The sequence below is a fragment of the Triticum urartu genome, chromosome 4A (assembly GCF_056163025.1).
Source record: "Triticum urartu cultivar PI428250 chromosome 4A, HENAU_Tu73, whole genome shotgun sequence".
In the NCBI taxonomy this organism is placed as follows: Eukaryota; Viridiplantae; Streptophyta; class Magnoliopsida; order Poales; family Poaceae; genus Triticum; species Triticum urartu.
The window spans coordinates 263553068-263697246 of record NC_141876.1 but is presented as its reverse complement, the minus strand read 5'-3'; the positions used below and the strand labels follow the sequence as shown (position 1 = coordinate 263697246).

At 44.2% G+C, this 144179-nt stretch overlaps 1 pseudogene; it reads left to right on the top strand.

Annotated features, from left to right (window-relative positions):
- The first annotated feature begins 37217 nt into the window (after nucleotides 1-37217).
- LOC147975551 (uncharacterized) lies at nucleotides 37218-38538 on the top strand (annotated as a pseudogene).
- Nucleotides 38539-144179: the final 105641 nt, after the last annotated feature.

Sequence of the window (144179 nt, the reverse complement as noted above, 5' to 3'; positions counted from 1 at the left end):
TCCTGTCGTCGAATGTGCTGGTTTAACTCCTGGATAAAAGCTGCGATTGATCTATCCTTCCTGGTGCTGATCATCTCCTAGTGCTCATCTCGGCGCCCACAAATCTGGTAGATAGTATCCTCGAGATCCTTGCGGTAGACTTCTCCAATGCGTCCCATGGCGATGTGAGCTACCATGCTCTTTCCTAGACTCCAAGTTGGTGCATCAAAAGAAAACTCTATGGACTCAGTGACTGGCATGAACGTCCTTCCTGGAACTTGAACTTGAGTCATCCAGCGCTCTTCTTCAGGTAAAGTGGCGTTGTAGGTTCCAGTGAAGCTTGGTACTCCTATATTCAGGTATCTAGTGACTTCCTTCAAGTGACGTCCAAAGGGTGTATCTTCATCCGGTTGCGTGAACTTGTTCCCTGCATCCGCCATCCTAAAGAGTAGAAAAGATGAGAAGTCAGAATAGAAGAGAGTGAAAAGTGATCTAGGTCTTTTAGCTTAGTGGTCGTGTCCTACAGTCAGCGTGTGCTCTGATACCATCTCTGTAGCGACCAGACCTCAAACAGTCTGATCTCTGTGCTCCGGTGTCATCCCTGGATCAGTAATGTTGACACCACGCAGTACTCGAAGGATTTATAACAGAGTAGCAATCACACACTTATTACATCGAGTGTCTCAAAAGAGAACTTATTACAATAAATATGGCTTAAGGCCATCTAAATACGATAACAACGGAAGGCTTGGAAGATAAGTGAGTCCATCAACTCCAACGGCATCACTGAGTATAGAACCACGACCTAAAAACTCCTTAATCGTCGTCTGAAAAATTTGCAACATTAACTTTTCCCCACAAGACTCGATCGCCTCCGTTTGGTTTCTCGCACTACAAGGTGTTTGAGAAGACGGATGACCGAGACATAGCCTTTCAGAAGCGCTAGCACCTTATGATCGGGTAGACCGTACCACCTACATGCCCTACATCTGCTAGTCTACCACTTTAAGAGTTCGCATGACTTAGTCAACTATTCTAGAGCCCATAATAGCTTGTGGCTCCAGACGGAGGTTTCTAGCATGAATAATCTCATGATCCCTTTGAGCCTGGGTGGCGGTCCAAAAGAAAACAGGAAAGTCCTGGAATACCCAGGTGCCTCAATCCACGCAGATGTGTGTTTAAGTGCCACCTTAGATAAACCATTAATTAACCAAACGCACATTTGTCATGGATATCACTCACCCAATCCACGTCTACTAGCATAGCATGGCATACTAAGCAAACGTAGAAGTAACTCCCAAAGGTTTGATAATAAACAGGTATAGGTACTACCTCAACTACTCCCATCCCACAATTTAATTAGATCCTAATCATGCAATGTGTGAGGATTGATCTAATGCAATAAAACTGGGTAGTAGGAAAGGTATGATCAAAGTGTTACTTGCCTTGCTGATGATCCGGGAAACCTAGCGATTCGAAGTAACAAGCGGCGCACTCCGGGTATTCTATCACAGACAAACAAACAAGCATACAATAAGTACTCATCTAATGCACGGGTAAAATTCAAATAAGAGATCTAACCAGAAGGTTCAACTTAAGAACTCCGGTTGGCAAAAAGAATCAAATCGAGCGAAGCAACGAAAGTCAAACGGCAAAAGAAAACAACTTCGTTCTACTAATCTGGATCTAGGGCAAATTTTACAGTAGCAAATCTTGTTTAAGTTGGATAAACGGATAGAGGATTTCGAGACGAAACTCCAGGTGCTTGAATCGCCTGATTCCGATAAACGAGCGAAAAGTTCTACTAAAATGAAAATCGGATCAGGAATCGCGATCAGAAAAATCGCGGACTTAATCCGAGAAAAAGAAAAACGACGAACGTTCGCTAGAACGAGTGAACGGACGAACGCTCGCTATTTAAATAAACCGGAAAAACCGATCTATTAAAAAAAACCGAATCTAAAAAAACCGACGAAGAAACCGATGGAAAACCGATCGGTTTTCTAAAAAAAACCAGGCATGGATTTCGAGGCGGCGGCGAACCTCGGCGAGCGTGCGGGCGGGGCGGCGGCTCCGGCGGCGACGGCGGGCGGCGGCGCGTGCGGGGCAGCGGCGGCGCGCAGGCGGCGGCGGCAGGGTCGGGCAGCTCGGGCGGCTCGGGGCTGGCCCGACTTATAAAGCGGGGCCGGAGTCCTAGCCGGACACGGCCCGTAGGTCGGTTTGTTTTTTTAACGCGTAGAAGAAAAAATAAAAAGAAATACTAAACGGACTCCAAAAATTCCGAAATAAATTTTCACGGGCTTCTAAAATCAAGCCGCACAAGGTCAACATTTATTTGGGACCTAAATGCAATTTTGAAAAACACACATTTTTCCTAAATTCAAATAAAACACTGAAAAACTCAGAAATAAAATCGTATTTGATTTTATTATTTGATCCTCAATATTTCTTTATTTTGGGAAAGTCATTTTATTCCCTCTCTCATATTTTTGTAATAGAAATAATTGATGATAAAATAAATAAAATCAAATGATCCTATTCTCAAAATGTGAGAAAACTCAAATATGAAAATAACGAAACCCCCAACTCTCTCCGTGGGTCCTTGAGTTGCTTAGGATTTCTAGGATCAACCAAAATGCAAAATAAAATATGATATGCATAGATGATCTAATGTATAACATTCCAAATTGAAAATTTGGGATGTTACATCAATCTTGCGGTGTCCTTTCCCAGTGACAGCAGGGGCAGCAAGGCACGTATTGTATTGTTGCCATCAAGGATAAAAAGATGGGGTTTATATCATATTGCTTAAGTTTATCCCTCTACATCATGTCATCTTGCCTAATGCGTTACTCTGTTCTTATGAACTTAATATTCTAGATGCATGTTGGATAGTGGTCGATGTGTGGAGTAATAGTAGTAGATGCAGAATCGTTTCGGTCTACTTGTCACGGACGTGATGCCTATATACATGATCATGCCTAGATATTCTCATAACTATGCGCTTTTCTATCAATTGCTCGACGGTAATTTGTTCACCACCGTAGAATTTGCTATCTTGAGAGAAGCCACTAGTGGAACCTATGGCCCCGGGTCTATCTTCCATCATATTATTTTCATATCTACTTGCTATTTCTATCGTTGTTTATTTTGCAATCTTTATTTTCCAATCTATACCATAAAAATACCAAAAATATTTATCTTATTATCTCTATCAGATCTCACTCTCGTAAGTGACCCTGAAGGGATTGACAACCCCTTTATCGCGTTGGTTGCGAGGTTCTTGTTTGTTTGTGCAGGTACTAGGCGACTTGCGTGTTACCTCTTACTGGATTGATACCTTGGTTCTCAAAAACTGAGGGAAATACTTATGCTACTTTGCTGCATCACCCTTTCCTCTTCAAGGGAAAACCAACGCATGCTCAAGAGGTAGCAACAACCTCTGGCATGCTCAGGGGCTCCCGACTGTGTAGTACACCGAGGGTGGTTGTATACAGGGAGCCCGACAGCATGCATGCCTAGGGCCCAGAAGGCCCAACATGCGCCTCACGACGGGAAGGAGCCCCGAGGAATAGACAGGTGCCAGAAGATCATCTTGAACCCGAAGCCAAGCTGGCGGCGCCCTACATCATGTCTCCCTCTTTGTAAAACCCTAGCACCCACTGTGTATATAAGGTGGAGGTAGAGGCTCTCATTCCGAGAGCAATGATATGGCTCGTACGGGCATGTGCTCATATTATCTAGAACACAAGTAGCAGCTTGATGAACTGTGTAGCAGCAGTTAATGCGAATGGATGCGAGCTGGGGAAATTGGTGCCTCGCCCTAATACAGTGACAGTATGTATGTACATCTGACGCATGTGGCTCAGGGTGTGATGGCTGGAGGCACAGTTCATGGACGGTTCGCGCCTGTACCAATGGGATGGTAGTTGCACTGTGAACATACCTCGTCCAGAATTTGGTCCGACTGAAGGAGTCTTTATTTTAGTTGGGAAAGCTAAGATTTAGCTGTGAGTATCCTTTGGTGCTGAATTGGAGTGAAATCACAGGCATTACTTGGCTAAATGATTTTATTTAGCTGCTAAGCCATTTGCTTCGTAACATTAGTCTTACGCTGCCTTACGGCATCTCCAGGACCGATCCGTAAATCTTTCGCAACCATTCAGACCGCGCTGCCCGGACCGCGGAAGCCATCCAACGCAGTCTTGTATCGGTCCGTGGAGCGGTCCGAGCATGTTTTCATCCATCTGTCTGCGGATGAAAGGCTGTACTGAACTCTAGCCTGGTTCCCAAAGTTTGGTGTAGCTGATGCCAAAACTTTGAAGTAAACTGTGGTCCTCTATCTGATAGGATGGTCCTCGGAATTCCATGCAGACATACAATCCTGGTCACATATATCTTGGCCAACTTCGCACTTGTATAAGTGGTTTTCACTGGGATAAAGTGAGCTACTTTGGTCAAGCGGTCCACTACTACCCAGATAGAATCATATCCCGATCAGGTCCTGGGTAATCCGGTGATAAAATCCATGCCAAGCTTATCCCACTTCCATTCGGGTATCGGCATAGGCTGCAGTAATCCTGCTGGCTTCTGATGTTCTGCCTTCACTCTCTGACATACATCACATATGGCTACATACTCGGCAATATCCTTCTTCATTTCGGTCCACCAGAAATGCTCCTTCAAATCCAAATACATCTTGGTGTTTCTAGGGTGTATCGAGTATGTAGAGTCATGAGCTTCCTGAAGTATCAACTTCCTGATCTCTGCATTATTGGGCACATATACACGGTCCTCAAACCACTAGGTGTCGTGCTCATCCTCACGAAAACCTTTGGCCTTACCTTCACTCATCTTCTCCTTTATCTTAGCAATTTCCTTGTCATCCTTCTGAGCTTCACGAATCTTTCCCAATAATGTCGACTAAAGTTTCCATCGCTGCAACAAAACCTCTAGGAACAATCTCCAAATGAAGCTCCCTGGGATCTTTTGCTAACTGCTTTGGCAAACCTCCTATTACTAAGGTATTGGTATAACTCTTCCGGCTCAAAGCGTCTACTACGACATTGGCCTTGCCTGGGTGATAGTGCAACTTCATATCGTAATCCTTTATGAGCTCCAACCATCTCCTTTGCTTGAGATTTAACTCCTTCTGCGTGAAAATGTACTTCAAACTCTTATGATCAGTGTACACATCACAATGGTTCCCCATAAGAAAGTGTCTCCAGGTTTTGAGTGCATGCACTACAGCTGCTAACTCCAAATCATGCGTGGCATAATTCAACTCATGCGGTCGAAGTTGTCGTGAGGCATACGAAACAACTCTTCTGTCTTGCATAAGTACACATCCAAGTCCCAAGCGAGATGCGTCGCAATACACATGGAAATCCTTGCGTATATCTGGTAGAATCAGCACTGGGGCCATAGTCAAACATTTCTTCAACTCCTGAAAACTTGCCTCACATTCATCCGTCCATTTGAACTTGGTGTCCTTCTTCAACAACTCCGTCATGGGCTTAGCAATCTTAGAGAAATTCTCAATGAATCTCCAATAATATACCGTGAGTCCCAGAAAACTGTGGATCTCTCCCACTAAGGTGGGTGCCAACCACTTAGTGACTGACTTAACCTTGGTAGGGTCTACGGCTATACCTTCTCCTGATATGACATGTCCAAGGAATCCAACTTCCTTCAACCAAAACTCAGATTTGCTGAACTTGGCATATAACTGATGTTCCCTGAGCTTCTCGAGAACTAAACGCAAATGCTCCTTGTGGTCCTCTTCATTCTTCAAGTATACCAGAATATCATCAATAAACACCACAAACAAACTTATCCAAGAACTCCATGAATACCTTATTCATCATACTCATGAAATAGGGAGGGGCATTAGTCAATCCAAATGACATAACCGTGTACTCATATAGCCCGTACCTTGTGGTGAAGGTTGTCTTAGGTATATCCCGTTCTCGGATTTTTAGCTGGTGATATCCTGATCGTAGGTGGATCTTCAAAAACACTTTAGCTCCTTGCAACTGATCAAACAAATCATTGATCATCGGCAGTGGGTACTTGTTCTTGATCGTCACTTCGTTCAATGCCCGATAATCAACAACCATTCTCAGAGACTTATCCTTCTTCTCAACCAAGAGCACTGGGGCTCCCCATGGTGATGAACTTTGTCGAATGTAACCTTTCTCCAATAACTCCTTGATCTGCTTCTTAATCTCCTCCAGATCATTCGCGGGCATCCGGTATGGTCTCTTCGATATCGGTCTGGTGCCTGGCAACAACTCTATCAAACACTCAATATCACGATCTGGCGGCATGCCTGGTAATTCCTCTGGAAATACATCTGGGTAATCCTTCACTAAGGCACTTCTTCCTGAACAACTCCTGTGAGAGAATTTAAGTGAGTACTCTTAGGAGTATGCCTGGATACATACTTAATCCTTTTTCCCTCCGGGGTGGTGAGTATAATTGACCTACTGGCGCAATCAATGTTTCCTCCATACTTTTATAACCAATCCATCCCCAGTATCAAATCCAATCCTTGGGATTCCAAAATTATTAGGTCTGAGGGGAAAACATGGCTGCCAATGGTTAAGGGTAACTGGTCGCACCATCGGCTGGCCATATACTCTGCACCTGGTGAGCTCACTAGCAAGGGTGTCCTAAGGGCTAAGGTGCGTAACTTAAACTTTTCCACAAATCCCCTTGAAATGTATGAATGCGATGCACCGGTATCAAAAAGAACGAGAGTGGTAAATGACTTAACCAAAAACTTACCGATCACTGCATCCGGCTGCTCTTCAACCTCCTCCATGTTCACGTGGTTCACTTGTCCCCTGTTGAAAGGGTTGGGCTTCTTCCCCGAGCTTCCATTACCATTGCCATTCTTCAGCTCTGGACAATCATTGGCGTAGTGCCCAGTCTTCCCGCACTTGAAACAGGTAATGTGACTCTGGTCCTTCTTGGCGGGTGTTGCTGGGTTAGAGCGGTTCTGATTGCTGCTCGCTCCATTCCCATTCCCACTCTTTGGGCCACTGTGGTTATGAGAACTTCCTCCATTGTGTGTGTGGCCTCCATTATTATGGGTGTATCCTCCCGAGTTCGGGGTAAAGCGAGGCTTCTACGATGCTCCTGTATTGTACTTCCCTTGTCCATACTTCCTCTTGCGGCTCTCAATCTGCTGCTGCTTCCCTTCGATCATAAGAGCCTTATCTACCAACTCCTGGTAGTTGTTGAATGTTGCCACCATTAACTGCATGCTCATCTCATCATTCATCCCTTCCATAAACTTCTCCTGCTTCACGGCATCCGTGGCCACATCATCTGGGGCATAGCGAGATAACTTACTAAACTCATCCACGTACTGAGCTATAGTACGATTCCCCTAGCGTAAGTTGCGAAACTCATGCTTCTTCATGCTCATAGCTCTAGTTGAGACATGGGCTGTGCGGAAAGCTTGCTGAAACTGCTCCCAAGTGACATTGGCTATAGGAAAAGTGGCTGTGTAATTCTCCCACCATGCGGCTGCAGGTCCATCCAATTGGTGTGCGGCAAAACGCACCTTCTCAGCATCTGTGCAACCGGCAGTGGTTAACTCCCTTCCAATCATGCGTAGCCAGTCATCCGCCACTATGGGCTCAGTCCTACTGGAAAACACCGGTAGCTGTAACCTCCGAAAACGGACTAAGTTGTCAACTGGAGGTGGTGGCGGTGGGTTGCTGTTATTGTTGTTGTTGTTGTTGTTGCCTTGGTTCTGAACTAACAACTGCATCAGGGCATTCTGTTGCTGGACCAACTGAGTGAGCTCCGGTGGGAAGACAAATCTGGGGTCACGTCTCGGAGGCATCTGATGGGTTTAGAGGGAAGAGATTAGAATAGAATGAGGTCTAAGGAGAAAGCACTACCCATATGCACATGAGACAAACACAATCATATCATATTAATCAATCAATCAATCAAGCAAGGGCATACAATCGATCTAACTGTTGTTACAGTGCTCAGACTATTTTATATACATGGGGGAACACTACTGATCATATGGTGGTCTACTAGAAATTTTGATCGGTGGAAGACTCCATGATATCCGCTTCAGCTTCGTCTTCATAGTCATCATCACTACCATCAGGGTCGGAGTCGGTGTCGTCGATGATGATGTAGTCTTCAGAACGAATCTCCTTGGGTTCGTCGTCTTCTCCTCCTGGCATGAGGTCTCCCATAAAAACTCATAGCTTCCTTGTCAGGTCGTCATTCATCTCCACAAGTATCGTCATTTCCTCCTCATAACCATCGCGTGTAGACTTGAGTTCCTCTTCTAGCTCTGTGATCCTGGTCATCGCCTTCTTCAAATCTATCATGCTTGTGCACATCTGGTTCTCCCGGCGACGTATGTGATGGTTTAACTCCTGGATGAATGCTACAATGGACCCGTCCTTCCTGGTGCTGATCATCTCCCATTGCTCATCTCGGCGCCCACATATCTAGTAGATAGTGTCCTTAAGCTCCTTGTGGTAAACTTCGCCGATGCGTCCCACGTCGATGTGGGCTAACATGCTCTTTCCTAGACTCCAGGTTGGTGCATCAAAAGAAAACTCTATGGGCTTAGTGACTAGCGTGAATGTCCTTCCTGGAACTTGAACTCGAATCATCCAACATTCCTCTTCTGGTAGTGTGGCGGTGTAGGTCCCGGTGAAGCTTGGTATTCTGATGTTCAGGTACCTAGTGACTTCCTTCAAGTGTCGTCCAAAAGGGGTGTCTTCATCCGGCTGTGTAAATTTGTTCCTTGAGTCGGCCATCCTAAAGAGTAGAAAGTGGAGAGAAGTCAGAAATGAGTAGAGAAGAGTGTTCTATGGCTCATCTTAGTGGTTGTTTCCTACATTCAGCATGTGCTCTGATACCATCTTGTAGCGACCCTACCTCAGACTGTCAAGTCTCTGTGTTTCAGTGTCATCCCTGGATCGGTAATGCTGACACACACAGTACTCGAAGGATTTATAACGGAGTAGCAATCACACACTTATTACATCGAATGTCTCAAAAGAGAACTTATTACAATAAATATGGCTTAAGGCCATCTTAAATAAGATAACAGCAGAAGACTTGGAAGATAAAGTGAGTCCATCAACTCCAACGGCATAGCTAAGTGCATGACAACCAACCTATGGCACCTTACTCGTCATCTGAAAAGTCTACAACATGATACGTTGCAGCCCGAAAATGGGTCAGCACATGTAATATGCTGGCATAGTAACACAGTAGAGCAGAGAACAAATAAATGCTATCACTACATGCATATATGGCTGGTGGAGGCTCTATGGTTACAATGTTTTTGCGAAAAGCCAAAATTTCCCTACAACAAAGGAATATATTTTATTAACTATCATGGTAGTTGAAACAACATTGAGAATGGTACCCCCATCTCAATCCCGATTAGAAATAATTATCATCCCAACAAATTAATTTAAAGTGATGAGATCCATAGGATAATCCAAAAAGCAGATACTCAAGATGTCCATAACCGGGGACACGGCTAACCCTGATTAGTTTGTACACTATGCAGAGGTTTGCGCACGTTTCCCCAAAAGACTCGATCTCCTCCATTGGATTTCTCGCACTACATGGTGTTTGAGAAACGGATGACCGGGACATAGTCTTTCAGAAGCATTAACACTAACCCCGGGTAGACCGTACCAACCTACACCCCCTACATCTGCTAGTCTACCACTGGAAGAGGTCATGCAACCTACTCAACTATGCTAAAGCCCATAATAGCTTGTGGCTACACACGGAAGTTTCAAGCATGAATAATCTTATGATCCCTTTGAGCCTGGGTGGCGGACCATAGGAACACGGTATAACCCTGAGATCTCCTAGGACAACACTGGTATAACCCCAGGTGCCCACAAACAATCCACCCAGATGTGTATTAAAGTTGCCACCTTAAGTTGAACCGTTAATTAACAAACTCACATCTGTCATGGATACTCTCAAACCCAAACCACGTCTACGAGCATAACATGGCAATATAAGCATAACGTAGAAGTAACTCCCAAGGGTTTGATAATAGAGGTAATAGGTTCTACCTCATCATCTACTTCCCAGACCCACATGTTAAGAGATCCTACTCATGCAATGTGTGAGGGTTGAAACTAATGCATAAAAACTGGGTATGAAAGAGTATGATCAATGTGTTACTTGCCTTGCTGACGATCTGCAAATCCTAAAGACTCGTAGTAGCACGCTTCACACTCCGGGAATTCTATCGCAAACAAACAATAGCATACATAAGCAATCAAGCAAAGATGCAAGGGGAAAACTTCGAATAAGAAGATCTAACCAGAAAGTTCAACTTAAGAACTCCAGTTTGCAAAAAGAATCAAATCAAACGGAGCAACGAAACTCAAACTACGAAAGAAACAAGATCCGCTTACTAATCTGGACTAAAGTCAAATTTTACAGTACCAAAATCTTGTTAAAGTTGGTGAAACAGAAAGAGGGCTTCTAGACGAAGATCTAGGCGCTTGTTTCACCCGATTTGGATAAACAAGTGAAAAGATAAACTAAAACTAAGATTAGGGCAGGAATCACGATCGAAAATAATCATGGAAAAACCCTTGAACATTAAAACGAGACAAATCAGCTAACGAACGAACGTTCGTTGTCTGCGGCTAACTGACGAACAACGTTCGTTAAAACGAATGCACGGACGAATGTCCGCTATTAAACTAAACCGAAGAAAAACTGAACAAAACCGATCTAAAAAAACCGACCAGGGTTTTTTCAGAAAAAAGAAAACCGGGGTTAACCGAAGAAAACCGACTGGTCAATGGTCAACGGCGGCGGCTCGGCGAGATCCGGCGCGGCGGGCGGCGGATCCGACGACGGCGGCGCGGCGACGGCGCTAGGTGGGCTGGGGCGGCCATCTCGGGCGGGCTTTAAAGGCCTCCGTGCGCAGTGTCCTGGATGGACACGACCCGTTAGGTCGGTTCGGATTTTTTTAAATAAATCCTGACATGGAAAAACAAATAAAAGAAATACTAAACAGAGTCCAAAAATCCTGAAATAAATTTTCACGGTCCTCTAATAATATTGCGGACAAAGTGAACATTTATTTGGGCCTCTAATGCAATTTTGAAAAACGCATATTTTTTGTAATTCAAATAAAATAGCAACAAAAATCCAAATAAAATTACTTATTTGATTTTAATATTTCCCCTCTAATATTTCATTTATTTTGGAGAATTCATATTATCTCCTCTCATATATTTTAATTAGAAATATTTTCGAAGAGGAAAAATAATTAAAACCAAATGATCCTCTTTTCAAAAATTGAGAAAACTCAAATTTGAAAATAACGAAATTCCCAACTCTCTCCGTGGGTCCTTGAGTTGCTTCAAATTTCGAGGATTCGTGAAACAAAATGCAGAGAAATATGATATGCACGAATGACCTATGTATAACATTCCAAATTGAAAATCTAGGATGTTACAAGTGTGGTAAAAGGATAGTAACACTGTCCCTTGTCTCTTTTTCTCTCATTTTTTTGTCCGGAGTCTCATCCCGACTTGTGGGGGAATCGTAGTCTCCATCATCCTTTCCTCACATGGGACAATGCTCTAATAATGATGATCATCACACTTTTATTTACTTACAACTCGATACTAGAACAAAATATGACTCTATGTGAATGCCTCCGGCGGTGTACCGGGATATGCAATGAATCAAGAGTGACATGTATGAAAGAATTATAAAGGTGGATTTTCCACAAATACAATGTCAACTACATGATCATCCAAAGCAATTTGACAATGATGAAACGTGTCATAACAAATGAAACGGTGGTAAATTGCATGGCAATATATCTCGGAATGGCTATGGAAACGCCATAATAGGTAGGTATGGTGGCTGTTTTGAGGAAGGTATATGGTGGGTGTATGATACCGGCGAAAGGTGCACGGTATTAGAGAGGCTAGCAATGGTGGAAGGGTGAGAGTGCGTATAATCCATGGACTCAACATTAGTCATAAAGAACTCACATACTTATTGCAAAAATCTATTAGTTATCGAAACAAAGTACTACACGCATGCTCCTAGGGGGATAGATTGGTAGGAAAATACCATCGCTCATCCCCGACCGCCACTCATAAGGAAGACAATCAATAAATAAATCATGCTCCGACTTCATCACATAACGGTTCACCATACGTGCATGCTACGAGAATCACAAACTTTAGAACAAGTATTTCTCAAATTCACAACTACTCAACTAGCATGACTCTAATATCACCATCTTCATATCTCAAAACAATTATCAAGTATCAAACTTCTCATAGTATTCAATGCACTTTTTATGATAGTTTTTATTATACCCATCTTGGATGCCTATCATATTAGGACTAGTTTTATAGCCAAAACAAATTGCCATGCTGTTCTAAAAGACTCTCAAAATAATATAAGTGAAGCATGAGAGATCAATAATTTCTATAAAATAAAACCACCACCATGCTCTTAAAGATATAAGTGAAGCACTAGAGCAAAATTATCTAGCTCAAAAGATATAAGTGAAGAACATAGAGTATTCTAATAAATTCCGATTCATGTGTGTCTCTCCAAAAGGTGTGTACAGCAAGGATGATTGTGGTAAACTAAAAAGCAAAGACTCAAATCATGCAAGACGCTCCAAGCAAAACACATATCATGTGGTGAATAAAAATATAGCCTCAAGTAAAGTTACCGATAGATGAAGACGAAAGAGGGGATGCCTTCCGGGGCATCCCCAAGCTTAGGCTTTTGGTTGTCCTTGAATTTTACCTTGGGGTGCCTTGGGCATCCCCAAGCTTAGGCACTTGCCACTCTTTATTCCAAAATCCATCAAACTTTACCCAAAACTTGAAAACTTCACAACATAAAACTCAATAGAAAATCTCATGAGCTCCGTTAGTATAAGAAAACAAATCACCACTTCAAGGTACTGTAAGAGAACAAATCATCACTAGACTAGCTCTTTGATCAAAGATGGTTAAGGTTTCATAACCATGGACATGAGTTGTCACTTGATAACGGGATCACACCATCAGGGGAATGATGTGATGGACAAGACCGATCCGTTAGCTTAGCATATGATCGTTCAGTTTATTGCTACTGCTTTCTTAATGCCAAATACATATTCTTTCGACCATGAGATCATGCAACTCCCAGATACCAGAGGAATAACTTATGTTCTATCAAATGTCACAACATAATTGGGTGATCATAAAGATGCTCTACAGGTATCTTCGAAGGTGTCTGTTGAGTTGATGTGAATCGAGATTGGGATTTGTCACTCCGTATGACAGAGAGGTATCTCTGGGCCCTCCCGGTAATAAACATCAAAAGAAGCTTGCAAACAAAGTGACTAAGGAGTTAGTTATGAGATAATGTATTACTGAACGAGTAAAGCGAATTGCCAGTAATGAGATTGAAGTAGGTATGGAGATACCGACGATCGAATCTTGGGCAAGTAACATACCGACAGACAAAGGGAACTACGTATGTTGTCATAAAGGTTCGATCGATAAAGATCTTCGTAGAATATTTAGGAACCAATATGGGCATCCAGGTCCCGCTATTGGTTATTGATCGGAGAGGCGTCTCGGTAATGTCTACATCATTCTCGAAGCCATAGGGTCCGCATGCTTAATGTTCATTGACAATATAGTATTATATGAGTTATGTGAGTTGGTGACTGAATGTTGTTCGGAGTCCCGGATGAGATCACGGAAATGACGAGGAGCTCCGAAATGGTCCGGAGGTAAAGATTGATATATAGGATGATGCTATTTGGTCACCAGAAAGGTTTTGGATTGTATCGGGTAGTCATCGGATCACCGGAAGGGGTTCCGCGAGGCCCCGGGAGTTTAATGGGCCAAACGGGCCAATGAGGGAGTGCACACCAGCCCACATGGGGCTGGTGCGTAACGCCCCGAGTCCGATGCGCCAGGTGTCTTCCAGTTATTCACCGTCGTTGCCTTGTATTTTGCATGCGTGCTGCACTTTGCCATGTCATCATGTGCAACTCATTTGCATTCATGTTCGTCTCTTGCATCCGGTCACTTTCTCCATTGTCCGTTTCGGAATCCGACACTCCCACCTGCACCCGCTGCACCTCTTAGATTTTGTTTCGTGAGCAGCAGAAAAACGTTCTCGGAATGGGCTGAGATTTGTCGAGTCGTCTTGGTATATCACCGGTAGACCTCCTGTCAAATTTCGTTCCATTTGGAGGTTGTTTGATGCCCCAACGGTTAACCGTGTAACCGCGAATCCCTCCTTCTCTTTGCAGCCCAGCAACCCTTCACAACAGCCCACTAGCCCATCTAAACCCCCTCCATGCTCTCCGTCGTTGGATCACGATCGTGTGGGCGAAAACCGCACCTCATTTGGCCTCTTATAACTCTCTATGCCTATATAAACACCCTCCTCCATTTTTGCGGACGAAACCCTAGCTCCCGCCTCCTCCGTGCCGTTGGACATGTCGGCCGACGGCCGGGCACATCCGCTTTGCCACGCCCGAGCCTATCCGGAGCCGCCACATGTCCTCCACTGCCATCCCCGCCGCCAGTAGTCCCGCCTCCACCCGAGCGATCCGCCCAGGCCCATTGCAGGCCCGCGGGGCCTATCCGGCCGCGCCGCCGCCCGTGCGTCTCCCGCTCGGCCGCGCCTCCATCGCCGCCCAGCCGCCGCCAACCGCTGCGGCTGTGCGCCTCACCGCCACTGCGCTGCTTCGCCGCCCGGCCCGCTCACCCGACGTCGCACGCCCACACCTTGTACTCCCCGTCGACTACCGCCGACAGCCAGATCCGGCCCGGACCTGGCGGAGCCCCGCCCGGAGTCGCCACCCCCGGCCTCCTCCGGCCACCACGCCCGCCGTCGTTCGCCATCGCCATGCCCTCGCCTCGCCGGAGCTTCTCCAGATCTGCACCACGCCGACCCCGACCCCCGATCCAAACAGCCAGATCCGTCCCGGGTCCTCCCCGTCCATTTTCCCCGAGGTCCATTTTTTCTCTAAGTCCCAGGTTTTCTAACATCATGTGTGCATGTTTGACCTTCCATAACTTCGTGCATGTTTCTCCGTTTTGCATGTATGACATATGCAATTGTTCATCTCTGAGTGCTCTTCATGCTGGTATATTTTACATGCATGTTAGTGTCCATATTGATGCCTTAATCATCGTTGCAAGAGTGCTAAATGATATAACCTGCTGGAAACTGTCATAACTTGCTGATTTTTCTTTTTCATAGCATTTTGTGTGTTTATCTTTTGAGCATCATGTCAACATGTTTTGGGAGCATCTTCATGTCATCTTTACAGTGGTGCAATCCATGCATTTGTATGTGTGCCTTGTGGTGACTAGCACAAGCTTGCAAAGTGTGCTACTTGATGTTGCTGATTTCTTAGACTTAGTGATTTTTGCTAAGTCTGTAACTGTTACGTGATGTTGCCATGTTAACTTGATGCTACCATCAATTCCATGCATAACCTAGAGATGCCTAGTTGACATGTTTTGATTTCCATGTTATACTCTTTCATTCCATGCCTTTTGTTGCCTCATATATGTCCTGTAGCATATGTTTTCATTGCCATGAACATGCCTAAATGATGTTCCAGTTTTTTGTTAACTTCATGGTGCCATGTTGTGAGCTTGTTATTGATTAATCTATGCCTCTTTTGGAGATGCTCTAATTACATGAATTGAAGTATGCTATGAGTACTTTGTTCACATGCCAAGTGTGATAATTGTGGACTTCATATGACCTCTGTTCCAAGCTTGCAAAGTTGCCATGCTGATGTTGCTGTTTTACACTTGCTGAAACTGTTACAACATTCAAAATTGTCTTGATGGTTCCCACTAGTCTATGAGTCATATGTATATCATGCCTTGAGGTCATTTGCTCCTTGTTAGGTGTACTTTGATGCCATGCCTTTGGTTGCCATATAAAGTGCTGTAGTTTGACTATTTCTTGCCCTCAAGTTGCCATCATGCTAAATCTGTCATCCTGTTAACCACATGTTCCATTTTGCAAGTATCATAGTAATTACGCCATGCATCATATGAATTTGTGCCCTTATACAAAGTTGAAGTATATCATGTCTACTACATGCCCATGTATTTTTCATAATTATTAAAGTTGCTGTGCTTGTTGTTATGTGCCTCCAAAGTCAGCATCAGAATGTTATTGTTTTGCATTCCCAGATTTCCTCTAAGTATGAGAATCATCTTATATCATATTGCATCTTGTCTTGTTGATTGCCATTGATCTAGGGCTCATATGGAGATTCTTAGTAATCATGTTTTGCCATGTTTAACTTGTACTTTAATGCCATGCTTTTGTTTGCCATGATCTTGCACTATATCATCATTGATTCATGCCTCCAACATGTCAACATGTTATTTCTGCTCACATGTGTGCCCTGTTTTTCACTAAGTCATAATCTGTGTTATTAAGTTGCTTTTTTGCATTGATCATATTGGTTTAATCCTGATGCTTATGAACCTGAACCTTAATGATATTTGAAGCATGTTGTCTGTACTTTGAGTGCATATCAAGTTTGTGTCCTTATGATTCCTGTAGCATGTCGTTTCCTTGATTGCAAAGTGCTTAGTTGCTGTTTTGGGCAGATTGTGTTTGAAACTTGTATTGAGTGTATGTGTTGAACCGTGGCTCCGTTTGGAGTATGCTCTATATGAAACTTGCTTGGTTTTGTATGTAGTTTCATCATGCCTTGTTGCATCCTTGTTTCGGAGTGTTTGTGATGTTGTTTTGCTTGTATTTGCATCAGTGTCATGTTTAACTTGTTTTGCTCATATCTTCTAGGCCGTAACTCCGAATTAAACGAACTTTAAATGTAACTCGACTAGAAAACCATGTAGATCATCTTGGTGCACTTTAACTTGATGTTTAACAACTTTAACTTAATGTTTTGTTCAGATCTGGACCAATTTGGAAATTTTGCATATGAGGAGTTACCGGAATTGTTATATGTTATTTCCGGCCTCTTTTAAACTTGCTTTGATGTGTTGATCTTGTATGCATCATACTTGGTTGAGCATCATGTCATGTTGATGTGTTGTGTGTTTACCATGTTGTTTGCTTCTTTCCAGTTGTGCTCCTTCTCGATAGTTCCTGTTTCGTTGCGATTGTGTAACATCCCAAAATTCTAAATTTTGGAATGTTATAATAAATAGATAGATTGATTGTTTGTTTGATTGTTGTGTGATTGATTGAGTGAAATTCGAAACTTTTTGAAAGTTAAATGAGAGGGAATAAAAGGACTTTCCCAAAGTTTCACCTTTTTGCATTTTGATCTTCGTGAATTCAAATTCTCTTCAAATACAAAACCATCAAGAGAAGATGATATGACTTCTTCCATTTAATTAAATGAAAAGGGGTTTTGAAAAGATTTGAATTTTATTTAGAAATATTTCAAATTTAGAAACTTTAAGCAACTCTATGATTTTCATGAGAGAAGATAAAATGACTTCTTCAAAATATATGAAATACGAGTTGGGAGTTTAAAAGGATCAAATTTAAAGTCCGTTTGAAATTATTTTCAATTTGGAGTTATTTGGGTTTTATTCAAATTATTTTTCTCCAAAAACAAAATAAATGGGAAATAGGGTAAAATGATTCCCTACATCAGAAAATTGGAGATAAATAATTTTGAAATCATTTTGGTATTTCTAAAATGATTTTTATTGGGTTTTATTGTAGAAGTAGCACTGTTTGAATTATTTGAATTTTTGTGAATTTTATTTGGAACTAGAGAAATGTTCATGTTGTAGAAAATCTTTTTCTGGAAATTTTGATATATAATATGCGTATATAAATTTTATTTTATTATCGTTATCCAGTTTTATTTTTTTGTTTCTATATAAAAAAATCTACACGTCCGCCTGGAACTAACCGCCGCCCACATGCGTAGCATAGCAGCAGGCCGGCCACTTTTTCTTTTGTTTTATTTTGTCTTTTTTATTATTTTATTTTCGTTAATGTTAGTTTTTTTGAAACAAATTTCAAAAAAATAGACTTCGGAAAAAAATGCAACCCATGTACCGCGCGCGGTCGGCCGAGGCCTTTAGGCCCGTGCAAGGCGTTAGCCTTTTTCTTCTCTGTTTCGTATATTTTCGTCTACGTTTAGTCTCACATTGCCTAGCCTTTGACCCTTAAACCTCTTTTCCACCTATAAATATAGATCCATAGAGCCTCCAAAAATCATCTGATTCGGGTTAAATTAATATTTTGGTTTACTAGATTCATTTAAAAAATATTTTTCCTCTCCGGCGCGACTTCTGGAAATTGTCTCTTCTCTCCAAAGTCGTCTTTTCTCTGCCTTATAAAGGTATCTTTCTTTGTTTTTTTATACTTCCGTAGTTTATTATTTCTAGACTAATATGATAGAATAATTAGATTATCAATAAGTCTACGTAATTATACATTAGACCTTAGGCGTAGCTATTTTTCTTTCAAAAAATAGCTTGGCCCTGATTTTTCAAATAGCCATAACTTTTCACTCATTTATCCAAATTAGATGAAACCAGCGCCTATAGCTTCGTCTTGTTTTCACCTATCCAGTGAACCTGTCACATCAACTTTTTGAAATTTTCAAATTTCAAATTTTGTTCAGATTCATATTCAAACTTCTTTTGAACATAACTTGAGTTTTATAACTCTGATTTAGTTGATTCTTTTTGCAAATCGAAGCTCTTGACTTAAACTTTATGATAAGGCCAAATTCACATAATTTTGGTACTATTAGAAATTGTTTTATGTTGCAAGAGTTATTTGTTGGTTTTGATGTTTTCCGAACTGTCTTCTTCGTTCTTCCCGATCATTTGAGTGATTGCTTATGTGTGGTTACTATTGCTTGCTCACGATAGATTGACCAGAGTGTGACGAGCAGAACTATCAAGAGTTTTGAGTGTGAATCATCCTCATCAACATTGCATGCAAGTTCACACTTTGATCATACTTTTCATTACCCAGTTTTTATGCATTAGTTTCAACCCTCAAACATTGCATGGTTAGGACTTGATAACATGTGGGTATCCGGAAGTAGTTGATGAGGTAGGAACCTATTACCCTTCATTCTAACCCTGGAAGTTACTTTTACGTTATGCTCATATTGCTATGCTATGCTCGTAGATGTGGATTGGTTTGAGAGAATTCATGACAGATGTGAGAGTTATTATTTAATGGTTAACTTAAGGTGGCTACTTTAATACACATCTAGGTGAATTGGTTGGGGCACCCTGGAGCACCCAGTGGTTTGCCCGGGCACCTGGAGAACCCAATGTTTGCCAAAGGGGATCCCGGAGGACCCGTGTGATCACCCTATGGAATGCCACCCAGGCTCAAAGGGGTCATAAGATTATTCATGCTAGAAACTTCCGTGTGCAGCCACAAGCTATTATGGGCTCTAGCATAGTTGAGTAACTTGCGTGAAACTCTTGAAGAGATAGACTAGCATGTAGTGGGTTGTAGGTGGTATAGTCTATCCGGAGTAGAGAGTTAATGCTTCTGAAAGACTTTGTCTCGGTCATCCGTTTCTTAAACACCCGACAGTGCGAGAAATGCAATGGAGGAGATCGGGTCTTGTGGGGAAAAGTGCGCAAACCTCTGCAGAGTGTACAAACTAATCATGGTTAGCCGTGTCCCCGGTTATGGACATCTTGAGTATCTGGTTCTTGGATTATCAAATTGATCTCATCACGTTACTTAAATAATTTGTTGGGTTATTGATGTTAATTTGGGATTGAGTTGGAGGAACCTTCTCAATATTTTCAACCAACTTTGTAGTTAAATAAATTATATTCCTTTGCAGTAGGGAAAAATTGGCTTTTCGCAAGAACATTACAACCATAGAGCCTTTCCACCAGCCAAATATGCATGTAATGATAGCCTTTATTCATCATTATCCAATGGCGTGAATTTGCCAGTACATTCAATGTACTGACCCTTTGTGGCTGCAACGTCTCATGTTGCAGGAATCTTGCGACGAGTAAGTGATACGTTAGGGTTACGATTTCTACATTCAACTTTGCCGTTGGTGTTGATGGGAATCCACAACCTTTGTTACTTCTGCTATATGGATTGAGGTAATAGTATTTACGTTACTTTATATATGTGATTTACCTCTGTTATAAATCCTCGAGTACTGTGTGTGTCAGCATACCGATCCAGGGATGACACTTAAGCACAGAGACTTGACCGTCTGAGGTCGGGTCGCTACAGATTGTGAGGATTCATACGACTGCGTGGGATCGTCTTCTCCATGGACTCTTTCTTCTTCCTAGCGGGATTTCAGGTAAGATGACCGTCACCTTGGATCTCACTACTATATTTGTTATGCTAGTTGTCTCGATGCTATCGCTATGTCGCTCTACCTACCACTTGTTTATCAAGCCTCCCAAATTGCCATGATAGCCTTTAACCTTTTTACCCTTCCTAGCAAACCGTTGTTTGGCTATGTTACTGCTTTGCTCAGCCCCTCTCATAGTGTTGCTAGTTGCAGGTGCAGTTGCAGGTTGTTCCATGTTGGGACATGGATATCATGGGATATCACAATATCTCTTATTTAATTAATGCATCTATATACTCGGTAAAGGGTGGAAGGCTCAGCCTTTTGCCTGGTGTTTTGTTCCACTCTTGCCGCCTTAGTTCCCGTCATACTGGTGCTACATTCCTTGATTTTGCGTCCCTAACACGATGAGGGTTTATGGGCCCCTCTTGGCAGTTCGCTTTGAATAAAACTCTTCCAACAAGGCCCAACATTGGTTTTACCATTTGCTTAATAACAACTAAAAACTTGCATAGGGACCTTCCGGCCCCCGAGGTCTCTTAATCGACCCCCCGGGCCAGTGTTCCTCATGAGTGTTGGTCCAACCTGTCAACCGCCAGTGGCAACTCTGTGATTGGCCTACCGGAAGTTTGGACAATCCGGTCGTGGCCTGAGATGAGATACGCGCGGCTACTATCAGGGTGTCGGCACGCCAGGAGGTCTTGCTGGACTTGTTTTACCATTGTCGAAAAGTCTTGTGCACCGGGATTCCGAGTCTGATCGGAGGGTCCCATGATGGAGGATTGTCTTCGCGGATCGTGAGCTTGTCATGGGATAAGTTGGGACACCCCTGCAGGGTTTAAACTTTCGAGAGCCGTGGCCGTGGTTTTGTGGCAGATGGGAATTTGTTAATATCCGGTTGTAGAGGACTTGAAGTAAACTCAATAAAAATACACCAACCGTGTGCGTAACCGTGACTGTCTCTTTTCGGGGAAGTTCGAGAGGAGAACACGGTTGGGTTATGTTTGAACGTAAGTAGTTCAGGATCACTTATTGATCATTACTAGTTCGCGACCGTTGCGTAGTTTCTCATCTTAGTCTTGTACTCATGAGTTCGCCACCATACATTGCTTAGTCGCTGCTGCAACCTCACCACTTATCTTTTCCATACCCATTAAGCTTTGCTAGTCTTGATACCCATGGTAATGGGATTGCTGAGTCCGAATGGCTCATAGATTACTACAACAACAGTTGCAGGTACAGGTAATGCGATGGTCATGACGTGAGAGCGATGTTTTGCTTGTGTTGGAGTTCTTCTTCTTCGTCGATCTTGGGTTAGGTTCCTGGTCGGCAACCTGGGCTACTAGGGTGGATGTCGTTACAGCTTTTGTTTGGGTTTCACCCGTAGTCGGATGTTGTACTCTTGTACGATGTATTGATGTGTTCTTGCATCATTTGTATGCCTTGTATGTATCCCCATCTATTATGTAATGATTTTATGTAATGATATCCACCTTGCAATAGCGTGTCAATATGAGGTTATATCCTTGGTGGGACCTTGGAGTCTCTTTAGGATAGAGTCACATATTGGGCGTGACATGGTGCGCCTCCACCTCATGGCACCAGCCCTAGGGAAGGAAAGGGAGAGGGCCAGCCCCCTTGACTTTTCTCCCACATGAGAAAAAGGGAAGGGGGGCGCCACCCCTCCTGCCTTTTCCCAGGCGCCAGAAAAGGAAGGGGGTGGGCACCATAGGGTAGATGCCCAAGGGGGCCGGCGGTCACCCTTGGGGCGCACCCTGGCTTCCCCTCCTCCCCCACCTATATATATGAGAGGGAGGGGCGCCACACAAAGACTACGATTCCCTAGCTGTGTGCTGCGCCCCTCTCCCTCTAGTTCATCCTCGGTCATAACTTTCGTAGTGCTCAGCGAAGCCCTGCGGAGATAGTTCACCACCCCCGTCATCACGCCGTCATGCTGTCGGAACTCATCTACTAGTTCGCCCATCTTGCTGGATCAAGAAGGCGAGGACGTCATCGAGCTGAACGTGTGTTGAACGTGGAGGTGCCGTATGTTCGGTACTTGATCGGGCTGATTGTGAAGGTGTACGACTACATCAACAATGTTGTTAAATGCTTCCACTTTATGGTCTACGAGGGTATGTAGACATACTCTCCCCTCTCGTAGCTATGCATCTTCATGGATAGATCTTGCGTTTCCGTAGATTTTTTTCCCATGCAACGTTACCCAACATGCACCCCGCAATCCCCATCTCTCTCGCGCGGTGGCAAAACCCTTGCCTCACTTGGTCGGTGGCAGACCGACAGTGGCGGCAACCGATCATAAGAGGACAAGGCGAAGTCCACCAGAACCTTCCCACGAAGCATCAGAAGGTGGCTAAGGCAACATCACCAACTAGTAGAATGCCCGTGCGTTGCCACGGGCATTTGAAGTATTTTGCTAAAGTTATATATAATCATAATGCATGTTAAATTTCACATGCATAAAAAAGATAGCCAATAAAAATCAGGTAATAATTGAAATCCACTTCACTTGAAATGTAAGTTGATAAAGAAGTAAGTACATAAAGAGCAATGATCCAACTAATAATCTATAATGAATTAATATCTACTTGATGTGCTTAAGATATTCTCAATATCAGAAATGTTATCTTTAGGTTCATACACAAAATATTTGAGAAAGTATAATAAAACTTCTTCCTAAACTCATGACCATCTTGCATAAGCAATATATATAGTTAGCACGAATATTTCACATGGAAGGTCTAAAAATGTGTGATGGAGAATACTCGTCGTGCAAACCGGACGAATCAAATATTTACTGTTCCACGAGAGCATAAAATAAAAAACAAAAGAGTCGGACACATCCATCCAATTGAATATATTAGTATTATCTTGAATATGTGATAACAAAAATAAATGCTTGTACCTTGAATGTTATGGTAATGAAATATAAAAATTTACCCGTCTATGCTCGTTGGAATACTAGCCGAAAATATACGTTGCCATCTAGATATATTGGAATTCCAGCCGGATTACACTATTTCAAGCACGTCGTTGAATTCACTCCCATTTTCAGTAATTTCACTAAATGTCTCAAAGTTTTAAACTCTGGCGATGTGTTGTATGAAGAGTCCAAACTGTATACATGACAGACCTTCTGTAGATTGCGGTGTCCATCGAAAGTTCTTTGTGAGGGTCCTCTCCCTAGATCCAGTGGCTGTCTTCAATTGAGAGTTGCAAAATACGACGATGACTTGACGAGGGGATGGTTGTGCAGCGACAACGGCCGTGCATCACATGTACCTACTGAGATCGTGGAAAAGTGGTGGCGACAACACATAAGTGACGTCGATGGCGATGTTATTCGAGCACCTAGTCTCGAGCACTGGGTGGGAGCCTAGGTCTGACTTGTATGCCAGTTATACCTAGCAATGGCGGGTTTTTTATGATGTTACCTTGTTGAAAGCATTGTTTGGCTTGGACTGGTTCTTCAGGGTGAAAACTTAGATTCTCACCTTAGATGGTTGGATCTGGTGACTTGTTCTCTTGCAACCTCTTCTTCTATACTTCTTGGTTCTGCCCTCAACAGGAACTTCATCATCTTTTCAATTACATAACAAGACGCTTTAGCTAAAAAAACTCCACCTGGTCAAACTATAAAGGACATATGGTCAAAGTATCAAAACAATATGTAGAGGCGTAAAATCTTGGTTGCCTTGCCAGCACACACTCACAATGTAATGTTTAGCATACGTAATTGATCCTAGCAGTCCCATGAGTATACAGAAGGTTGTTTAGCTGCCAGCAACATCAGTGCATCGATGAATGATGATATTGTAGCATCTATATTCATGTAAGTTTCATTACTTGGTGATGTTCCATGAGAGAGACATGAACCCCACTAGAAGTTGAAAACTATCACCATAAGTACTGTTCCAACCTAAAAACCAGATGGCAATATAAGGGTTATTAATTAATTATAAAGATGTAGACATTGATCAGTAGCCGAACAGTCATAAATTTTGTTTAAAGAATGTTCAACAAAGTCGGCAATGCATATAACACCCACATCTTAATTGTGAATAAAAAACAAAGACGTAACGAACTCCTATAGATGTTGATAAAACTACAATATAGTTTAGTTAAAACTGTATTATATCACTTTCTACCCATTCCTTACCGAGAAAGAATTAGTACAAACTATAATAAAGTTAAAACATGAAGTTTTCATGTGTCCAAAAGAAACAACTAAGACCAACGGAATCTTCTGATTCATGACATATTGTTAGTGCATCCCTAATTGATTTCAACCTTGGTACCTCTTCATATATTCTAATAGCCTAGAAAAAGTAATCTACACCAATCTACTCTCACAGTACCGCCATCAACTCGGGAGTTAAAAGATTTTACATACAATTGCTACGATGCCTGTAATTCAGAGAATTAATACACAAAGTAGATGGTTTCTGTTTGTACAACACTTGTGTACATGTTTCCCCATGCTTGCAGGTTGCATTTGCTTACCTAGTAGAAGTGTAAGTATTTGCAGTGCAATGGACCTAACTTGATATGGCTTATTTGAGGGGACAACAACAACAGCCAAGGCGGTGGCAGCGTCCAGGAGGAAGTCCTCGACGTGTGACCTGGGAAGCGTCTTGGTCATTGCTCACGCTCACCGGGATACACCGCCATCACCGTTGTTGTAGTCTTTGTTATTGGGGCTAGGGCTGGTCCCTTTCTACTTCCTACTTGATTCTATCATAGAGCCACATTTGACATGATTGCATGTGTGTTGCAATGAGGGTCTAAATATTTTAGGGGTTAAATAATACAACAACATAGTCCCACATAGTTCTTCTATAGAGAACTTCAAAACCCAACTAATCTCTATCATGTAGGGAAAGTATCAAACATATATATCTTCAGAATCCCCATACACATCAAGCAACATTATCTCCCTTTTCCTACTATTATTAAATCATTCTTATTTCCTCCTCATCCAACCAAACTTGCCATGCCTATATCCTTCGAGCCAAGGGAACATTGTATTATTCAAAGGAGAAGATTGAGATTCCATATTGAGACAACAAATCAAGTTTAGTATAGGTGGAGATCATGTCATCGCTACTGAATCTTGTACTATGTCATCTAGCAGAACACATAACCCTTTGCCTCGTATATCTTTCCCTTGATGGATGGAGATGAACACGACCTGAACTCTGCTCTCCTTTCCTGGTAATCTTTTGACTTTAATAAACTCGATGCGTACATGGTATTCACACTACTACTACTTTACAACATATAATTAATATTTTACAGTATGAGAAGAAATTAAGTCAAGAACCTAAAGAATGCTACAAAAATATCTAAATGTCCAAAGCGATGTCTTAACTTCTGGGAAAAGCTCTTAACCCAGATGTAGATTTCAAGGTGCAATTTTATGCACAATCCGTCATATGTTTGCAAGAAAAGAATATCAATGAGCTTCTAGCTTCTGCACCAATGAATATATACCAGAATCTAGCATTTTGTAGACAACCAAAGCTAGAAAACAAAGATTAGATGGCGGGAAATGAAGTCCGTCCACTTGCTCTGTATCACGCCAGTTTTTTGCTCAACTATTTGAACTATAAACCACTTTTACTACTGAGTGACAACTCGAGAATAAATATACCATATGCCATCTTACTACGGAGCAGTAACCGTTAATTAAGAAGCAATATATCATATTGTGTAGCTAGAGGAAAGGAACATATCAATCATGAAAGTTTACTAATGGTATTCTTCTTGGGGGCATCCAGCCTAGTCGACAGAAAGAACTCTTAATGAACTCTTCTCCTTGTTGGTCCCATTTCCGCATGTCACCTACGACGTAGTCATAACCTGCACGGGCGAGTGCCAAGAACCCAAAGTTGAAGATCAAATTAAATTAATTGCCAAATAACAACTTGGAACTTGTGAAGAAGCACAAAATGCTAGAGTTGAGAAATACAAGCAAATTAATTCTACTTAAGTTTTAAGATATTGAAATCTTTATGGTTTGATAATATGTGAATACAAATTAAAAAAGTTGTGGGAAGTCATACAACAGACAAATAAATTAGTCCAACAACTGATCCTCCATGTCTAGAGGGAGGGATGTTGTGTCGACAATCACAACTACATGGAGAATTTCAACATGTTTAATTGAAAAACTTTGAGCATATTAACATCCTCGGAAGTCTGAATCTCTCCACCTTCCACTCTATGGGCATCATCTTCCATGCAATAAATCTGACTACTTCGCACGGAAGGTAGAATATAAACTCCAAACACAAGCTCAAAATTAACATGTTCAAATCCTGCACTTGTATTGATGAGCAAAAAGTTCATGAGCTAAACCCAAATAACTCTTGTGGGCAATAAAGGGACCTATTCGTTGTTTCTTCTTTGTTTCTGTGATCAGTTTTTGCTAGGACTGGACTAAAGAAGGGGTCATTTAGATTCAGATCCTAAAGAATTGCATGTTGTAGAAACCCTATCTGAATTCCAAACTCTTTGCAAGAGCAGTCATTATACATCATAATTTACCATGTGATTCATCAGAAAAATAGAAATGAAAAAATGCCATGCTGCAAACATAATATAACTGAACGTTGCATTGTCATATACAGTAGGGCTTATAAGATGTATAGCTCTAATATCATGATTTTGCAGAAGGGAATGCTTTAGACTTTCGGTCCATTAACATCAAAAGATAGCGCTAATAATAGAAAAGAAGTGGGTTACATTTAGAGAAGTAGTACATGAATAAAAGGGAAGCAATATACACAAATAGCAAGATATTCTATGACACACACACACACATCAGGTTTCCGATGGTCCACACAACATCAAAAATAGCAATATATATCTGTTGTTTTGATCAATTGAGAAAGCCACAACCTCCTTCCCACAAAAGAGGTGAATTGCCCCAGCTAGCCACCACAAGAAGAGAGGAGCACAGTAGCACGACAACTATCGGTGACCCAAGTGTAATGGAACAAACCTGATACTAACGACGCTGCCAGGTTCCTTAAGGCATGAAAAAAGCAGTCGAGGCATGGTCGCACTAGTTGGGTCTCCTTGGTCGCAAAACAGTCTAGTGACGGGAAGGAACTGGCGCCGTTGGACGCAGAGGTTGGGTCAATGTGGCCTCCGGCCGCGGCGCCGTCAAGCACGAGGGATAACGCAACCGCGCGGCCAGGTTCCGCCACCGCCGATTGATACGTCTCCAACATATCTATAATTTTTTATTGTTCCATGCTGTTATATTATCATTCTTGGATGTTTTACAATCATTTTATAGAAATTTTATATCATTTTTTGGGACTAACCTATTGACATAGTGCCCAGTGCCAGTTGTTGTTTTTTGATTCGTAGAAAATCAACACCAAAACGAGTCCAAATGCAGCGAAACTTTTTGGAGATTATTTTTGGGCCAAAAGACACAGGATGGGCCAAAGAAGTACCAGAGAGGTGCCCCGAGGGGGGCAAAACCCACCCTAGGCGCACCCTGGTGGGGTGTGCCCTCCTCGGTGGCCTCCCGCACCGCCTCTTTGCTCAACAAATACCCCAATATTCCAAAAACCCTAGGGGAGTTGACGAAACACAATTCCAGCCACCGCAAGTTCCAGAAACCATAGATCCAATCTAAACACCATCACAAAGGGGTTCATCATCCTCATTGGTGCCTCTCCGATGATGCGTGAGTAGTTCATTGTAGACTTACGGGTCCGTAGTTAGTAGCTAGATGGCTTCCTCTCTCTCTATCTCTCTCTCTCTCTTGATTCTCAATACAATGGTCTCTTGGAGATCAATTTGATGTAACTCTTTTTGCGGTGTGTTTGTTGGGATCCAATGAACTTTGAGTGTATGATCAGATCTATGTTTTTATCCTTGAAAGTTATTTGAGTATCTTGATCTCTTATATGCATGATTACTTATTTCCTCGTATTTATTCTTCAAATCTTTGGTTTAGTTAGGCCGACTAGATCGATTTTTCTTGCCATGGGAAGAGGTGCTTTGTGATGGGTTCGATCTTACGGTGCTCAATCCCAGTGACAGAAGGGGAAATGACACGTATGTATTGTTGCTATTAAGGATAAAAAGATGGGGTCTATTCCTACATGAATAGATCTTGCCTACATCATGTGATCGTTCTTATTGCATTACTCCGTTTTTCCATGAACCTAATACACTAGATACATGCTGGATAGCGGTCGATGTGTGGAGTAATAGTAGTAGATGCAGGCAGGAGTCGGTCTACTAATCTTGGACGTGATGCCTATATAATGATCACTGCGTGGATATCGTCATAATTATTTGAAGTTCTATCAATTGCCCAACAGTAATTTGTTTACCCATCATATGCTATTTTTCTCGAGAGAACCACTAGTGAAATCTATGCCCCCCCCGAGTCTCTTCTTTATCATATTTGACTTCGAGATATATTTTTATTTGCTTTTATTTTGAGATCTATTAATCCAAAAACCCAAAAATACCTTGCTGCAATTTTTTGTTATTTATTTTATCTAGCGTTTCGACAAGATCTATTTATCCAATCTACTACAATTTTATCTATCTTTTTACCTGTGAGGGATTGACAACCCCTCTTTTACGTCGGGTTGCAAGTATTTGTCCTTTGTGTGCAGGTACCGTTCACGTAGTGTTGCGTGGTTCTCCTACTGGTTTGATAACCTTTGATAGAGGCAAAGGTGTCCCTTCTTTCGATGAGACACCTTTGCCTCTATCAAGTGGTATCAGATTTTCGGGTTGCTCGGTGAGATTTTATAGCTTTTCGTAGTTTGGATCGAGTATGTTCTTCATACCTACAGTCCACGAAAAAGCCAAAAAAAATTAGGGTTAGTTCATCATATCCAAACCAGTGTGAGCCTTTGCATAGTCTTTTCAGTATTTTGCTTTGTTGAATTTGCGGTTGCATCGTCGTGTCTAGTTGCTAGTCTTAGAGTCTAGTCTTTTAGAGTTTCGAGTTCTAATCATAAGTTGTCACGCCGCCGCCGCACCATCATCATCGCCCCTGCCATCTACCACCACCGCTTATCCGCCACCGACCCGTCTCCATATACCATCACCAATCCGTATCCATATACCACCACCAATTCGTATCCATATACCACCACTGCTGCCATATCCCACCACCATATATCCACCACCAATCCGAGTTCCTTTCATATTAGGTTTGCTTTCGAGATCCATCTAATTTCCGATTCGTGTTTCCTTGCCTGAGTAGGCTTCGGAAAAAAAATTCATCTAGAGGCTTCATAAATTTCGTCCGGAGGCTTCATGCACTCATTATGGTGGCTTCAAAGTCCTGGAATCATCACTTGTAACTCCGTTCTTGTTCCCCTTGCGCACACCATCATCTCCATGCTTGAACTTGCTCCAAGGTTCATCTTTCTTGTCCAAGCTAGGCCCTTCATTTGTAAGCAAAACAAATGTATCCAATTTAGGAAGCATCATATTCTCATGAACGTTAGAATTGTTACCAAGAAACGAAAGTACTTGGTAATTAAATTGGCGTGCACGAGCTCTAGTAATTGGTACAATATGTATAGAAGCAGGGGCTGTGGGTGTAACAATGGTATTGATGTCCTCATCAACCTTAGTCTCATCACTGAGGGAAATACCTACCATAGGTGTGATGCATCATCCCTTCCTCTTTGGGGAAATACCGACGTAGTTCAAGCCGCATCAAAAGGAATTTCTGGCTCCATTGATGGGGAGACATCATCAACATCTACCAGGTTCCTAATCACAAATCTCATCTCCTTGCAATTTACATTATTTGCCATTTGCCTCTCGTTTTCATCTCCCCCACTTCATGAAAATTTGCCATTTTATTCGCCCTCTTTTTCGTTCGCCGTTTTCTCGTCAGATCTGTCTTTTTGTTTGTGACCTTGTTACTATGGCCAGCATGACTCCTCCTCTTTTGTCACCGGATTTTGAAGTTTTATACTTCAAACAGAGACAAAGAGAAAATTTAAAAGATGCTTGGTCTAGGATTTTCTATGCACATAATAGATCTATTCGTAAGAAATCTACTGTTGTTCTCCTTCGCTGTTTTTATGTGGGCATCACTACTTGGTAGAGATCTGTTCCTGATACTATCACCGGTGGAAATTTCTTGATGTGTCCCTCTCTAGATGCTTTTAATGCTATGTGAAATCTAGTAGGTTCACCACCTCTTATGATTAATGAAACAACTTTGACTCTTGAGCATGTTATGGAAAGGTTTGATGCTATTGAAAAGAAAATGCTTACAGAAGAACATATTGAAAACTTGGATAAAAATATGCATAATCTTGCTAGAAAAATTGGGTCAAAACGGGAGAAGTTTTTAAATTGCTAAAGGAGAAGGGAACCATAATTCATGAAAGAATTGAAGAAAGCCCTTCTCGGATTGATAAGTTGGAAGAAATTTTTAGTAATCTAAGCACGGCTTTTTCCTCCGCTAGAACTATTGAAAAAACTCCGATAAAAATTGTCAAGATTACTAAAGTCACTAAAAACAAGGGTGCAAGTTCTAATAGTAACAAAGAAGATCTTAAGATGATTAGTATTCAGCCGGATTTTGTTGAAGTGATAAAAGACCCTTTTTGCAAGAATGAATTCTATAAACTAGTTCCTAGGAACGTTGTTACTGAATATTTGTATGCTAAATCCTTGAAGAATTCTTAGAGTTTGATTGAGGAGTTGGAAAATAAAGATGTCAATACTTGAAACTTTGCATTATGCCTAGCTAGGGGCATACAACGATAGCGCTTATTGGGAGGCAACCCAATGAATGAAATTTATTTTTATCTTTTTCTTTCTGTTCTTGAGTGTTTGCACAATTATTCTACTATTATGATTGTGTTTTTTATGTTTTAGTTAGTGTTTGTGCCAAGCAAAGCGTTTGGGATCATGTTGGGTGATGGTTGATTTGATCTTGTTGAAAAATAGAAAATTTTGTGTCCAGTAAAACAATTTTCATTTTTTTACAGAAGCGCGATAAAATACTGATTTTTGTACATAGGATTGATATACAAATTTCCCATGCTGTACAATTTTTTTACATTTTTTGTAGTTACAAAAGTATTTGAAGTTTTCAAATTACTATAGACTGTTTTGTTTTTGACAAATTCTGTTTTCTTTGCGTTGTGTGCTTATTTCGATGAATCTATGGTTTGTATTGGAGGGTATAAGCTATAGTAAAGTTGGAATACAGTAGATATATTGCAAAAATAAAATATGAATGGGTTTGCAACAGTACTCATAGTAGTGATTTTCTTTATTATACTAACAGATTTCACGAAGGTTTTGTTGAGTTTTGGGTGATTGAAGTTTACAAGTTTTGAGTGAGATAACGATGGATGAATGAATAAGGAGTAAGAAGAGCCCAAGCTTGGGGATGCCCATGGAATCCCAAGCTATTATCTAAAAGAGAAGCAATCAACTAAGCTTGGGGATGCCCGAGTGGCATCCCCTCTTTCTTCTAACGACCATCGATATTTTACTTGGAGCTATATTTTTATTCGTCACATATCATGAGTTTTGCTTGGAGCATCTTGTATTATATGAGTCTTTTCTTGTTTTGCCTTTTATTTTAAGTCAAGTATCCTTGCTGGACACACCTATTTGAGAGAGCCAAAATTATGCTATGACTTGTTAGAATTTCTCTCTATGCTTCACCTAAATATTTTCGAGATATGGAATTGCTCTAGTGCTTCACTTATATCTTCTTGAGCATGGTGTCCTTTATTATTTTTGAAGAAATGCTCTCATGCTTCACTTAGATTTATTTGAGAGTTAGTATTTTTTTAGAAATTCTCTCATGCTTCACTTATATTATTCTGAGAGAAGAAAATTTTTATGCTCATGTTCTTCACTTAGATTTGTTTGAGCTATCAAAAGTAACATATGAAATTAGTCCCAGAGTGATAGATATTCAATAGATATATAATAAAAACTTTCATGAAAGATCATTGGACAAAATAAACTTGATTCATTGTAATAGTTTTGCGATATGATGATATAATATGTGAGTCATGTTGATGAGTAATTATGCTTTCGTAAGAATATTGATGTTAAGCTTTGTGATTCCCTATGCAATCACGAAATTCAATAGTTATGCAATCAAAATACATCCTACTTGTGGTGCATTATTCAGTGTTAGTTATGATTAATGCTCGCTTATGAGATTTTTCATTTCTTGGTTGGATGCTTCTCAATCTTTTGCTAGCCTTCAATTGCAGTAAGTATGATTACTACCTGTGCGTCCAAAATCCTTAAACCAGTTTTGCTATATGAGTCCACTATACCTGCCTATATGCGGTATTCTTTTGTCGTTCTAAGCAAATTTGTATGTGCCATATATAATCTTCAAAATAAATTTCCTTTGTGTGTGCTCGTACCGCTCATGAAACGGTAGGAGGTGGCTGATATTTTTCCATGCTAGATGTGTTATTCTGAAGATGAGTGTTTACTCACTTGTCATTGCACGGGAGTACGACAAAGGTATTAGGGATGCCCAATCCCAAAATGAAAAATGTATTTACTTTATGTTGTCAAATAATAAATTCCTTAGAAAGTGTTGGTATGGACGGCACCCCTGGATTCGGTTAGCTGTGCAATGTGAAAGTATGATAGAAAAAGGAATAAACTTTATTTTCCGTTTGGGAACCGCCTATGTTATATCTAGCACGGAAAGTATTGGGAACTACTCGTTCGTTTTCGTTGACAGGAAAAGCATGCCACCCAAAATGTTTTTATTTCTATCTTTTTCGCTTTGAGCTCTAGCACCTCTACAAATCCCTACTTCCCTCTATGAAGGGCCTTTCTTTAACTTTATGTAATTTTTATTTTTATTTAAGTCTCCATCTTCTCTTATAAAGCACCAACTAAGGGGCACTATGATCGTACTTGAGCATTGGGTATAGCTAATATGCGAGTGTGTTTCATGAATGGATCAATGATTAAACATAATGGGCTAAGGATAACTTGCTTTAGTGTTGATATTTTGAAAGACATGGTTGCTTGTTGATATGCTTGAGTATTGAAATCTTCATGTAAAAACTAGACTATTGCTTTGAATCATATAAAAGTCCAAATGCATGCTACAAAGAAATGAATATGTAATGAACATGTTAGGCAGCATTCCACACCAGAAATTCTGTTTTTATCATTTACCTACTCGAGGACGAGCAGGAATCAAGCTTGGGGATGCTGATACGTCTCCAACGTACCTACAATTTTTGATTGTTCCATGCTATTATATTATCATCCTTGGATGTTTTACAATCATTTTATAGAAATTTTATATCATTTTTTGGGACTAACCTATTGACATAGTGCCCAGTGCTAGTTGCTGTTTTTGCTTGTTTTTTACTTCGCGGAAAATCAATACCGAACAGAGTCCAAACATGGCAAAACTTTTTGGAGAATTTTTCTGGGTCAGAAGACATAGGATGGGCCAAAGAAGTACCAGAGGGGTTGATGCGGAGCACCCTATGGTCATCCCCATGGACCTATCATTATCTCACCAAGTTCCAAGAGGACCAATGACACGATCAGGAGCTAGAGCTCTCGAGACCGAGGTGACTTCCTTCCTTATTGATATTCCACATGATCCACTCGAGACATCGTTACTACCTAAGTCTAGGATATTGTGCATGATCAGGTACCAAGAAAACCCTCCTGAAGATGCACGTGAAGACGGACAAGTCCCCAAGTTCACGGATGAAGAGGAACGCCGGAAGGAACCAGAGAAGTCCCCAGGACCTGGACATCCGGCCCCAAGCCCCGGACATCCGGCCCCTAGAGCATCGACCGTGGCAGCCTCCCAGCCGCCAAGTACCAACAGGCCCCAGACATCCGGCCAAACCTGGAAATTCGGCCGAAGCCTGGAAATTCGGACACCTCCAATCCCAAAAGCACCGAGGCAGACCCCGCCCGCCCGAACATACGCCCCCCTAGCCCGGACATCCGGCCATGTTTGTCTGCGCATAGTAAAGGGCCGAGGCCCATGCACGCCTTCGTCCACCTAGACTATATATACTCCTCCTCCTCCCTCTTTCTAGGGTTAGCAAAGTAGTAGCTCAATAGAGAAGCTTTGCTCTCCACTTGATCCCCTTCTCCAACGGAGTTCACGGCCTCTACGGAGAAGATCCCCCAAGTGGATTCAAGACCCCTAACGGGAAGACCTCAAGACCTCCTCATGGAGAAGAACTAGTTACCTATGTATCATCCTTTGTTGGATTTGGATCGTGTATCTCTTTGTGTTTCGAGGATCTGGTGACCAAATCTTGTTGGTTTGGGTGTTTTCTCTCGTGTTTCCCCCTTGTGTTCTTCGTAGGATCCGCTCCATCATGAGAGATCGGCCCTAGGGTTTCCACCCTACATCATCTTGGTATCACGAGCATTGGTTGATCACGAATTTGGAGCCTCTGCCCTCCTTTTTCTAGCCTTGTTTTGTTGTGTTCTTCCCCAAATTAGAAAATTCCCACAAAAATAGCCCCCAATTTTTTTGTGATTTGTTGGTGTGATGAAGTTTTGTTGGATTTGATCCGCGGATTTCGTGTGTACCAGGTAGATCTAGCTTCTCCTAACTTTTCTCCCAATTCCATCCACAAAATCTCTTGAATTTTGCCCCGGAATCTTGATTTCCCCACGAGTTCATCGAGTTCATCCACGGATCCTGAGCCCGGACTTCCGGCCTAACCCCCGAACATCAGGCCCTCAAGCCCAGACATACGACCCCTGACATCATCACTTCCATCCACCGCTCCATTTCCTGCTTAACTCTCGCCAAATTTAACCGGGCATACCACCATCACTTCCGCATACCACCACAGCTTTCCGCAACCACCATCGCTACACGCTATCAACTTCGACAATTTTGCCACGTTTTGTTTTGAGAATTTGAGTTGTGGTTTCAGTGTCCTATTGTGTTTCGGCTATATAGGTACGGTTCGACATAAACATCACCACCGCTCATCTTCGCCACGGACTCGTCATCGACAACAACTACTCAACAATTTTGACACTCGCAACCGTAAGCAAGGACGATAATCTCGACGACATCTTGGTCTACTCCTTGCCATTACATTGATAACCACCATAGCCCAATTTTGCGTATCTTGCCTATCAAGACTAGCCTTTGAATATTGCCGGCAACGTGACTTGTGCATATTAGTGATCATAGCTCCCATAGCATACTTACCATATCATCTTGGTACATATCTTGGTATCATTTCTTGTGCCACAAGTTTGTCATATTACTATCTTGGTTCGCGAAGTTTTGCATGAGAAAGAGCTCAAAGGAGAAAGAGCCAAACAAGATTTAAGAAAAGAGAAATATAAGCAAAGCGCTTTTTAGCAAGAACCATAGCATAATACTACATTAAGATTGTCATACTCGATCATCTTGGATCATATCACCAGAACACCATACATATAGCATACTTGGGATAGAAGTCGTTGCATTTTTTGCTTTCTAAGTTGTGCACAAGTTTCGTATCCGCCTATTGTGCAATCGTGCTAGCGTCTCTCTAGAGTTGTGCAACAAGAGCATTTTCCGTGGATTCCAAATTTTCCGCTCATTTTTGGTTTGCACAACCCCTTTTATCTATTTGTGTGTGTGTTTCCGTGTACTTCCATTTTACTATTGGTCTACTTGTTGCATTTGCAAATTTGCGAATCTTTTCCAACACTATTGAGTCTCACTAACAATTGCATCAAATTTTGTGCCCCCATCCTAACCAAGCTCCACTATAAGCTTTTACTTGTGTAGGTGTGAGAACCGACAAGAATTGGTACCAATTGTGCTATTCCCTTGTTACACATTTGAGTGATCATTGATCCATTCTCAACATCGGTGAAGGTACATTTGGTATAAATTCTTCTCCTTCTCCCACTCACATATTTTCTTGGAATGATGGATAGGCCAATTTCTTCTACCAACCCACTCTTCATCTAACAAGACGACGACACGAACAACTACATCACCAAGAACCACCTCTTCGGTGCACAAAGAGCTTTGCATCAAGAACAACAAGCCTTGAGCAACCGCATCGACAACCTCGTCACCGACTTGCGTCTCTCCGAGCAACATACAAGAGACTACTTCGACAACAAGCTCGACGAACACAAACAAGAGAACAATGCAAGAATGGATGAGATTCGTGCCTTGTTGGTCAACCACTCTTCTACCACTTCGTCATACTCAAGATGGAGCCACTGAAGTCGACACCCGTCCGACAACTCAAGTACACCGACGTCGAACACTCTTCGCCAAGCCACACGCCAAGACAGTCAAGCAAATCACAATCCTCTACATGACAATCCTACACAAGAGAAACTTGACGAGCAAGCACGTCGGCATCGCCAAAATCAAGCTACATTTGCGCAAGCACAAGAACGGCAATGTCTCCGCCAACAAGAGGAAGAGCGAGCGCGTCTACACCAAGACGAACAAGATGCCGAGGCCCAATGTCAACAACAACAACGGCGAGAAGCTCAAGCACTTGAGGTGCAACGTGCACTCCATGACACAAGTTGTGCCGTTGCCGCACGCAACAACCATAGGCGCGAGCAAGAAGAATCACTTCATGACGAAGTTCAAGAGAGGATTTATCAATCACGTTTGCATCGACAAGTTCCTCAAGCTCCTCCACAAACTAGACAAGCTCCTCCACAAGCTAGACAAGCTCCTCCACAAGCTCGACAAGAACCTCAAGTTCACCAAGAGCAAGAAGACAATGGAAACCCCCCACGACAAGAGCAAGTTGAGGGAGACAATCCTCCTCGTAAAGGACGTCATCGCCCTCGACCCCAACACAATGAAGAGCAACGCTACGGCAATCTAAAGTTCACCATGCCCAAGTTTTCCAGAAGCAATGATCCCAAAGAGTACCTTTCATGGGCATTGAAGGTTGACAAAATATTCTGCTTGCACAACTATGAGGAAGAGAAGAAGATCGCTATGGCATCCCTTGATTTCCAAGATTACGTCCTCATTTGGTGGGAACAAGTCAATGAGCGCCGAGAGGCAAGAGGTGAACCACCCATCACAACTTGGGCGCAAATCAAGGGTGTCACGAGAGCATGTTTCATGCCAACCTACTACAACCGCGACCTCTTCAAGAAACTCCAACTACTCCAGCAAGGGACAAAGAGCGTTGAAGAGTACTACAAGGAAATGGAGATTGCCTTCATAAGATCCAATGTCATGGAAGATGATGAGCAAGCTATGGCACGTTTGTTGAATGGACTCAATCATCCTATCAAGAAGATCGCTAACTTCCAACCATACTCGAACCTCATTGAGCTAGTGCACCAAGCTACCAATGCGGAATGCCAAGTGCAAGATGACTTCAAGTATGCCAAGTTCTCATCCAAGGCCTATGGTTTCTCCAACACCCAAGCTTCAATGAATCCAACACCTTCTACCTCAATGAATCCTTCTACAAGCAACGGCGACAAGTCAAGCTACAAGAAAACTTCAACTACCTCAAGTCATCCTCCTACTAGAAGCAACTTCAAGCCGAGAGCTTCATCATCATCTACTCCAACCGATGAGACCATCAAGAAAAGTTCAATCAAGTGCTTCACATGCGGCGGTCGAGGCCACAAGTCCTTCGTGTGTACCAACAAGCGCACCATGGTCTTCAACGACGATGGCACATATGACTCCATGAGTGAAGGAGAAATGGAAGCCATTGAGAATGTGGCCATGCACCGGCAAGTGAACAAGGATGAAGATGATAAAGTATTTTGTGACGAGCATTCGAGCCTTGCTCTTGTTGTCTCCAAGGTCTTGACTCTTCAACATCAACAAGATGAAGACCAAAGATGCCATATTTTCCACACCAAGGCCAGCATCAATGGAAGGTCCGTGAAGGTCATCATCGATGGAGGTAGTTGTCATAACTTGGCAAGTGAAGAACTATGCTCCAAGCTCCAATTGGTCAATATGGAGCACCCGCATCCCTACAAGGTTCAATGGCTAAGCGACTCCGACACTATCCAAGTCGAGCATATGGTGCAAGTTTCCTTCAAGATCGGAGCTTACAAAGACACTTAAGAGTGTGATGTCGTTCCAATGTCTGTTTGCCACCTCCTTCTTAGACGGCCATGGCAATTTGGCCGAGGCATCATCCACAACGGGCGTACAAATCACTATAGCTTCAAGATGAAGGGAAAGGAGTACGTGCTATGACCTATGTCTCCAAGCCAAGTGATTGCCGACAAGGAAGCCACCCATCATGGAGAGAATAGTGAGAGAGCGAACCACCAAAAAGAGAGTGAGCGCCACAAACCCAAATTGAGTGCCTCCACGATGAGCGACAAGAAAAATCTAGTGTTATTTGCCACCAAAAGTGGGATGAGAGAAGTGTGTGATAACCCAACAAGTGTTATGCACTATGTACTTTTGTGCAAGGATGCGGCACCAAAAACTAACACCTCTCACAAAATATACCTTTAGTGTTATCTTCTCTATTGTAGTGTAACGCCCAAGATGCGGCTATATCTCCCACGTGTCGAGACACGACTTAGAGGCATAACCACATGTTGGTTTTGTCACAAGAAGGGTCATCTTCACACAATCCCATGTAATGAACAAGAAAGGGATAAATAGTTGGCTTACAATTTCCACGTCACACAATGATCAAATAATTCATACATCATTCAGAGTACACACATAGTCCAACTATGAACAAAACCAAATGAAAAGAAGATAACCCCAAATGCTAAATCCTGATCATCCCAACTGGGCACCACTACTAATCATCCAGAAAAGACACGTAGTAACAACCAAGGTCCTTGTCGAACTCCCACTTGAGTTCGATAGCATCACCTGCACTAGTATCATCGGCACCTGCAACTATTTTGGTAGTATCTATGAGTCACGAGGACTCAACAATCTCAAAACCCGCGAGATCAATACTATTTAAGCTTATGGGTAGGATGTGGTTATGAGGTGGAGTTGCAGCAAGCGCTAAGAAAATATGGTGGCTAACATACGAGTACAAGAGTAAGATGAGAAACTACGCAACAGTCGTAAGGCTAGAAGTGATCAAGAAGTGATCCTGATCTACTTACGTTCAAACATAACCCAACCGTGTTCACTTCCCAGACACCGCCGAAAAGAGACCATCACGGCTACACACGCGGTTGATGCACTTTAATTAAGTCAAGTGTCAAGTTCTCTACAACCGGATATTAACAAATTCCCATCTGCCACATAACCGCAGGCACGGCTCTCGAAAGTTTATAACCTGCAGGGGTGTCCCAACTTAGCCCATCACAAGCTCTCATGATCAACGAAGGATATTTATTTTCCGGAAAGACCCGATCAGTCTCGGAATCCCGGTTACAAGACATTTCGGCAATGGTAAAACAAGACCAGCAAGACCGCCCAATGTGCTGACAAATCCTGATAGGTGTCGTATGTATCTCGTTCTCAGGGCCCACCGGATGGGCAAGACATCGGGTTGGCTGAGATCCTCGTTGCCCAGGGGGCGCCAGACATCGCCCAGGTTGGACCAACACTCAGAGGAACACTGGCCCGGGGGTTGAATTAAGATAATCCTCGGGTTAATTACTCCCTAGGAAAAGTTTTAGTTGTAATTAGGCAAATGTTAAAACCAAGGTTGGGCCTTGCTGGAGGAGTTTTATTCAAAGCGAACTGTCAAGGGGGTCCCATAACCCCAACTGCGTAAGGAACGCAAAATCAAGGAACATAACACCGGTATGACAGAAACTAGGGCGGCAAGAGTGGAACAAAACACCAAGCAAAAGGCCAAGCCTTCCACCCTTTGCCAAGTATATAGATGCATTAATTAAATAAGAGATATTGCGATATCCCAACATATCCATGATCCAACATGGAACAACCTGCAAGGCACCTGCAACTAGCAACGCTATAAGAGGGGCTGAGCAAAAGCTGTAACATAGCCAAACAATGGTTTGCTAGGAAGGTGGGTTAGAGGCTTGACATGGCAATATGGGAGGCATGATAAACAAGTGGTAGGTAGCGCATCATAGCGATAGAACGAACAACTAGCAAGCAAAGATAGAAGTGATATCGAGGGTAATGGTCATCTTGCCTGCAGAGTTCTCAGGGTTGTCGAAAGCTTGCTCCTCGTAACATACTCAATAGGTTCCTCGTTCACGAACTTGTCAACCGGCTCTACCCAAAGCAAGAATACAAGCAATGGGACAACAATCAATCACGGTGCAATGCACAAGCAACATGATGCAAGACATGGCATGGAATGCAAGATATGATGTGCAATGCACATGGGTACTCCGGAAGGGAAAAGATGACCAAGGCATCAACTTGGAAAACGAAGCATGCTACTGGACAGAGTGAGTGATTTCGGTCGAAATCGATATAAGGATCACCAGAGACGGATGCACGGTTTTCAAATGACAAGCAAAACAAGAACGATGCAAAACTGCGCTTAACAACATCGTAGCACTTAAGATGCAACAACAAACTATGCTACATCACTCCAACAAAGCAACAAAGCACATGGCCCTAAAGTACAAGTGAAGCTTTACAAATCATGAACACTGAGCTCCTGCTAGAACTCACTAGCACAAGCCTAAAATAGCATAGCAAAAATGCAAATGATAACAGATTCACAGACTTGGAGAAAATACTAAACATGGTATAAATAGGATTAGGTAGCAATATTTAGAGCTAGCAAACACCATGCTACAGGAACATATCATGGCAAAAAAGGCATGGCATGCTAGTACTAAAGACAAATAACAAAACTCCCTTACTGAACTTTAACAAAAGATGCATAGAAATGATGGTAGCACCCATGCAAACATGGCAAGTGATATGATCAAATTCAGACTTGGAAGAAAAACATAGCATGGTAGAAACAGATTCATGATAGCAACTTTACAAGCTCATGCCACTCACCACAAAGCATTACATGGCATCACAAGGTAACCAACAGTAAGAAGACACACGTATGAAGCTAAAAATGGTAAGAGCAAGTTCATAGGGTGCAGGGATCACTAGCAAAACACATGGAAAAAATGCACTTCATGTTAACAATCTGCCAGCAACAATATTTAGCAAAAGTAGATCATGGTAATGACAAGATACACTACTCCATAGTTATAACCAAAGGCATGAATGGATAGAACATAACCATATCTTCAAAACACTCTTTAGTGAACCTCATCAAAATATGCATGTATCTACTTGTGGCAACAAGTCAACATAGCAACATAATGTAACAGGAAAAGACTTAGCAAAAATACCAAGTGTCTAAAATCAACAACATCATGTAGACTACTTTGCATGCTTGTGCTAGTCACCACAGAGCTCATAAAAATACAAGGCTTGCACCCCTGTAAAGATGGCATGGAGATGCTCCTAAAACATGTAGATATGATTCTCAAAGGATGCACACACAAAGTGCAAGGAAAATGACAAATCAGCAAGTTATGATGAATTCCAGCAGACAACATCATATAGCACTTTTGCAACAAAGATTAAGTCATCAATATGAAGAGTAACATGCACGAAAATGACACTAACACCAAGAGCATCACAAGACGAATATTTCGATATGTCATATGTGCAAATCGGAGCTATATGCATGGAGATATGACATGTCAAAGTGGTGCACATGAGATGAAGATCCCAAGGACTTAGAAAAATTCGTCACCTCCGGATCTAGGGTTTGACCCGGTCACGGATTACGATGTGGCGGCGGATCTCGCCGGAGATGGTGGGGATGGCGGCCGGAGCTCGTGGGGAATGGTCGTCGGCGAGGTTGGAGGTGGCGGATCCGGTGGCCGGAGTTGCGCCGACGACGAGGAGGCGACCGGGCGGCGGTGAGGTAGCCGACGCGCGAGCATCGGAGCAAGCAGCGGCGGGGCGGTGTGCGGTGGCCGGCAGGTGGCGGCGGCGGCGCGAAGGGTGCGCAGCGGGGGAGCTGGCAGCGGGCGCGTGGCGGCGGAGCGGGCTGGGCAGGCCGGCCGTGGGCCCACAGGGCCTGGCGCGGTTGAGGCGGCTTGCTGGCGGCGGGGAGACGACGTGGCAGCACGGGAGTGGAGGAGGTAGGCGGTGGTGATGACGTGGCGCCTCTCGGTTTGCCGGGGCGATGTGGCCGGCGGACACGTCCGGTGCGGACGGATGTGTCCGGCGGCGCGAGGAGGAAGATTGCTAGGGTTTGGATGCAAATTTCGGGGGAGAGGGCATATTTATAGGTATGGGATCTAGGAGAGTCCAAATGAGGTGCAATTTTCGCCCACACGATCATGATCCAACGATGAAGAGCATGGAGGGGGTTTAGATGGGCTAGTGGGCTGTTATGGAGGGGTGTTGGGCTGCAATGAGAGAGGGGATTTTGCGGTTACCCGGTTAACCGTTGGGGCATAAAACGACCTCCAAATGGAACGAAATTTGGTAGGCGGCCTACCGGTGATATACCAAGGCCACTCGAAAAATCTCGACCCATTCCGAGAACGTTTTTCTCCCGCTCACGAAACGAGATCTAAGAGGTGCAACAGGTGCATGTGGGACTGTCGGAATCCGAAACGGACAACGGGGAAAATGGCCGGATGCATGAGACGAACATGAATGCAAATGAGATGCACATGATGACATGAGATGAGATGCATGACATGAAAAAAATGCAAAATGAAAGACAAAAACCCAACCACGGAGGAAATAATGTATCACATAGCCGAAAATGGCAAGAGTTGGAGTTACAATTATGGAATGTTACATTCGGGGCGTTACATGTAGGAATTCCAAGACGTTTTCCCCGTCGAACTACCTCCAGGTCTACCTCACTACGAGGCATTGAACACCGCATCGACCTCATCCCTGGAGCACCCCTTCCTAACAAGGCTCCCTACCGCGTCAACCCCGAGGAAACCAAGGAGATCCAACGGCAAGTACAACAACTCATCGACAACGGCCATGTATGAGAAAGTTTGAGCCTTTGTGCCGTCCCGGTAATCCTTGTCCCCAAAAAATATGGTACATATCCTATGTGTTCTGATTGTCACCCTATCAATGCTATTACCATGCGTTATCGTTACCCCATTCCACACCTAGATGATATGCTAGATGAACTTAGCGGAGACACTATATTCTCTAAAATTGACCTTAAAAGTGGATATTACCAAATCCGCATACAAGAAGGTGATGAATGGAAAAGCGCATTTAAGACCAAATTTGGCTTATATGAATGGCTTGTTATGCCAATGGGTTTATCCGAGGCACCCTTTACTTTCATGCGAGTCATGCATTTTGTTCTCCGACCCTATATTGGTGTATTTGTTGTGGTCTATTTTGACGATATTCTTGTGTTTAGCAAGTCTTTCAAATATCATGTCACCCATCTTAGAACCGAGTTGCAAACCCTTAGGAAAGAGCGCCTTTATGCTAATACGGACAAATGCCTTTTTGGTGTTGATAAGCTTGTTTTCTTAGGTTTTGTAGTGTCTTCTAAGGGCGTTCATGTAGATGAATCTAAGATCAATGCTATTAAAACTTGGCCCCAACCAACCAACTTGCAACAAGTACGTAGCTTGCTTGGTTTAGACGGTTTTTACCATAAATTTGTTAAGGATTTTAGCACCATTGCATCTCCTTTACATGCTTTGAGTAAGAAAAATGCACCCTTTGTTTGGGGACCATCTCAAGATAGTGCATTTAATGAGCTTAAGAATTTGCTTACTCATGCTCCCGTGCTTACATTACCCAACTTTGACAAACCCATTGGAATTCATTGCGATGCTAGCGGTAATGCCATAGGAGGTGTGTTAACGCAAGAGAAGCGCACAGTTTCTTACGAAAAACTTTCCGGAGCGCAACTCAATTATCCCATCTATGACAAAGAGTTATATGCTTTAGTGCGAGTTTTGCATGAATGGGGACATTATCTTCGCCCTCATGAATTTGTCATTCACACCAGCCATGAAACACTTAAATACCTTAAGGGTCAAACTAAGGTGAACAAGCGTCATGCTAAGTGGAGTGAGTTCATTGAGTCCTTTCCTTATGTCATCAAATATATCAAAGGCAAGGAAAATGTTGTGGCGGATGCTCTTTCCCGCGTATCCATGGTTGTTACCAAACTTGAATTGAATATCATTGGTTTTGAGCACATAAAACACCTTTATGCGCATGATCCTACTTTTGCTACTCCTTATGCCAAATGTTTGACGCATACATCTTGGAAACGCTGATGTGTACTATGCAACTTTACTCTTGTAGACTCGTGTTGGGCCTCCAAGCGTAGAGTTTTGTAGGATAGTAGCAATTTCCCCTCAAGTGGATGACCTAAGGTTTATCAATCCGTGGGAGGTGTAGGATGAAGATGGTCTCTCTCAGACAACCCTGCAACCAAATACAAGAAATCTCTTGTGTCCCCAACACACTTAATACAATGGCAAATTGTATAGGTGCACTAGTTCGCCGAAGAGATGGTGATAAAAGTGTAATATGGATGGTAGAAATATATTTTTATAATCTGAATAAATAAAAATAGCAAGGTAGCAAATAGTAAACGGGCACAAAATGGTGTTTCAATGCTTAAAAAAGGCCTAGGGTCCGTAATTTCGCTAGTGCAATCTCTCAACAATGCTAACATAGTTGGATCATATGATTATCCCTCAAAGTGTAATAAAGAATCACTCCTGAGTTCCTATTAGCGGAGAATAAAAGATAGGAATTTTTTGTAGGGTATGAAGCCACCTCAAAGCTATTCTTTCCGTTTGATCTATTCAAGAGTTCATACTAAAATAATGCAAAGCTATTTTTTTCGTTTGATCTATCCTAGAGTTCGTACTAGAATAACACCAAAGGAAATTCATATTCATAATACTCAGTCCACACAAAGAACTATAAAGAGACCCCAAAGTTTTCGCCAGAGAAAAGATAATAAAAACGTGCATCAACCCCTATGCATAGATTACCCCAATATCACTGCGGGAATCCGCGAGTTGAATGCCATAACATATATCAAGTGAATCAATAAGATACCCCAATTGTCACCTCAAGTATTCATACCACAAGACATATATCATGTGTTATCATCTCTGAATATTCAACCCGACAAGACAAAACTGCAAAGGGTAAAGATTCAATTGATCACAACAACAGTATAGAGGGGAGAAGCATCATATGATCTGACTATATTAACAAATTCCATGATATAGATCACGAGAGAGAGAGAGAGATTAAACACATAGGTACTGATACAAACTCTCAACCCCGAGGGTGGACTACTCCCTCCTCATGGTGGTGTCCGCCGGGATGATAAAGATGGCCACCGGAGATGACCCCCCCTCCGGCAGGGTGCTGAAATGGGTCTAGATTGGTTTTCGGTGGCTACAGAGGCCTGCGGCGGCGAAATTTCTGATCTAGGTTAACCCCTAAGGGTTTCGGAATTTGGGAATTTATAGTGCAAAGAGGGGGTGCAGGAGGCCTCCGAGGTGGGCACAACCCACCTAGGCGCGCCGGGGGGCCTGGCGTGCCATGGTGGGTTCTGCCCCCGTCGGGGCACCCCCAGGTGCAGCTCTGGCCCATTGGGTTCCTTCTGGTCCAAAAAAAATCTCCATAAAGTTTCACGTTGTTTGGACTCCATTTGATATTGATTTCCTGCGATGTAAAAAACAAGCGAAAAACAACAACTGGCACTAGGCATTGGGTCAATAGGTTAGTCCCAAAAAATGATATAAAATTGCTATAAAACGATTGTAAAACATCCAAGAATGATAATATATTGGCATGAATACTTCATAAATTATAGATACATTGAGACGTATCAGCATCCCCAAGCTTAATTCCTACTTATCCTCGAGTAGGTAAATGATAAAATAAGTAACTTATGAAGTGTGAATGCTAGAAAAGTGCAAAAGTTTGATCAATGATAAATTCAATCACTTTTCCTAGCATCATAACAACAATTCTTTCTTATGAAACTTCTCATGTTATAGTAGCAACCAATTCACATGTTAAGGTTCAAAACAATGAATTCTCTTGAAACTCAACAACCTTTGTTCTTAGTCACCAAGAAATTGCAATTCAACTTATTTAACGGAGTTTAAGTAAGAGCTCCACATACTCAACCATCATATAGTCTTCTATGATTGCTAACACCCACCTTGTACACATGAGCAAAACGTTTCAACCGGACACATAGAAAGATAGGGGCTTATAATTTCTCCTCCCAACGTATTCACCTCAAGGGTGATATCAACAATAATAACTCATGCTACCCATATTCAACTGGACATATGTGCCTAGATCTTTCCTCACCACATGATGCTTGCCAAAAGAGAAAAATAAAAATGAGTAGAGGGAAGAACTTTGACTCTTTGCATAAAAGTAAATACATAAAGTAAAAGATAGGCCCTTCCTAGAGGGAAGTAGGGATTTGTAGAGGTGCCAGAGCTCAAAGCGAAAATTGAGAGATAAAAACATTTTGAGAGGCATACTTTTCCCACCAACAAAAACGACTTAGAGCTCCCAGCACTTTCCATGCTAGATATATCATAGGCGGTTCCCAAAAAAAAGTTTATTCCTTTTTCCACCATACTTTCACTTTCCATGTCTAACTGTATCCACGGGTGCCCTCCATACCAACACTTTCCAAGGAATTTATTATTTGACAACATAAAGTAGATTCATTTTTCATTTCGGGACTGGGAATCCCTAATACCTTTGCCTTACTCTGGTGCAATGACAAGTGAATAAACACTCATCATGAGAATAAGACATCTAGCATGGAAAAAATTGGCCACCCCTCACCGCCTCACGAGCGGTACGAGCACACAAAAGAGAAATTTATTTCAAAAATTAGGGATAGCACATACAAATTTGCTTAGAATGGCAAAAGAATACCGCATATAGGTAGTTATGGTGGACTCTTGATAATAAGATTTGGGTTTAAGGGTTTTTGGATGCACAAGTAGTATATCAACTTGGTGCGGAATTTTTTTGGCTAGCAAAGATGCGGGCAAGCACCACATGTTGAAGGATCTATGACAATATAACTTTTATGTGAATATGAACAAACATAAACCATTACGTTGTCTTTCTTGTCCAACGTCAACAATTTTGGCATATAATATTTTGATGGGGGGCTCACAATCACAAAAGATTTCTACGATAGTGTATTTGCATGTGAAAGTTCTCTTCCTTATACTAATTATTCGTGAATTGCTTGTATGACCAATATTGTGATTGTCAAGCCTCAAAAGATTTCACTTTCTAAACCCAATGTGAAGCTACCACTAGGCATGATATGATTTCAACTTCATGACATTCAATTTATTCAACAATTTACTCGTAGTATATAATTGAAGCACAAGAGTAAATGACAAGCTACTCCAAAAAGATATAAGTGAAGATCAAATGAGTAGTTAAGTAAACATATAGCTATGTGTGGACTCTCTCTTATTTAAAACTTTCAGATCTAAGTACTTTATTAAAAAATCAAGCAAAACAAAACAAAATGACATTTCAAGGATAGCACAACTCATGTGAAGAAGCAAAAACTTAGGCTCAACCGACACTAACCGATAGTTGTTGAAGAAAAAAGGTGGGATGCCTACCGGGGCATCCCCAAGCCTAGATGCTTGGGACTTCTTGAAATATTATCTTGGGGTGCCTTGGGCATCCCCAAGCTTGAGCTTTTGTGTCCCCTTAATTCCTTTTATATCACGGTTTCCCTAAATCTTAAAAACTTCATCCACACAAAACTCAACAAGAACTCGTGAGATAAGTTAGTATAAACCAATGCAAGAACCTTATGTTTCTCTACTATATAAAATCACTAAAATTATTATTCAACATTGCATAGTAAATGCCTCTGCATATTTAATACTCCTATCCTCAAATAGAATCATTAAACAAGCAAACATATGCAAACATAACAGCAATATGCCAAAACAGTACAGTCTGTAAAGAATGCAAGAGTATCAATACTTATTCAACTCCAAACATTATGTAAATTTTACACACTGTAGAAAATTTATCAGATCTCATTTTTCAAAAAGTTTCAACATTTTATCACATTATGACTAAGGAATTTTTGCAACAGCAGTAAACTTTCTGTTTTCAAACAACAACATGTAGAGTTGCAAAATAAGCATGGCAAATGCTATCATTGCCACTTTTATTGAAATAAAAGATGCAAAACATTATTCTAAATAACAGCAAGCAAATCCTAACAAAATAAATTGACGCTCCAAGCAAAACACATATCATGTGACGAATGAAAACATAGCTCCAAGTGAGGTTATCGATAATGTTGGAGACGAAAGAGGGGATGCCTTCCGGGGCATCCCCAAGCTTAGTTGCTTGGATTTTCCTTGAATATTACATTGGGGTGCCTTGGGAATCCACAAGCTTAGGGTATTTTCACTCCTTATTCTCCTCATATTAACATCTCACCCAAAACTTGAAAACTTCAATCACACAAAACTTAACGGAACTTCATGAGATAGGTTAGTATGATAAAGAGCAAACCATTCCACTTTTGGTACTGCCAAAGACAGGATTCATAATTTTTCTACGCAATACCTATTGTATCATATCATTTCTACAATTTATATTGAGCAATATAAGACATAGAAACTAGAAAACAAGCAAACTACGCATTGAAAACATAATCTGTCTAAAACAAAACAGACTCTAGTAATCTGCACTCAAACCATACTTGTGCTACTACAACAATTCTGAAAAATTAGGACAACCTGAGAAATTTGTATATTAATCTTCTTCAAAAAGAATCAACTCAATAGCACTCTTCTGTTAAAAACTAGAATTATGTTCGTGACCACAAACGTTTCTGTTTTTCAGCAAGATCAAAGCAACTATCACCCAACAAGGTCCTAAAGGTTTTACTTTGCACTTTATTGAAACAAAAGCAATATAACATGATTACTGCAGTAGCATAATCATGTGAACACACAAAAACAATAGGTAAAAGTGTTGGGTTTTCTCCCAACAAGCGCTTTTCTTTTATGCCTTTTAAGCTAGGCATGATGATTTCGATGATGCTCGCATAAAAGATAAGAATTGAAACATGAAGAGAGCATCATGAAGAATAAGACTAACACATTTAGGTCTAACTCACTTCCTATGCATAGGGATTTTTTGGGCAAACAACTTATGGGAACAAGAATCAACTTGCATAGGAAGGCAAAACAAGTGTAACTTCAAAACAATCAACACATAGAGAAGAAATTTAATATTATTGAGATATGTAAGGGCATAAGTTCCTTTCTCATAATAATTTTCAGCGGCATCATGAATGGATTCAACAATATAACTATCACATACATCACTCTTTTCATGATGCACAAGCATAGAAGATTTAACCCTCTTTATGGCATACATGCCATGATAATAAGCATCATATATAGCAACTTCATTGTCATAATCAATTGAAACCTCTTCCAATGTAGTGGATGTATCACTAAATAAAGTCATGACCTCTCCGAATCCAATTTCATCTATATTGTAATAAGATTCAACACCCTCCAAAATAGTGGGATCACTACTACCTAGAGTTGACACTCTTCCAAACCCACTTTCATCAACGTAATCACCATAAATAGGAGGCATGCTATCATCATAATAAATTTGCACATCAAAACTTGGGGGACAAAAAAATATCATCTTCATAAAACATAGCATCCCCAAGCTTGTAGCTTTGCATATCATTAGCATCATGGATATTCAAAGAATTCATACTAACAACATTGCAATCATGCTCATCATTCAAATATTTTGTGCCAAACATTTTATTGACTTCTTCTTCTAACAATTGAGCACAATTTTCCGAACCATCATTTTCAAGAAAGATATTATAAAGATGATCAATAATATGATGCAACCTCAATTCCATTTTTTTGTAGTTTTCTTTTATAAACCAAACTAGTGATAAAACAAGAAACTAAAAGATTCGATTGCAAGATCTAAAGATATACCTTCAAGCACTCACCTCCCCGGCAATGGCGCCAGAAAAGAGCTTGATGTGTACTACGGAACTTTATTCTTGTAGACTCGTGTTGGGCCTCCAAGCACAGAGTTTTGTAGGAAAGTAGCAATTTTCCCTCAAGTGGATGACCTAAGGTTTATCAATCCGTGGGAGGTATAGGATGAAGATGGTCTCTCTCAAACAACCCTGCAACCAAATACATGAAATCTCTTGTGTCCCCAACACACCCAATACAATGGCAAATTGTATAGGTGCACTAGTTCGGCAAAGAGATGGTGATAAAAGTGTAATATGGATGGTAGAAATATATTTTTATAATCTAAATAAATAAAAACCGCAAGGTAGAAAATAGTAAACGGGCACAAAAATGGTGTTTCAATGCTTAAACAAGGCCCAGGGTCCGTACTTTCGCTAGTGCAATCTCTCGACAATGCTAACATAGTTGGATCATATGATTATCCCTCAAAGTGTAATAAAGAATCACTCCCGAGTTCCTATTAGCAGAGAACAAAAGATAGGAATTATTTGTAGGGTACGAAGCCACCTGATTCTACTCTTTTTACTAAAAGGGTTAATGGTGAATTATTTGTGTGCCAAATTTATGTTGATGATATCATATTTGGTTCAACTAACCCTCTTTTTAGTGAAAAGTTTGGGAAGCTAATGTCGGAGAAGTTTGAGAAGTCTATGATGAGTAAACTCAAGTTCTTCCTTGGTTTGCAAATCAACCAAACTAAGGAAGGTACCTTTGTTTCTCAAACAAAGTACACCAAGGACTTATTCAAGAAGTTCAACATGCAAGAAAGCAAAGGTATGAAAACTCCCATGCCTACTAGTGGACATCTTGACTTGACCAAGGATGGCAAACCGGTTGACCAAAAGGTTTATCACTCTATGATTGGTTCTTTGTTATATCTATGTGCCTCCCGTCCTGATATCATGCTAAGTGTGTGCATCTATGCATGATTAATAGAGGCAAAGGTGTCGCGTCTTTCGATGAGATGATGGCTATCGTTTGGAGGAAGTCGACTTTGACGATCCGACTACGAACGTGCGAGGACGTTGCGCCTTAGCAATTGCTAAACCAACTCCGAGAGGTTATTGACCATGCCGGACCACGATCAACCTGACCACGAATGTCTGTTTCCTGTAGGCAAACGAATACAAGCAATAAACTAAGATTGCAATCTGGATAGTGCGAATATAATAGGAACGCTTTATTGATCAAGGTGGGGTTCTGTGACGCCTTTGTCTGGTCGTTGAACACAAACGAAGTACGCCAAGTTGGAGCTATGGAGAACTTTAATCTAACCAAAACCCAAAGTCTAAACGATGCCCTAAGGGCTGTATATATGGAGGAGAGAGGGGGAATTTCGTGGACCTTGGAGGAGGGGTCCGAAACCAACCCTAACTCTTGTTTCGCCACACACACGGACTCTAGAAACAACCTATAATCAAGTATTTCGAAATTACATGGGCCTAGCCCAAAAGTAAGGTGACGCAGCACCTAGAATATCCACTCGATGAAATTTATGAAGTGGCATATGTATATTTCGTCCAAGGCTTCATGCACTCATTATGGTGGCTTCAAAGTCCTGGAATCATCACTTGTAACTCCGTTCTTGTTCCCCTTTCGCATGCCATCATCTCCATGCTTAAACTTTCTCCAAGGTTTATCTGTGTTGTCCAAGCTAGGCCCTTCATTTGTAAGCAAAATAAATGTATCCAATTTAGGCAGCATCATATTCTCATGAACATTAGAATCGTTACCAAGAAACGAAAGTACCTAGTAATTCAATTGGCGTGTGCGAGCTCTAGTAATTGGTCCAGTATATATAGCAGCAGGAACTGTGGGTGTAACAATGGTATTGATGTCCTCATGATCCTCCCCTTCTTGAAATGAAGTCTTCCTCGATGGAAGCTCATCTTCCTCACCCAAATAAGGCTTCAAATCTACAATGTCAAAAGTGGGTCTAACCCCAAAATCTGCAGGCAGCTCAAGTTTATATGCATTATCATTTATTTTCTCTAACACTTTAAAAGGCCCATCAGCACGTGGCATTAGCTTTGATTTGCACAAATTAGGAAATCTATCCTTACGCAAATGTAACCAAACAAGATCTCTAGGTGCAAACACAACATGTTTTCTACCCTTATCTCTAGCAAGTTTATATTTAACATTCATACGCTCAATGTTTTCCTTAGTTAACTTAGGCATTTTTAAAATCAATTCAACATGTTCTTTAGCATCAAAATTAACCTTCTCCGAAGATGGAAGAGGTAACAAATCAATAGGTGCACGAGGTAGGAAACCATACACAATTTCAAAAGGGCACATCTTAGTAGTAAAATGCAATGAACGATTATAATAAAATTCAATATGAGGCAAGCATTCTTCCCACATTTTCTTATTATTCTTCAAAACAACCCTAAGCATAGTAGACAAAGTTCTATTGACTACTTCAGTTTGACCATCAGTTTGAGGGTAACTAGTAGTACTAAAAAGCAGTTTAGTCCCCAACTTAGCCCATAAGTTCTGAACATGCTTGCATAGGCACCACATCACAATCAACATAATCAGCATATGGAGAGATACTAAAATGCACATGAACAGTACGTGTTACCTTAACCTTGCCACTGTTGTTGAACCATTGGATGTAGTAAGGATGTGGATGTGGTCTTTTGGTGAGAGCAAGATTCTCCACCATCTCCATGCTAGCCAAGTTGTTGCAGCTCCCTCCATCTATGATGACGCGAACAGAACGTTCCTTCACAACTCCCTTTGTATGGAACAAATTATGCCTCTGATTTTGCTCAGCTTGTGTAATCTGCACACTCAAAACACGTTCAACAACTAAACATTCATACCTGTCAGCATCTTCAGCAGCCATGTATTGCGTCTCATGATCAGAATCATCTCCAACGTATTCTTCATGTGTAATAAGAGCCAAAGTCTCCTCATCATAGTCACTAGCGGACTCATACCCACCATCCTCAGTAGCAATCATCACATGCTGAGATTTGCATTCTCTCGCAAAATGTCCTCTTCCCTTACAACGACGACAAATAATATCACTTGTGTGCCCTGTTGGTGCCATGGAAGAAGAAGAGCTCTGTGCAAGCCCGGCAGGTGTGCTCTTGGAAGATAGTGGTGGTTGTGCCTGCTTTCTTATATCACGGCCGGAGGTGGCACCTGATGGAGGTGCTGGTGCAGTGGAAGTAGAGGATGCACGTGGTGTCCATGATGAAGATCGACCTACAGAAAAGTTAGTTCGCGCCAATGCCTGTCGATCCTGCACTTCACGTTCAGCTTTACAAGCAAGATGGAATAAACGAGTGATATTATTGTACTCCTTATACTCTAGAATGGTTTGAATATCTTTATTTAATCCACCCATAAAATGTGCAAACATAGCTTCATTCTCCTCAAGAATACCACATCTAATCATGTCAGTTTGTAATTCATGATAATATTCTTCTACATAATTTTTTCCTTGTCTTAAACGCTGCAATTTTTAAAGTAATTCAAGTTGATAATATGGTGGAACCCAACGAGTACGCATAGCAGCTTCAAAGTAGCCCAAGTAGCTAGAATAGGATATAATCTACAATGTTTAGACCACCAAACACATGCAAAACTAGTGAAAGCACAAACAGCAGTAGGAACACGTCTCTCCTCGGGATATTGTAAACATGTAAAACGTTGTTCAGTTTCTAACTCCCAAGTAAGATATATATCAGGAACATATCTACCCTCAAATGGTGGAATATTCAACTTCAGTTAGGAAAAAGGTCATGATCTCATACCTCAAGTGGTGGTGCAGCCCTACCGTTGCGATGATATACCTGAGGATGACCTGGTGGTGGTGGTGGTGGTGGTTGCACGTAGTTCTGATTTTGATCACCTCATCCTCATAATGGTCCTCCACCTCTGCAGTAGCAGCAGGAGCTACAGAAGCATCAATAGCGACACCAGAATTTTGCCTAGGGTCAATGGGAATGCGCTGTGCTTGTCCCACTTGATTTGGAAGGCGACGTTGTTGTTGTTGTTGTTGTTGTTGTTGTTGTAGAGGTGCGATAGGTGCAGCCGGCGGTGGTGGTGGAAGACCGCTAGCAATTCATTAAACTTGTTATCGAGCTTTATTTCAAACGTCTTCTCAATGCCATCTATCTTCTCCATGGCCTCTTCAAATCTGTTTAGCACATCTTCTACCTGTCCACTCATCATTTGCTGAAATTTATCATGCAACTCCTTATTCGTCATGTTCCCAGTCAGTCTTGTCGGCTTGTGATCCTGCCATGGTTAGTAGCAATAGAAATACAGAAGAATATGATCCTACAGACTACTAACAAGAGGTGGTGGTGGGTGTCACAAATCCGTCAAGCAAATCTCAAATTCTTACCAGTTCTTACCCAACAGCAGGCGGTGATTGGCAACCATCGTAGTCAAAACTCTCAAAGATTGGACAGAGCGATTGCCAGGTGGTGTCAAATGCACGATGTAGATGTATGTGGAGCTGGGAAGGCTTATAATATGGTAGCAAAAAGGGTTAGCAATAATTAATTCAGAGATGCAAAGTTGAATAAATGCTCAACGACGGTACTGTGCTGGTCCTAGGCTAGACTGTGCTTGAAACGCGAGCCTAGAACACTAACAAAATCACGACACTGCACGTAAACAAGGGAGGAGCACGCTCTGTTTTTTCTTCTTTTTTTCACTTTTTGCACTTTTTTTGTTTTTGTTTGCTCCGCAACAATTTTTTTATGAAAAAGTCTATAAATAGTCTAGAAACTGCCTAGCCAGAATTTTCCATACTTAGTTTTTTTAAACTGGAACTATTTTTGTACTGCGGGTAACACAGAAGTTCGAGATTCTTTCTCTATCACGACTCGGAGTATGGCATGATATGGAAATCGAAAACAAAGCAACAAATACTGGACTCGGACTAGGACTGGTGGCGGAGATGAATCTGGTGGAAACTCGGACTGGTGGCGGATATATGTAGGGCGGTGGGACACGGACTGGTGGCAAATCTGTGATGGAGGTGGACTCGGATTATCGTGATGGTGGTGGATATGTGGTATATGGCAGCGGCAATGAGGATAGTGGTATATGGCAGTAGTGATGACGAAGGTGGTATATGGTAGCGGTGGCGATGATGGTGGTATATGGCAGCGGTGATGATGATGATGCGGCGGTGGCGTGACTACTTATGAACAGAACTCGAAACTCTAAAGGACTAGACACTAAGACCAGCAACTAGACATGACGATGCAACCACAAATTCAACAATGCAAAACCCTAAAAAGATTATGCAAAGGCTCAGATTGATTCGGATATGATGAACTAACCCTAATTTTTTGTGGCTTTTTCATGGACTGTAGGTATGAAGAACAGACTCAATCTAAACTACGAAAAACTGTAAAATCTCACCGAGCAACCTGGAAATCTGACACCACTTGATAGAGGCAAAGGTGTCCCATCTTTTGATGAGATGGTGGCTATCTTTTGGAGGAAGTCGACTTTGACGATCCGACTACGAACGTGCGAGGACGTCGCGCCTTAGCAATCGCTAAACCAACTCCGAGAGGTTATTGACCACGTCGGAGCATGATCAACCTAACCACAAAGGTCTGTTTCCTGCAGGCAAACGAAGAACAAGCAAGAAACTAAGATTGCAATCTGGATATTGCGAATATAAGAACAACACTTTATTGATCAACGTGGGGTTCTGTGACGCCTTTGTCTGGTCGTTGAACACAAACGAGGTATGCGAAGTTGCAGCTATGGCGAACTTTAATCTAAACAAAACCCAAAGTCCAAACGATGCCCTAAGGGCTGTATATATGGAGGAGAGAGGGGGGATTTCATGGCCCTTGGAGGAGGGGTCCAAAACCAACCCTAACTCTTGTTTCCCCACACATACGGACTCTAAAAACAGCCTATAATCAAGTATTTCGAAACTACATGGGCCTGGCCAAAAGTAAGGTGACGCAGCACCTAGAATAGCCTCTAGACGAAATTTATGAAGTGGCATCTTGTATATTTCGTCCAAGGCTTCATGCACTCATTATGGTGGCTTCAAAGTCCTGGAATCATCACTTGCAACTCCGTTCTTGTTCCCCTTGTGCATGCCATCATCTCCATGCTTGAACTTTCTCCAAGGTTCATCTGTCTTGTCCAAGCTAGGCCCTTCTTTTGTAAGCAAAACAAACGTATCCAATTTAGGCAGCATCATATTCTCATGAACATTAGAATCGTTACCAAGAAACGAAAGTACATGGTAATTCAATTGGCGTGCACGAGCTCTTGTAATTGGTCCAGTATGTATAGCAGCTGGAACTGTGGGTGTAACAATGGTATTGATGTCCTCATCGATGATATCAAGCGGCCCCCAAAGAATGTCATCTTAAGACTGTGAAAAGGATAGTGAGATACTTAATACATACACCAAATTTTGGCATTTGGTATCCTAAGCGGTCTTCTTTTGATCTTGTTGTCTACTCCGATTCGGACTATGCCGGAGACAAGGTTGATAGAAAGTCCACTTGGGGTACTTGTCAATTTCTTGGTAGATCTCTTGTGTCTTGGTCTTCCAAGAAACAAAACTCGGTATCATTATCCACCGCCAAAGCGGAATACATTACCGCTGGTTCATGTTGTGCTTAGTTACTTTGGATGACCCAAACTCTTAAAGATTATGGGATATATGTCAAACATGTTCCTTTGCTTTGTGACAATGAAAGTGCTATTAAGATTTCTCACAATCCCGTGCAACATTCTCGAGCTAAGCAAATTGAAGTTCATCATCATTTCATTCGAGATCATGTTGCTAAAGGAGACATTGATCTTAAGCACGTTCGTACCGATAAGCAATTGGCGGATATATTCACCAAATAGCTTGATGAGAAAGTCTTTTGTCGTTTGAGAGGTGAATTGAACATCATTGATGCTTCAAACTTGGAGTAGAAACTCCATTCAGATACATGCAAGGCATAAACCTTTGACTAATCCTTGACTTCTTCTCTTATGATGATGATCATATGTCTTGGATATATTTGCACCCTTGCATGCTATGTAACCCTTGTAGGTACTTGGATGAATCTAAATCCATGAGATTGCAACTCACTCACATCTTGAGCAATCTTCACGTCACCAAGTCTCTACTCCATGGTGGTTGAAGAAAAGGGAGCATGAAATCCTTCAACATATCCGTTGACAAATTCTATATCAAATTTCATGATTGTCATTTTAGATACACAAGTGCTCTTCCTTGCAAGACTAACCCATGTAGGTACATGGACTCCAAATTACAAGTGGTGCTCCCAACTCGATGAGCTACATCAACCTTGAGCAATCCACACAAGTTCAACTACATGATCAAGTTCAACACCACCACCCAAGGTATGTTATTCCATCTTAGAGAAGCTTTACCCTGAGTCATGGGTCAAAGCAACTCAACAAGATGCGAATACATCAAAAGCTTAAACGATAAATGGTAACCCCATTTTGAGCTTAAACGATGAGTATGACCTACGATCAAGTGTTTTCACTTGACTCCTTAGTTAATATACTCTAACATAGGTGACTCTGTCGCCGACCAATTCTAGATGAAGTTCTCTAGTATTTCTATGTATTCTTGCATTTGTGTCTTGCATATTTATTTCCCTTCATCTAGATTTCTTTTCTTTTTTCTCCGTTTTGTTCTGCATTCCCAGCATCCAATTCATTGCAAATTCTTCAGTTAATTCCTTGCAAATGTTTGTGAGATCTTATTTGCCTAGTGAGCTGAGGTGACAAATGTTCTCTCTGTCTGGAACTTGGTCATACCGATTCGTCTCTTTCGGTCACGCCGAACCATTTCGGTGCAACCGAAAAATATAACTCGGTGTCACCGATTTCACTGCAGAGAAAACAATTTGCCACTTGTTCCTACATTTTTGTTCCAGCTCCACTTGATGATTCTTGTCCTCTACCAGCATCACAATCTATATGCTGCTTTGCTCTGTGACTCAATGACCAAACCTATTTTGTCTCACACTCCAGAAGATACCTTCTTGAAATTGATGTCAAAGGGGGAGAGAGATCACATCAAAGCTTATTCCCTTCAAAGGGAGAGAGAGAGAGAGGTAATCTCATTAAAGGCCCTAGATGTTTGGTGTTCAAGAGGAGAGAAGTCACATGTCTTTAAGAGGGGAAAGACATGTCTATGTTATTTTTATGTTTATGATTTGTTTTGCTCTGATTTTGTTTCCCTATGTTCCCCATTATCCAATACAAGATTCAGGGGGAGAAAGACTGCTAGGGAAGGAAATCCTTGAAATCATTGCATACCTTTATCCTTTGGGGACATGTCTACCTATAAAGTACCTAGTACTCACACTCTACATGTCCTCACAGTCTTGGTACTCTTGTGGTTCTTTTGTTTGCTCTATCTAGTAGATGTATCTGTGTTATCTAACCTTGTTTACTCAGGTTCATCTCTTCCTAAGCCAGCTCGAGACCACAAGGTAAGTATATGCATCACACTCATGTGCATGAAGATTTCTTGCTAATGTACATATTGTTTGCAAGAAGGAATCATGAGCATGAAGTTACAACTTCATACACTCACATAATTTTCTCTGATGCATATAGCCAAGATACATGTTACACATTGCCTTCTCTGTCATGTTTATGCATTCACATGCTCTTACTTTCCATATTGACATGATTGCATACATGTAGGGGGAGTCCATGCATGTTACATGTCTTTCCAAAGCTTTACTTGCTATTCTCTACATCTTTATCTAAAGCTTTGATGTATGTTGTCATCAATTACCAAAAAGGGGGAGATTGAAAGCACAAGCGCTCCCTTGGTGGTTTTGGTAATTAATGTCAACATATCTCTTGTTGGACTAATGGTTGTATCTAGTATATTTCAGATAAGTCAACAGATGGAGTGGCGTGGACAAGAAGATGTGGAACCCCTTCAAAATGCTAAGGACAAAAGATTGACTCAAGACTCTACATTTTGTTTTTAGTGATCCAAGATCACATTGAGTCCATAGGAAAGCCAATAGTATTAAAAGGGGAGGAGGTGTTGCTTAATGGCTTGCTTGCTCAAAGTGCTTAGTGATGTGCTCCAAAGCCCTCAACCACTTTCTCATATCCACATATGTCCCAAACCAAAAGTCAAACTCGACCCCACCGAAACTTCCCATCCGGCGCCACCGAGTTTAGTTGACATAGCCACTGCCACAAAACACTAGTCTTTTCGGTCTCACCGATAGGGATCTCGGTCTCACCAAGATGTGATTGCAAAATCTCTGTATCCCTTCGTAACGTTTCGGTCTAACCGAGATGAGCGATCAGTCCCACCGAGTTTGCAATGCAAACTCTCTGTTTCCCCTTCGTAACGTTTCGATCCAACCGAGATGAGCGAATCGGTCCCACCGAGTTTTCCTGACCAACTCTCTGGTTAGCTTATTACCAAAATCGGTCCCACCGAGTTTGTGTAATCGGTCTCACCGAGATTATGTTATGCCCTAACTCTAATGAAATCGGTCGCACCGAGTTGACGTGTCGTTCCCACCGAAAAACCTAACGTTCACATTTTGAACTAAATCGGTCCGGCCGAGTTTCACGATTCGGTCTCACCGAGTTTCGTTGTGTGTAATGGTAAGATTTTATGTGGAGGCTATATATACACCTCCACCCACTCTTCATTCATGGAGAGAGCCATCAGAACATGCCTACACTTCCAAGTTACATTTTCTAAGAGAGAACCACCTACACTTGTGTTGAGGTCAAGATATTCCATTCCAACCACATAAATCTTGATCTTTAGCCTTCCCAAGTTGCTTTCCACTCAAATCATCTTTCCACCAAATCCAAATCTGTGAGAGAGAGTTGAGTGTTGGGGAGACTATCATTTGAAGCACAAGTGATGTAGGGTGAGAACCCTAGGGGCTAATCTTTCACGAAAGAAGCAGATCCCGCGAAGAACACGAGGAACACGTGGGGGAAATCAGGGAAATCACGAGGGGAAACACGAGAGAATCAGTAAAACCAACAAGAAATAGTCACACATATGCTAGATCCGAGTACACATAGAGATCACACGGTCCACGGTCAACTAAGGATGATACAAGTAGCACGATCTTCTTCGTGAGGAGGTCTTGAGGTTCTTCCCGTGATGGGGTCTTGAATCCGCTTGGGGGATCTTCTCCAAGGAGGCGCGATCTCCGAGGAGAAGGTAACCAAGTGGATGAGCAAAGCTATCACACAAATATGAGCTAATCCTTTGCTAACCCTAAAACGTAGGTAGGATGAGAGTATACATAGTCTAGGGGGTGAAAGGGTACATGGGCCTCGTCCCTCTACTATGCACAGACAGACGGGGCCGGACGTCCGGGCGTTGGGCCGGATGTCCGGATGTCCGGGCTGGAGGGGCCAGATGTCCGGGCTGGCGGGGGTTCCCTTCTGTCCTCTGTTGCAGCTTGTTCGGATGTCCGGGCTGGGGCCGGATGTCCGGGGCCTGCAAATGTCCAGCGGCTGGAAGGCTGCTGTAACTGATGTCTCCAGCGGCCGGATGTCCGGGCTCGGGGCCGAATGTCTGGGCCCTGGAGCTGCCTTCTTCTCCTTTCAGTGTTCCTCTTCATCCGTGGACTTGGTGACTTGTCTGCCTTCACGTGTAACTTCGGGAGGGTCCTCTTGGTACCTAATCATGCACAACATCTCGGACTTAGGTAGTAGCCATGTCTCGAGAGAATCACATGTAATATCACTAAGGAGAGAAGTCACCTCGGTGTCGAGAGCTCTAGCTCTAGCTCGAGTCATAGGTCCTCTTGGCACTTCGTGAGGCGATGGTAGGTCCATGGGGATGACCGTAGGATGCTCCGCATCATCTCCTCTCCCTTGGAAAAGATCCGACCTCGGATCGAAATACTCATCACCATGGTAGGGTGAGAGATCCTTGACGTTGAAGATGTCGCTCACGGAGTACTTGTCGCGCGGGAGGTTGATCTTGTAGGCATTGTTGTTGTAGCGTTCAAGCACCTTGAAGGGTCCATCCTCTCATGGTCAAAGTTTGGACTTGCGTTTGTGGGGGAAGCGGTCCTTGTGAAGGTGTAGCCACACAAGATCTCCAATGTTGAATACCATGGGGTGCTTGTTGATGTTGCGCTTGGTTGCAAGTCGTTGTACTTGGCGCTTGATGGTTTGCCTTGTATCTTCATGCACCTTCTTGAGATGGTTCACACGTGCACTTGCGTCCATATTGATATGCTCTTGTAGTGGTAGCGGGAGAATGTCCAAAGGGGACAATGGGATGAATCCGTAGACGACCTCGAAGGGGGACTTCCCGGTAGTCGAGTGTCGTGCGTAGTTGTAGGCGAACTCGGCGATAGGTAGACACTCCTCCCACTCCTTGATGTTCTTCTTGATTAGCACTCGAAGTAGAGCAGAGAGTGTGCAGTTGGTCACCTCCGTTTTGCCGTCGGTTTGAGGATGGTAAGCCGTGGAGAAGAGTAGCTTGATTCTAAGCTTGGCGGAGAGGGTCTTCTAGAAGTAGCTTAGGAACCTGATGTCGCGGTCCAAGACAATAGACTTTGGCACTCCATGTAGATGCAATATGTCGCTACAAAAGAGATTCGTAACATGTGAAGCATCGTCTATCTTGTTGCAAGGAATGAAATGTGTCATCTTAGAGAAATGGTCCACAACAACAAATACCGAATCCTTTCCATTTCTAGTTCTAGGAAAACCAAGTACAAAATCCATGCTAATATCTTCCCATGGTTGATATGGAATTGGGAGAGGCATGTAAAGGCCATGGGATTGAGCTTTAGACTTATCTTTGCGACATGTAGAGCATCGGTTGGTGAAGCAGTTGATGTCGTGAAACATCTTGGGCCAATAATAGTTCTTGGAGAGCGTAGCAAAAGTCTTGTCGCATCCAAAATGTCCCATTAGTCCTCCTCCATGAGATTCCTGCAAAAGCAACAAACGAAGAGAAGACTTGGGGAGGCAAAGTATATTTTCTCTCATAAGATAACCATCTTTGATGTAATAGCGTTCCCAAGATGTATGCGTCAAACACTTGGCATAAGGGATAGCAAAAGTAAGATCATGTGCATACAAGTCTTTTATGAGCTCAAAGCCAATGACATCCAATTCAAGTTGAGTGACAAACATGCAAATGCGGGAAAGAGCGTCCGCCACAACATTTTCCTTACCTTTGATGTACTTGATGATATAAGGAAAAGATTCAATGAATTCGCTCCACTTAGCATGACGCTTGTTCAACTTAGTTTGACCCTTAAGGTATTTAAGCGTTTCATGATCGGTATGAATGATAAATTCATGAGGGCGAAGATAATGTTCCGATTCATGCAAAACTCGCACTAATTTGTCATAGATGGGGTAATTGAGTTGCGCTTCAGAAATTTTCTCACTAAAGTAAGCTATGGGGCGCTTCTCTTGCGTTAACACACCTCCTATGCCATTACCACTAGCATCGCAATGAATTTCAAAGGGTTTGTCAAAGTTGGGTAATGCAAGCACGGGAGCATGAGTAAGCAAATTCTTAAGCTCATTGGAAGTGGTATCTTGGGATGGTCCCCAAACAAAAGGCGCATTATTCTTGCTCAAAGCATGCAAAGGTGAAGCAATGGTGCTAAAGTCCTTCACAAATCTACGATAGAAACCGGCTAAACCAAGGAAGCTACGCACTTGATGCGAGTTGGTTGGTTGTGACCAAGTTTTGATAGCATTGATCTTAGAGTCATCAACATGAACACCCTTAGAGGAAAGAACAAAACCCAAGAAAATGAGCTTATCAATGCCAAAAAGGCACTTTTCCATGTTAGCATATAGACTCTCTTTTCGAAGAGTTTGCAAAACAGTTCGAACATGGGTGACATGATCTTTGAGAGATTTGCTATAAACAAGGATATCATTGAAGTAGGCCACAACAAACTCACCAATGTAAGGGCGAAACACATAATTCATAAGACGCATGAAAGTACCCGGTGCTTCCGATAGACCCATAGGCATGACTAACCACTCATACAAACCAAACTTTGTTTTGAAAGCGGTTTTCCATTCATCACCCTCTTGTATGTGGATTTATAGTAATCACTTTTAGGATCAATTTTTGAAAAGATAGTGGTACCACTAAGTTCATCAAGCATATCATCAAGGTGTGGAATGGGATACCTATAGCGAACAGTGATAGCATTGATAGGTCTACAATCGGAACACATGCGAAAGCTACCATCTCTTTTTGGCACAAGAATGACCGGAACGGCACAAGGACTCAAACTTTCGCGCACATGTCCATGGTCTATGAGATTATTTACTTGCCTTTGTATTTCTTTGGTTTCTTCGGGGTTGACTCGGTAGGGAGATTTGTTTGGAAGAGGTGCTCCGGGGATGAGGTCGATGCGATGCTCGATGCCTCATAGTGGAGGAAGTCCCGGAGGTAGCTCATCGGGGAAAACATCTTGGAATTGCTGCAAAAGAGAAGACAACACTGAAGGTAGAGTGTGAGAGGCGTTAGCTTGTGGTGCATCGTCCTTGCACAAAAGGATGTAGTGTATCACACTAGATGGGTTCTCACACACTTCTCTTATCTCACGTTTGGTGGCAAATAGAACAAGGTTCTTCTTTTCGCTCATCATGGAGGCACTCAATTTGGGCTTGTGGCGCTCACTCTCTTTTTGGTGGTTCTCTCTCTCACTATTCTCTCCACGATGGGTGGCTTGCTTGTCGGTGATCACTTGGCTTGGAGACATAGGGCGAAGTACGTACTCCTTTCCTTTCATCTTGAAGATGTAGTGGTTCGTTCGACCATTGTGGATGACACCTCTATCAAATTGCCATGGGCATCCACAAAGAAGGTGGCAAACGGTCATTGGAATGACATCACACTCCAAACTGTCTTCGTAGGCGCCAATTTTAAGGAGACTTGTACTCGATGCTCGACTTGGATAGTGTCGGAGTCGCTAAGACATTGAACTTTGTAGGGATGTGGGTGCTTCGTCTTGGGAAATTGGAGCTTGGAGCAAAGTTCTACACTTGCTAAGTTATGAGAACTCCCTCCATCGATGATGACCTTGACGGACCTTCCATTGATGTCGGCCTTGATATGAAAGATATGGCATATCTGGTCTTCCTCTTGGTGATGTTGAAGATTGAAGACCTTGGAGACAATGAGAGCGGGACTTGAATCTTCATCACAAAAGACTTGTTCGTCTTCATCATTCACTTGTCAGTGCATGGCGACTTGCTCAAGCGCTTCCGTTTCTCCTTCACTAATGGAGTTGTATGTACCATCGTTGTTGAGGATCATGGTTCGCTTGTTGGTACACTCAAAGTACTTGTGGCCTTGGCCTCCTCATGTGAAGCGTTTGAAGGAACTTGTCTTGATGGTCTCATCGGTTGGGGTAGATGATGATGAATCTCTCGGCTTGAAGTTGCTTCTAGTAGGAGGATGACTTGGAGTTGTCGAAGTTTTCTTGTAACTCCACTTGTCGATGTTGCTTGTAGAAGGCTTGGTTGAGGTAGATGGTGTTGGAGTCGTTGAAGCTTGGGTGTTGGAGAAGCCGTATGACTTGGATGAGAACTTGGCATACTTGAAGTCTTCTTGCACTTGACGTTCCGCTTTGGTAGCTTGATGCACTAGATCGATGAGGTTCGAGTATGGTTGGAAGTCGGCGATCTTCTTGATGGGATGATTGAGTCCATTCAAGAAACGTGCCATAGTTTGCTCATAATATTCCATGACATTGGCTCGTATCATTGCAATCTCCATCTCCTTGTAGTACTCTTCAACGCTCTTGGTTCCTTGCTTGAGTAGTTAGAGTTTCTTGAAGAGGTCGCGGTTATAGTAGGTAGGCACGAAGCATGCTCTCATGACATCCTTCATTTGCGCCCAAGTGTGATGGGTGGTTCACCTCTTGCCTCACAGCTCTCAATGACTTGTTCCCACCAAATGAGGACATAGTCTTGGAACTCAAGGGATGCCATCGCGATCTTCTTCTCTTCTTCATACTTGTGCAAATGGAAGATTTTGTCGACCTTCAATGCCCATGAAAGGTACTCTTCAGGATCATTGCTTCCATTGAACTTGGGAATGGTGAACTTTAGCTTGCCGTAGCATTGCTCTTCATTGTGTTGGGGTCGAGGATGATGACGCCCATGTTGTTGAGGATTGTCAAACCCGTGTTGCTCTTGGCGAGGAGGGTTGTCGACCTCATGTTGTTCTTGTCGTGGAGGATTTCCATTGTCTTCATGCTCTTGGTGAACTTGGGGTTCTCGTGGAGCTTGTGGAGGGGCTTGTCATGCTCGAGGATGAACTTGAGGAACTTGACGATGCGCACGTGATTGGTAAATCCTCTCTTGAACTTGTTCATGAAGTGCTTCTTCTTGTTCACGCCGATGGCGATTTCGTGTGGCGATGGCGTGAATTGAATCTCGAAGGGCATGTTGCGCCTCGAGTTCTTGAGCTTCACGTAGTTGTTTTGCTTGGCATTGTGCCTCGGCATCTTGTGCACCTTGGTGTAGGCGCGCTCGCTCTTCCTCTTCGTGTTGGCGTTGTCGTTGCCGTTCTCGTGCTTGCGCAAAGGTAGCTTGGTTTTGATGGTGTCAGTGCTCTTGAGAGTCGTTGTCGCGTAGAGGATTGAGGCTTTCTTGACGATCATTGGGCGCGGCACGTCGAAGAGTGTTCGATGTCAGTGTACTTGAGCCGGAGAGGGTGAAGTCGGAGTGTCGACTTGAGCGGCTCCGTCTTGATGAGGACGAAGTGGAAGAAGAGCGGTTGAGCAACAAAGCACGAATCTCGTCTATTCTTGCATCATTCTCTTGATTGTGATCGTCGAGCTTGTGGTCGAAGTAGTCTCTCGTACGTTGTTCGGAGAGTCGCAAGTCGGTGGCGAGGTTGTCGATGCGTTCACTCATTGCTTGTTGGTCTTGATGCAAAGCACGTTGTGCACCAAAGAGGTGGCTCTTTGTGACGTAGGAGTTCATGTCATCGTCTTCCCTGATGAAGAGTGGGTTGGTAGAAGTACTTGGCCTATCCATCATTCCAAGGAAAAATGTGAGTGGTAGAATGAGAAGAACGTATACCAAATGTACCTTGACCAAAGTTGAAGGTGGATCAATGATCACTCCAATGTGGAACAAGGAAATAGCACAATTGGTACCAATTCTTGTCGGTTTCTCACACCTACACAAGTAAAATCTTATGGTGGAGCTTGGTTAGGATGGTGAAACAAAATTTGATTCAATCGTTAGTAAGCTTCAATAATGTTGGAAAAGATTCGCAAGTTTGCAATGCAACAAGTAGACCAAGCAATATAAGGTACACGGAAACACACACGCAAATAGATAAGTGGGGTCGTGCAACCAAGGATGAGCCAAAATGTGGAGTCCACGAAAATGCTCTTGTTGCACAACACTAGAGAGACGCTAGCACGATTGCACAATAGGCGGATACGAAGACTTGCGCACAACCTACTAAGCAAAAATGCGACGACTTCTATCCCAAATATGCTCTATGTACGGTATGTCAGTGATATGATCCAAGATGATCTAGTATGACAATCTTAATGTTGTATGATGCTATGGTTCTTGCTTAAAAGCTCTTTGCTTATCTTTCCCTTCTTCCTTAAAAGCTTGTTTGGCTCTTTGTTGTTTGAGCTCTTTTCTCATGCAATTCTTCACGAACCACGATAGCAATTGTGTATGCGATGACAACCTTATGACACAAGAGATGATACCAAGATATGCACCAATGATATGTATGTATGCTATGGGAAGTATGATCACTAATATGCACAAGTCACTTTGCTGGCAATACTCAAAGGCTAGTGTCGATGGGTAAGAGACGCAAAAGAGTAAGGATATGATGGTTATCAATGTAATGGCAAGAATGATGTATCACTATACCAAGATGAGGTTACCGCTTCTTGCTTACGGTATGGTGTGAAAATGGTGTAGTCGTTGTTGTCGATACGCGTCCGTGGTGAAGATGAGCGGCGGTGATGTCGATGTAGAACCGTACCTAAATAGCCGAAACACAATAGGACATGAAACTGCAACTCAAATTCTGAAAGCAAAACAGGACAAAATTGTCAGAGTTGGTAGTGGAAAGCGATGGTGGTGTATGTGGGATATGGTGGTGCTATGCAGAAGTGGTGGTGGTATGCGGAAGTGTATGTGGGCACCGGAACAAAATTTGGTGAAATATGGACGGAAAGTGGGAGGTGGAAAGGAAGTGATGCTGCCAGGGGCCGGATGTCCGGGCTGTCGGGCCGGATGTCCCGGCTCTGGATTTGTGGACGAACTCGAAGATCTTCGCGTGGAGAGGTCAAATCCGGGCAAAATTCGGGGAAATTTGTGGATGGAAATTGGGGAAAAGTGGATGGAGAGCTATATCTACCTGCAACACACGAAATCCGTAGATCAAATCCAACAACACTTCATCACACCAACAAATCACAAAAAATTGGGGCTATTTTTGTGGGGAATTTTTGAATTAGAGACAAAATCAACAAAACAAGGCTAGAAAACACAATGGGGAGGCTCTGAAATCGTGATCAACGTGGCTCATGATACCAAGATGATGTAGGGTGAGAACCCTAGGTGATGAGGACATCAATACCATTGTTACACCCACAGCCCCTGCAGCTATACATACTGGACCAATTACTAGAGCGCGCGCATGCCAATTGAATTATCAGGTACTTTCATTTCTTGGTAACGATTCTAATGTTCATGAGAATATGATGCTGCCTAAATTGGATACATTTGTTTTGCTTACAAATGAAGGGCCTAGCTTGGACAACAAAGATGAAACTTGGAACAAGTTCAAGCATGGAGATGATGGCATGCGCAAGGGGATCAAGAACGGACTTACAAGTGATGATTTCAGGACTTTGAAGACAACATAAGGAGTGTATGAAGCCTTGGACGAAATATACAAGATGCCACTTCATAAATTTCGTCCAGAGGCTATTTTAGGTGCTGTGTCACCTTATTATTGGGCCAGGCCCATGTATTTTCGAAATACTTAAGCATAGGCTGTTTTTAGAGTCCGTATGTGTGGGGAAACAAGAGTTAGGGTTGGTTTCGGACCCCTCCTCCAAGGGCCATGAAATCCCCCCCCCCCTCTTCCTCCATATATACAGCCCTTAGGGCGTCGTTTAGACTTTGGGTTTTGTTTAGATTAAAAGTTCGCCATAGCTACAACTTCGCGTACTTCGTTTGTGTCCAACGACCAGACCAAGACGTCACAGAACCCCACCTTGATCAATAAAGTTTTCATCTTATATTTGCAATATCCAGATTGCAATCTTAGTTTCTTGCTTGTTCTTCGTTTGCTCGCAGGAAACAGACCCGCATGGTCAGGTTGATCGTGCTCACGTGGTCAATAACCCCTCGGAAGTTGGTTTAGCGATTGCTAAGGCGCGACGTCTCGCACGTTCATAGTCGGATCATCAAGGTCGACTCCCAAAGAAATGATAGCCACCATCTCACCGAAACATCGGGACACCTTCGCCTCTATCAAGTGGTATCAGATTTCCAGGTTGCTCGGTGAGATTTTACAGTTTTTGATAGTTTAGATCGAGTCTGTTCTTCGTACCTATAGTCCACAAAAAATCCCAAAAAAATTAGGGTTAGTTCATCCTATCCGAACCAATCTGAGCCTTTGCATAATCTTTTCTGTATTTGCTTTGTTGAATTTGCGGTTGCATCCTCGTGTCAAGTTGCTGGTCTTAGCGTCTAGTCCTTTAGAGTTTTGAGTTCTATTCACAGGTTGTCAAGTCGCCGCTGCCATATATCACCACCGCATCATCATCATCGCTGCTGCCATATACCACCACCACACCAATTTCATTGTCGCCGCCATATTCACCACCACATATTCACCACCAATCCGAGTCCATATAAGCCACCACATATCCGCCGCCATCACGCCAACCCGAGTCCACCTGCAACATATATCCGCCACCAGTCCGATTTCCACCAGATTCATCGCCGCCACCAGTCCGAGATTCCACCAGATTCATCTACACCACCAGTCCTAGTCCGAGTCCAGTAATTGTTGCTTTGTTTTTGATTTCCGGATCACACGATACTTCGAGTCGTGACAGAATAGGACTCCTGAGATTCCGTGCTACTCGCAGAAGAAAAATAGTTCCAAACTCAAAAAAAACTAAGTCTGGAAAATTCTGGCTAGGTAGTTTTTAGACCATTTGTAGACTTTTTTGAAAAAATTCTGTTGCGGAGCAGAAAAAAAGAGGAAAAAAATGTGAAAAAAAATTTAGAGCGTGCTCCTCCCTTGTTTACGTGCAGCGCCGTGATTTTGTTAGTGTTCTAGGCTCGCGTCTCTAGCACAGTCTAGCCTAGGACCAGCACAGTACCGTCGTTGAGCGTTTATTCAAGTTTGCATCTCTGAATTAATTATTGCTGACCCTTTTTGCTACCATATTATAAGCCTTCCTAGCTCCACATACATCTATGTCGTGCGTTTGAATCTCCCTGGTAATCGCTGTATCCAAGCTTTGAGAGTTTTGACTACGATGGTTGCCGATCACCGCCTGCTGCTAGGTAAGAACTATTAAGAATTTGAGATTTGCTTGACGGATTTGTGATTGTCCACCACTTACTAGTAGTCTATAGGATCATATTCTTGTGTGTTTCTATTGCTGCTAACCATGGCAGGATCATAAGCCGATGAGACTGACTGGGAGAACATGACAAACAAAGAGTTACATGATAAGTTTCAACAAATGATGAGTGGACAGGTGGAAGATGTGATAAATAGATTTGAAGAGGCCATGGAGAAGATAGATGGCATTGAGAAGGCATTCGAAACAAAGCTCGATCACAAGTTTAATGAATTGCTCGCGCGTCTTCCACCGCCCGCTGCACCTGTCGCACCTCTACAACAACAACAACAACATTGTCTTCCAAATCAAGTGGGACGAGCACAACGCATTCCCATTGAGCCTGGTCAAACTTCTGGTGCTGCTGTACCTACTGTTGGTGCTTCTGTCGCTCCTGCTGCTACTGCAGAGGTGGAGGAACATTACGAGGATGAGGTTGACCAAAATCAGAACTACGTGCAACCACCAGCACCACCACCACCAGGTCGTCCTCATGCATATCATTGCAATGGTAGGGTTGCACCACCACCTGAGGTACATGACCATCTTCCTAAACTAAAATTGAATATTTCACCATCTGAGGGTAGATATGTTCCTGATATATATCTTACTTGGGAGTTAGAAACTGAACAACGATTTACATGTTTACAATATCCCGAGGAGAGACGTGTTCCTGCTGCTGTTTGTGCTTTCACTAGCTTTGCATGTGTTTGGTGGTCTGAACATTGTAGATTATATCCTATTCCAGCTACTTGGGCTGCTTTGAAAACTGCTATGCGTACTCGTTGGGTTCCACCATATTATCAACGTGAATTACTTCAAAACATGCAGCGTTTAAGACAAGGAAAAAATTCTGTAGAAGAATATTATCAGGAATTACAAACCGGCATGATTAGATGTGTTATTGTTGAGGAGAATGAAGCTATGCTTGCATGTTTTATGGGTGGATTAAATAGAGAGATTCAGACCATTCTAGAGTATAAGGAGTATACTAATATCGCTCGTTTATTCCATCTTGCTTGTAAAGCTGAACGTGAAGTGCAGGATCGACAGGCATTGGCGCGAACTAATTTTTCTGCAGGTCAATCTTCATCATGGACACCACGTGCATCCTCTCCTTCCACTCCACCAGCACCTCCATCAGGTGTCACCTCCAGCCGTGATACAATAAAGCAGGCACAACCACCACTATCTGCCAAGAGCACACCTGCCAGACCCGCGTAGAGCTCTTCTTCTTCCATGGCATCAACAGGGCACACAAGTGATATTATTTGTCATCGTTGTAAGGGAAGAGGACATTTTGCGAGAGAATTCCAATCTCAGCGTGTGATGATTGTTACTGAGGATGGTGGGTATGAGTCCGCTAGAAACTATGATGAGGAGACTTCGGCTCTTATTACACATGAAGAACACGAATGAAGAGGATTTTGATCATGAGACGCAATACATGGCTGCTGATGATGCTCACATGTATGAATGTTTAGTTGCTCAACGTGTTTTGAGTGTGCAGGTTACACAAGCTAAGCAAAATCAGAGGCATAATTTGTTCGATACAAAGGGAGTTGTGAAGGAACGTTCTGTTCGCGTCATCATAGATGGAGGGAGCTGCAATAACTTGGCTAGCATGGAGATGGTGGAGAAGCTATCTCTCACCACAAGACCAGATCCACATCCTTACTACATCCAATGGTTCAACAACAGTGGCAAGGTTAAGGTAACACGTACTGTTCGTGTGCATTTTAGTATCTCTACATATGCTAATTATGTTGATTGTGATCTGGTACCTATGCAAGCATGTTCCTTATTACTTGGTAGACCATGGCAATTTGATAAAAATTCTGTACACCATGGTAGAAACACTCAGTATACTCTTGTTCATAAGGATAAAAATATTACTTTGCTTCCTATGACTCCTGATTCCATTTTGAAAGATGATATCAATAGAGCTAGTAAAGCAAAACAGGAGAAAAATAAAAGTGAAAATCAGATTGTGGCAAAAGAATTTGAGCAAGAAATGCGGCCTAATAATAAACCATCTAGTGTTGCTTCTGAAATTAAATTGAAAAGTGCATGTTTAATTGCCACCAAATCTGATATTGATGATTTAAATTTTAGCAAATCTATTTGCTATGCTTTTGTGTGCGAAGAGGCATTATTTTCATTCAAGGACGTGCCTTCCTCTTTGCCTCCTGCTGTCACTAACATTTTGCAGGAGTTTGCTGACGTCTTTCCACTAGACGTGCCACCAGGATTATCACCCATTCGAGGGATTGAGCATCAAATTGACTTAATTCCCGGTGCATGATTACCCAACCATGCACCATACCGTACCAATCCAGAGGACACGAAGGAGATTATGCGTCATGTACAAGAACTTCTCGACAAAGGTTATATATGCGAATCCCTTAGTCCTTGTGCTGTTCCTAACATTTTAGTGCCGAAAAAGGATGGTATGTCACGTATGTGCGTTGATTGTAGAGGCATTAATAATATTACTATTCGTTATCGTCATCCTATTCCTAGGCTAGATGATATGCTTGATGAATTGAGTGGCTCTACAATATTCGCCAAAGTTGATTTGCGTAGTGGATACCATCAAATTCGTATGAAATTGGGAGATGAATGGAAAACAAGATTTAAAACTAAGTTTGGATTATATGAGTGGTTAGTCATGCCTTTTGGGTTAACTTATGCACCTAGTACTTTCATGTGGTTAATAAACGAAGTTTTACGTTCTTTCATTGGACGATTTGTGGTAGTTTACTTTCATGACATATTGATTTATAGCAAATCTTTGGCGGAACATTTGGAACATTTACGTGCTGTTTTTATTGCTCTATGTGACGCACGTTTGTTTGGTAACCTTGGAAAGTGCACCTTTTGCACCGACCGAGTATCTTTTCTTGGCTATGTTGTTACTCCACAGGGAATTGAAGTTGATAAAGCCAAGATTGAAGCTATTGAGAGTTGGCCGCAGCCTAAAACGATCACACAAGTGAGGAGTTTCCTTGGCCTCGCTGGTTTCTATAGGAGTTTTGTGAGAGATTTCAGCACCATTGCTGCACCTCTCAACGAGCTTACAAAGAAGGATGTGCCTTTTGTTTGGGGTACCGCACACGAAGAAGCCTTCACGGTATTGAAAGATAAGTTGACACATGCTCCTTTACTCCAACTTCCGGATTTTAATAAGACTTTTGAGCTTGAATGTGATGCTAGTGGAATTGGATTAGGAGGTGTGTTATTACAAGATGGCAAACCTGTTGCATACTTTTCTGAAAAATTGAGTGGGCCTAGTCTGAACTATTCTACTTATGATAAAGAATTATATGCTCTTGTTCGGACCTTAGAAACAAGGCAACATTATTTATGGCCCAAGGAATTTGTTATACATTCTGATCATGAATCTTTGAAACACATTAAAAGTCAAGCAAAACTGAACCGTAGACATGCTAAATGGGTTGAATTCATTGAGACTTTCCCTTATGTCATTAAACAAAAGAAGGGTAAAGAAAATGTTATTGCTGATGCATTGTCTCGTCGTTATACTATGCTTTCACAACTTGACTTTAAAATATTTGGTTTGGAGACCATCAAAGATCAATATGTGCATGATGCTGAATTTAAAGATGTATTGCAAAATTGTAAGGAAGGGAGAACTTCGAACAAGTTCGTTCTTAACGATGGATTTGTGTTTCGTGCTAACAAGCTATGCATTCCAGCTAGCTCCGTTCGTCTTTTGTTGTTGCAGGAGGCGCATGGAGGAGGATTAATGGGACACTTTGGCATCAAGAAGACGGAGGATATACTTGCTGCACATTTCTTTTGGCCAAAGATGAGATGGGATGTTGAGCGTTTTGTTGCTCGCTGCACTACATGTCAAAAAGCTAAGTCATGACTCAATCCTCATGGTTTATATATGCCTTTGCCTGTACCTAGTGTTCCTTGGGAGGATATATCTATGGACTTTGTTTTAGGTTTACCTCGAACAAAGAAGGCGAGGGATAGCATATTTGTTATCGTGGATAGGTACTCGAAAATGGCACACTTATACCATGTCATAAAAGCAATGATGCTGCTAATGTTGCTGATTGGTTCTTTCATGAAATTATTCTCTTGCATGGTGTGCCAAATACTATTGTTTCACATCATGATACTAAATTTCTTAGCCACTTTTGGAGATGTTTATGGGCTAAGTTGGGGACTAAACTACTTTTTAGTACTACTTGTCACCCCCAAACTCATGGACAAACTGAAGTAGTCAATAGAACATTGTCTACTACGCTTAGGGTTGTTTTGAAGAATAACTAGAAAATGTGGGAAGAATGCTTGCCTCATATTGAATTTTCTTATAATCGTTCATTGCATTCTAATACTAAGATGCGCCCTTTTGAAATTGTGTATGGTTTCCTACCTCGTGCACCCATTGATTTGTTGCCTCTTCCATCTTCGGAGAAGGTTAATTTTGATGCTAAAGAACGTGCTAAATTGATTTTAAAAATGCATGAGTTAACTAAGGAAAACATTGAGCGTATGAATGCTAAATATAAACTTGCTGGAGATAAGGGTAGAAAACATGTTGTGTTTGCACCTGGAGATCTTGTTTGGTTACATTTGCGTAAGGATAGATTTCCTAATTTGCGCAAATCAAAGCTAATGCCACGTGCTGATGGTCCTTTTAAGGTGTTAGAGAAAATAAATGATAATGCATATAGAATTGAGCTGGCTGCAGATTTTGGGGTTACTCCCACTTTTAACATTGCAGATTTGAAACCTTTTTTTGGTGAGGACGATGAAGTTTCATCGAGGACGACTTAATTTCAAGAAGAGGAGGATGATGAGGACATCAATACCATTGTTACACCCACAACCCATGCTGCTATACATACTGGACCAATTACTAGAGCGCGCGCACGCCAATTGAATTATCAGGTACTTCCGTTTCTTGGTAACGATTCTAATGTTCATGAGAATATGATGCTTCCTAAATTGGATACATTTGTTTTGCTTACAAATGAAGGGCCTAGCTTGGACAAGAAAGATGAAACTTGGAACAAGTTCAAGCATGGAGATGATGGCATGCACAACGGGATCAAGAACAGAGTTACAAATGATGATTTCAGGACTTTGAAGCCACCATAAGGAGTGCATGAAGCCTTGGACGAAATATACAAGATGCCACTTCATAAATTTCGTCCAGAGGCTATTTTAGGTGGTGCGTCACCTTATTATTGGGCCAGGCCCATGTATTTTCGAAATACTTAAGCATAGACTGTTTTTAGAGTCCGTATGTGTGGGGAAACAAGAGTGAGGGTTGGTTTTGGACCCCTGCTCCAAGGGCGACGAAATCCCCCCCTCTTCCTCCATGTAGACAGCCCTTAGGGAGTCATTTAGACTTTGGGTTTTGTTTAGATTAAAAGTTCGCCATAGCTGCAACTTAGTGTACTTCGTTTATGTCCAACGACCAGACCAAGACGTCACAAAACCCCACCTTGATCAATAAAGTTTTCATCTTATATTCGCAATATCCAGATTGCAATCTCAGTTTCTTGCTTGTTCTTCGTTTGCTCGTAGGAAACAGACCCTCGTGGTCAGGTTGATCGTGCTCCGACGTGGTCAATAACCCCTCGGAAGTTGGTTTAGCGATTGCTAAGGCGCGACGTCTCGCACGTTCGTAGTCGGATCGTCAAGGTCGACTCCCACAGAAACGATAGCCACCATCTCATCGAAACATCAGGACACCTTCGCCTCTATCACCAGGGGCCGATCTTTCACGAAAGGAGCGGATCCCACAAAGAACAAGAGGAACACGAGGGGGAAAACGAGGGAAACCACGAGGGGAAACATGAGAGAATCAGTAAAACCAACAAGAAAGAGTCACATATATGCTAGATCCAAGTACACATAGAGATCACACGGTCCACAGTCAACTAAGGACGATACAAGTAGCACGATCTTCTCCGCGAGGAGGTCTTGAGGTTCTACCCATGACGGGGTCTTGAATCCGCTTGGGGGATCTTCTCCGAGGAGGCACGATCTCCGAGGAGAAGGTAACCAAGTGGATGAGCAAAGCTCTCACATAAATATGAGCTAATCCTTTGCTAACCCTAAAACGTAGGTAGGAGGAGAGTATATATAGTCTAGGGGTTGAAAGGGTACATGGGCCTCGGCCCTATACTGTGCGTAGATAGACGGGGCCGGACGTTTGGGCGTTGGGCTGGATGTCCGGGCTGGAGGGGCCGGATGTCTGGGCTGGCGGGGTTCCCTTCTGCCCTCTGCTGCAGCTTGTCCGGATATCCGGGCATTGGGGCCGGATGTCCGGGCTGGGGCCGGACATCCGGGGCCTGTAGATGTCCAGCGGCTGGAAGGCTGCTGTAGCTGATGCCTCCAGCGGCCGGATGTCCGGGCTCGGGGCCGGATGTCCGGGCTCGGGGCCGGATGTCTGGGCCCTGGAGCTTCCTTCTTCTCCTTTCGGTGTTCCTCTTCATTCGTGGACTTGGTGGCTTGTCCGTCTTCACATGCATCTTTAGGAGGGTCCTTTTGGTACCTAATCATGCACAACATCTCGGACTTAGGTAGTATCCATGTCTCGAGAGAATGACATGTAATATCACTAAGGAGAGAAGTCACCTCGGTCTCGATAGCTCTAGCTCTAGCTCAAGTCGTAGGTCCTCTTGGCACTTCGTGAGGCGATGGTAGGTCCATGGGGATGACCGTTGGATGCCGCGCATCAACAAGAGAAAGCAGTTCATCATCAACACACCATCTATTACCTTTTGGAGAGTGGTGTCTCCTAGATTGGTTAGGTGTCACTTGGGAGCCTCCGTCAAGATTGTGGAGTTAAACCAAGGAGTTTGTACGGGCAAGGAGATCGCCTACTTCGTGAGGATCTACCCTAGTGAGGCAAGTCCTTCGTGGGCGATGGCCATGGTGAGATGGACAAGGTTGCTTCTTTGTGGACCCTTCGTGGGTGGAGCCCTCTGTGGACTCGCGCAACCGTTACCCTTCATGGGTTGAAGTCTCCATCAACATGGATGTACGATATCACCACCTATCGGAACCACGCCAAAAATCTCCATGTCTCCAATTGCGTTTGCACACTCCAATCCCATCCCTTTACATTCTTGCAAATTGCATGCTTTACTTTCCGCTGCTCATATACTCTTGTCATGCTTGCTTGATATGTATTGTGAATGTGTAAACTCTACCTTAACTTGAAGAAAATAAAAACTGCAACTTTGTCTTGTTAAGAGTGTATTCACCTCCTCTACACACCTCTTCTCGATCCTTTCATAAGGACCCACTCATGGCGGCTTATCATCGAGAGGTGGATGCTATTGCTGGTCATTTCAAGGGCTATCAAGTCAAGCATGTTGATTAGAGGAAAAATGAGGCGGCTGATGCTTTAAGTTGGTTGGGATCCCAGCGTACGCTGGTGCCACCCAATATTTTCCATGATATTCTGCATAATCCTTCAGTTAAACTCCCTACAGAGGAAGACCTTGCTATTCCTAACCTGGAGGCACAGTTGGTAGCGGCTCTTCATGTCATTCCTGATTGGGCAGTTCCATATTTGGCGTGAAGATGAAACTTTGGCCAGGCAGATAACCCAACGGTCTAAGTCAATGACTATTGTCAATGGAGAGTTGCATCATCATAGTGTTACAGGGGCGTTTCAACATTGTGTCTCTCATGAAGAAGGTCATGAGATCCTACGAGAGATTCATGAAGGAGACTGTGGTCATCATGCCGACTCTAAGTATCTCGTGGCCAAGGCTTTTTGTCATGGATTTTATTGACTGATGGCTCATGCTGATGCAGAGGATTTGGTCAGTAAATGTGATGGTTGTCAGAAATTCTCAAGACGAGCTCACGTGCTGGCTCAAGAATTTAGGATGATTCCAATTACTTGGCCGTTTGCAGTCTGGGGGCTTGATATGGTTGGGCCTACCAAAAGTTCCAAGGATAAAAAGACCCACCTTTTGGTGGCGGTTGATAAATTCACAAAGTGGGTTGAAGTAGAGCCAGTTAGTAAGTATGACGAAGCCACATTGGTTCAATTCATCAAAAAGGTGATCTTCCGTTTCGGTTTTCCCCACAACATTATAACAGATAATGGCACCAATCTGTCCAAGGGTTCTATGAAAGAGTTTTGTCAATGGGAGCATATTCGACTTGATGTGTCATCAGTGGCTCACCCCAAGTCCAATGGACAAGCTAAGAGAGCCAATCAAGAAATTTTGAGAGGCATCAAGCCCCGGCTTATGGTCCCATTGCAGAGGATGCCGGGTTGTTGGGTGGAGGAGTTACCCTTAGTATTATGGAGCATCAATACCACCCCCAACAGATCTACGGGTTACACACCTTTCTTCATGGTTTACGCAGCAGAGGCGGTTCTCCCTAGTGACATCCATCACGATTCGCCTCATGTGGCGGCTTATGTTGAAGCTGATAATGAAAAAAGCATGTCAGGATGCTTTTGACCTGTTGGATGAGGAGCGGGAACTTGCGGCGGCCCGTTCGGCGATTTACCAGCAAGATCTGCACCCTTATCATAGCCGCCAAGTTAGAACCAGGACCTTCAAGAAGGCGATTTGGTGCTCCGGCTTATCCAGGATCAAACTAATATGCACAAACTATCCCTGCCTTGGGAAGGACCCTTTGTGGTCAGCAAAAATCTAAACAATGGGTCATACTACCTTATCGATGTTCAAGACCACAAGGACTCACGCACGTCGGAGGAGGAGACCCGCCGGCCATGGAATATTGCTCATCTTTGGCCTTATTACACGTGACCCACTGGCTCTTGTAATGTACATATTTTGACAATGTATACATTATCATGAATATAATAAAGCCGACATCCCTGCTAATTCAGGGCCTTTGTCGTTTCATTTTTGAGAATAATGAGTCTTTATTGTCACATCATACTATCACTTGGGGGCTTCCTGCTCATTGAGCATAGCTATGACTACCCTCTTGATCCGGCTTGTACGCCATGATTACTAAATACTTGGGGGCTTCCTGCTTATTGAGCATAGCTATGACTACCCTGTTGAGCCGGCTTGTACGCCTGGATTAAAACATTACTTGGGGGCTCTTTGTTAATGAACAAGAGCTTTGTTGACCGTTGTAATAGGCTTGGACGCTAGGTGTATTCACCAAAAAATCCGGGTTATCCTGCCTTTATAAGTTTGCCACTCCGCCCAGGTAATCCTGGAATGGATCTCCGTACTCTTGACAGTCAATCTTATGAAGACCCTGAACTTGTCAAAGTTAAAACCACGATTGGTCATGTGAGGCCCGACTTACAAGGTTTGAATGAAGGTTTAACTCAGCGGCTTTGCAGCCCTTGAAAAGCACTTGATTTTGAAGGCTTGGCAGCCTATGATAGCCTTGTTTATTCTTTTATATTTGATTTGAACATTTTTTGAGATTCATCTCTTGTGCATGTTAATACATGATTGAAATCGATGAGGGCTCTGTAGCCTTATGGTTCATATCTGAATTTATCTGTACTTTATTAACCTGGCCTGGTTTTGGACTTTAAGTCACGAGTATATGATGATTTTATGTGCTTAGAGCGCTATGCTCTAAGTTTTGGGATATTACCCCTTGCTGCATGCGGCGTTGTAAGCCGGTAGTATGAATCAATTGAACAGCGCGTTGCGCTCTCATTTTGTGGGTTGTAACCCTTACTGCACATGTATGATAAGCTGACAGTATGAGCAAATATCACAGGTATGATATTTGTTATGATTATAGGAGGTTGTGATTAAACCGGCCCTGGTTATGGACTATTATAGTCACCAGTGGTTTTTATGTGAGGTATAGTGACCCGCCCTGGGGTATACAGCCCAGGCACTTGTGATCTATTTGTGTGCAGGAAAAATGATAAATTTGATCTGCATACTTGATGGTATCATAAGGCATAAAGTGGCAGATCTTTAAAGTGATGGATCAGCAGTGTTATGCAAATAAGACACACGATGGCGTGACAGAGCAAGATTGTTTAAACTAGCCTATTACACGGCATCTAACTGCCCAAAAGGACAAATGTTTTTGATATATAGCGTCAAAACACTATCTCTGGCACCGGCTCATAACTTCAAAATTCTACTCTTGGCGGGTTGAAGCCTCTAGATCGTCCGGTGCTTCTTCTTCAGCTCCTTGATTATCCATTGGCTGGAAGTCAGGCATAGACCTGTTGATACCGGTCAAAGCTCTAAACACAGCCTCATTATCAATAAGGTTGGATGGATCAATCTTAGGAGCGAAGGTATGCTTACGCGTCGGTGGGATCAGAGCCACCTCTGGATGAACCGGAGCTTTCATCTTTTTGTTATCAACGTCATAAGCCGCCTGGTATTGAGATGGATTGGTTTCTTCAGCCAGCCGGGTCGCTAGTGGACGCATTTCTCTTGCTATATCGGCAAAAATCATCAGCGTTGAAGGGTGACCCATCCTCTTTTACACTTGGGCAACCATTGGCCAAATCTTCTGGGTCAAGATCTACTTGTCACGCCTTTGCCCGACTTAAAGCAGTCAAGGCACCAGCTCTAGCAGCGGCTCGTTTCAATTCTTCAATCCTTTGAGGTAGCAATAACAATCTCTCCAATGTTTCCTTAATGAGAGTGGGCGGCTGTTTCTGGTGAATAGCAGCAGCAATGGCCCGTTGAGTACCAGTGTATAACGGTTCTACAAGAGTGTAGACAACCTTAAGCCTGATGCGCATATCCGAGCCCAGCTTGACGCTCCGAGAACCTGTATCAGTAAATTTATTGATAAGCCGGTGGAAGTTTATGATATGTTTATTGAGGTGCAAAGGAGTCGTATCTCCTACTTACCGAAGATGGCTGACGACATGTTATTGATCTGCTGCCTTAAACCGGACAACTCTTCAGTCACCGGTTTAAGTGCGGCTTCAACATCCTCTGCCCTCTTCAATAGAGCCACCTTTTCAGTCTCCCAGCCGTTTTTATCAGTATTGAAGTTTTTCTTAAGCTCCTAAATGTTTTCTAAAGCAGTCTTCAGTTCTGACTTAGCCTTGGATGTCTCAGATTGTTGAGTTTTAATGTTAGCCTTCAAATCATTGAGTTACGAATCCTTCTCAGTCGGTTCAGCCTATGAAATAAACAAACATGGAAGGTATTATGATTATTTTTTGAAGTCCCAAGCATAATACAAGTATTTTCCTTGGCACTTTGGGGCTAATGCCTATTGCTCTTAAGTCAACTTTTCGAAGTCCCAAGCACAAAACAAGTTTTTTCCTTGGCACTTGGGGGCTAATGCATATTGTTCTTTTTAAGACAAATTTATCTGCTGACCTGGACAAAATGATCTGATCCAGTTTATAAATACTACATGTTGGGATATTGGTTTCAACCAGGGTTATAAGTCTTGGTTTACTCATACTGATTAAGCCGGCCCTTGGGGGCTACAGATGCGAAGTTGATTACTGCTATTTAAAGTCCTGGCTTAACTTGATGGTTTAAGCCAGCCCTTGGGGGCTACTAGTAATAATATTCAATCTTATGACAATTGGAAAGTCTACAACATATTCACTCCTATCATATCCTATGGACTTGGCGGCTGATAGACATATAATTATGAAGAGAATGGTGATTTGATTACCTCATAGCATTCCTTCATCAAGTTAACAAAGCCGACTTCAAAATCATGACTGGTGTATGGGCGGTACAAGTAACCAGAGCGGATTTCTTGGGCACTGAATTGGGAGTAGTCTTCTAAGTCTACTTTCCATTTGCCTTTATCAGCAGCAGAAATTTCTTCTTTGCTGCTATGCTTGGATAAGGCAGTGGGGTTACCCGGCGCGGTGTAACCAAGCCCGGTGATGGTAACTTCATCAGCCTTATCTTCATTAGGCTTGATGGGGCTTGGAGGTTCAGAGATGTCCGGCACAACATCTATTTGATCCATGGTGATGTCGTGCTCTTCTGGTGGTGGGCCATCAATGTTAGCTTCGGCAATTGGATGAGAGGATTCTGGCCGTTGTTTTTCCGTCTTAGAAGGATTGCAGTTGTCAGCCGACTTGTTCAACTTCACCTTTTTGCTGGGTTTGGCCTAGCCACTAAGAATAAGAAATACACATATGTTAATATGTCAGTCGGGCAAGAAATTTCAAGTGATGGAATACACCCTTACCCAGGCATGGTTTTGAAGGCTGGAATTTGAGTTCCAGTTGAGTCACCAGAGGAGGAATGAGATGTTCCTTGATAATTTTAATCATATGGATTAAGAGGCTGATGAGAAAGACCCGCCTTGGGATAATCTATGTCAGGAAGTTTTGAAACCTCCGGTCGACGTTTGCGAAGTGCTGGGGTGTTCAGTATGCCGGAAGATAAATTTTCACCACTGCTGTGCCGAGTTGTGCGGCGAGCTTCATGTTGCTATTTCTTCAAAAGAAATTTGGGATCCAAGTGAGCTAAAGGGTGAGAAAATCTTACTTTTTAGCTTGCTTATCTGGTTTTCTGTGTTGGCAGAGAGTCTGAGCCGGAGGACAGGTTAATTACCTCTTCTTCATCTGCACGGCTGGCCTCCGCATCATCTTTATAATAATCATTGTCAATAAGATGTATGAAAAATGAGCCAAGGGAATAAAGTTCTACCTCCAACTCGTCATCATCATCCTTATCATCCAAATTGAGTAATTCGGCAACATTGGATCTCTTCTTGGCAGGCTTTTTGATAGCCATACTCTTCGTCCGGGTTTTCACCGGCTTCTCTGGCAACTTCTTGGTCCAGAAGGGTGAGTCATCCTGTAAACATTGTATGAGTATAAACAAGCAGTACAAATAAAACTATGATTCAAGGATGAGCTCGATTCAGAAACTTACAGCCGACAGCTTATTCGGGACACAGAAAGGACGCAATCCGACTGCACTGCAATCTACCAAGCTCTCATTCAGCAGGGTCTTTGTCTTATTATTGATGTCTTCCTCGGTTATTTTGGTCTGGCAGTGGCGCTGAGGATCTTTTAGCTCGCCGGTATACTCATACATTAAACTGGGCCGGCGGCTTAAAGGCAAGATTCTCCAGGCAACCCAGCAGCGAACTAGATCAATTCTGATTAAACCATTGGCCATTAAGGTCTGGATCTTTGCAAAATTGGCACATATTTCTTTCGTGCTGCGGTGCTGATACGGTCTGGAAGATGATGTCTGCTACTAAGCCGACTGGCACGATAACCCGGCAGGGGATTTTCTCCCTCCGGTGAATTATCTTGGCAATAAAACCAAGTCCAGATCCAGTCCTTGGGGTGACTAGGAAGATTAGCAGCTGGGAATATGGCTTCTTTCCGGTGCAGTATAGATATGCCGCCTAGTTCCAGGCTAGGTCCATTTGTGAATTCATTCTGCCGGTTTAAGTAACAGAACTCTCTGAATAGTTCTATGGTGGGCTCCTGTTGAAGGTACACCTCACAAAACACTTGGAAATTGTAGATGTTTGAAATGGAATTTGCTACGATATCTTGTGGATGGAGCTTGAAGAAATGCAACACATCACGGAAGAATCTTGAGCCATGAGGACTAAAACACCGGTCGATAACTTCACCATCTTTGGGCTCAGGGCGAGTTTCATTACCCGGAACCCTCCAGTGGATGGCTTCTTTTTTGGCTAAGACGTCAGTCTGAACATTTTCCTTCAAGTCTTCTTCGGTGACCCGAGAAACAACCCAGTTGCAGGCAGTGACAGTCTTGACCATCTTGAGAAGCAAGGGCCTAGGAGAAAGAAATGTTACCGGCTTATGATCATGCTATTAAGTCGGGCCATTGATTCAAAGATAACTGCTATAAACAGTTAACAGGTTAAGCTGGGGGATGAACCTTTGAAATAGTGGTGGCTTGAATGGGGACAAATGGTACCTACCGGATTGAGGACTCTATTGTTAGGCCAGGCAAAAGTTTAAAAGTCAAGAAGTATCTTGCCATATCAAATTATGAGAAGGAAAGCATGGTTAAACCGCATAATCAATGCAGGTTATGAAGCGTATGGTGGATCACAATATAAGCCGCCATTGCAGTTTTTAGTGCTTCAGTTCTATCAAATGAAAATTCTGATAAGTGATGGGCAAACAAGTTTCACAAGTTAAAGCTATAATTTAGGATCTATGGCTGTTTAGAAAAGGCAGTAAAATTCTAAAGCTAAGGTGGAAGCGGTGGAAACTATGGATTTTTCAGTGAGATCTTCTATGGGGAGATGTTATTCTAAAGATAAAAATCAATGCTAAAACTACTTCTGTGTAAGGTTTCTAGCCTGTCTAGATTAAAAGCCACTAGAGTTGAACGAAGCAACGAAGAACAACAAGAACGCCGATGAACTACCCAAACCCTAAACGCAGATCTAAGATGGAAAGAAAGATGCACTTATAGAAGATGATGAGCAGCGGTGGCACGCCAGATTTTCTGATCCGATCAGGTTGATGCAGCGGCCTGGGTCGAAGCAGTGGTCGGAGGTTCCAACGGCGGAGCTCGAGCGGCAGAAGGGATGCGTGAGGAAGATGAAGGAAGGGGTGAAAATGATAAAGACCCCTATCCCTATTTATAAGGGGGTGGATACAAGGCATGCGCGGGAGTCAAGGAGGTCGAAATCATCAGGTGGCTATATGGATGCCTCGATTCTCAGGATGTTTATTAAGATAAGGATTAGTTAAGATGTTTGGGTCTCGTGCGAAGTTAATGAGAAGTGACGTCATGGCGGTTTAAGAAAATTCTGTGAGCTGACGTCATGGCGGGTTACAACAAGGTTTATCAAACAAGGCGATACAAGATTTTTTGACAAGTCAGGTATTGAAGATTGATATGAACAAGTTCAACTCAACCCGGGGCCTAATATTGGGGATATAACTACTGGGTATGAATAGCCCAGGAGGGGTCGGGTCATACCATTGGCGATTTATCATCGAAGATGGCGGATCAGGTATGCCCAAGATGCAAAGGTGACTTGAGGCCCAGGAGGACGAACCGCCATGTATGTATGACTTGTATTGTAAGGAAAGTGATGAGGACATTAATACCATTGTTACACCCACGGCCCCTGCTGCTATACATACTGGACCAATTACTAGAGCTCGCACACGCCAATTAAATTACTAGGTACTTTTGTTTCTTGGTGACGATTCTAATGTTCATGAGAATATGATGCTGCCTAAATTGGATACATTTGTTTTGATTACAAATGAAGGGCCTAGCTTGGACAAGAAAGATGAACCTTGGAGCAAGTTCAAGCATGGAGATGATGGCGAGCGCAAGGGGAACAAGAACCAAGTTACAAGTGATGATTCCAGGACTTTGAAGCCAACATAATGAAGTCATGAAACATAATGATGGCGAGCGCAGGTTACACAAACTGAGCAAAATCAGAGGCATAATTTGTTCCATACAAAGGAAGTTGTGAATGAACGTTCTGTTCGTGTCATCATAGATGGAGGGAGCTGCAACAACTTGGCTAGCATGGAGATGGTGGAGAAGCTATCTCTCACCACAAGACCACATCCACATCCTTATTATATCTAATGGTTCAACAACAGCGGCAAGGTTAAGGTAACACGTACTATTCGTGTGCATTTTAGTATCTCTACATATGCTAATTATATTGATTGTGATGTGGTACCTATGCAAACATGTTCCTTATTGGTAGACCATGGCAATTTGATAAAAATTATGTACACCATGGTAGAAACAATTAGTATACTCTTGTTCATAAGGACAAAAATATTACTTTGCTTCCTATGACTACTGATTCCATTTTGAAAGATGATATTAATAGAGCTAATAAAGCAAAACAGGAGCAAAATAAGAGTGAAAATAAGATTGTGGCAAAAGAATTTGAGCAACACATGAAGCCTAATAATAAACCATCTAATGTTGCTTCTGAAATTAAATTGAAAAGTGCATGTTTACTTGCCACAAAATCTGATATTGATGACCTAGATTTCAGCAAATCTGTTTGCTATGCTTTTGTGGGCAAAGAGGCATTATTTTCATTCGATGACGTGCCTTCCTCTTTGCCTCCTGTTGTTACTAACATTTTGCAGGAGTTCGCTGACGTCTTTCCACAAGACGTGCCACCGGGATTACCACCTATTCGAAGGATTGAGCATTAGATTGACTTAATTCCCGGTGCTTCGCTACCCAACCGTGCACCATACCGTACCAATCCAGAGGAGACGAAGGACGTTATGCATCAAGTCCAGCAGCTGCTCGACAAAGGTTATATTCACGAATCCCTTAGTCCTTGTGCTGTTCCTATTATTCTAGTGCCGAAAAAGGATGGTACTTCGCGTATGTGTGTTGATTGTAGAGGCATTAATAATATTACTATTCATTATCGCCATCCTATTCCTAGGCTAGATGATATGCTTGATGAATTGAGTGGCTCTACAATATTCTCCAAAGTTGATTTGCGTAGTGGATACCATCAAATTCGTATGAAATTGGGAGATGAATGGAAACTACTTTTAAAACTAAGTTTGGTTTATATGAGTGGTTAGTCATCCCTTTTGGGTTAACTAATGCACCTAGTACTTTCATGAGGTTAATGAACGAAGTTTTACGTGCTTTCATTGGAGATTTGTGGTAGTCTATTTTGATGATATACCGACTTATAGTAAATCATTGGAGGAACATTTGGAACATTTACGTGTTGTTTTTCTTGCTCTACGTGATGCACGTTTGTTTGGTAACCTTGGAAAGTGCACCTTTTCACCGACCAAGTATCTTTTCTTGGCTATGTTGTTACTCCACAGGGAAGTGAAGTTGATAAATCCAAGTTTGGAACTATTGAGACTTGGCCACTGCCCAAAACGGTCACACAAGTGAGGAGTTTCCTTGGCCTCACTGGTTTCTATAGGCGTTTTGTGAGAGATTTCAGCACCATTGCTGCACCTCTCAACGAGCTTACAAAGAAGGATGTGCCTTTTGTTTGGGGTACCGCACAGGAAGAAGCCTTCATGGTGTTTAAAGATAAGTTGACACACGCTCCCTTACTCCAACTTCCTGATTTTAATAAGACTTTTGAGCTTGAATGTGATGCTATTGGAATTGTATTAGGAGGTGTGTTATTACAAGATGGCAAACCTGTTGCATATTTTTCTAAAAAATTGAGTGGGCCTAGTCTAAATTATTCTACTTATGATAAAGAATTATATGCTCTTGTTCGGACTTTAGAGACATGGCAACATTATTTATGGCCCAAATTTTTTTAAACCATTCTGATCATGAATCTTTGAAACATATTAAAAGTCAAGCTAAACTGAATCGTAGACATGCTAAATGGGTTGAATTCATTGAGACTTTTCCTTATGTTATTAAACACAAGAAGGATAAAGAAAATGTTATTGCTGATGCATTGTCTCGTCGCTATACTATGCTTTCACAACTTGACTTCAAAATATTTGGTTTGGAGACCATCAAAGATCAATATGTGCATGATGCTGATTTTAAAGATGTAATGCAGAATTGTAAAGAAGGAAGAACTTGGAACAAGTTCATCATTAATGATGGATTTGTGTTCCGTGCTAACAAGCTATGCATTCTAGCTTGCTCCGTTCGTCTTTTGTTGTTGCAAGAGGCACATGGAGGACTTATGGGACATTTTGGTGTGAAGAAGACGGAGGACGTACTCGCTGCACATTTCTTTTGGCCAAAGATGAGATGGGATGTTGAGCGTTTTGTTGCTTGCTGCACTACATGTCAAAAAGCTAAGTCACGAATCAATCCTCATGGTTTATATATGCCTTTGCCTGTACCTAGTGTTCATTGGGAGGATATATCTATGGAATTTGTTTTAGGTTTATCCCGAACAAAGAAGGGGAGGGATAGCATATTAGTTGTCGTGGATAGGTTCTCGAAAATGGCACACTTTATGCCATGTCATACAAGCGATGATGCTGTTAATGTTGCTGATTTGTTCTGTCATGAAATTATTCGCTTGCATGGTGTGCCAAATATTATTGTTTCAGATCGTGATACTAAATTTCTTAGCCACTTTTGGAGATGTTTATGGGTTAAGTTGGGGACTAAACTGCTTTTTATTACTACTTGTCACCCTCAAACTGATGGACAAACTGAAGTAGTCAATAGAACATTGTCTACTATGCTTACGGCTATTTTGAAGAATAATAAGAAAATGCGGGAACAATGCTTGCCTCATATTGAATTTGCTTATAATCGTTCATTGTATTCTACTACTAAGATGTGCCCTTTTGAAATTGTGTATGGTTTCCTACCTCGTGCACCTATTGATTTGTTGCCTCTTCCATCTTTGGAGAAGGTTAATTTTGATGCTAAAGAATGTGCTGAATGGATTTTAAAAATGCATGAGTTAACTAAGGAAAACATTGAGCGTATGAATGCTAAATATAAACTTGCTGGAGATAAGGGTAGAAAACATGTTGTGTTTGCACCTGGAGATCTTGTTTCGTTATATTTGTGTAAGGACAGATTTCCTAATTTGCGCAAATCAAAGCTAATGCCACGTGCTGATGGTCCTTTTAAGGTGTTAGAGAAAATAAGTGATAATGCATATAAAGTTGAGCTCCCTGCAGATTTTGGGGTTAGTCCCACTATTAACATTGCAGATTTGAAGCCTTATTTAGGTGAGGAAGATGAGCTTCCGTCGAGGACAACTTCATTTCAAGAAGGGGAGGATGATGAGGACATCATTATCATTGTTAAACCGACAGTCCCTGCTGCTATACATATTGGACAAATTACTAGAGCTCGTGCATGCCAATTGAATTATCAGGTACTTACGTTTCTTGGTAACGATTCTAATATTCATGAGAATATGATGCTGCCTAAATTGGATACATTCATTTTGCTTAGAAATGAAGGGCCTAGCTTGGACAAGAAAGATGAACCTTGGAGCAAGTTCAAGCATGGAGATGATGGCATGCGCAAGGGGAACAAGAACGGAGTTACAAGTGATGATTCCAGGACTTTGAAGCCACCATAATGAGTGCATGAAGCCTTGGACGAAATATACAAGATGCCACTTCATAAATTTTCTCCAGAGGCTATTCTAGGTGTTGCGTCACATTATTTTTGGGCCAGACCCATGTAATTTCGAAATACTTAATTATAGGCAGTTTTTAGAGTCCGTATGTGTGGGGAAACAAGAGTCAGCGTTGGTTTCGGACCCCTCCTCCAAGGGCCATGAATTCCCCCCCCCCTCTCTCCTCCATATATACAGCCCTTAGGGAATCGTTTAGACTTTGGGTTTTCTTTAGATTAAAAGTTTGCCATAGCTGCAACTTCGCGTACTTCGTTTGTGTTCAACGACCAGACCAAGACGTCACAGAACCCCACCTTGATCAATAAAGCTTTCATCTTATATTAGGAATATCCAGATTGCAATCTCTGTTTCTTGCTTGTTCTTTGTTTGCTCGCAGGAAATAGACCCTCGTGGTCAGGTTGATCATTCTCCGGCGTGGTCAATAACCCGTCGAAAGTTGGTTTAGCGATTGCTAAGGCGCGACCTCTCGCGCGTTCATAGTCGGATGGTCAAGGTTGATTCCCACAGAAAACGATAGCCACCACCTCATCAAAACATCAGACACCTTCGCCTCTATTAAGATTATGAGGATATCGATACCCTTGTTACACCCACAGCCCCTGATGCTATACATACTGGACCAATTACTAGAGCTCGCGCACGCCAATTGAATGATAAGGTATTTCCGTTTCTTGGTAACGATTCTAATATTCATGAGAATATGATGCAGCCTAAATTGGATACATTTGTTTTGCTTACAAATGAAGGGCCTAGCTTGGACAAGAAAGATGAACCTTGGAGCAAGTTCAAGCATGGAGATGATGGCATGCGCAAGGGGAACAAGAACGGAGTTGCAAGTGATGATTCCAGGACTTTGAAGCCACCATAATGAGTGCATGAAGCCTTGGACGAAATAAACAAGATGGCACTTCATAAATTTCATCCAAAGGCTATTCTAGGTGCTACATCACCTTATTTTTGGGCCAGACCCATGTAATTTCAAAATACTTAATTATAGGCAGTTTTTTGATTCCGTATGTGTGGGGAAACAAGAGTTAGGGTTGGTTTCGGACCCCTCCTCCAAGGGAAACGAAATTTCCCCCCTCTCTCCTCCATATATACAGCTCTTAGGGCATTGTTTAGACTTTGGGTTTTGTTTAGATTAAAAGTTCACCATAGCTGCAACTTCACGTACTTCGTTTGTGTTCAACGACCAGACCAAGACGTCACAGAACCCCACTTTGATCAATAAAGCTTTCATCTTATATTCGCAATATCCAGATTTTAATCTCAGTTTCTTGCTTGTTCTTCATTTGCTCGTAGGAAACAGACCCTTGTGGTCAGGTTGATCGTGCTCCGACGTGGTCAATAACCCATCGGAAGTTGGTTTAGCGATTGCTAAGGCGTGACGTCTCGCACGTTCATAGTCGGGTTATCAAGGTCGATTCCCACAGAAAATGATAGCCACCATCTCATCAAAACATCGGGACACCTTCGCCTCTATTAGTCATATGTACCATCATCGTTGAGGATCATGGTTCGCTTGTTGCTACACTCAAAGGAGTTGGTAGTGGAAAGCGATGGTGGTGTATGTGGTATATGGTGGTGCTATGCGGAAGTGGTGGTGGCATGCGGAAGTGTATGTGGGCACCGGAACAAAATTTGGTGAAATATGGACGGAAAGTGGGCGGTGGAAAGGAAGTGATGCTGCCAGGGGCCAGATGTCCGGGGTGCCGGATGTCCGGGCTGTGGGGTCGGATGTCCGGGCTATGGATCCGTGGACGAACTCGAAGATCTTCGTGTGGAGAGGTCAAATCCGGGCAAAATTCGGGGAAATTTGTGGATGGAAATTGGGGAAAAGGGGATGGAAAGCTAGTTCTACCTACAAGACACGAAATCCGCGGATCAAATCCAACAAAACTTCATCACACCAATAAATCACAAAAAAATTTGGGGGCTATTTTTGTGGGGAATTTTCGAATTAGGGACCAAATCAACAAAACAAGGCTAGAAAACACAACGGGGAGGCTTCGAAATCGTGATCAACATGGCTCATGATACCAAGATGATGTAGGGTGAGAACCCTATGGGCCGATCTTTCATGAAAGGAGCGGATCCCACGAAGAACGCGAGGAACACGAGGGGAAACACGAGAGAATCACTAAAACCAACAAGAAATAGTTACACATATGCTAGATCCGAGTACACATAGAGATCACACGGTCCACGGTCAACTAAGGACGATACAAGTAGCACGATCTTCTCTGTGAGGAGGTCTTGAGGTTCTTCCCGTGACGGGGTCTTGAATCCTCTTGGGGGATCTTATCCGAGGAGGTGCGATCTCCGAGGAGAAGGTAACCAAGTGGATGAGCAAAGCTCTCACACAAATATGAGCTAATACTTTGCTAACCCTAAAACGTAGGTAGGAGGAGAGTATATATAGTCTACAGGGTGAAAGGGTACATGGGCCTCGGCCCTCTACTGTGCGCAGACAGACGGGGCCGGACGTCCAGGCGTCGGGCTGGATATCCGGGCGTTTGCGGAAGGCTGGATGTCCGGGCTAGCAGGGGTTCCCTTCTGTCCTCTGTTGCAGCTTGTCCGGATATCCGAGCGTTGCGGCCTGATTTCCGGGCCAGGCCGGATGTCCGGGGCCTGTAGATGTCCAGCGACTGGAAGGCTGCTGTAGCTAATGTCTCTAGCGGCCGGATGTCCGGGCTCGGGGCCGGATGTCCGGGCCCTGGAGTTGCCTTCTTCTCCTTTCGATGTTCCTCTTCATCTGTGGGCTTGGTGGCTTGTCTATCTTCACGTGTATCTTCAGGAGGGCACTCTTGGTACCTAATCATGCACAACATCTCGGACTTAGGTAGTAGCCATGTCTCGAGAGAATCACATGTAATATCACTAAGGAGAGAAGTCACCTCGGTCTCGAGAGCTCTAGCTCTAGCTCAAGTCGTAGGTCCCCTTGGCACTTCGTGAGGCGATGGTAGGTCCGTGGGGATGACCGTAGGATGTTGCGCATCAACAAGAGCAAGGAGTTCATCATCAACACACCATCTATTACCTTTTGGAGAGTGGCGTCTCCTAGATTGGTTAGGTGTCACTTGGGAGCCTCCGTCAAGATTGTGAAGTTGAACCAAGGAGTTTGTACGGGCAAGGAGATCGCCTATTTCATGAAGATCTACCCTAGTGAGGCAAGTCCTTCATGGGCGATGGCCATGGTGGGATAGACAAGGTTTCTTCTTTGTGGGCCCTTCGTGGCTGGAGCCCTCCGTGGACTCGTGCAACCATTACCCTTCGTGGGTTGAACTCTCCGTCAACGTGGATGTACGATAGCACCACCTATCGGAACCACGCCAAAAATCTCCGTGTCTCCAATTGCATTTGCACAATCCAATCCCATCCCTTTACATTCTTGCAAATTGCATGCTTTACTTTCTGCTGCTCATATACTCTTGTCATGCTTGCTTGACATGTATTGTGATTTTGTAAACTTATGCCAAAACTCTACCTTAACTTGAAGAAAATAAAAACTGCAACTTTCTCTTGTTAAGAGTCTATTCACCCCCATCTAGACACCTCTTCTCGATCCTTTCATAACGACCCATTCATGGTGGCTTATCGCCGAGAGGTGGATGCTATTGCTGGTCATTTGAAGGGCTATCAAGTCAAGCATGTTGATCGGAGGAAAATGAGGTGGTTGATGCTTTAAGTCGGTTGGGATCCCAGCGTAAGCCGGTGCCACCCAATATTTTCCATGATATTCTACATAATCCTTCAGTTAAACTACCTACAGTGGAAGATCTTGCTATTCCTAGCCCGGAGGCATAGCTAGTAGTGGCTCTTCATGCTATTCCCGATTGGGTAGTTCCATATTTTGCGTATATGACTCAGGGTGAGTTACCTGAAGATGAAACTTTGGCCAGGCAGATAACCCGGCGGTCTAAGTCAATGACTATTGTCAATGGAGAGTTGCATCATCGTAGCGTTATAGGGGCATTTCAACATTGTGTATCTCCCGAAGAAGGTCGTGAGATCCTACGAGAGATTCATGAAGGAGATTGTGGTCATCATGCCGACTCTAAGTCTCTCGTGGCCAAGACTTTTCATCATGGATTTTATTGGCTGGCGGCTCATGCTGATGAAGAGGATTTGGTCAGTAAATGTGATGGTTGTCAGAAATTCTCAAGTCGAGCTCACGCGCCGGCTCAAGAATTTAGGATGATTCCAATTACTTGTCTGTTTGCAGTCTGGGGGCTTGATATGGTTGGGCCTTTCAAAAGTTCCAAGGGTAAAAAGACCAACCTTTTGGTGGCGGTTGACAAATTCAGAAAGTGGGTTGAAGCAGAGCCGGTTAGTAAGTATGACGAGGCCACATTGGTTCAATTCATCAAAAAGGTGATCTCCCATTTCGGTTTTCCCCACAACATTATAACAGATAATGGCAGCAATCTGTCCAAGGGTGCTATGAAAGAGTTTTGTCAATGAGAGTATATATTCGACTTGATGTGTCATCAGTGGCTCACCTCCAGTCCAATGGTCAACCTGAGAGAGCCAATCAAGAAATTTTGAGAGGCATCAAGCCCCGGATTATGGTCCCTTTGCAGAGGACGCCGGGTTGTTGGGTGGAGGAGTTACCCTTAGTATTATGGAGCATCAATACCACCCCCAACAGATCTACGGGTTACACACCTTTCTTCATGGTTTACGGATCAGAGGCGGTTCTCCCTTATGACATTTGTCACGATTCGCCTCATGTGGCGGCTTATGTTGAAGCTAATAATGAAAAAGCACGTCAGGATGCTATTGACCTGTTGGATGAGGAGCGTGACCTTGCGGCGGCTCGTACGGCAATTTACCAGCAAGATCTGCGCCCTTATCATAGCCGCCGAGTTAGAACCAGGACCTTTCAAGAAGGCGATTTGGTGCTCCGGCTTATCCAGGATCAAACTAATATGCACAAACTATCCCTGCCTTGGGAAGGACCCTTTGTCGTCAGCAAAAATCTGAACAATGGGCCATACTACCTTATCGATGTTCGAGACCACAAGGACTCACGCACGTCGGAGGAGGAGACCCGCCGACTGTGGAATATTGCTCATCTTCGGCCTTATTACACGTGACCCACTGGCTCTTGTAATGTACATATTTTGACAATGTATATATTATGATGAATATAATAAAGCCGACATCCCTGCTAAGTTAGGGCCTTTGTCATTTCATTTCTGAGAATAATGAGTCTTTATTGTCACTTCATACGGTCACTTGGGGGCTTCCTGCTCATTGAGCATGGTTATGACTACCCTCTTGATCTGGCTTGTACGCCATGATTACAAAATACTTGGGGGCTTCCTGCTCATTGAGCATAGCTTTGACTACCGTATTGAGCCGGCTTGTACGCCTGGAATGAAACATTACTTGGGGGCTCTTTGTTAATGGACAAGAGCTTAGTTGACCCTTGTAATAGGCTTGGACGCTAGGTGTATTCACCAAAAAATCCGGGTTATCCTGCCTTTATAAGTTTGCCACTCCGCCCGTACTCTTGACAGTCAATCTTATAAAGACCCTGAACTTGTCAAAGTTAAAACGGCGATTGGTCATGTGAGGCCCGGCCTACAAGGTTTGAATGAAGGTTTAACTCAGCGGTTATGCAGCCCTTGAAAATTACTTGATTTTGAAGGCTTGGCAGGCTATGATAGCCTTGTTTTTTGTTTGATATTTGATTTGAACATTTTTTTTGAGATTCATCTCTTGTGCGTGTTAATACATGATTGAAAATCGATGAGGGCTCTCTTGCCTCATGGTTCATATCTGAATTTATCCGTAGTTTATTAACCCAGACTGGTTTTGGACTTTAAGTCGTGAGTATATGATGATTTTATGTGCTTAGAGCGCCATGCTCTAAGTTTTGGGTTACTCCTTGCTGCATGCGGCATTGTAAGACGGTAGTATGAATCAATTGAATAGGGTGTCGCGCTCTTGTTTTGTGGGTTGTAACCCTTACTGCACATGTATGATAAGCCGGCAATATGAGCAAATATCACAGGTATGATATTTTGTTATGATTATATGAGGTTGTGATTAAACCGGCCCTGGTTATGGACTATTATAGTCACCAGTGGTTTTTATGTGAGGTATTGTGACCCGCCCTGGGGTAAACAACCAAGGCACTTGTGATCTGTTTGTGTGCAGGAAAAATGATAAATTTGATCTGCATACTTGATGGTATCATAAGGTATAAAGTGGCAGATCTTTCAAGTCATGGATCAGCAGTGTTATGCAAATAAAACACACATGATGGCGTGACAGAGCAAGATTGTTTAAACTAGCCTATTACACGGCATCTAACGGCCCAAAAGGACAAATGTTTTTGATATATAGCGTCAAAATGCTATCTCTGGCACCGGCTCATAACTTCAAACTTCTACTCTTGGCGGGTTGAAGCCTCCAGATCGTCCTGTGCTTCTTCTATCTCTGGCTGGAAGTCAGGCGTAGACTAGTTGATAACGGTCAAATCTCTAAACACAGCCTCATCATCAAGATGGTTGGATGGATCAATGTCAGGAGCGAAGGTATGCTTACGCATCGGTGGGATCAGAGCCACCTCTGGATGAACCGGAGCTTTCATCTTTTTGTTATCAGCGTCATAAGCCGCCTGGTATTGAGATATATTGGTTTCTTCAGCCAGCCGGTTTGCTAGTGGATGCATTGCTCCTTCTATATCGACAAAAATCATCAGCGCTGAAAGGGTGACCCATCCTCTTTTACACTTGGGCAACCATTTGTCAAATATTCTGGGTCAAGATCTACTTGCCATGCCTTTGTCCGGCTTAAAGCAGTCAAGGTGCCGGCTCTAGCAGAGGCTCGTTTCAATTCTTCAATCCTTTGAGGTAGCACTAACAATCTCTCCAATGTTTCCTTAATGAGAGTGGGCGGCTATTTCTGGTGAATAGCAGCAATGGCCCGTTGAGTACCAGTGTATAACGGTTCTACAAGAGTGTAGACAGCCTTAAGCCTGATGCGCATATCTGAGCCCAGCTTGACGCTCCGAGTACCTGTATCAATAAATTTATTGATAAGCCAGCGGATGTTTATGATATGTTTATTGAGGTGCAAAGGAGTCATATCTCCTACTTACCGAAGATGGCTGACGACATGTTATTGATTTGCTGCCTTAAACCGGACAACTCGTCAATCACTGGTTTAAGTGCGGCTTCAACATCCTCTACTCTCTTTAGTAGAGCTGCCTTTTCAGTCTCCCAGCCGTTTTTACCAGTATTGAAGTTTTTCTTAAGCTCCTCAATGTTTTCTAAAGCAGTCTTCAGTTCTGTCTTGGCCTTGGATGTCTCAGATTGCTGAGTTTTAATGTTAGCCTTCAGATCATTGAGTTACGAATCCTTCTCAGTCAGTTCAGCCTGTGACATAAACAAACATGGAAGGTATTATGATTATGATTATTTTTTGAAGTCCCAAGCATAATACAAGTATTTTCCTTAGCACTTGGTGGCTAATGCCTATTGCTCTTAAGTCAACTTTTTGAAGTCCCAAGCACAATACAAGTTTTTTCCTTGGCACTTGGGGGCTAATGCATATTGTTCTTTTTAAGACAAATTTATCTGCTAACCTGGACAAAATGATCTGATCCGGTTTATAAATACTACATGTTGGGATATTGGTTTCAGCCAGGGTTATAAGTCCCAGTTTACTCATACTGATTAAGTCGGCCCTTGGGGGCTACAGATGCGAAGGTGATTACTGCTATTCAAAGTCCCAGCTTAACTTGATGGTTTCAGCCGGCCCTTGGGGGCTACTAGTAATAATATTCAGTTTTATGACAATTGGAAAGTCTACAACATATTCACTCCTAACATATCCTATAGACTTGGCGGCTGATAGACATATAATTATGAAGAGAATGGTGATTGGATTACCTCATAGCGTTCCTTCATCAAGTTAACTAAGCCGGCTTCAAAATTGCGACTGGTGTATAGACGTTTCAAGTAACCAGAGCAGATTTCTTGGGCACTAAATTGGGAGTAGTCTTCTAAGTCTACTTTCCATTTGACTTTATCAGCAGCAGTAATTTCTTCTTTGGCGATGTGCTTGGATAAGGCAGTGGGGTTACACGGCGCGGTGTAACCAAGCCCGGTGATGGTAACTTCATTAGTCTTATCTTCATTAGGCTTGATGGGGCTTGGCGGTTCAGAGATGACCGGCTCAACATCTATTTGATCCATGGTGATGTCGTGCTCTTCTGGTGGTGGGTCATCAAAGTTAGCTTCAACAGTTGGATGAGAGGATTCTCGCTGTTGTTTTTCCGGCTCAGAAGGGTTGGAGTTGTCGGCCGGCTTGTTCAGCTTCACCTTTTTGCTGGGTTTGGCCTAGCCACTGAGAATAAGAAATACACATATGTTAATATGTCAGTCGGGAAAGAAATTTCAAGTGATGGAATACACCCATGGAGTACACCCTTACCCAGGCATGGTTTTGAAGGCTGGAATTTGAGTTCCAGTTGAGTCAGCGGAGGAGGAATGAGTTCCAGTTGAGTCACTGGAGGAGGAATGAGATGTTCCCTGATATTTTAATCAGACGGATTAAGAGGTTGACAAAGAAGACCCGCCTTGGGATAATCTAATTCAGAAAGTTTTGAAACCTCCGGTCGACGTTTGCGAGGTGCTCGGGTCTTCGGTAAGCTGGAAGATAAAATTTCACCGCCGCTGTGCCGAGTTGTGCGGCGAGCTTCATGTTGCTATTTCTTGAAAAGAAATTTGGGATCCAAGTGAGCTAAAGTGTGAGAAAATCTTACTTTCCGGCTTGCTTGTCGGGTTTTCTGTGTTGGCAGAGAGTCTGAGCTGGAGGAAAGGTTAATTACCTCTTCGTCATCTACACGGCTGGTCTTCGCATCATCTTGATAATAATCATTGTCAATAAGATGTATGAAAAATGAGCCAAGGAAATCAAGTTCTACCTCCAACTCGTCATCATCATCCTTATCATCCAAATTGAGTAATTCGGCAGCACTGGATCTCTTCTTGGCAGGCTTTTTGATAGCCATACTCTTTATCCGGGTTTTCTTTGGCTTCTCTGGCAACCTCTTGGTCCAGAAGGGTGAGTCATCATGTAAAAATTGGATGAGTATAAACAAGCAGCACAAATAATACTATGAGTCAAGCATGAGCTCAATTCAAAAACTTACAGCCAGTGGCTTATTCAGGACGCATAAAGGACTTAATCTGACTGCACTGCAATCTTCCAAGCTCTCATTCAGCAGGGTCTTTGTCATATCATTGATGTATTCCTCAGTCAATTTGCTCTGGCAGTGGCGCTGAGGATCTTTTAGCTCGCCGGTATACTCATACATTAAACTGGTTCGGCGGCTTAAAGGCAAGATTCTCCAGGCAACCCAACAGCGAACTAGATCAATTCCGGTTAAACCATTGGCCATTAAGGCCCGGAACTTTGCAAAAATTGGCACATATTTCTTTCGTGCTGCGGTGCTGATACAATCCGGAAGATGATGTCTGCTATTAAGCCGGCTGGCGCGATAACCCGGCAGGGGATTTTCTCCCTTCGGTGAAGTATCTTGGCAATAAAACCAAGTCCGGTTCGAGTCCTTGGGGTGACTGGGAAGATTAGTAGCTGGGAAGATGGCTTCTTTCCGGTGCTGTTATAGATAGGCCGCCTAGTTCCAAGCTAGGTCCATCTGTGAATTCATTCTACCGGTTTAAGTAATAGAACTCTCTGAATAGTTCTATGGTGGGCTCCTGTTGAAGGTACACCTCGCAGAACACTTGGAAATTGCAGATGTTTGAAACTGAATTTGGTCCGATATCTTGTGGATGGAGCTTGAAGAAATGCAACACATCACGGAATAATTTTGAGCTGGGAGAACTAAAACACCGGTCCATATGATCCATAAAAACCACCACTTCACCATCTTTGGGCTCAGGGCGAGTTTCATTACCCGGAACCCACCAATGGATGGCTTCTTTCTTGGCTAAGACGCCAGTCTAAACATTTTCCTTCAAGTCTTCTTCGGTGACCCAAGGAGCAACCCAATTGTGGGCGGTGATAGTCTTGACCATCTTGAGAAGCAAGGGCCTAAGAGAAAGAAACGTTACCGGCTTAAGATCATGCTATTTAAGCTGGACCAATGATTCAAAGATAACTACTATAAATAGTTAACAAGTTAAGCCGGGGATAAACATTTGAAATACTGGCGGCTTAAATGGGGACTAATGGTACCTACCGGAAGGAGGACTCTATTGTTAGGCCGGGAAAAAGTTTAAAAGTCAAGATGTATCTTGCAGTATGAAATTATGAGAAGGAAAACATGGATAAACTAGAGAAGCAATGCAAGTTATGAAGCGTATGGTGGATCACAGTATAAGCCGCCATGGCAGTTTTTGGTGCTTCAGTTCTATCAAATGAAAATTCTGATAAGTGATGGGCAAACATGTTTCACAAGTTAAAGCTATAATTTAGGATCTATGGCTGTTTAGTAAAGGCAGTAAAATTCTAAAGCTAAGGTGGCGGCAGTGTAAAGTATGGATGTTTCAGTGAGATCTTCTACGGGGAGATGTTATTCTAAAGATAAAAATGAATGCTAAAACTACTTCCGTGTAAGGTTTCTAGCTTGCCAGATTAAAAGCCACTGGTATTGAAGGAAGCAGCGAAGAACAGCAAGAACGCCGATAAACTACCCAAACCCTAAACGCAGATCTAAGATGGAAAGAAAGATGCACTTACAGAAGATGAGGAGCAGTGGTGGGGCGCTAGATTTTCTGATCTGATCAGGTTGATGCAGCGGCCTGGATCAAAGCAGCGGTCAGAGGTTGCGACGTCGGAGCTCGAGCGGCAGAAGGGATGCGTGAGGAAGATGAAGGAAGGGGTGAAAATGATAAAGACCCCTACCCCTATTTATAAGCGGGTGGATACTAGGCATGCGCAGGAGTCGAGGAGGTCGAAATCATCATGTGGATATATGGACGCCTCGATTCTCGGGACATTTATTAAGATAAGGATTAGTTAAGATGTTTGGGCCTCGTGCGAAGTGAATGCGAAGTGACATCATGGCGGTTTAAGAAAATTCTGTGAGCGGACGTCATGGCGGGTTATAGCAAGGTTTATCAAACAAGGCGATACAAGATTTTTTGACAAGTCAGTTATTGAGGATTGATATGAACAAGTTCAAATCAACCTAGGGCCTAATGTTGGGGATATAACTACTGGGTATGAACCTCCCAGGAGGGGCCGGGTCATACCATTGGCGATTTATCATAAAAGATGGCGGATCATATAAGCATGTGGACGGCCCAAGATCCAAAGGCGACATGAGGCTCAGGAGGATGAATGGCCATGTATGTATGACTTGTATTGTAAGGCAAGTGATGAGCACATCAATACCATTGTTAACTCACAGCCCCTGTTGCTATACATACTGGACCAATTACTAGAGCTTGCGCACGCCAATTAAATTACCAGGTACTTCCATTTCTCGGTAACGATTCTAATGTTCATGAGAGTATGATGCTGCCTAAATTGGATACATTTGTTTTGCTTACAAATGAAGGGCCTAGCTTGGATAAGAAAGATGAACCTTGGAGCAAGTTCAAGCATGGAGATGATGGTGTGCGCAAGGGGAACAAGAACGGAGTTACAAGTGATGATTCCAGGACTCTGAAGCCACCATAATGAGTGCATGAAGCCTTGGATGAAATATACAAGATGCCACTACATAAATTCCGTCTAGAGAATATCCTAGGTGTTGCGTCACCTTATTTTTGGGTCAGGCCCATGTAATTTCGAAATACTTGATTATAGGCTGTTTTTAGAGTCCATATGTGTGGGGAAACAAGATTTAGGGTTGCTTTCGGACCCCTCCTCCAAGGGCCACGAAATCCCCCCCCCCTCTCCTCCATATATACAACCCTTAGGGCAGCGTTTAGACTTTGGGTTTTGTTTAGATCAAAAGTCCGCATAGCTGCAACTTCGCGTAGTTTGTTTGTGTTCAACGACCAGACCAAGACGTCACAGAACCCCACCTTGATCAATAAAGCTTTCATCTTATATTCGCAATATCCAGATTGCAATCTTAGTTTTTTTCTTGTTCTTCGTTTGCCTGCAGGAAACAGACCTTTGTGGTCAGGTTAATCGTGCTCCCGCGTGGTCAATAACCTCTCGGAGTTGGTTTAGCGATTGCTAAGGCGTGACGTCCTCGCACGTTCGTAGTCGGATCGTCAAAGTCGACTTCCTCCAAAACGATAGCCACCATCTCATCGAAAGACGGGACACCTTTGCCTTTATCAAGTCGTATCAGATTTTCAAGTTGCTCGGTGAGATTTTACAGTTTTTCATAGTTTAGATAGAGTCTGTTCTTCATACCTATAGTCCACGAAAAAGCCAAAAACAATTTAGGGTTATATCATCATATCCGAACCAGTCTGAGCCTTAGCATAGTATTTTCAGTATTTTGCTTTATTGAATTTGCGGTTGCATCGTCGTGTCTAGTTGCTGGTCTTAGAGTCTAGTCTTTTAGAGTTTCGAGTTCTGGTCATAAGTTGTCACGCCGCCGCCACACCATCATCATCGCCCCTGCCATATACCACCACCAATCTGTATCCATATACCACCACCAATCCGTATCCATATACCACCACCAATCCGTATCCATATACCACCACCAATTTGTATCCATATACTACCACCGCTACCATATCCTACCACCATATATTTACCACCAATCCGAGTTCCTTTCATATTAGGTTTGTTTTCGAGATCCGTCTAATTTCCAATTCGTGTTTCCTTGCCTGAGTAGGTTTCGAAAAAAAGAGTATGGAGACCCCGGGCAGTTTTTAGGCCAAAATTTTCGCAGGAATTTTTTTTTCTCTATCCTATTTTTAGGCTTTTCGGAGTCTTTTGAGCCACGTGCCATCATAGTGATTTTTTGTCGGACTTTTTCATCATCGCTGTCGTGATTTCCGAAAAAAGTCATAAAAAAATTTCGTGCCCATCATGTCTGTTTGTCATGGGAAGAGTTTTGAGACACTCGCCATATAGTGATTTTTCGCAAATAAAAAGAGGAGCGCAAAAAAAAGAGGAGCGCCAAAAAAACAGGGCGAAAAAATATATTCCAGAGTGTGCTTTTCCCTTGTTTACGTGTAGCGCTGTGATTCTGTTAGTGTTCTAGGCTCGCATCTCTAGCACTGTCTAGCCTAGAACCAACATGGTACCGTAGTTGACCATTTATTCAACTTTGCATCTCTGAATTGATTATTACCGACCCGTTTTGCTACCGTATTATAAGCCTTCCCAGCTCCACATACATCTACGTCGTGTGTTTGACTCTCCCTGGTAATCGCTCTATCCAAGCTTTGAGAGTTGACTATGACGGTCGTCGATCACAGCTTGCTGCTAGGTAAGAACTGGTAAGAATTTGAGATTTGCTAGCTGGATTTGTGACACCCACCACCACCTCTTGTTAGTAGTCTGTAGGATCATATTCTTGTGTGTTTCTATTGCTGCTAACCATGGCAGGATCACAAGCCGATGAGACTGACTGGGAGAATATGACGAATAAGGAGTTTCATGATAAATTTCAGCAAATGATGAGTGGACAGGTGCAAGATGTGCTAAACAGATTTGAAGAGGCCATGGAGAAGATAGATGGCATGGAGAAGACGTTCGAAACAAAGCTCGAGTTTAATAAATTGCTTGCTCGTCTTCCACCACCACAACTGGCTGCACCTAACACACCTCTACAACAACGACTACCTCCACGTCGCGAAATAGCTTCCGCCAAGTGAGCCGTGTCCCTCTTGTGCGTGGCCAAATTGTTGGTGCTTCTATTGATACTTCTGTGGCTCCTGCTGCTAATCCGGAGGAGGAGGATTATGCGGGAGATTACGAGGATGAGGTTGATCAAAATCAGAACTACGTACAACCACCGGCACCACAACCACCAGGTCGTCCACATGCAGATAATGGCAATGGTAGGGCTCCCCCTCGGGTACGAGATCATGACCATCTCCCTAAATTGAAATTGAATATTCCACCATTTGAGGGTAGATATGTTCCTGATATATATCTTACTTGGGAGTTAGAAACTGAAGAACGATTTACATGTTTACAATATCCTGAGGAGAGACGTGTTCCTACTGCTGTTTGTGCTTTCACTAGCTTTGCATGCGTTTGGTGGTGTGAACATTGTAGATTATATCCTATTCTAGCTACTTGGGCTGCTTTGAAAACATCTTTGCATACACGTTGGGTTCCACCATATTATCAATGTGAATTAATTCAAAAATTGCAGGGTTTAAGACAAGGAAAAAATTCTGTAGAAGAATATTATCAAAAGTTACAAACTAGCATGATTAGATGTGGTATTGTTGAGGAGAATGAAGCTATGCTTGCACGTTTTATGGGTGGATTAAATAGAGAGATTCAAACCATTCTAGAGTATAAGGAGTATAGTAATATCACTCGTTTATTCCATCTTGCTTGTAAAGCTGAACGTGAAGTGCAGGATCGACATGCATTGGCACGAACTGACTTTTCTACAGGTCGATCTTCATCATGGACACCACGTGCATCCTCTACTTCCACTACACTAGCACCTCCATCAGGGGCAACCTCCAGCCATGATACAAGAAAGCAGGCACAACCACCACTATCTGCCAAGAGCACACCTGTCGGGCCTGCGCAGAGCTCTTCTTCTTCCATGGCATCAACAGGGCACACAAGTGATATTATTTGTCGTCGTTTTAAGGGAAGAGGACATTTGGCGAGAGAATGCAAATCTCACTGTACGATGATTGCTATTGAGGATGGTGGGTATGAGTCCGCTAGTGACTATGATGAGGAGACTTTGGCTCTTATTACACATGAAGAACACGGTGGAGATGATTCTGATCATGAGACACAAGACATGCATGCTGAAGATGCTACCAGGTATGAATGTTTAGTTGCTCAACGTGTTTTGAGTCTGTAGGTTACACAAGCTGAGAAAAATAAAAGGCATAATTTGTTCCATACAAAGGGAGTTGTGAAGGAACGTTCTATTCGCGTCACCATAGATGGATGGAGCTGCAACAACTTGGCTAGCATGGAGAAGCTCTCTCTCACCACAAGACCGCATCCACATCCTTACTACATCCAATGGTTCAACAACAGCGGCAAGGTTAAGGTAACATGTACAGTTCGTGTGCATTTTAGTATCTCTACATATGCTGATTATGTTGATTGGGATGTGGTACCTATGAAAGCATGTTTCTTATTACTTGGTAGACCATGGCAATTTGATAAAAATTCTGTACACCATGGTAGAAACAATCAGTATACTCTTGTTCATAAGGACAAAAATATATTACTTTGCTTCCTATGACTCCTGATTCCATTTTAAAAGATGATATTAATAGAGATAATAAAGAAAAACAGGTGCAAAATAAGAGTGAAAATCAGATTGTGGCAAAAGAATTTGAGCAACAACTGAAGCCTAATAATAAACCATCTAGTGTTGCTTATGAAATTAAATTGAAAAGTGCATGTTTACTTGCCACCAAATTTGATATTGATGATCTAGATTTTAGCAAATCTGTTTGCTATGCTTTCGTGTGAAAAGAGGCATTATTTTCATTCAAGGACATGCCTTCCTCTTTGCCTCCTGTTGTCACGAGCATTTTGCAGGAGTTCGCTGACGTCTTTCCACAAGACGTGCCACCGGGATTACCACCTATTCGAGGGATTGAGCATCAAATTGACTTAATTCCCGGTGCATCATTACACAACCATGTGCCATACCGTACCAATCCAGAGGAGACGAAGGAGATTATGCGTCAACTACAGGAGCTGCTCGACAAAGGTTATATACGCAAATCCCTTAGTCCTTGTGCTGTTCCTATCATTTTAGTGCCGAAAAAGGATGGCACGTCGCGTATGTGTGTTGATTGCAGAGGCATTAATAATATTACTATTCGTTATCGTCATCTTATTCCTAGGCTAGACAACATGGTTGATGAATTGAGTGGCTCCACAATATTCTCCAAAGTTGATTTGCGTTGTGGATACCATCAAATTCGTATGAAATTGGGAGATGAATGGAAAACAATATTTAAAACTAAGTTTGGATTATATGAGTGGTTAGTCATGCCTTTTGGGTTAACTAATGCACCTAGTACTTTCATGATATTAATGAACGAAGTTTTACGTGCTGTCATTGGACGATTTGTGGTAGTCTATTTTGATGATATACTGATTTATAGCAGATCTTTGGAGGAACATTTGGAACATTTACGTGATGTTTTTATTGCTCTACGTGATGCACATTTGTTTGGTAACCTTGGGAAGTGCACCTTCTGCACCGACCGAGATTCATTTCTTGGCTATGTTGTTACTTCATAGTGAATTGAAGTTGATAAAGCCAAGATTGAAGCTATTGAGAGTTGGCCGCAGCCCAAAACGGTCACACAAGTGAGGAGTTTTCTTGGCCTCACTGGATTCTATAGGCGTTCTGTGAGAGATTTCAGCACCATTGCTGCACCTCTCAATAAGCTTACAAAGAAGGATGTACCTTTTGTTTGGGGTACCGCACAGGAAGAAGCCTTCACTGTATTGAAAGATAAGTTGACACATGCTCCTTTACTCCAAATTCCTGATTTTAATAAGACTTTTGAGCTTGAATGTGATGCTAGTGGAATTGGATTAGGAGGTGTGTTATTACAAGATGGCAAACCTGTTGCATACTTTTCTGAAAAATTGAGTGGGCCTAGTCTGAATTATTCTACTTATGATAAAGAATTATATGCTCTTGTTCGGACTTTAGAAACATGGCAACATTATTTATGGCCTGAAGAATTTGTTATACATTCTGATCATGAATCATTGAAACATATTAAAAGTCAAGCCAAACTGAATCGTAGACATGCTAAATGGGTTGAATTCATTAAGACTTTCCTTTATGTCATTAAACGCAAGAAGGGTAAAGAAAATGTTATTGCTGATGCATTGTCTCGTCGCTATACTATGCTTTCACAACTTGACTTCAAAATATTTTGTTTGGAGACCATCAAAGATTAATATGTGCATGATGCTAATTTTAAAGATGTAATGCAGAATTGTAAAGAAGGAAGAACATGGAACAAGTTTGTCATTAATGATGGATTTGTGTTTCGTGCTAACAAGCTATGCATTGCAGCTAGTTCTGTTCATCTTTTGTTGTTGTAGGAGGCGCATGGAAGAGGATTGATGGGACACTTTGGCGTGAAGAAGACAGAGGACATACTTTCTAAACATTTCTTTTGGCCAAAGATGAGACGGGATGTTGAGCGTTTTGTTGCTCGCTGCACTACATGTCAAAAAGCTAAGTCACGACTCAATCCTTATGGTTTTTATAGGCCTTTGCCTGTACCTAGTTTTCCTTGGAGGACATATATATGGACTTTGTTTTAGGTTACCTCGAACAAAGAAGGGGAGGGATAGCATATTTGTTGTCGTGGATAGATTCTCAAAAATGGCACACTTTATACCATGTCATAAAAGCGACGATGCTGTTAATGTTGTTGATTTGTTCTTTCGTGAAAATTCGCTTGCATGGTGTGCCAAATACTATTGTTTCAGATCGTGATACTAAATTTCTTAGCCACTTTTGAAGATGTTTATGGGCTAAATTGGGGACTAAACTGCTTTTTAGTACTACTTGTCACCCCAAACTGATGGACAAACTGAAGTAGTCAATAGAACATTGTCTACTATGCTTAGGGCTGTTTTGAAGAATAATAAGAAAATGTGGGAAGAATTCTTGCCTCATATTGAATTTTCTTATAATCGTTCATTGCATTGTACTACTAAGCACTCCTAGGGAAAATGCTAGCAGCAGTGCGGGTTCTAGGTATATCAGTAGCGCGGGGACCGGCGCTACTAATAAGGCGCTACAACTAACCCGTAGCAGTAGCGCGTGCACACCCGCGCTACTGCTATACAAGTGTAGCAGCAGCACGCTTCGTGGAAGCTCGCTACTGCTAATAGCTCTAGCGCGCTTTGCCTGGACGCGCTACTGCTACTGTGGCGCTGCTGCTAACTTTTCTCTACTCGTTACTGCTAATTTTAGTAGTTTTTTGCATATTTGTTTTGTATTTGAATAGGCTTTATACAATAATCTTTAGCATATGATACACATACAAATGTAATCATAGCATATACATACAAATAGTCTCATCAAATCATGTCATCATCATAATCATCATCCAACACAAAGTGGTCTCTTGTCATCATCTCGAAAATAGTGATACAAATCTCGATTACTTGCAACTACATCGTCATCCATCTAAACAATGATATACGCGAGAAGAGCTATCACTTTGCGTGAACATAAACTAACTACTGGCACCTGGGCCTGACATTCTGGCCACTCGTCGTATACTCCTGGCGTAGCACTTCTTCGCCATCGATGATCTATACACGTGCATCATCACATGAGACGATGATATGCAACATATATAGTTGAGCAACAGAAAGAGACAGACTTGGCAAAAATAGAAGCAACATATCATAAGCATAAATAACAAAGTTCATCATACCCAAAATGCCCTAACTAGAGTGATCTTCGCTAGTCGAGGACGGAAGTTTAATTACATCACAAATAAAGTTTTGTCGTGCATAATTCAAAGTTTCGTCATACAGATAGTATGGACTAAACAAACACATTGTCATATATCGGCAATCACTCTATGCCGTGCCATCCATCCAAGTCAGGGAGATAGTCCCCAAGCTTAGTGAAAGGCTTCAGGTCAAGACGCTGAGCTTGGAGGCGTGTTCGGACGTCTTCCTGCAACATTTGTCCTTCTTCGTAGAACATCCCTTTTTTCGACGACCTCCTTCATGATGATTTGGGCAACTTCATGCTGGATGTGATAGAACTCAGCTCGAAGTCGATGATCCTCGATATCTCCTAAGTTCTTTGCCCATTGCAGAATATGGGCATCGCCGGATGTAGGTGACATGCGAAGGTTCTGGTGATCCCGTCTGTACTCCAGCATCTAGTGTAGGACATAGAATCCATCATTAAGAGAATCACTCAGTTGCTGGATGCAGCAGAAGTCGGTCTTATGGCTGAAGGCGGGCCTGTCGTCCTTTTTCTTCTTGTTCTTGACCTCTCCACCTCGTGCGCCGTAGTAAAACATAGCACTATCGAGAACAAACTTGATGTGGGTGTAATCCTTTTTGTTAATGTTCTTCGACGAGTCCAAGTAAAGAGCGTGGGAGTATCGGGGGTCGAGGATGATGAGGACGGCGCGCCCGCTGCTGCGCAAAATAAGTACACCTAAAATTAATTAGCCTCCACCGTGCAAATGAATGGTTGAAATCAAAGGAAGGATATCCGCGCGGATGACTTACATGGGATGATAAGGCACGAGAATCGCCTCCTTGTCCTTATTGGCGAGCATGAAATTGACGATGTATTCCCTTGCGTATTCATAGTGCGTTGCGTAGACTCCCAAGAAGGCCTCGTGCATGAAGTACGGTTCAGCGACACGGATATAAGGTATCTGCTCAACCCCGATGAGGTAGTTCATGTGCAAAGCATAAAGGCGGACAAGCACAAAATCCATCTTCTTCAAGTGAAACATGTCGAAGATGTAATCAAATCGAAGGAAGAACTTCTCCGCGGGGAATGTGTCGACATATGACAATCCCTGCGGCACGTTAACCACGTAGAGTGGGTATCCTAGATTTTTGAGGCGATGAGGCCTTTCTCTATCTGCAACACATCATCATGAAGTCTCCTTAAATCGCCGAATCTGGCTCGGAGCGCTGCTTCAGGTAGGATTGGTTGACCGGGGATATACCATTTTGCCGCACCGAGGATATCTATACGGTCTTGAACCCGAGGCTGCTAAGGCGGTTGGATCACAGAAGCAGCTTTTTTGCCTTTCCTCGGTCTCTTCTTAGACTTCTTTACTACCGGAAGGTTGTCCATAATACGTTCAGACTCCGGAGGTGGCAATTCAGGCACCGACTCATGAGGCTCAAACCCTAAGTAGGCGCCAGTATTGACATACTGTTGACTGTCATCGTCATCCTCATCCTCATCTATGGCTATGTCACCAGCGACTAATGGAGTAGGCGAGGTGTTGATGTTCATACCTAACTGCGTGCTCGTGGGTGTGCTCCCGGCCGCCTCCAGATGAAGCAGACTCTTTGGCCACAACAGGACCCACCCATTGCAACAATGACCAAGCCGCCGCGGGGTCTCGTCGTCATCCCCCACTAGTACCGAGGAGCCAAATTCTCGTGGCCCGGTTTGACACTGGCCACGGAAACCTTGAAGACTTCCAGGGGGATCGGCCGACTGTGGAACAATGGTTCCTTCGGCTCCATTATTATTGCCTTCCCCGTGTCCACCTTCTAGTCGCCGATGGTGTACAATATGGTGCACGGGGTTTCGTCGGCCTGCAAAGAAAAGTCTGCGACATGAGACATCCGAAAGGCAACGAAAATGGGAGATTATACATTTATTGAAGGGGGCCGGTGTGACAGATACCGTGAGGGCGTCGAGCTCAGCCAAAGATGAAGCACCGCCGAGCACGTCCGGTGCCGGAGCCGGTGCCGGAGCAGGTGCGGAAGCCGGCGCGGGAGCAGGTGCGGGAGCAGGTGCAGGAGCAGGTGCAGGAGCCAGTGCCGGAGCAGGTGCGGGAACAGGTGCAGGTGCTGGTGCAACGCTAGTCGAGCTGCTCCCGAGGAAGTCAGCAAGCGGAAAGTCCGCTTCATTTTTTTTGGATTTTGCCTGCTCCAATTGAAAACCGCCGGAACCAAGGTAGTAGACATAACTACAACCACCTGTTTTGCGGTAGCTACCGCTGTTGCGACTGTCTCAGATGATTTCTTTTCAATCGCAATCTCAACCTTCTTGTCGATGTTTTCTTCAGTTAACCTCTGTCTTTCCTTTCTCTTCGTGGTCTCACGGTAGTACTTATTCCACGTGGCGCCGTCTCCGACACCGTGCACGTGTCCATACGACGGTCAAGTCTCCACCGGGAGTCCTTTCAATATGTTCAACGCCCGGTTGAATGGAATGTCCCACTTGGGCCTCGCCAACGCCTCAGACGGCGAGTCGCTTTCGGCCGCAATCCTGTGTTGTTCTCTCTGCAAAAGGCACAAGGATCGTTTACAAATATGACTAACGTGCAGTCAAATTGATCAGAAACTAAAATTACCAGCAGTCTAATGAACTCCGTCGTGACCGCGTTCTTCTCGAAAACCTTCTTCACTGGGTCCCAACGGTGCCGGGCCCTGAGGACGTCACGCTCCTGCGGGACGGTGAACTCCGCCAAGGGTCTGGGATGCCCAGACTCGCGGCTTCCAGGTCCTCCTTTCCCCATATGGACCTCTTCCCACCGTAACCATGGCTTCCAAGGTGGTGGCACCCAATGTTCTTCTGTTGAAGCCCCTTCATGTACTCTGACTTTTTTTGGCATCCTCGGCCTCGCAAGCCGCCTTGAGTATTTCAAAGTGCTCTGTCGTGATTGTCGGATTATCCTTTACAATCTCGGAGTAGGGTTCCTTTTCATTGAAGATCCGATATTTCACCCTTGCTTTCCAGCCGGCCAATGCGTCGCTAAACTTGCTCATGGCGTGTTTGTTTATCTTCCTCATTGCCGGGTCCTTATCTAGATCTTTAGAATCATTTTCATTCCGGCCCGGGAAGAAGAATATCTGGTGCAGCTTCTTCAGGAGGGCGGACCTCATATTATCTAACTTGTTTAGTTTCTCATCGTTGATGGTGGCGGTTGTCCGTATGATGTAGCCAATTTGATTGCCGTAGCACGCGCGCGCTTCCTCGGGCGCGTTTGGCTCAAAATTGCCATCATCCACCTTCGTGACCACCAGTCTAGTAGTCTTGAGCTTGTTAGGAACCCGTCGCCTCTTTGCTTTCGGTTCTATACCGGCTCCGCTCCCATAGGCAGTGTCGATCTCAGTCTCAGCGCCGGTCTCGATGCCGGTCTGAGTCTCAGCGCCAGTCTCAGTCTCAACGCCGGTCTGCGTGTCGGTCTCAGTCCCTGATGCGACCGATGGGCCCGGCAACAACATCGGTTGATCGTTGGCAAGGTTCAAAAATTTGGCTGCCGCCAGGTAGACGTCGTCGCAATCACCAGAACCCTGTCCTTCATCGTTGCTAGCCATGTTTCCTATGACAAAATCTAGTAAATTAATTCTAGACCTAATAAAATGAATAATGACATAAAAAGGCCTGTGTTTTGCAGGAACGTTGACTCCTTCCTGGTGTGGCAAATCCCGGCCACTTGATATGTCCTAGTTTGTAGCACAAGTCATGCCGAAATTCATGGAAAATTTTGGCATGACCTTTGCTAAAAAGTGGACAAATCGAGAACCTGAAATTTGCCAGAATGGAAATGAATCAACATTCTGGCAAAACATAGGCCACTCAGCTTCATTCCCTGGAAACAACAAAAGGCCACTTGGGCACAATCGAACCACTTCAATGTCGATTATGATCAATGAGCAAACACAATTGAGGATTTTTCATGTATCATGACCACTTCAAATTTGCATCTCCTAGTGTTTGACACTTCAAGAAAATCTACACAAATCTCATGCTCTCTGAAACTCAATTCAAAAACCAAATATAGATGGATGAACCCTAGAACTAAAATTATGAACCTAGAACTCAAATTATGTCTTAAATTTTTGTCCTAATAAAAATTCACTAAAAACTAAGAACCTACTAGACTTGCAACACTAATAGAAATTTATATTTTCATATTGATTTTTTTCTCTAAACTAAATCCTACCACCCTATTTAACATCAAGTTAAACCTTAATTTCCTAACATTCATAATTAAACACTACAACCCTAACCCTACTGCCCTAGTTAAGCATATACAATTTTTTCCTACGGCGAGGGAGGCAGGGGCGTCTCTGTCAAATGAACTTAACTAATTAACCTAACTAAATTAACCTAACTAAATTCTTTTCCTAATTAAATTAACCTAACTAATTTAGAGAAAGAGAGAGGAGGGGTGGGGGCTTACAGAGGATGGCTCTGGTGGTGGCGTGGGAGGCAGTGGTGGCGAGGGAGGCAGGGGCATCTCAAGTGATGGCGAGGGAGGCAGTTGTGGCGAGGGAGGATCCGGTGGCGTCTACTATGGCTCCGGTGGCGTTGATGAGGCCGCACGGCTCCGGTGTCATTGGGGGCGGCTCCGGTGGCGTCGACGGCACAACTCTGGTGGCTCCGGGGGCGTCGATGTTGGCAGGAGACGGCGGCAAAGTGGGGCGACAGCGAATCGGGCAGACGGCAGCGGGCTGGGTCGAGGGATTTGGCGGAGAAGTGGTGGCCGGGGGGAAACTGCTTTTTGGTTAAGTCAAACTTAGCGGTAGCGCTTTTCGCGAAACGTGCTATAGCTAAGTTAGCGATAGCGATTTTCACAAAACGCGCTACTGCTATAGCTATGTAATTTCCTTCATGTTTCTTATTTCCTTTCCTATTTCTACAACGGGGGCCTAGGAAACGCGCTGCAGCTACGTTGGCTATAGCGCCTCTTACGAACAAACGCTACTGCTACGCCTTTCTCCTTTTTTCGCTTTGTCATTTATTTTGCTCTACAATTTATTTTTTCCTTTCTCCTTTTTCTATTTCTTTCTTTTTCATTTACTTTTCCATTTCTTTTTCATTTTATTTTATTTCCATTAGCAGTAGCGCTCTCTGCGCGAAACGCGCTGCTACTAATGTCCTAGCGGTAGCGCGCTTCCCTCAAGACCACTACTTATATGCGTAGCCTATCGTTTTGGCAATGTGAATATTAGTGGTAGCGCTTTTACATGTGCATGCGCTACTGCTGCAATTGTATCTGTAGCGCGGTTAACGGACGCCCGCTTCTTCTATTTAGCACTAGCGCCCATTTTTGACATGCGCTACTGCTAAATTTCTGTGTATAAGGTTTTCCCTAGTAGTGAATATGTGCCCTTTTGAAATTTTGTATGGTTTCCTACCTCGTGCACCTATTGATTTGTTGACTCTTCCATCTTTAGAGAAGGTTAATTTTGATGCTAAAGAGGCTCTAACTTGCGTAACGAATCAAGGAGCTAAAGGAGTATACACGTCCTGAATTGATTTTAAAAATGCATGAGTTAACTAAGGAAAACATTGAGCTTATGAATGCTAAATATAAACTTGCTAGAGATAAGGGTAGAAAACATGTTGTGTTTGCACCTGGAGATCTTGTTTGGTTACATTTGCGTAAGGATAGATTTCCTCATTTGCGCAAATCAAAGCTAATGCCACGTGCTGATGGTCCTTTTAAGGTCTTAGAGAAAATAAATGATAATGCATATAAACTTGAGCTGCCTGCAGATTTTGGGGTTAGTCCCACTTTTAACATTGAAGATTTGAAGCCTTATTTGGGTGAGGAAGATGAGCTTCCGTCGAGGACGACTTCATTTCAAGAAGAGGAGGATGATGAGGACATCAATACCATTGTTACACCCTCAGCCCCTGCTGCTATACATACTGGGCCAATTACTAGAGCTCGTGCACACCAATTAAATTACCAGGTACTTTCATTTCTTGGTAACGATTCTAATGTTCATGAGAATATGATGCTGCCTAAATTGGATACATTTGTTTCGCTTACAAATGAAGGGCCTAGCTTGGACAAGAAAGATGAACCTTGGAGCAAGTTCAAGCATGGAGATGATGGCGTGCGCAAGGGGAACAAGAACGGAGTTACAAGTGATGATTCCAGGACTTTGAAGCCACCATAATGAGTGCATGAAGCCTTGGACGAAATATACAAGATGCCACTTCATAAATTTCGTCCAGAGGCTATCCTAGGTGCTGCGTCACCTTATTTTTGGGCCAGGCCCATGTAATTTCGAAATACTTGATTATAGGTTGTTTTTAGAGTCCGTATGTGTGGGGAAACAAGAGTTAGGGTTGGTTTCGGACCCCTCCTCCAAGCGCCACGAAATTCCCCCCTCTGTCCTCCATATACACAGTTCTTAGGGAAGCGTTTAGACTTTGGGTTTTGTTTAGATCAAAAGTTCGCCATAGCTGCAACTTCGTGTACTTCGTTTGTGTTCAACAACCAGACCAAGACGTCACAGAACCCAACCTTGATCAATAAAGCTTTCATCTTATATTCGCAATATCCAGATTGCAATCTTATTTTCTTGCTTGTTCTTCGTTTGCCTTCAGGAAACAGACCTTTGTGGTCTGGTTGATCGTGCTCCGGCGTGGTCAATAACCTCTCGGAGTTGGTGTAGCGATTGCTAAGGCGCGACGTCCTCGCATGTTCGTAGTCGGATCGTCAAAGTCGACTTCCTACAAAATGATAGCCACCATCTCATCAAAATATGGGACACCTTTGCTTCTATTAGCAAGCATAGTAGTCACCGAACCGGACACGTTCTGTATGAGCCAGCCGGGACTCCGTGAGTCGCCGGGCGTCAACCTGTGTATATAAAGGGACGGCCTGGTGGTGGCTTAGGGCAAGAAACAAGAGATCGAGAACTAGGTCGAGCATATTTGCTCCCTGGTAATCGACACCCAAGCAATACAATCCCAAACTGGAGTAGGCCTTTACCTTCACTTCAAGGGGCCGAACCATTATAAACTCTCTGTGTCCTTTGTCCCGTTTAACCCCTTTAAGCTAACCTAGTGGCGATGGATCCACGATTAAGTCCTTCCGCTAGGACATCTGCAGTGACAATTCCACGACAGAGGGGGTTATCATCCTCATTGGTGCCTCTCCGATGATGCGTGAGTAGTTCATTGTAGACCTACAGGTCCATAGTTAGTAGCTAGATGGCTTCCTCTCTCTCTTTTGATTCTCAATACAATGGTCTCTTGGAGATCTATTTGATGTAACTCTTTTTGTAGTGTGTTTGTTGGGATCCAATGAACTTTAAGTTTATGATCAGATCTATGTTTTTATCCATGAAAGTTATTTGAGTCTCTTGATCTCTTATATGTATGATTACTTATAGCCTCGTATCTCTTCTTTGAATCATTGGTTTAGTTAGGTCGACTAGATAGATTTTTCTTGCCATGGGAAGAGGTGCTTTGTGATGGATTCAATCTTACGGTGCTCAATCCCAGTGATAGAAGGGGAAATGACACGTATGTATGGTTGCTATTAAGGATAAAAAGATGGGGTCTATTCCTAGATGAATAGATCTTCTCTACATCATGACATCATTCTTATTGCATTACTCCGTTTTTTCATGAACTTAATATAGTAGATGCATGCTGGATAGCGGTCGATGTCTGGAGTAATACTAGTAGATGCATGCAGGAGTCGGTCTACTAATCTTGGACATGATGCCTATATAATGATCATTGTCTGGATATCATCATAATTATTTGAAGTTCTATCAGTTGCCCAACAATAATTTGTTTACCCGCCGTAAGCTATTTTTCTCGAGAGAAGCGACTAGTGAAATCTATGCCCCTCGGTTCTCTTCTTTATCATATTTGCCTTTGAGATCTATTTTTATTTGCTTTTATTTTCAGATCTATTAATCCAAAAACCCAAAAATACCTTTTTGCAATTTTTTGTTATTTATTTTATCTCGCGTTCCCATGAGATCTATTTATCCAATCGACTACAATTTTATCTATCTTTTTACCTGGTAAGGATTGACAACCCCTCTTTTATGTCGGGTTGCCAGTATTTGTTCTTTGTGTTCAGGTACCGTTCACGTAGTGTTGCATGGTTCTCCTACTGGTTCGATAACCTTGGTCTCATCACTGAGGGAAATACCTATCGTAGTTGTGCTGCATCATCCCTTACTTTTGGGGGAAATACTGACATAGTTCAAGCAGCATCGCCGGTGAATCGCTAGTTACCTGCAGCACAACAAAGACGCAATTATGTTCAAATCGTAAGTCTGTCAAGACTGACCTCAAGAATCGGGGGTGGAGGTAAGGGGAGCATGAACTGAGATGGAGAGAGTGTGGGAGAGCATCAGGGCGTGGCCGACAGCCAGATCGACACCGTATTAGTGAAGGAAATATGCCCTAGAGGCAATAATAAAGTTGTTATTTTATATTTCCTTATATCATTGTAACTGTTTATTATTCATGCTAGAATTATATTAACAGGAAACTTAGTACATGTGTGAATACATAGACAAAATAGAGTGTCCCTAGTGTGCCTCTACTTGACTAGCTCGTTAATCAAAGATGATTAAGTTTCCTAACCATAGACATGTGTTGTCATTTGATGAACCGGATCACTTCATTAGAGAATGATGTGATGGACAAGACCCATCCGTTAGCTTAGCATAATGATCGTTAAGTTTTATTGCTATTGCTTTCTTCATGACTTATACATATTCCTCTACCTATGAGATTATGCAACTCCCGAATACCGGAGGAACACTTTGTGTGCTAACAAACGTCACAACATAACTGGGTGATTATAAAGATGCTCTACAGGTGTCTCTGAAGGTGTTTCTTGGGTTGGCATAGATCGAGATTAGGATTTGTCACTCCGAGTATCGGAGAGGTATCTCTGGGCTCTCTCGGTAATGCACGTCACTATAGGCCTTGCAAGCAATGTGATTAATGAGTTAGTTATGGGATGACGCATTACGAAACTTGTAAAGAGACTTGCTGGTAATGATATCGAACTAGGTATGATGATACCGACGATCGAATCTCAGGCAAGTAACATACCGATGAAAGGGGACACTACCGCGGGATGCTCCTAACGTGACACTACGATCAGAGACCGTTCGAGAAACTGTGTGCGATGCAATAATCGCAAACGGTGGTGTATGAAAACTGTCAAAATGTATAAAACGCTTTCGATGATGGATGCATCAAACACGGTTCAGATTTTAGTTGCGTGTGCGATGAAGGGCATATGGTTCAGTTCAATTAACTGTTTGCGATGAGGAGGAACAAAGGAAACGGGCAGCCAGATGAAGGCGTGTGTTATACACATCATACAGTTCACTCGGATGAACTGTTTGTGATGAGGACGAACAAAAGAAATGGGCAGCCGGATGAAGGTGTGTGCGATATACAACATACGCTTCACTCGGATGAACTGTTTCTGATTAGGCAACATGATGTAGGATAGAGACCCTAATCGCCCGATCTTTCACGAAAGGAGCGGATCCCAGGGAGACACAAAGAACAAGAGGATGAATGGAAGGGAAACACAAGAGGAAATCACTAAACCAACACAATAGGTCACACATGGGCTAGATCCTTGAGTACATAGGACGATACACGAATCCACGGACAACTAGGGACGATACACGGTAACCGGTTCTTCTCCGTGAGGAGGTCTTGAATCCACAAGGGGATCTTCCCTTAGAAAGGGGCCTTGAATACAAGGTGGATCTTCTCCGAAGAGGCCGTGGTATCTCACGAGGAGTAGATTCGATGTGGATGAGCGAAGCTCTATCTCTAAGTATGAGCTAAACCAACGCTAACCCTAGCTAGGATGAATGGGGTGTCTATTTATAATCTAAGTGCAAACGGGGCGAAGTGAAGGGGTACATGGGCCTCGGGCCCGAACACTGTGCGCAGACAGGTACCGGACATCTGCTGGGGACCGGTCGTCCAGTGTCTCAGGAGCTGCCGGACGTCCGGTGTCCTCCGGTCGTCCGCTGGTTCCACTCTGTGATGGGGGTGCCGGGCGTCCGGAGGCTCCGGACTTCCGCTGACTTCGGCTCGGGTGCGGTCGCGCCGGTCGTATGGTTGGGGCCGGACGTCCGCTCAATGGCCTCGGGTGCAGGGGCACCGGTCGTCCAGTCTGGACCGGACGTCCACTGGCTGGGGCTCGGCTGATGCTTCAGGCACCGGACGTCCGGTCCCGGCCGGTCGTCCGGTGGCTGGGATTTTTCCTGCATCTCTTCTTCTTCTCCGTCTTCTCGTCCATCTTCCTCTTCTTCTTGTCCTTGCTCCTTAGCTTCTCCATTGTACCTGAGTATGCACAAGGTATCCATATGAGGTAGTAGCCATGCTTCATGTGCATCAAAGTGGAATTGTGAGAGGAGAGATGTCACCTCGGTTTCAAGGGCTCTTGCACGTGATCGAGTCATGGGTCCGGTAGGCACTTGATGAGACGATGGTAGGTCCATAGGGATGACCTTGGGATGCTCCGCATCATCTCCCCTCCCTTGGGGAAGATCCGTCCTCGGATCAAAATCTTCATCACCATGGAAGGGAGAGAGATCTTTGACGTTGAAGATGTCCCTCACGTTGTACTAGTCGCGCGGGAGGTCGATCTTGTAAGCGTTGTCGTTGTAGCGTGCAAGCACCTTGAAGGTTCCATCCACTCGTGGTCGAAGCTTGGATTTGTGTTCTTGTGGGAAGCGGTCCTTGCGAAGGTGTAGCCACACTCGATCACCAATGTTGAAGACCATAGGTTGCTTGTTGAAGTTGAGCTTGGTCGCAAGGCGTAGAACTTGGTGCTCGATGGTGTTTCTTGTATCTTCATGCATCTTCTTGAGATGTGTCACACGTGCACTTGCGTCCAAATTGATGCGCTCTTGGAGTGGTAGAGGAAGAATGTCCAATGGTGACAATGGGTTGAATCCGTAAATGACCTCGAAAGCCGACTTGCCGGTTGTTGAGTGTCTTGCTCGGTTGTAGGTGAACTCGGCGATAGGTAGGCACTCCTCCCACTCCTTGATGTTCTTCTTGATGAGTACTTGAAGTAGAGCGGAGAGTGTGTGGTTCGTCACCTCCGTTTGGCCGTCGGTTTGAGGATGGTACGCCGTGGAGAAGAGTAGCTTGATTCCGAGCTTGGCGCATAAGGTCTTCCAAAAGTAACTCAAGAACTTGACATCGCGGTCCGACACAATAGTCTTTGGCACACCATGTAGACGCAATATTTCCCTACAAAAGAGATTAGCAACATGTGAAGCATCGTCTATCCTGTTACAAGGAATAAAATGTGCCATTTTTGAGAAACGGTCCACAACGACAAATATAGAATCTTTCCCGTTGCGAGTTTTTGGCAAACCAAGTACAAAGTCCATGCTTATGTCCTCCCAAGGTTGGTATGGAATTGGTAAAGGCATATAGAGACCATGAGATTGAGCTTTGGACTTAGCTTTGCGGCATGTCGAACATCGGTTGGTGAAGCGATTGACGTCCCAAAACATCTTTGGCCAAAAGTAGCTCTTCGAGAGCGTGGCGAACGTCTTGTCGCGTCCGAAATGTCCCATTAAGCCTCCTCCATGTGATTCCTGCAAAAGCAAAAACCGAAGGGACGACTTGGGGATGCAAAGTTTGTTAGCTCGCATAAGATAGCCGTCTTTCATGTAATAGCGTTCCCATGATGTATTCGACAAACACTTGGCATAAGGAGTGGCAAAAGTTTCATCATGCGCATACAATTCTTTGATATGCTCAAAGCCAATGACATCTAACTCAAGTTGCGTGACTAGCATGCATATGCGGGAAAGAGCATCCGCGACGATGTTTTCTTTACCCTTGATGTACTTGATAACATAGGGAAAAGACTCAATGAATTCACTCCATTTAGCATGACGCTTGTTCAACTTAGTTTGACCCTTAAGATACTTGAGAGTCTCATGATCGGTATGAATGATAAACTCATGGGGACGAAGGTAATGTTCCCATTCATGTAAAACACGGACTAAAGCATATAGCTCTTTGTCATACATGGGATAGTTGAGTTGCGCTCCGCAAAGTTTCTCACTAAAGTAAGCTATGGGGCGCTTCTCTTGCGTTAACACACCTCCTATGCCATTACCGCTAGCATCGCAATGAATCTCAAAAGGCTTGTCGAAGTTGGGTAAAGCAAGCACGGGAGCATGAGTAAGCAAATTCTTAAGCTCATTGAATGCGGTATCTTGGGAGGGTACCCAAATAAACGGCGCATTCTTCTTGCTCAAAGCATGCAAAGGCAAAGCAATGGTGCTAAAATCCTTCACAAAGCGACGATAGAAACCCGCAAGACCAAGAAAACTACGCACTTGATGCAAGTTGGTTGGTTGCGGCCAAGTCTTAATAGCATTGATCTTGGACTCATCTACATGAACACCCTTAGAAGAGACCACAAAACCCAAGAAAACGAGCTTGTCTACACCAAAAAGGCATTTCTCCATATTAGCATAGAGACGCTCTTTCCTCAAAACGGTGCGGACATGGGTGACATGCTCTTGGATAGATTTGCTAAACACAAGAATGTCATCGAAGTAAACCACAACAAATATACCAATGTAAGGGCAAAAGACATGATTCATAAGGCGCATAAAAGTGCCTGGTGCTTCCGAGAGACCCATAGGCATGACTAACCACTCATACAAACCAAACTTGGTTTTGAATGCGGTTTTCCATTCATCACCCTCTTGTATGCGGATTTGATAGTAACCACTCTGAAGATCAATTTTGGAAAATATAGTGGCACCACTAAGCTCATCTAGCATATCATCTAGGCGTGGAATGGGGTACCTATAGCGAACAGTGATAGCATTGATAGGTCTACAATCGGAGCACATGCGAAAGCTACCGTCATGTTTTGGCACAAGAATGACCGGTATGGCACAAGGGCTCAAACTTTCACGCACATGACCATAGTCTATGAGATGCTTTACTTGCCTTTGAATTTCTTTGGTTTCTTCGGGGTTGACGCGGTAGGGAGCTTTGTTCGGAAGCGGTGCTCCGGGGATGAGGTCGATGCGGTGCTCAATGCCTCGTAGTGGAGGTAGTCCCGGAGGTAGCTCATCAGGGAAAACATCTTGAAATTCCTGCAAAAGAGAATACAACACTAGAGGAAGAGTGTGAGAAGTGTTAGTTTGTGGTGTATTGTCCTTGCACACGAGGACGTAGTGTAGGACACCAGATGGGTTCTCACACACTTCTCTCATCTCACGTTTGGTGGCAAATAGAACTAGGTTCTTGCTGTCGCTCATCGTGGAGGCACTCAATTTGGGCTTGTGGCGCTCACTCTCTTTTTGGTGGCTCACTCTCTCACTATTCTCTCCACGATGGGTGGTTTGCTTATCGGCTATCACTTGGCTTGGATACATCGGTCGTAATACAAACTCGTTTCCTTGCATCTTGAAGCTATAGTGGTTGGTATGCCCACTGTGGACGACTCCTCTATTGAATTGCCATGGCCGTCCAAGGAGAAGATGGAAAACGTTCATTGGGATGACGTCACACTCCAAGGTGTCTTCGTAGGCGCCGATTTTGAAGGAGACTTGTACTCGGTGCTCGACTTGGATAGTGCCGGAGTCACTAAGCCATTGCACTTTGTATGGATGTGGATGCTTCGTCTTGGGCAATTGGAGCTTGGAGCAAAGTTCTTCACTTGCGAGATTGTGACAACTCCCTCCATCGGTGATGACCTTGACGGATCGTCCATTGATGCCGGCCTTGGTGTGAAATATGGTGCATCTTTGGTCTTCTTCTTGGTGATGTTGGAGAGTCAATACTTTTGAGACAACAAGTGCGGGACATGAGTCTTCATCACAAAAGACTTGTTCTTCTTCATTGTTCACTTGGCGGTGGATGGCGACTTGCTCAAGGGCTTCCATTTCTCCTTCGCTCATGGAATCATAAGTGCCATCGTCGTTGAAGATCATGGTGCGCTTGTTGGTGCACTCATAGGACTTGTGGCCTCGGCCTCCGCAAGTGAAACACTTGAGGGAACTCGTCCTGACGGTCTCATCGGTAGGGGTTGATGATTGATGAAGCTCTCGGCTTGAAGTTGCTTGTAGTAGGCGAAGCTTTCTTGGAAGTCGACTTGTCGATGTTGGAAGTAGACGGTTTTGTAGTCGGTGTTGGAGTCGTTGAAGCTTGGTTATGTGGCATACTTGAAATCATCTTGCACTTGGCGTTCCGCTTTGGTAGCTTGGTGCACGAGCTCGATGAGATTTGAGTATGGTTGGAAGTCGGCGATCTTCTTGATAGGATGATTGAGTCCATTCAAGAAACGTGCCATAGTTTGCTCATCATCTTTCATCACATTGGCTGTTATCATTGCAATCTCCATCTCCTTGTAGTATTATTCAATGCTCTTGGTTCCTTGCTTGAGTTGTTGGAGTTTCTTGAAGAGGTCGCGGTTGTAGTAGGTAGGCACGAAGCGTGCTCTCATGACATCCTTCATTTGTTCCCAAGTAGTGATGGGTGGATCACCTCTTGCCTCGCGGCGCTCAATGACTTGTTCCCACCAAATGAGGACATAGTCTTGGAACTCAAGGGATGCCATCGCGATCTTCTTCTCTTCTTCATAATTGTGCAAACGGAATATCTTGTCAACTTTCAATGCCCATGAAAGGAATTCTTCGGGATCGTTGCTTCCGTTGAACTTGGGCATGGTGAACTTGATCTTGCCATAGCGTTGCTCTTCATTGTGTTGGGGTCGGGGATGATGACGCCCATGTTGTAGATGATTGTCGAACTCGTGGTGCTCTTGACGCGGAGGGTTGTCAACCTCGTGATGCTCTTGTCACGGAGGATTCCCATTGTCGTCATCCTCTTGATGAACTTGATGGTCTTGGAGAGCTTGTGGAGGAACGCGTCGAGCTCGAGGGGGAACGAGACGATGCATGCGAGCTTGAAATCGTCGTTTGTGAATTTCTTCGCGAATTGCTTCCTCTTCTTCACGGGCTTGTCGGCCTTGGTCGGCAACGGCTCGACTCACATTGCATAGAGCTTGTTGCGCCTCAAGTGCTTGAGCGTCATGGAGTTGTTGTTCTTGACGTTGAGCCTCGACATTTTGTTCATTTTGGTGTAGACGTGCGTGTTCTTCCTCTTCATGTTGGCGTTGTTGTTGTCGTTCTCGAGCTAGCGCAAAGGCTTCTTCGTCTTGAAGTCGTTGGCGCTCTTGAGAGTCGGTGTCCCAAAGCGGATTGAGGTTTGCTTGGCAGTCGGTGCACGCGGCTCGATGAAGAGTGTTTGATGTCGGTGTACTTGAGTCGGAATGGTGACTTGAACGGCTACTTCTTGAAGTGGAAGAAGAGCGTTTGAGCAACAAAGCGCGAATCTCGTCCATCCTTGCGTCATTCTCTTGCTTGTGATCGTCGAGCTTGTGGTTGAAGTAGTCCCTTGTACGTTGCTCGGAAAGTCGCAAGTCGGCGGCAAGGTTGTCGATGCATTCACTCATAGCTTGTTGCTCTTGATGCAAAGCACGTTGTGCACCAAAGAGATGAGTTTTGGTGACGAAGGAGTTCATGTCATCGTCTTGCTCCATGAAGAGTGGGTTGGTAGAAGTACTTGGCCTATCCATCATTCCAAGACAAGTGTGAGTGGTAGAAAGAGAAGAACGAATACCAAATGTACCTTGACCGAAGTTGAAAGTGAATCGATGATCACTCCAATGTAGGACAAGGAAATAGCCCAATTGGTACGAATTCTCGTCGGTTTCTCACACCTACACAAGTAAAAGCTTATGGTGGAGCTTGGTTAGGATGGTGGCACAATTTTTAATGTGAATGTAAGCAAGATTCAATAATGTTGGAGAAGATTCGCAAGATGCAATGTAACAAGTAGACCAAGCATATACGGTACACGGAAACACACACACAAAAAGATAAGTGGGGTTGTGCAACCAAGGGTGAGCCAAAATGTGGAATCCACAAAAAATGCTCTTGTTGCACAACACTAGAGAGACACTAGCATGATTGCACGATAGGCGGATACAAGAACTTGTGCACAACCTACTTAGCAAAAATGCAACGACTTCTATCACAAATATGTTTTATGCAAGGTGTTGCTATGATATGATCCAAGATGATCGAGTATGACAATCTTAATGTTGTAAGATGCTATGGTTCTTGCTTAAAAGCTCTTTGCTCATCTTTCCTCTTTGCTTAAAAGCTTGGTTAGCTCTTTGATGTTTGATCTCTTTTCTCATGCAATGCTTGACGAACCAAGATAGCAAGTGAGTATGCGATGACAACTTTGTGACACAAGAGATGATACCAATATAGGCAACAATGATGTATGTATGTATGCTATGGGAAGTATGGTCACTAAAGTGCACAAGTCTCGTTGCCGGCAATACTCAATGGCTAGTATCAATGGGTAAGCAACGCAAAGGAGTAAGGCGATGATGGCTATCAATGTAATGGCAAGAGTGATATGTCCAATATCAAGATGAAGTTACCGGTCTTGCTTCCGGTATGGTGTCAAAATGGAGGCACGAATACCAAGTCGTAGTCGAGGTGGTCGTTGTTGATGGCGCGTCCGTGGCGAAGATGAGTGGCGGTGATGTCGATGTCGAACCGTATCTAGATAGACGAAACACAAAAGGATACGGTACCGCAACTCAAATTCTCAAAACCAAAGGCGACCAAAATCGTCGGAGTAGGTAGCGGTTAAGAGGTGGTGTGGGTTGGGATATTGAAATGGTTTGTGGAAGTTGGAGGTGGTGTAACGGATGATGTGGTGGAAGTAGCGGTCGTCCGGAGGTGGACGGAGGTCCGGTCGCCGGTCGTCCGGGTAAGGTCGGACGTCCGGTGCTTCTTGGGTCGCCGGACGTCCGGTGAAGTGACGGTCGTCCGGTGGTCGGGGTCAACGCGAGATTTCAGATCCGAGAAGTGATTTTTGGGATTTTGGGAGGGATTTCAAGGTGGAAATGGTGGGGGAAGGCGAGATCCACTTGCAACACAACAAATTCATGGATCAAAACCAACAAAACATCATCAAAACTCACAAAACACAAGAAAAAATTTTGGGCTATTTTTGTGGGGATTTTCGGATTGGGACGAAAAAAGCAACAAAATCAAGCTAGAAAAACGAAGAGGGGGCTCCGAAATCGTGATCAACCGTGCTCATGATACCAAGATGATGTAGGGTAGACACCCTAATCGCCCGATCTTTCACGAAAGGAGCGGATCCCGGGGAAAACACGAAGAACACGAGGATGAACGGAAGGGAAACACAAGAGGAAATCACTAAACCGACACGAATAAGTCACACATGGGCTAGATCCTCGAGTACATAGGATGATACACGAATCCACGGACAACTAGGGACGATACACGGTAACGGGTTCTTCTCCATGAGGAGGTCTTGAATCCACAAGGGGATCTTCCCTTAGAAAGGGGTCTTGAATCCAAGGTGGATCTTCTCCGAAGAGGCCGCGGTCTCTCACGAGGAGTAGATCCGGTGTGGATGAGCGAAGCTCTATCTCTAAGTATGAGCTAAACCAACGCTAACCCTAGCTAGGATGAATGGGGGGGGTCTATTTATAGTCTAAGTGCAAATGGGGCGAAGTGAAGGGGTACATGGGCCTCGGGCCCGAACACTGTGCGCAGACAGGTACTGGACGTCCGCTGGGGACCGGTTGTCCAGTGTCTCAGGAGTTGCGGGATGTCCGGTGTCCTCCGGTCGTCCGCTGGTTCCGCTCTGTGATGGGGGTGCCGGACGTCCGGAGGCTCCGGACTTCCGCTGACTTCGGCTCGGGTGCGGTCGCGTCGGTCGTCTGGTTGGGGCCGGACGTCCGCTCAATGGCCTCGGGTGCAGGGGCACCGGTCGTCCAGTCTGGACCGGACGTCCGCTGGCTCGGGCTCGACTGACGCTTTAGGTGCCGGACGTCCGGCCCGGCCGGTCGCCCGGTGGCTGGGACTTTTCCTGCAGCTCTTCTTCTTCTCCGTCTTCTCGTCCATCTTCCTCTTCTTCTTGTCCTTGCTCCTTAGCTTCTCCATCGTCCATATGAGGTAGTATCCATGCTTCATGTGCATCGAAGTGGAATTGTGAGAGGAGAGATGTCACCTCGGTTTCAAGGGCTCTTGCACGTGATCGAGTCATGGGTCCGGTAGGCACTTGATGAGACGATGGTAGGTCCATGGGGATGACCTTGGGATGCTCCGCATCACAACACAAAAGAAATGGTCAGCCAGATCAAGGTATGTGTGATATACGCATGCGGTTCACTCGGCCCTTGTCGTCATTGTGTAACCTCTATGGCAACCGTTCGCTCCCCAGGCGCCTCTTCGTGTATCGTGGCAACCGTCCACCGACTCTTCGCCTTTCCCTCTCGATTTGGAACTGCTGCCGCACTCTAGCTCTTCCTCCCTCCTCCATTTGCCTTCACCCTTCCTTCTGCCATTGTTTGATCATCTTCTCCATGGAGGGAACAGGCCGGAAACGGCCCCGTTATTCTTGCCCCGATTTGAATGATGACGCGGTGGAGGAGCTCATTGATTGGTGCGACATCATCACCTCGGCTAGCATGGCAGGTTCGTTCAAGACCATTCTCAACTCAACTAATAACATCATTACAAGGAACCCAAGTGTCGAAGAGTGGTTTGATCTCCCCTATCTTCTTCGCCGTGACCCTGCTGACTGGCGCGGGGACGAGGGTAGCCTTGCCTTGTGTAAGTTGATGCCGCTTGATAATGATACGTATGATGTTAAGATGCCATCGCTTTAGGGAAAGGCTTGGGCATGCGCAACTGGAGATTGGGTTGTTTATATTGGGTACAACTGCGAGTGGGAACTTGTGAATGTGTACACTCATCACCAGATTCCACTTCGAAAAATCTCAGACGACTGCCCAAAGGTTGAGTACACCGGTATTCTATGTGAGTTCAAATACGATCATGCTGACTGTCATCTACGGTAGATAGCAAATTGTTGAGTTCCCAACCGCTCTTGGGATTACACGAACTATGAAGTTGTTGCTATCTTCAACAAGCTTGTTGCCGTCCTTACTTCCATGCCTCGATGGATATTGCTCAAAAATCAATTTCTGTACACGGATGAGTACTTTGATGCAATTTAGTACAAGGGTCTTGTGTTTGCTGCCACCACTCATGGTACTGTTTTTGCATGGAATCCTGATGCTTTCGATACGTTTGTCTTCCACCGTAATTATAATTGTTTCATCCACATGCATGCGGGTTAGCTAGTTTCCCTTTACTAATTAACCTTCTTGTGTTTCCAAGGTCCAGTGAAGATTCCACCACCTATACTTCAATTTTTTTTACAAGCATGAGGACGAGCAGGACCCATATACTCTGTGGTGCCTGGCAACTTATTCCAATGGATCACCTCTTCTTGTCTGTATACAAGGCACTTATGATGTTACTAAGGAAGTAGGTGTTGTCTCGCATGGTCGCACTCTCCGGACCTATTCCAACATCCGTTGCAGGGTATTCGGGATGGATACTAGTGTACTAGCGCCAACACCTTCTCCCTGGTTCAGTATTGAAAGTCTTGGAGGAAACTCGCTCTTCCTTGGACAAAACTATGCAATGATGGTGGAAGGCAATCCAGCTGCTGTTGACACAACGTTACTACCATTTATGAGAAGCAACTGGATCTATACCTCGATATTACTATGCTTCCCTACCGTCCCAATATGGCTCCTGACATAGGCCACTTCAGCCTCGATGATCAGTCCTGCGTTGGTCTCGATATTGACAGTAGCTAGCCCTTCCCAGAGAATCACTTCTGGTTCAAAGCAAGCGTTTCCAACGCCGACGAGTGGTTGAGCTGAAGTTCATTTCATCGCTTTGTTATTTGTTGTGTGAGAAAAACTTTACTAGAATGTTTTGTTGGAAATGATCTATAATCCAACGTGTATCCTCGTTCTCGTTGAGGGTTGATGACTTGTTGTATGTAATAAATGGTACATTTGCATATGCGTCCATCAACTCATGCGGTGTCCATATGAACAGTGCTAGTGATTTTAGTTGCAAAAATTAGATAGTGCTAGTGATTTGTAGCTGCATATTTTTACAAATCGCAGTGTTACAAGGTTGACAAATGGCAATGTTACTAGACAAACAAATGTCAATCTTTCTAGTTTAACAAATGGCAACATACCCAAAATGACAGATATGCAAATCTTACCCAATTGTTTGTACGTGCTTGCACACGGGTCATGCAAAACAACCATTTGCATTGAAGGGATGCAGAAATCCTTCTCGGCACAGTTTCCCTTGGCTTCCTGGGGAAGCTATCGGTATGCATACGGGTGTTCTAACTAAAACGTTTGCGATGAGTGTTTTATTTTTAAAAAACATTGATGTTTTTTTCAAAAGAAAATCATTTGATAAGTCTGTACATTAAGAGAGAAAACGCAAGTTCGTTGAAACCATATCTTTCATTCAGTCACACTGCGAATTTATATTCATATGATCGAGAATTCAAGATACGGTATTAGACCCCAAAAAAACTATTTTCGTTGGCAGCGGAGGCGGCGTGTCGCACCGTCGTTGTCGTTGTCGTCCTCCGGGACACCGTTGTTGAAGTCTTCAAGGCAGCACAAAGTGTTCTTCACTTGTAAATCAAACATCATGTCATCGCGCGATCGACGGGCAGGGCACGAGAGGATGGCAACTAGCTCCGCTGAGAGGTAGCGGTCCACGACAGTGTCCCATGCCGCTGAGGGGGGCGCGCGCACAGGCACGGGCACGGGCGCGGCGGGTGCAGCCAAATGCACGTGGACCGGCGCCACGGTAGGTGGAGGGGCACGCACAAGCAGGGGCACGGGCGTGGCGGGTGCAGCCAAACGCATGGGGGTCGGCGCCATGGTGGGTGGAGGGGCGTGCACGGTCACGGGCACGGGCGCTGGCACTGGCATGTAGACGAGGTCGGGCGGGTCCGCTGAGACCTCGCTGACGCCTGCAGCTTCTAGCTCTGCAATAGTGCTCGGCGACCAGCCCGTCAATGCTACGGAGATGGTCGCTGGCGCGGGCACGGGGATGGGAGCTGGGACGGGAGCGAGGACAGCAACCGCCGCGGCCAGCTCCTTTTGGGCCATGTCCATGAGGCCCCATTCCTCCTTATTTTCAATCTCCTCCGGCTCGGAGTTGACTTCACCAAACTTGAAGACTAGTGCCAGATTATCATTTTGCGCCATGGCGTTGGTGGAGGTGTGCGGGAGGGAGAGGAATGGGAGGCGAACAGTAAGGCCGGCCGTATTAAACAGCGGCTCGGGGCCATTAATGGAGAGTAAGGTCGGCCATGGAAGTCAAAGGGCCCCCTTTCCTAGTGAGCATGTGCAGCGTACAACTCGCACGCTTCCCGGTGAGCCTGCGCATTGGAGGACAGCTTGCACGCCTCTCGGTCAGCCTGCGCATCGGACTGCGCTCGCACGCCTCCCGTTCAGTGAAGGTTAAGCAGCTGTCCGCACGGCACCTCCTACAACCGTTAAAACCAAGACACCTGGCGTCACGTGAATGGTTAACAGAACGCACACGGTTTGAATTATACAAATGTTTGAGATATTAAAGTGACAGCTATTTTTTTTCAAAATGCCTTTGTTGGCTGTCATTATTCGAGTGCGCCTTCTCCCAAAATGAACACGGGAAATGCCATAGCATGTCGGGTGCAATTCCATGATAGCATAACAAGTTTCATGAATTCCACACGAGTTTTGGATTTACTAGAATTTAAAAACCAGGCATCTCAATGTTTTGCCGGCAATCAACGGTGCCGTGGTGTTTGAAATTCATTCCCATTTCTTGCGTGGGACCTAAGCATGAACCAAAGGACACATATTTGATTTTTCAACCAATTTATATGCACTAGAGCATGTGCATGTTGTTCAAATTTGAATTATGCACATAAATGCATTGAAAACTCAGTTAATGCATAAAAATGTCCAAACGAACCCCGAACAATCCCAAAATTTGACACAACACGAGAAATTTTTTGAAAGCCATAAGAGGCAATGGATATCGTTTCGTCCCCAAAGGTGGGACATTCCCTACCAAAACCATCATGCGTGTTGTGAGAAGCTCTGGATTGTGAGAAGCAAATACCCGAACCTGCCCCAAATGGGACAATTTTTTAACACGGCATGTTGATGCCGCTCCATGATAGCATGCCAAGTTTCATGAATTCCGGACGAGTTTTGGATTTACTAGAATTGAAAAACCAGGCATCTCAACGTTTTGCCGGCAATCAACAATGCCCCTGGTGTTTGAATTTCATTCCCATCTCTTGCAAGGGACCTAGAAATTCACACAAGGACACAAATTCGATTTTTCAACCAACCTTAGTGCAAGAATATGCTTGTAGTTCAAATTTGAATTATGCACATAAAATGCGTAGAAAACCTAGTTAATGCCTAAAAATGTCCAAACGAACCCCAAAAAATCAAAAAAATTGACACAACACTCCTGTTGTTCTATGTTGACACTAGAAATTTTTTGAAAGCAATAAGAGGCAATGGATATCATTTCGTCCCCAAAGGTGGGACACTCCCTATTGAAACCATCATGCTTGTTGTGAGAAGCTCAGGTTTGTGAGAAGCTTATACCCAAACCTGCCCCAAATGGGACAATTTTTTTACCATGGCATGCTGATGCAGCTCCATGATAGCATGCCAAGTTTCATGAATTTCAGACTAGTTTTGGATTTACTATAATTTAAAAACCAGGCATCTCAACGTTTTGCTAGCAATCAACAGTGCCCTGGTGTTTGAATTTCATTCCCATCTCTTGCATGGGACCTATAAATTCACCCAAGGACACACATGTCATTTTTCAACCAACTTTAGTGCATTGGAGCATGTGCTTGTAGTTCAAATTTGAATTATGCACATAAAATGCCTAGAAAACCCAGCTAATGTATAAAAAAGGCCAAACGAACCCCGAAAAATTCCAAGATTAAACACAACACTCCTGTTGTTCCACATTGACACTAGAATTTTTTGAAAGCAATAAGAGGCAACGGATATCGTCCCGTCCCCAAAGGTGGTACGTTCCCTATCGAAACCATCATGCTTGTTGTGAGAAGCTTATAACCAAACCTGCCCCAAATGGGACAAAATTTTCACAACGGCATGTTGATGCCGCTCCATGATAGCATGCCAAGTTTCATAATTTCAGACAAGTTTTGGATTTACTAGAATTTAAAAACCAGGTATCTCAACATTTTGCCAGCAATCAACAGTGCACCGGTGTTTGAAATACATTCCCATCTCTTGCATGGGACCTAGAAATTCACCCAAGGACACACATGTGATTTTTCAACCAACTTTGGTGCATTGGAGCATGTGCTTGTAGTTCAAATTTGAATTATGCACATAAAATGCCTAGAAAAACCGGTTAATGTATAAAATAGGCCAAGCGAACCCCGAAAAATTCCAAGATTAAACACAACACTCCTGTTGCTCTATGTTGACACTAGAAAATATTTAAAAGTAATAAGAGGCAACGGATATCGCCCCGTCCCCAAAGGTGGTACGTTCCCTATCGAAACCATCATGCTTGTTTGTGAGAAGCTCTGGTTCGTGAGAAGCTTATACCCAAACCTGCCCCAAATGGGACAAAATTTTCACCATGGCATGTTGACGCCGCTCCATGATAGCATGCCAAGTTTCATGAATTTTAGACGAGTTTTGGATTTACTAGAATTTACAAACCAGGTATATCAACATTTTGCCAGCAATCAACAGTGCCCAGGTGTTTGAAATACATTCCCATCTCTTGCATGGGACCTAGAAATTCACCCAAGGACACACAAGCGATTTTTCAACCAACTTTGGTGCATTGGAGCATGTGCTTGTAGTTAAAATTTGAATTATGCACGTAAAATGCCAAGAAAAACCAGTTAATGTATAAACTAGGCCAAACGAACCCCGAAAAATTCCAAGATTAAACACAACGCTCCTGTTGTTCTCTGTTGACACTAGAATTTTTTTGAAAGCAATAAGAGGCAACGGATATCGTTCCGTCCCCAAAGGTGATACGTTCCCTATCAAAACCATCATGCTTGTTGTGAGAAGCTCTGTTTTGTGAGAAGCTTATACCCAAACCTGCCCCAAATGGGACAAAATTTGCACCACGGCATGTTGATGTCGCTCCATGATAGCATGCCAAGTTTCATGAATTGCAGACGAGTTTTGGATTTACTAGAATTTAAAAATCAGGCATCTCAATGTTTTGCCGGCAATCAAGGGTGCTCTGGTGTTTGAAATTCATTCACATTCCTTGCATGGGACCTAAGCATGCTCCCACGGACACATATTTGATTTTTCAACCAATTTATATGCACTGGAGCATGTGCATGTAGTTCAAATTTGAATTATGCACATAAATGCATTTAAAACATAGTTAATGCATAAAAATATCCAAACGAACCCCGAAAAATAAAAAAAATTGACACAACACTCTTGTTGTTCTATGTTGACACGTGAAATTTTTTGGACGCAATAAGAGGCAATGGATATCGTTTCGTCCCCAAAGGTGGGACATTCCCTACCGAAACCATCATGCTTGTTGTGAGAAGCTCTGGTTTGTGAGAAGCATATACCCAAACATGCCCCAAATGGGACAATTTTTTACCACGGCATGTTGATGCCGCTCCATGATAGAATACCAAGTTTCATGAATTTCAGACGAGTTTTGGATTTACTAGAATTTAAAAACTAGGCATCTCAATGTTTTGCCGGCAATCAACGGTGCCCTGGTGTTTGAAATTCATCTCATCTCTTGCATGGGACCTAGAAACTCACCCGAGGACACACATGTGATTTTTCAACCAACTTTAGTGCATTGGAGCATGTGCTTGTAGTTCAAATTTGAATTATGCACATAAAATGCCTAGAAAACCCAGTTAATGCATACAAATGTCAAACGAACCCCGAAAAATTCATTCTCATTTCTTGCATGGGACCTAAGCATGCACTGAAGGACACATATTTGATTTTTCAACCAATTTGTATGCACCAGAGCATGTTCATGTAGTTTAATTTTGAATTGTGCACCTGAAATGGCTAGAAAACCAGTTTAATGTATAAAATGTCCAAACGAACCATGAATAATTCCAATTCTTTTACGACACACATATAGTGGCATGTTCACTATTGATGAAAGGTCTGGCAATTCAAACACCGTCCATTGCCACTGTGACCCAATTTTGTAATTCATATCAAATAGATCCCACACAGTTTATTATCACCAACCGTGTGAGATGTAGTACAAAATATCTTGGAGCACCGTCGGTGTATAGTTCGCCTATGGCTTACGCGAGAAGGTGCGTCGGCTATAGTAGACAGCCGGCGTGTCAAGCACACTAGCTCGCTCCCCAAAAACTCCCGCCTCTGCATCCCTCGCAATCTCGAAAATATCTACCGTCTGGAAGGTTTTAATATTTGATAGCACACGATTAGTATGTGCGGACCATGTGCGATGTCTATTACTCCCGCTCTGCTTCAGTCCCTTGATTCAAATTTTCAGTAGCCCCGGCATTTTACTCCCGCCTCTGCATCCCTTGCAATCTCAAAAATATCTGCTCGCCCTTGATCCAAATTTTCAGTAGCCCCGCCTTGTTACTCCCGCCTAGTAAATTTTTCAGTTGCCGCAGTATTTCCTCAAACACAACCTCCACTCACACAGATACACACAACCCTCGAAACCATTGGTAGGTCACCGCCATCGCCAGCGCCTCCATCCTCAACCTCTGCCTGTGTGCCGGGGAGCTCAAGGAGCCAATGTCCAAAAAGAGGTTTATCGCGGCCTTTTCACCTGATGCTGGCGAGGTGTCCGCTGAGGTGTCCCCGTAGTCCTCCGCGGGCCCGATTCGTGGTCGCTGGTCCCCCGATCCGCCCGCCGTCGTGCCCCTACGCCGGTTCGAGGACTTCCTCATCCTCCCCCGGACCCGGCAGCCGACGAAGTCCTACCTCGGTGTCTGGCAGCGGGGGTGGGGGACGTGGGTCGCCGAGATTACAGATCAAGTGACCCACACCCTCCGGTGGCTCGGTAGCTTCCACACGGCCTAGATCACGCCCATGGAGTACGACCGCTGGCAGGTCCGCTACCACGGCGTGGCGGCTATGCTCAATTTCCCCTTCGGCACATGTCTGGTCCACCTCGTTCCGCCGGAGCCAGGAGTGGTGAGCTTGGCTATGGCGCGGGAGGACCACGAGGCGTGGGAGCGCCTCGAGGCCGAGGCCGCCGACGAGGCCTACATGCAAGAGCTCCGCCGGCAGCACCCAGAGCTCATGGAGGCGGAGCAGGCGATCTTTGCCATCACGAAAGGTGGCGAGGTTATTGTGCTCTTCTCTAATGACGAGGTCAAAGGCGGCGAGGATGGCGGCGCAGAGGGCAGTGAGGTTACCACGATCTCCTCTGATGACGAGGTCGAAGGCGGCGGCGACGGCGGCACGGAGGGCATCGAGGTGGCCCCGAGGACGAGGAGATCGACATTGACGAGTGGAGGAGTGCCTTCCCCAACGACCCCGACGACGGTACTGGCCCGGACCCGGCTCGCGGCACACCGTACATGACGAGGAAGGATTCGCTCGACCTCTACTTCGACCGAAAGTAGTTTAGCTTAGTTTCAATTTATGTTTTATGTTCGGTTATTCAAAACTATCTATGTTTATTTTTGGATGCATGCTACTTTCGGTTTAACCTGCTTTGAACTTGATCAAATTGAAGTTTACAACCTTAAGTTTAGGGGATCGACTAGAAAAGGCCAAAATTTGCTGGAGTATATATATATCCACTAAGGGGTTTAGTCCTTTAACTTTTTAAGGATCGCCTAGAGATGTCCTTATGACTTGTTTATTTCAGTTCTTCACAATATGATGCTCTATATGTGCAACTATTTGCCGTGCAGTTCAATTTCATCAATAACAGTTTCAACAATATCACTATGAATTACGATATTTGGTTGCTGTTAAGGATATTGTAGTTAACATGCCTTTTCATTTTTCAATTGTTGTTTAGCAACATGCATTGTACTGAATGACTAAATATGCAATCCCAGGCTACATAGCAACAAGGAAGAGTGTTACCTTAATGTTCTGATGATGTCTAGATATACATGTAATAAAATCTTATATAATGGGATGGATGGAGTGTTGTACTACAGCATTTTTCAATTGTTGTTTAGCTTCTAATATTAACTTGGTGCTTTTAGGTACATATATCATTTCCAAAGATCCACACTTCGACCCTTTCTGTGTATGGGGCGATGAGATATTCATGAACCAGCATCAAGTGAGGAAACTAATAAAGATTGTTATTAAAATGGGTTAAAAGATGTTAATCGAACTATTTGTTTACACTTTATGCAAGACAACAGTGAACTGCAGGATGGTAAGTAAGAACCCTGTAGCCTTCTTTTTTACTTCCCATAATGAGTTGTGTTAGATGACAATATCTGAATCTTTTTTCATTTGCAGCGGATCCTGAAGCAGTTTACTCAAGATTACCTCTCAAACTACATGATTGCGCGGCCGACCATCACAAGGGGTTGGACTAGAGTCCTGCATGCCTTCTGCATCCAGGAGAGCACAATAGGGCCATTCTGCTTCACCTTGTTCAGCAACTGGAATGTCTGTCGCCTCTTTCTTTACCATCTATAATAGTACAAGTATAGAACCCTGGTACATCATTCTTTATTTTGTGCTTCTGTAATTCTTAAACATATGTACCTATGAATCGAATAATGGATTAGTTGTTTGAACCTGATGTATATGAATAAAGCTATAGCCTACTTTAAAGTTTAAATTAGGTACAATTTTAAATAGCAACAGTTAAATTAGGGCAAATTACGTTGTGCTAGTCATTACGGCACACACGGTTGGTACAACACGAACATTTGCAATATACACCATAATCCGAGATGATTCACAAAGAGGAAACATGTGCAAGCATGCACGTAGTTGCCATTTGCAAAGCGTGTGTGATGTCACACACTATCACATACGGTGCGGGAAAACTAAATGTGTGTGATTGTCTACCTATCGTACATGGTTTATAATCATGAAATGTTTGTGATACCCCAGGCATCGTAAAACTCCCGTGCCTGGAATCTGCCTGGTTTTAGGAAAAACCACAAAACTCTGACTGCGATGGCAATGCGAGCACAAACGAGTAGCAAGGATGAAGCATTTGGGATATTCGAGATATCAGAAACGGTTATATAGGGACAACTGTATGCATGAAGGCTCCCTATCCCAGATGGTTTCTGGGTCGTGTGGGAAGGACCCCCCTATCGCCCACACTCACGTGGCGACGGTTCCAAATGCCGTCGCGGAAAGGGGTTAAAAACCGTTTCTTTAGGACCAACTTGCACAAGTGGGAATAACATATATTGTTTTTGCGGTTTGACCGATAAAGATCTTCGTAGAGTATGTAGGAACCAATATGAGCATCCAGGTTCTGCTACTGGTTATTGACCGAAGATGTGTCTCGGTCATGTCTACATAGTTCTCGAACCCGTAGGGCCCGCACGCTTAATGTTTGATGACGATTTGTATTATGAGTTATGTGTTTTGGTGACCGAAGTTTGTTTGGAGTCCCGGATGAGATCATGGACATGACGCGGAGTCTCAAAATGGTCGAGAGGTAAATATTCATATATTGGAAGGTTATATACAGACACTGGAATGGTTCCGAAGAAGTTCGGGGATTTTTCGGAGTACCGGGAAGTTACCAGAATCCCCCGGGAAAGTTAATGGGCCTCATGGGCCATGGTGGAGGAGGAGGCAGGTCACAGGAGGTGGCACGTGCCCCCCACCATCACAGTCCGAATTGGACAAGGGGTGGGGTGTGTGGCCACCCTTTCCTTCTCCCTCTTCCCCTCTTTCCCATCCCCCCTCTCCGTCGGAAGGAAGGTGTCGGATTGCGGGTTTTGGCAAACCCTTGAGGTTCGAACACCGGGGTGTGCATGAAGATCTCTCCCTAGCTCGCTCTCGCAACGATCTCAAGGCCTAGCTCGCCGAACCCAAGGAACAAAAGACACGAGAGTTTATTCTGGTTCGGGCCATCGTTGTGGTGTAATACCCTACTCTAGTGTGGTGTGGTGGATTGCCTCGTGGGCTAAGGATAAACTAGTATAGTGGATGAACAGCCTCAAGAGGAGAGGTGTTCTTGAGTTTGATGAGTTGGTGAGATGGCCTTGGTGGAGTGGATCTGATCCAAGATGAGCCGATCCTTCACGACGGTGGTGGCTAGTCCTATTTATAGAGGCCCTGGTCCTCTTCCCAAGTGTTTAGGCGGGACGGGATCCCACAACGGCCAATTTTGAAGGGAGAAAACTAGTACAAGTTATCCTGACAAAAGGTGGTCTTCGCCTGCCAAAGGCTCTGGTGGTGACGCCGCCGTGGGCTACGCAATGACCTCCGTCCTGTCGTCCTGCTGGTCTTGGTCTTGTTGCACCGATATGGAAATCTTTGCCTGATGCCTTGGGACTCCTCGCCTGTGCCTGCTTCCTTAGTACCAAAGAGGAAACTGGCACTCTGCGCCCGCTGGCATAGATATCTTCGCTCCTCAGGAGCCAGCCTAGCGAGGCCGCCCCTAGGGAGGTCTTGGTGTCTTCTGCCTCGCGAGGCTTGGCCCCTCGCGAGGGCCTTGAGTGGTTGCTGCTGAAGATGGGCCATACCAGGCTGTTGGTGGAGCTGCGCCCTGGGCCACAGGCCGGTAGGTCTGGGTACCCCCGTTCTAGGACGGCGACAGTAGCCCCTGGGCCCAAGGAGCGCTCATACTTGGCTTCAAGGCGAAGCCAAAGGGCAAGTGCGGAGCACCGCAGTCCCCAACCACCTGTGGCCTTGATTAACGCATGGCGATTGGAAGGTCGTGGGCATGTGCGCTTCCCCATGCTGCCTCGGCAACTGCGCGACTTGACGAGACCCTGCTGCATGCAGAAGAAAACCATCATTACCTTGGATGGTGGAGGTCGGCGGTTGGCCTCCCTCTCGCTATAAATGAGGAGAGGGGTGGAGCCCCCGCTGCTCATCTCCTCCCCCATTCCGCTTGCTTCTTCTTTCTCCTTCTTGATGTGACACCCATGGCGCCGATATGAAGGTTCTCCGCCGCTGAGAAGGGGAAAACCCCCCGTGAATAGCTTGGGACACTCCCACCAAAGAAGAGGCCGGTCCGCTCCCGCGACATCGTCGTGAGGCCGGAGGTGACGAGGCCTTGGTACGAGCGGCCTCCCCTCGGCTACCCGCTGCCCTTGTATGCTCGGGAAGAAGGCTCCGAAGGAGGAGGCAACGACCGGCGCTGCTCGCGCCAAGGTGGCAGTGGTCGTGACGTGGTGGTCCATGCCGCCGCCCCGTGAACCCACGCTGAGGGATCCTTGCGTGAACTCGTGGTGTGGGCAGCGATGCTACCACGCACGTGGATCCAATTCCCACTATTCTCGCCGAAGTGATTCCACCAAGGGGGCTGCTCGAGCTGCGGCTATAGCATGCCGAGTGCAGCACCCCGGCGATGGGAGCAGAGGTTGAGCCCGTTTCCCAGGGAAAGATCTTCATGACCCGCGGATGGGGCGAGGTTGCCCGCGTCTGCCGCGTGGAGGGGGCCCTCACCATCCATTTTGAGTACGACGACCTCTCCATGACGTTCTTCAAAGTCTTCGACGAGGAAGGCCGCCGCCTGGAGTGCTGTCCTGAAGGGGATCGCCATGACAGCACAGGGGTAGGCGATGGGCCCACCCATGCTCCTGCCGATGACTCCTCCAGCAGCAGCGATGGTGCCCGGGAGTCCAGCAACTCTCTCGAGCCTGACGAGACTCCGAAGACGACCGACGACAGCTACATGCCCTCGAGCTCATGCCGTGCCCGAAGCGCAGCAGCGGCGTCCGCTCGTCGTTCCCACTGATCTGGATGGGGTTGGCGCCGACCCCTCGTGGCCCACTATTGATGATGGCGCCGACGGCGATACTTCTAGATAGGGCTCCTAGAAACCTCCTTCTTTTTTACCCTACGAGGAATCGAGATGAACCCTGTGGGGGTGTGTAAAGAGTCTGTAACACTTTTGCATCAATATCATTTTCATTGTGAAATTCGTGGTTGCACGTCTTGCTCTAGCATTGTCCCCATTTTCGTCCTCGTGGTAGCTTAGTGCTCTATGCCAACAGGTCCCGGTCCCCAGGCAGGCTTCAGCCGTCTCTGGTATGCCAGGTTGCGATGTCGTGGTCAAGGCCAGGAGGTGAGCGGCCCGAGGATCGGTAAGAGCTCCTAAGGCGCGATGCTCAAGAGGTCCCCCTTGGCGTGCAAGCAGCTCCCTAAAGGTAGAAAAGGAAGGCGGCATTGCAGGAGCAAGGCTGCAGGAGTCGAGAATCCTAAGTCGCGAGCCGGGTTTCCTTGGATACGTGACTCATCGTAGCGATCATGGATCGATACCTTGCATGGCGCCCGGTTCATTGGCCGGTGATGGTGATGCTGCCAGGTTGTGCCCATGCCAGCTCCCACCCTTCATACCCTCCTGTGTGCTCTACGTCCTCAGGTCCCGACCCTCGAGCGAGCTCAGCCGCCGCTGGTATGCCAGGTCGCGATGCCGTGGTCAAGTCCAGGGGGTGAGGGCTGAAGAGTCAGTAAGAGCTCCTGAGGCGCGATGCTCAGGAGCCCTCCCTTTAACACCCAAGCGAAAAGCATGAAAGGGAGCAGCTTGTGGGACCTCTTGCAGCTAGGCTCCAAAGGTTCCTGCAGGTTAGTGCGAGAGAGAGAGAGAGTAGCCCATAGCGGTGCTTGCCGGCCTGCCATTACTCCTTCCACGAGAAGATGAAGGCGTTAAGGATCTGGTGAGGTGGTGTACACAGAGTGGGCCACAAGCCAGAGCTCGATCGCACAGGTTTATCAGTGTTGCAGGGACGGACACGAGCACAAGCACCGTGCCAGCATTTGAGTCTCCCATTGCGGGATAAGCAAGTGACCGATCAGCTGCGCGGGAGGCCGTGATGAGCAAGCACCGATGAGTAGTGATTATAGAGCAATTCATGCGAGGAGGCAACTAGTTCAGATAGATGCAAGAACAATACATGCCACTGGGACAGACCCGATCGGCCTAGGGATGATGCAGCCCGTGAGGCGCTCCCAACAGAGTAAGCTAAAGATGCAAAAGGATACACGCCGCAGGGACAAGCCCATGGGACTTGGGGCTAATTCTGCCCGAAGGGCGCCCCTAACTAAATGAACTGGAAAGAGTTACCTGATATCGTAGCTGGAGTGGTGTCAGGGTAGCCGAACATGCGTGTTGGAGAAGTTGCTCCTCATGAGCCGCCAGGGTCCTGAGCCTCGGGAGACTCTGAAGGCCCAGGTGGCCCCTGAAGAACTGTCGCGATCTCCACCAGGACAGCGTGATGCCTGGCCTCCTAAGCCGCTAGAATGCTCTGTAGGTGGCGCTGGAAGGTTACAGACGCGTTCGGAAGGCCGAGAGGCATGCAAACATAGCTGTGAGGGGGACCCTCGCACCGTCCAACGTGCGAAGGCCAGAAACGTCCCTGAGATGGTACCCTGTTGAGCCCTGGAATGTCGACGCAGACGCGCAGCCCGCCACCCTCGCCAGGGTGGGGAGCTGCACTGGATGGTGGGCAACGGTCGCCATGTATGGTCCTTGCCTCTTGAAGCTCCTGGATTGCCTTGGTGATGACCTCCTGAGCACAAGGCGTTCCACGCCTCGTGCCCTCTTGAGGGAAACATGTGGCGAAGCATGCCTCCACATGGTGCCCAAGAGCCTCCCTCGTGACGATGGCTAGGTCTGAGGCCCTCCATAAGAGAGCCCCCGAGCCCAGCCTGAGGAGGGCGCTAGGTGCGCCTTCCTATGCGAGCACCCCATCTGCGAGTGCCCCATCTACGGGTGCAGGTCCTGAGATGGTGCCACTGGAGATGCCGCCCTCCTAAGGCCCTTGATGGAGTAGCTTCTTCTTCTTCGGCTTGGCCTTAGGAGGGTACAGGGTGCCTTCGTTGTCGGGGTCTTCGGTCGCTGTAGCTTGGTAAGTGCGCTCGAGGGAGCACACAACATCTCTTTCTTCATAGGGGACCGTGATGATGCCGCCACTCCCTGGCATCTTGATTACATTGTAGCCTTGGTGGGTCACTGCCATAAACTTGGCCAAGGCTGTATACCCAAGGATGGTGTTGTATGATAGGTGGATGTGGGCGACGTCGAAGTCGATGAGCTCGGTGCGGTAGTTGTCGCGCTGACCGAAGGTGACAAGGAGGCGGACCTGCCCTATCAGGGTGGTGGAGCTGTCGGTCACTCCTGAGAAAGGCTTGGTAGGCTGCAGCTGATTGTATGGCACTTGGAGACTATAGAATGTCTCGACAGATAGGACGTTGAGCCCTGCACCGCTGTCAATGAGGGTCTTGGTGACTTGAACGTTGCTGATTACGGGTGAGCAAAGCATTGGGAGGGCGCCGGCGGTCACCGCACACTTGAGCTGATCGGACGAGCTGAAGGTGATGGCACACTTGGACCACCTGAGTGGGCGTGTGGCCTCGAGCCTGGGAAGGGTCGTGTTCACCTTGCAAGCAAACTTCTTGAAGGCACGCTGAGAGGCTGGGGCTTAAGCACCACCCAAGATACAGGCGATGGCGCGTGGCTCCTGGAAGCCCGCAGCCCCCTCGTCTTGATGGTGGTGGTCGTTCCTTCTTGGTGGGGGCAGCAATGGAGGGAGGCCGGCGTTGCCCTACGGGCGGTCCTCACGAGGCTGGTCTCTCCGGGCACCCTTGCGTGGTTGGTCCTGCCAACGGTCCTCACGAGGCCTATCACGCCACTCCTGGCGGGGGCCGCGATCATCCCAGCATCCCCCGCTTCGTCGTCCTCCTCGGTCGTAGCCTCGGTCGTTGCGCTAGAGGCGTCGACCGAAGCGCCCATCTCGGATGGCCCTGAGCTGTTGACAGTCGCTGGTGTTGTGGCTGTGAACATTGTGGAAGGTGCAGAATGGGCGGTTGGCCTTGGATGATTCGGGGTGGTCGCGCCCGCGCTTCATCTCTAGCTCCGCCGCGAGCACGGCGGCCCCCTTGCGCTTTACGTCGTTGATCTTTGCCTTCTTGTCCTCCTGGTCAGGAGCTGGGAGCTCAAGGAGGGAAAGGCGTCCTTCCTCAACCCTTGCGCACTTGGTCGCCATATTGAACATCTCTAGGGCCGTGCATAGCTCCTCGTGGATGGCGAGCTCCTCCTTCATCTTGATGTCGCAGATGCCATCGGAGAACACAGAGATGATGGCCTCGTCCGTCACCTTGGGAATCTTGAGGCGAACGCTATTGAAGCACTAGATGTACTTCTGCAGGGTTTCCCCTGGTTGCTGCTTGATGCACCCCAGGTCGCCTGCAGCTGGCAGGCGGTCGCGAGTGCCTTGAAGTTGGCGACAAAGTGCTCGCGCATATCGCCCCAGGAGATCGATCCCGCGGCACGTTCAGGAGCCACGAGCGCGCGCCATACTTGAGGGCCATGGGAAACCAGTTTGCCATGACCTTATCATCTCCGTTGGCTGCCTCGATGCTCAGGTCGTAGAGCTCCAAGAACTCTGCGGGCTCGGGGGTGCCATCGTAGCGCAGAGGCAGGTCTGGCTTGAACTTGCCTGGCCAGACGACCGTGCGCAGCTCAGTAGTAAAGGCATGACAACCTGTTGTGCTCACCGGAGCCCGTCGTGGTGGCGAAGCCTGATCCTGATATCCACGCACTGCCACCGCAGGCGGCGCGCGGTCTTGACGCAATGGTGCTAGGAGCGCAGGAGCATTTTCTTGCGGCCTCGGGACTTCTTGGCAACTTCCTTCTTCGTGCGCGAGCGCTCGGCGTGGCGGTTCACGCCGTGGGACCGCGCGTCTTGGTGCGAGGACACCATCTCGATGTGGAGGCGGTGGAGGCACTCCGTGAGCCGAGCGTCTTGGTGCAAGGGCGCTGTCTTGATGCGGAGGTAGCGGAGGCGCTCCATGAGCTATGTCGCCCGCGGCTGGGGGTGGGCGAGGTAGCGAGAGAGACGGTGCGGGAGAGCCCCCAGCAGCGCTGACGAGCTCGGCGATGCGGTCCAGCTTGTCATCGTAGAGGTCATTGATCGGGTGGTAACGCAGGAGCTCGCGTGCTATGAGCAGCGCGGCTTACATGTCCGTGGGCGTGCGACGAGCGTGGGACGACGAGCCGTCCAGAGTCAACAACGGGGTGACAGTGCCTCCGTCCTGCTGCATGGAGTGGTGCAGCGATAAAGCCTGCTGCTTGTTTGCTGTCGGGCCGGTGGCGGCGTTGGCAGCGGGTGATGGAGAACGGTGGGGAGGTCCGCCAACGGGCGCCGTCTGAGTGATGCGGGCGGCGAGGGCGGCCCGGCGCACAGCACGGGCTCGGCGAGCATCGAACATGGATGCGGTGGAGCAGTGGAGCGTGAATCAACGGAAGAAAGGCTTCAGCGCACCCCTACCTGGCATGCAAAATGTCGGATTGCGGGTGCTGGCAAACCCTTGAGGTTCGAACACTGGGGTGTGCAGGAAGATCACTCCCTAGCTCGCTCTCGCAACGATCTGATGAGGACATCAATACCATTGTTACACCCACAACCTCTGCTGCGATACATACTGGACCAATTACTAGAGCTCGCGCACGCCTATTGAATTACCAGGTACTTTCATTTCCTGGTAACTTTTCTAATGTTCATGAGAATATGATGCTGCCTAAATTGGATATATTTGTTTTGCTTACAAATGAAGGGCCTAGCTTGGACAAGAAAGATGAACCTTGGAGCAAGTTCAAGCATGGAGATGATGGCATGCGCAAGGGGAACAAGAACGGAGTTACAAGTGATGATTCCAGGACTTTGAAGCCACCATAAGGAGTGCATGAAGCTTTGGACGAAATATACAAGATGCCACTTCATAAATTTCGTTCAGAGGCTATCCTAGGTTGCCGCGTCACCTTATTTTTGGTCCAGGCCCATGTAATTTAGAAATATTTGAGTATAGGTTGTTTTTAGAGTCCGTATGTGTGGGGAAACAAGAGTTATGGTTGGTTTCGGACCCCTCCTCCAAGGACCATGAAATTCCCCCCTCTCTCCTCCATATATACAGCCCTTAGGGCATGTTTTAGACTTCGGGTTTTGTTTAGATTAAAAGTTCGCCATAGCTGCAACTTCGCGTACTTCGTTTGTGTTCTAAGACTAGACCAAGACGTCACAGAACCCCACCTTGATCAATAAAATAAATCTATCATCTAATATTCACAATATCCAGATTGCAATCTCAGTTTCTTGCTTGTCCTTCGTTTGCTCGCAGGAAACATACCCTCGTGGTTAGATTGATCGTGCTCCGACATGGTCAATAACCCCTCGGAAGTTGGTTTAGCGATTGCTAAGACACGACGTTTCGGACGTTCGTCGTCGGATCGTCAAGGTCGACTCCCACAGAAAACGATAGCCACCATCTCATCGAAATATCGGGACACCTTTGCCTCTATCACGATCTCAAGGCCTAGATCGCCGAACCAAAGGAACAAGAGACACGAGAGTTTATACTGGTTTGGGCCACCGTTGTGGTGTAATA